Raw genomic sequence first — 124,771 nt, forward strand, 5'->3', positions numbered from 1 at the left:
CCGAACCAGAATCAGTACATTCTGTGTGTTTTGTGCTTTAATAAACTGTTCAACTTTTCATCCTTGTGTCCGTCAGTGGTGTTCTGCATAACTGGGTCTCCTTCAGTGAACCCATCATGACAAAATTTTGACGTTCAAAATATTTTTTGACATTGATCAAACCTGAAGCCTGTTATATCTGGACACAATGCCAAATTGGGCAAAACTAAAGGGGGTTCTAAATATTTTATCTGTGTGTATGTATTGGGATCCAAGGGTTTGCCCTCCAAAGGGCTGTGTGGATCCCTTCCTGTGGGCTTCTATTTCTGTTGGGATCCAGAGGTTTGCCCACCAGAGGGCGCCATGGATCCTCTCCTGGGAGCTGGTTCTCTGCACTCAGCTGATTCCTACCAGCTCTGCTGATTAACCTCTCCCTATATAAACTGTTTGATAGCTTCACTCTGAGCTGGATCGTGGTCATTGTCATTGTTGCCTTGCCATGTGCTGCCTTGCCAAGTCTTGCCATGCTCTTCCATGCCATTGCCATGCCTGCCTGAATCTGCTTATCTGTGCCTGTTAAACCCAGTCTGTCTGAACCAGCGAACCAGTGAGTTTCAGTTTGTTTATCTGTCCCTGAGTTTAACCTGTGCTCTGTCTTCTCTGCCTTCCAGGGCAGAACCCTGTGCTGATCCAAATAGACATTGGACTTTAATCCTGCCTCAGTGTCTGTTGAGTTCTGCATCTTGGGCTAGCAAACCTGCTAAATCATGACAGAACGATCCGGCCAACAGACTAGCCAAGCAGACTCTATCCACGCTCACCTGGTGAGGCCCGCTCAGCGCCGTCCGCTCCCTCCCGGGTGGGAGGCGCTACGCCGTCACTATGATGAGTTAGTGGCCGCTTTAGCCCCTGAGTTAGCCCCGTGCCGTCCAGAGACCCCTGAGTTGGCCCCGTGCCGTCCAGAGACCTCTGAGCAGGTCGTGAGGGAGAGGTTGTGCCGGCGTTTTTTGGATTATGAGTTGGAGATGGAGCGGCGTCGACGTAATGAGGAGTTGGATCGTAAATGGGAGATGGAGCGGCGTCGACGAGATGAGGAGTGGAATCGTCGAATGCAGGAGATCTGGAGCCGTCCAAGGACCCCTGTTCCTGAAGTGGAACCGCAAGGGACGGCCTCCTGTGTTCCAGTGGAGCCACAGCCGGTAAACTCCTCTGCCCCAGATCCGGAGCCGCAATCGACAGCCTCCTGTGTCCCTGTGGAGCCACAATCGGTGGTTTCCTCTCCTCCTGATGCGAAGCCGCAATGGGCGGCCTCTTCAGTCCCTGATTCGGAACCGCGATCGGCGGCTTCCGGTGCTCCTGATGCGAAGCCGCAATGGGCGGCCTCTTCTGTTCCTGATCCTGAGCCGCAGTCGGCGGTTTCCTCTGAGCCTCCTCCTTAACCGCAGTCGGTGGTTTCCTCTGAGCCTCCTCCTGAACCGCAGTCGGTGGTTTCCTCTGAGCCTCCTCCTGAGCTGCAGTCGGCGGTTGCTGCTGTGCCTGTTGCTGAGCTGCAGAAGCAGAGACGGCGTCCTCCTCGGAGCTTCCTGCAGCAGCATAGACGGCGTCTTCCTCGGTGCTTCCTGCAGCAGCAGAGACGGCGTCTTCCTCTGTGCTTCCTGCAGCAGCAGAGACGGCGTCTTCCTCGGTGCTTCCTGCAGAAGCAGAGACGGTGTCTTCCTCGGAGCTTCCTGCAGCAGCAGAGACGGCTTCTTCCTCCAAGGCCCCTGCAGCTTCTGAGACGCCGGTCCCTCGGCCGGCCACCTGAGACTCTGCCCTGCTGCCGGTCCCTCGGCCGGCCACCTGAAACTTTGCCCTGCTCCCGGCCCCACGGCCGGTTGTCTGAGACTCTGCCTTGTCCCCGGCCCCACGGCCGGCCACCCGAGACTCAATCCTGCTGCCGGCCCCTCGGCCGGTCACCTGAGACTTTCCCTGTCCTTGCCCACCCTGGGTGGGTTGTTTTGAGTTCTGGACCATGTTTTTGTTTCTTTGTCTGGCCCTCCATGCCTGTTTCCCCCTCTGCTCACCCTAGGTGGGTTGTTTTGTTTTCTGGTTTTTTGTTTTTGGGCATCTGGTATCCGCCCTTGAGCTGGTTCTCTGCACTCAGCTGATTCCTATCAGCTCTGCTGATTAACCTCTCCCTATATAAACTGTTTGATAGCTTCACTCTGAGCCGGATCATGGTCATTGTCATTGTTGCCTTGCCATGTGCTGCCTTGCCAAGTCTTGCCATGCTCTTCCATGCCATTGCCATGCCTGCCTGAATCTGCTTATCTGTGCCTGTTAAACCCAGTCTGTCTGAACCAGCGAACCAGTGAGTTTCAGTTTGTTTATCTGTCCCTGAGTTTAACCTGTGCTCTGTCTTCTCTGCCTTCCAGGGCAGAACCCTGTGCTGATCCAAATAGACATTGGACTTTAATCCTGCCTCAGTGTCTGTTGAGTTCTGCATCTTGGGCTAGCACACCTGCTAAATCATGACAGTATGTATATAATCTCATGTTCAAAATCTTAAGCACTTGGATTGTTAAAACCTGACCAGGATCGTTCTACTAATGCTGAAAGAAGAAGAAAGTGTTGGTTTTAACATATGTTTTCAGTGTTTATTGGTTGTTGTTGTTGTTTTGGTTTTGTTTTGTTTTTTTTTGCCTTATTTCAGACTAAAATGTTTTATATCACCTAACAGCTTTTTACATTAAACAAATAAACCAGATTAGTAAAACATAAAGCAGACCATCTTTTAAAGGCAGACTGTGGACTTTGTGACCTAAAGCGTTGACACATATAGAGAGTTATTTTAAATGATTCGTCAGGCCAATATACAGCACTTGACAGTATCAATGCTATGAGTGGGGCTCCCGTCTTAAAATACCGCCTATGTAAGTTGGAAGATGACGCACAGTCGTTTGCCTGGTCATGTGACCTGGAAGAATGTATCGCTTTACAGCCCCAGGCTCTTATATCCTCAAGTAAAAAAAAGCAAGTAAAAAAATTCAAACCTTCATAGGAGGCTAAAAAGAGAAAACGTTGTAGGCTTAAAGAAGCCTGATTCTTTTTTCTCTGCTTTATTATTAGACTGGAAAGGGTCTAGTATACAGTCATACACCTTTTTTATTATTTTCGATGTTCAGTAAAAGCAAAATATGGGCAGAGAAAGCTTGCAGGCTACAAACAAATGCTAACTGAGATGCCCCATCCAACCCAGCGGCTTCACTGGAGCTCCTCCACTGGTAAACCGTGCTGCATGGTCCGGCCTGCCCCGGCAGTGCTCTCCAGAGAGCAGCAGCATTTCTCAAAGCCAACGAGCTCAACCTAGATGCGGAGTGCGCTCCCTAATCAAAAGACATCAGAGGCTGGTCAATTTACTGCTTGTTGACTTTTGTGACAGTGCAGTTTGAAGACATTTCACTTCCCATCCAGTGAAGCAAAACATCTTCAAACTTGGAAACAGAGTCCAGTGGATTGTTTTTAATTTTCTTTAGGCTGTCCTACTGACAGCTTGTTGACTTTTGTGACAGTTCTGCAGACCTTGTGGCCACTAGGGGTGCAAGGCATTTGCAAGTCACAGCCCTCTAGGGCCCAAAGTTATCCGGTGTGCCTTTAAGGAAAACAAAGGCTCCCCAAACTACTTAGAAACAATTGGTTTGTATTCTTTGTCTGAGTAACACAACGTTAGCAGCTTTTGGTAGATTATTTGTACATTAGGTCACATTCAACCTGTTTTTGGTTTTTTTTGGCAATTAAGTGCCTCAACAACCTTTTGTAACTAATAGATCAATTAATTGCTCTCTAGCTGAAAATAAAGTGAAGTAGAATATCTGGCCATGAGTTTGTAACCTTAGGCTCAATCTGGTTATAAAGACAAAAAGTAAACAGTAAAATCCTTTAAAAGAAGTATAAAAATATGTATTTCAGTTATCTCAATTATTCTGACTCTTGTTGCTGCCAATATTGGCAACCTATGTGGTTAACAACAAAGTTACTATGTAGACAAGCCTAAGTTAGCTTGGATAGCTTTAGTCCCTGATAAATGTTATCATAAAATGTCTCTTTGAATGTATTAAAGTTATTTTATCTTATGTTAATATTAGTTTAATCTAAACTTCTTAAGCTTTTTCACAGCACTGTACATTGGTCAAATCTCATTTAGATTATTCCTTAAAGCACACTTTGTGATTCATAAATGCTTATTACGTATTTTAAGAACATCTGTGTTCGATTTTGAGCATGAATCACCTAAAATGGGATTCTAAAGATAAGCAGGATGTTGACAAGTTAAACTTGAAATGAGTTATTCTGCCCTGATTACCGATTTGTTTTAACAACGCTTGACATGTGTGTGTAAACTTGACTGAGGTCATGTATTGAGAGTTATTCAGTGTGACGTTATTAAGCAGAGTAAAGAGAACTTACTGAGTTTCAGTAGATTTAGGAAAACTTTTTCAGCATTTATTTTAGACTTAGACAAACCTTATTGTCATGTGGTACACACAGAGTGTATACAAACGGACATTTCGATGAGTACAGCTCTTAAGACAAAAAGACATTAAGAAAAGTATTTAAGATTTCACCTGCAGATGAGTTGTTTCTTGGTGAGGCATGATTTAAAAATCAAAACCTCAAAGGTTCGGTTTCACTCTCTGCTGTCTGTTGCTTTACATAAAGAGAACACCTGCATTGTTACTGCAGCGTCATGGCCGTCTAATGGCTGAGACAAAATTATTAAAAAGCTATGCTCCATATCCCTGTCACAAAGTTAAATTTTTTTACTGAAGGAAATTTTTATTTTCTTGGTAGAAGCTTAATTATTATCTCCAGAGAAGTTTTATGAAGTCACAGGTTGTAAAACATTACAATATGTAACAAAATATAAATTACAGTAAAAAAGACAATAACATCAAATCGTAGAAGGTTATGTAATTAATTTAAAACTACCCATGCGGTTTATTCTTACCATTTGTCTGCCTCCTTTCTAATCACATATGGCACACACATTACACACAGAAACACACATTCCTTTTTCTTATTTTTGCTTTCAAGTTTCCCTTTATGATTCTATTTCAAGCTTTGCCACATGTGCACCGAGATCTGAAAGCCTTTATGGTTCATTTATTTCCATCACAATTTGTCTTTAAGGCCAAAGAGACGTTGCTTTAAATTTCGGAGGCTTAATGCTTCGTAAAATAAGCTCCTTGTGTTTGTAAATATAACCTCACTCATAAAACCTACTTTGAGTTACTTAAGGGCCCAATTTCATAATATCACTACAGACAGAATTAGAATCATTGTGAGAAAAGTGTTACGAGTTTGTATAAGATATATATATATCCCCGTTTGACAAGCATATAAACATAAAATATTTTTCTTTGTTTGTGTAATAACCTTAAGATTAGTACACAAACTGATAATTACACACATGCTTTTTCAGCTGCAATGCAGCTATCATCCCTCTCCATTCATCCTTCCATCTATTGTCTTCTACTGAAGATCAGGAAGATGATCAGCACGTCAAAGAAAGAAACCTAGGCCTCCCATCCTCAATAAACACTCTTTAGTTCTTTATGATCCGATTGCGTTCATAGGACATAGTGGAAATATAGACACTCCATTCAGGGTCATCCTCTGGGGCTCCTCCAGGGGAGATCAACACAGAGAACCATCCTCAGATTACTGTTTTCTTTTTTGTACATGTCCTAACACATTTCTAAGGCAAAGACAGACATCCACTGTAAGAGTCTCATTTCAGCTCCATGTATCCAGGATCTAAATCATGCGTTAGAAACACAATCACTGGATAACCCTAGAAGGCATCACCCAGCACTTTTCACAGCATTTCCGTCCCTTGAATAGATAAAGTTGAGTCTAAGTCTATGAATGTCTTTAGGGGAGACAGTCTTAGGTAGCACATTTGAGGGCATTCAACTCAGTCACGGTGAAGGTATTAAGGATTTGCGACATAACGGTATGGCTCCGCAAAGAGGATGTTTTGGCTGGACACCGCAACGGTCCCGTGTTAATGGTAAATGGCCAGTACTTATATAGAGCTTTTTTAAGTCAGGAGACTTGATCAAAGCCCTTTACAGTACATTCAGTCATTCACCCATTCACGAGCACATGCACACACTGTTGGCATACTACATTGTAGCCACAGCTGCCAAGGTGCTCACCGGTCGAAGCGTGGCTGTACACTGACACCATCAGGCCCTCTGACTTCCCTGCAGGTGAAGTGTCTTGCCCAAGAGACACGACAACACTGAAACCTGGAGCAACAACAACCAAACAGGGCAAACTCCTGTACCAAACCACACTGTCGCCGAAGCACCATGGAATTCGCAATCCAAAGAGGACAAATGCTTGTGCATCATTTCACGGGCATTACGCTGCTGTGCATCATAAAGGTTGGGGTTGTCTTTCGACATAATTTCTGGACTCCTTATGAATATGCTATGTTTACGACCAAAATAAAAAAAAATACATAGAAAGTTAAGCGTTGGCCAGCGTTTTAGGAGATCCTGGGACGTTGGGCATATGCTGGCTAAATCGGCAAGGTGTGACAGGGCCCTAAACAGTTATTCTATCAATTCAAAGCTGCAGATGGTCTGAGTGTTTTTTGGTTTTTTTTCTATCCAATAAGATGCAGCTTTACTGTGCCGGTGTTTAGCCATCTTACTGCGGCTGCACGTGGATCAGGGTCACTCTGATAGTTTGCATATTAAGGGGAGATATGAACATTACCTCCAACATGGGGGGAAGACTTACCACCGAAATTGGTTGGTAGATCAGTTTCAATTGGACAATTATAAGTAGCAAGAGAGAACAGAAAAAAAAGCTGGGAGCCACTTCTTTATAAAATCATCTACATGCAACACTTCACAGCTTCATTCTTCACTTATTACCAGTAGCCAGTCGTAGTCTATTAAGAATCACAGGAGCCTGCCTATTGGCTAAAAATTATGCATTCCAAAAACACCCCATGAGAGGACAGGTGTTTCCCCCCAACAAAATAGGGCAAAATGCCTGCACTGCAGGGTCAGGACCCTCTGAGGGTCAGAGCAATGTTTTTCAAATGTGCCTGCCTGAGCTCTAGCTGAGGTTTAAATTGGTCAGTCACAGCTGTGGGGTCTTTCTGGAGAGCAGCTGTTTGAGATCAGATAGAGTCCTGCGTGTCTACTTGAGGCTCAGCAAACCCTTCTTGAATGCCCCTAAAAGAGCCAAGACCATTGCTGTATTTCACCACCAGTGGAGGGCGATATAGAGTCTTGTTTTGCAGGATGTTTTTATTGGCTTTACAGTGTTCCAAAGAAGTGTCAAATTTTGAAACATGATTGTTTTTGCAGGGTTATTTTTTTATCTACAGTTAATGTCTTGTGTTATTTTCTTACTGTTGCATCAATATTATGTCAATTTGTCATTACACATGTCTATATCTTTATCCATCTATCCATACGTCTGTATCAGTGTAGAAAAATATTTATTTTCAGTCTTTATTTTCAGTCCCACTGTTTAATGTTAAATTCACAAATACATACTTCTGGGAAGAAATATAATTATTACAAACATATTCCCTGACAATAAAGCCATGACTGACTTGTGAATAATTGATGTAATTGATTTTCTTTCACATATGATTCCAAACAAAAAAATGATATGAACAACTTGAAATGGTAGCTTGAATTAAGGGTTATATAATATTAAACAGTCAACCTTAAAAGGGAGACATAATAGAAATGTCTGCTCATATGCATTTAATCCCTGTCATGGAATAAACACAGGGAAAGAGAAAACAGATTGCATGTTTTTTTTTCTTTTTATTTAATTCTACAATAAGGAAGTTTTAAACTTTTGAATTTATCTTTTTATTGGCAAAAACCAAAATAAAATCCTCCTAAAAATTACCCTTGAATTTTGATGAACATTTAGATTTTCATTATAGATTGTAGATTTGAAGCAGCTGCGAATTTGACAAACGTAAAAAAACACACAATAACACCATATCAGCAGCTCTTATGAAAAATGACTTGCATCAGCATGTGAGCAGAAAGCTTCTTGCACTTTTGACACCATGTTTATCTTTCTTCTTTTCAGCTCGCGTGGTGCAACCACTAGAGATAATTTATAGCTGAAAACATTTTGAGCAGGTGGTGTCTCCAGACCCCTTCCCTCAACCTTGCTCTCTTCTAAGTGTGTGCTTGTGCTTTCTTTCTAACAGATTGGGTATATTTGAACTTATTCCATCTTGAATCGGTATAAATAATTGGAAGAAAATGTGACATTAAAAACAAAAGAACTTATAAAAACAATAGCCAAATCATATCTTTTTTCTTTATGTTTTTTCCCCGCTTTTTTTCTGAAAATTTAACGGCAACAAGAAAAGAAGGGTAAAAAAAGTCAAGAGGACAGGGGAGGAAAGAGCGGACAAGATATGGGAACCCACTTGAATGCCGAGCGCAGCTGCAGAATGGTATTTCATTGGGATCTGTCAGCTCGACTCTGATTGGCCTGACACTGCTAATCCCTCCAGATGTTCAGCATTAACTGATGAGTGCGTGACTGTTCTGTGTGGAAGAAAACGCAGAGAGGGAGAGGGCCAGAGGACCCCGTTGCTGGTGGGACCAGGGTAAACAGAGCCTCTCATGGACCACTGTTCATGGGATTTGGGGAGATTTAGGGAACAGGATGATCCGGTATCCGGGAATTAGGTGGCTCAGAGTGTAGACTGTGTCAGCAGTTTGGGATCCCAGTTGCAAAAGTGGCTTCCCTGAACTTCAGTCATCAGCACAGGAAAGTTGTTCGCATAGATACAGACATGCCAGACTTTCCATTTAAATGTAAAAGGATGTCAACATGTCTGAGTGAGGCCCTCGGGCTTTTATCCTTCCTTGGTAATCCACCCTTACAACCAACACTGGCAGGTGTCCTAAACCTCAAACCAAGCTGAAAAGCCAGAATTTCCTGAAACTGTGTGATGTGTTTGTTCAGGCAAAAGCTCTAAAGTTAAGATTGGTTGTGAAGGCAGCGGTGGACAGATGGCCTATTAGTTGTCTATCAAATAGGGGATCATCCTTTGTTTGACTACATGCTGTTATTATCTAATGCAAATGTTTAAACCTTGGTGGCTTAAGAGTTTGTCCATACCTTTTACTTTAAAGGTATAGAGGATGATCTTTTATTTCCTGGTGGATCATCTAAATAAGTGGTCCTTCTTATCGTCAATCTATCTGATGATGTTTACATACGTGCTCGTCCAGTTAGCTATCTTTTTCTGTGCATGCGCACTTCTTTCATATGGGTGGAGAGCTACGGTTTCAGACAGTCATTGAAGCTCACCTTTCTCACTAGGTTCTTAAGAGAAAAAGTGTCCTCGAAGTGCATGAGGAGAAAAGAAAGGCCACAGAGGCTGATTTATCCAAGAATTATGGGACTTGCTGAGCTTGCATGAGCTATGAGAACAGCACAATTTAAACAGGGTGTGCACGAGGAGAAATAGGCTCATGCATGTTCTTTCACGAGCATTTTTTTTTTTTAAATTGAGAGGGCGGGTCTTTTAAAAAATCCTCCTCAATACGTTTAAGTGAATTAATCAAGTTTTTAGTAATTGACCAAACTCTGCAAAAATTGTATAACTGTGAGACAAATAAGCAAAATCTGTCTGCCTCACGCTGTTCAGTGTGTACAGGACATAAAGTTTGGTCAGTGAGCTCTTTTGGGGATCAAACTAATATTGAAATGACATGTGGAACGGGAAATGGATAGAAAGTTCAGAAAGAAGGTTCAGCCTCTTGAAAGTCTTCTAACAGAGAAACTTGCATTCAGTTTGGTCATCAACAAGTTGTGATTCTTCCAAGTAGACTTATTGACAGTAAAAGTCAAATTACTGTCAATTAATACTACACCTTTGAATGACACAGAGCTTTATGTTTCAGATCAGCAGAGAAAATATGAAAGAGAAGGAGGAGACTTACTTTTGTGCATTTGGATGGTTTATCCATGATGAGCAGTCACACTTATGAGGCCTCCAAGTGGTAGTGAGAATAGATGAATTTGACCTTATTACAATTATAGGCTTAGGCTTGCCTAGTCTAATGTAAATTAAAATAATATGTGCTCAGAAACTAAAACAGCTTTAATTTAGTTAGATAAAACCCAAATTGTAGTTAAATGCTGAAGCTGTGGCCTTGAGTGACAGTACTTTATCTGGGAAGCTTTAGTTGTGATTGCTTTATGCTACATCATCAGGGGAACTGTTGATTGTTAATTCCATGATTCTTTGATGTTGAGAGAAACAGTCCTTAAGGTTTTTCTTCTATTTTAATATCCTTGTTCTGACCAGACATTGACAGGTTTTCAGACATACAAGTGTTTGTTTCAAGGTGACTGTAAACACGTCGCCTTTTCAGGAGGAATTGTTAGGATAATTATTATTGATGATGCGTGACTCTGTTATAGCCTAATATTACCTGCCTGTTGTGTGTCAGAATTAATGTTTTCCCGAGTAGTTTATCTAATTAGGACAGTTCTGTCTGGCTATACCGTTATCATCTTCCCTAAGTGGCAAAGATTCAGGAATGGAATGAGAGCGATGTCCTTGATCTAACAACAAAGTGCAATATTTTGATAAGCCTGGAGTCATGAATGTCTCCTCATCTGCAAACATGTATGATGTCATGATGTGATGATGTGGGAGACTGGAGATGAATAAAAGGCTTCTTTAACTGTGATTCGAGGCCACTTCATGAGATGTGAGGTCCGGTAGTAATTAACATATACATTATAAAGTGTTATTTAAAGAGTTTCTCTGGAGTGATCTCTTTGCAGCAAAAGAACCGGAGAGAGAAAGTGTAAACACAGAGCTTTGCATAACATTAGTGGTTCCAGTAGTTATTTTCAAGGTTGGTGGGCAAGACTTTCCGCTGTGTATATGTCGAATAGACTGACTGTAGCAATTAGGTATAATTTGGTAATCTGAAAGACTTTTTAATGTATTTTTATATATGTTATATGTATGAATGAATTGCTTTGATTTGACAGATGTAAAGGACTTGATATTGTCACATGAAGTTGCAAATCCAGGTAGAATTTTACATAAAGGATTCTAGCTTTTTTCCATTTCATCCAGGCTATTTAACTTTAACAGCAGATCAGCTAAAGGTCTGTGCCTCATTATGAGCCTGTTGATGCTTAGCAGCATAACTCTCCACATCATGTATTGCTGGATGAATATAGGTGATTAGCTCAGCAGCAGATTAGTGAGCAGCTTAGAATTAGCACATTCTGAGTCATCTTTCAGATTTTACTGTTAACCTCAGCAGGTCTTCTTCCACCTGTTCCTGTGCAAACACACACACCAGGCCCCTATTGTCAATTAACCTCCTTAAATGCTCTAAATTGAGCTGTCTTTCCTATTGAAGCCTTGTTTGAGCCATGCTCAGAGTGACCTCCCAGGTAGTAAACAAGACTCATCTCCAGCCTTAAACATAACAGTCTTTTAATTCCCCTAATGTGCAACATGCAGTCATCCTATGCCTGTAAGCATAGCTATGAGTTGCTAGCTGTCATTGTGGAAATAACCATTGCTTCTTCTTGTTTCTCATTATCAGGTTGGGTGGAACAGGCAATGCTTTAAGGAATTCAGTTGCAAAAAAAATCTAATTGTGTTTAGATAAGATTGTGTAATCTAATATAATTCTGGGGCTTAATACATATTCTTAACATATTGTACTTCTGAAATTCTGTTTCAGAAATGATGGGCTGGAGTCCTAGTGACCCAGGGGATAGATTCTACCAACTACCGCAGTATCTAGAGCTAGCCTAAACACCTGCACCGACATTCACAGTGTGCCTGCATGTACAGGCCTGTATGAGTGGCGTAGAGTTAAAATTCAGCTCCTAACTTACAAGGGATTGGTGTCGAGCAACGGTTAAACAAATGTCTGTCTGCTTTTAGCTCCGTTGTCATGTTTTTAAAGAACAATCTTTTCCCGTTTTTACAACGGTTCAGTGTCCAGCAATAGTAAAACAAATGTCTGTCTGCTTTTTGGCTCCATTGTCATGTTTTTAAAGTACAATCACTCATGCACTGCGTCAGCACTACAGTAAAGGATGATGGCTCCATAGAGAGGACTGTCTAGGGGAGGAATACCAACTTTCTTGTGCTGTGAAAATTAAACATTACAGTGTTTTCTGGAAAATAAAAATAAGCATTTTATTTATGCAAAATATCTTTACAAAACTGAGTGATGTGACATCATTGGGGGGTTATATTGACTTCATAATATATATAGTCTATACTAGACTCTTAAATAATACATAAACATTCTCCCTGTATTATTATTCATGCAGTGTGCAAAAGATGCTTCTTTTCCTCTAATCAGTACTGATCACAGCTTCTCATTGGGGTTGAGATCTAAGGAGTTTTCTGATTGAATTCGATCATCCAGAGGCTGAAAATGGTGTATGCAAACAATCTTTTAGATTTATCAAACCATGCATGTGTACAAAAACAAGCAAATGCCCTTGATAAATCAAATTTGTGTGCACAAGTTTCCACCTCATGTTTGAGCCTCTTCAGAACCACGTTCAACCATGAATTGTCCATGCAAAGCACAAAATTTATATATTTAAGTATTTAAATGAGCCAGTTGATGGATGGCAATGGCAGCAAAGAGAGCAAAAGAACCCTAAACCCATATAAGGAGGGTTGGCCAACCTGTCAGCCTGTTATATGTTGAACCCCGTTCAGCGCATGGATCCAAGAGCAATGCTCTAGGAAGTCTGATCACCTGATAAATCAGTAATTATCATGAAAACATGTTCTTCCTAATTCTCCCATTTTCAATATCCTCTTGTACTGCAGTATTTATAATGCACTATTACGCACAGGTGTCACAGTGTTAATAAAAATGTTTACTGTAATCAAGGTGAATTCCTCTCAAATTGTTAAATTCATGTGTTAATCTGTGGAACCACAATCTGTTGATCACCTAGGACAACAATGAGATACTGAGAAAACATTTAATATTATGCATGCTTTGATTAAGGATTTAAACTGCAAATCATGAATACTTACATTTCACTTGTGAAAACAAGAATTACACTGCAGTATTGGATGCTTATGAGGATATCTATGATTAATATTTAATATAAATTGATATTAAATGTCTGAGAGGACTTGATGTGACTTCAGTTCTTCTTTCTTCCAGAGCTGGTAGAAGGGACTGCATGTTTCCGCTGAAAGGAATGTGATGTATGTAAGTTTCTGGCCTCATTCTGTGCCTAAGCAAGCTTGATCTCATGTCTTGCCCTTGTAAAATGAAGCTGAAAATTACATGTCATCACTATGTTTATTTCTCAGCTCTAGGAGATTTGGAAGAGTTTGCTCTTTTAGTATATTTTGATGTAACTTATTATTTCTTTTTAATAAGGGAGTTTTTCCTCTCCACTGTCGCTACAAGCATGTTTGGTGCATCAACTCATTATCTTTTAGTTATTGAGTCGATAGAACCAGCTGGTTTTGCTTGGATAGAAACCTTTCAACCAATCTGACTGTATGATCTGGTTAAAATGCCTCTGACGCCAGGCATACACTGCATGATTTTTTGCCCTTTTCAGGCCGATTTTCCAGTCATGCAAGAATTTCTCGATCTGGCCGAGTTTCAGCCTGATCGTGCTTCCTGCGTCGTGTAGTATACAGGGGGCAACGAGGGGCGATCAGTCTGTCACGACCACCTCCTGATCAGGAATCATAAGGTCGGGAGAAAATCAAACATGCTTGAAATTCATTCAGCTGTCATAAGGTCGCATCAGAGCAGTGGGGCACACAGTGTGAGAACATGCATCGTGAGCTATGAGCTTTTAAACCCAGTGGTTTCATCATACAGTTTGAGCTGTTGCGCCGTGCAATGATTAAAAATATCGCACAGTGCATACATGGCTTAAAGTGCCTTGAGATGACATGTGTTGTGAATTGGAGCGATATGAGTAAACTGAATTGCATTTGTAATACGGTCTAACCTTTTCTTCTTTTGGATGAAAGTGTTCTCGCATATGATCCCACAACAGACTAAAATAAGAGCAAATCAGAGACAATCTCTTCACACTAATTGCTAGCAAATAATATTTGTAACTTGGTTGATATTTTTATTGTTGAGTAATATCATGTCTTACTTGGAATAAGCATTATTACCTTTCCAAAGTTAACAAGTAGCAAGAGTCTCTTATAAAATTGATTGTTGATGTCTTTCCCAGTGGTAGGGTTTCTGTTTGTGGGAGATGTTTTTGTGTTTTTCTTTTACTGTCTCCACCCATCCACTAGATGGTGCCCTTTTCCCCTCTTGGCCTGGAGGGCCTCTTCTGGTTTATTGCTCACACCTGCGGCTCGTTTGGTCATTACCTGAGGAGTATATGAGCAGCAGACTGTCACCACCTCAACGCCAGAGTGTTTGCCATTATTGGGTACTCTAGCCTCTCTGAGATTAGCTGAGTCTAGCCTTTTGAGTTTTTGTCTCTCTGAGTCCAAGGTTCTAACCCTTTGTTCTCCTTTGTGGTCTCTGGTAGAATTATTTCCTGATCTACTGGATAAGCCTGGTCCTTCAAGCCTTCGAAGGAATTATTTGTCTCTCTGAGAATAAGGAAATCATTGACCGCTTCAGTTTGCAGTCCGATTCAGGAAAGCTCGTTGACAGTCTGCTCTGGTGCTCCTCTGGACCACTACAGAGGAGCTCTGTCCACTCTGTCTGCCCTCCAGCCAAGTATCTCCTTATCTGTACAGTCCCCACAAACAGGAACCAAGGAGCAACCACAAGTCATCTACAGTGAGTCCTTCCCTGGCTTTATTTTAGTATTGGCCTAAAAATTCCCATGGACCTAGAACTCATCACTCTAATCCCCCTTTAGTGTTTCCGGTTCCGGTTCACCTGACCGCTGGATATTCCCCAAGCTAAAAATCTTTGGTTTTTGTCTCTCCGAGTGTCACAATTCAATAAACTGTTAAACTTTTCATCCGCCTCTGAGTTGTATCTGCATGTGGGTAAAATATCTGAAACCTATCATGACACCCAGGGGCATAAGGTTAACAAACATCTCCATGATACATAGTTTTTTCCTTGCTGATGATCGGTTGGTCAATAGACTATTATTAGTGGCACCTGGTTGCTATGTTAACCCTTAAATCTTCTAGGCTTTGTGACATGATGGAACAGACCATGCATATCATGCAAATGCCAACCCAAACAGGATAAATTCAGTAAATCAACTGTAAGGTTTGTGAACTGTGTGTTGATAGCAGTTTCTAGTGAAATATGAAGGTCAATAGATATACTCTCCAGACATAAGTCATACAGTATAAGCCCTGGTTGTTTTTATGCAGCATGCTTTATAAGGCTGCAATAACTGGCCTGTCTGCTTTCCTCTCTCTAACACAGACGAGGTGAATGGAAGCAGCTGCTGCCGGCCCCTCTGGGATCCATGCTGAAATGAAACTATCAAATGCCCCCGGACCGAGGACAGATTGCTTAATGTGTGAAAGCTGCACCGTGTTCACAGACATGTTTTGTCTGCACAGGCAAACTTGTGAAACAAGAACTTTGTTTTTCTTCTTCTCTCTGCATTTTGGTGAGAGGTTATGGATAAAATGATAACTGGAAGCGGTCCTTTTTTAGATCTGGTAGGAAATCCAGTGGTTAAAACAACTCAACATGTGCTTGGCAGTAATGAATGGGTAAAAGCTGTTGGCAGAGCGTGAAGTCGGGGAGTAAAAAGGGGTGAAGAAGTAGGTATGGCGTGAGCTGGGGTTGGGGGTAGGGAGGCAAAGATAGTCCAAAACAAGTTGGCTGGCATCTGGGACCTGGTTGAAAATCGTGTTGCAATTACTCTATTAGCATGCTCAGCTGCACCACTGTTTCTCTTCTTTTGTTTTCTTTTTTTGAGAAACCTATGACAACCAACAAGGCACATAAGTCCATCAGAAAAGAAGCCTGTCAGAGGCCTATTGTCTGCTTCCATGCCCTCACCCTGCTATTGACTCTCAGCTGTTAAAGAGAGCCAAGGAACAGCCAAAGGCATCATGGGAGCAGCAACAGCACTTTTGGTGCCGGTTGTGACTGACAAAAATCTGGCAAGTAAAGCAGCTCGCCAATGAAGCATGAAATGTGAATATCAGCTGTCTTCTTTTCAGGAAGGAAAAATGTTTAGTTTAAAAAAAAATACATTAGTAAATAACAAAATCGACCTCTGGAAAAAATGGAAGAGCCTTGTCCTAGTTTCTTTAGGGTAAGCAGATTCAGTTCCAGATCTCAGATCTTTAAAACTGTTTTTAAAAACTGTAAATACTCTACATGTCTAGATCCAACATTGATATGAATGGAAAGAATCCTTCTAATTCTTTTAAAAGTCTATGACTTGGTTTTCATGTCAGTGGTTTTCATACATGTTGTTAATGGTTGTATTTTTTTCTGTTTGAGTGATATCGCTTAATCGTTTTTTTATTTTTAATTTACACTATAAAACAAGCAATAAAGGTATCATCATCATTATCTATTTTATTTGTAGAACATTTTAAAATGGCTAATTGGTGAAAATAAAGGCAAGAATTTGTTTAAGCTAAATAAACAAGGTAACTAAACAAAGTCCTACCGGTATGCCAACCAATAAAAGTACGTTTTGAGCTGTGTTTTAAAATATGGCAGTGAAGCTGCCTCCATAATGTGCAGGGAGAGGCTATTTCTTTAAAAGAGGAGCAGCAATAGAAGACTCTGGCCCATCTGAGCTTCCTCTTAAACCTCAGTACCTGCAGCAGCTGCTGTTCCTCTGACATGGGGGACCAAGAAAGAAAGAAGGGGGGGACAACCTGGGGTGATTTAAGCATTTAATAACAAAGATAAGAATTTTAAAATCAGCTCTAAAATGCACATGAAGATAGTGGAATGAGGCCAGGATAGAAGTGATATAATCATATTTTGGAGTTCCAATTAAAAGATGAGTAGTTTTACACTAGCTGCAGGCGAGACAGCAAAGACTGTCAGTAATCCAATGACGATGAAAAAAAAAAAAGTCGGCTGTTATAAAATAGTAAGTGGCCTTAAATATAGTAAGGATTTTTTTTTTCAGTTTATTCATCGAACCAGAAGTTCAATTTATTTCGCCAACAGTCACCATGTCTGGTCATCTTGAATCTGATGATTATATTCTTCAATTTATATTAACCACAAACATGCCCACTTTATCTGTAGTAGAGCAGTCGGTCCGAAACCTTTTACATATGTATAGGGGTGTCGAGAAATGTTTACAAGACAAATAAACTCAGTTTTTATGTTGTAATATTGGTGTATTGTAAATAAAATATAATGGAGACATATAAGTGATCTTGCCGATGATGACTGGCTTGATTGTTCATTCCATTTACCAGCCAAGCTGCGTCCAGTTTCTCATTGCCGTTCATCTGATCCACCTACTCCAGCTTCTATTTAACCAGTCCTCTAACTGGTCATCAGGCCAGATTATTCTCGAGCCATTGGTGAGAGTGTTCCAGCTTTACCTTAGTGTTTCTGATTTTCTGTTCTGCCTCTCAACCACTGAGCCTCCCTGTTCTCATCTGTTTGCCTGATCTGTCTTTGGACTCCTGCTGGATTCTGTCTGCTTGCTGAACTTGGAGCTGTTTCCTGTCACCGACCTGGATTTCCCTTCACAACCTCTTTAGACCTCTGATCTCCTAGTTCTGAATCCTGAGCCTTTCTCCAGCTTTGCCATTGGGATTGTCCTGCCTTCCTTTGTCTACTTGAATCTGGTCTCCTACTTGTTCTCCGTCCTCTGGGACTACAGCGTCTGGGACCCTCTGGGACGCGCACCAACACCAATAAAGTTGTCTAAAAACTAAAAAAGTAACAAAGTCTTAGAAAACTAATGCAGAGATTATTATTACCTTGTTAGAAAAGTTGTTTTTGGAGTGTGCATATATGAGAAAACTTTAATGGATTGTGTAAAAGGATATTGTTGTGGCCTCTGTGTGACTTTAATGCTTGATTTAACTCTTACATCAGCTCCAGGAGTCAGACGAGTTGAAAAGTTGAAATGGAAATTGAGCAATCCTACTAGGCACCATATTTCATTAGCATGACAAGCTGATAAAATGCCAGTGGGCATGCACTTGGTTTAGAACAACAGTCTTTCCTTTCCAACTGGATTAATTAACACTCCCCACAACAGAGGCCAACTACAGAGCAACACAGGAGCCAGTTTCTACAGAAGAAGCCACAGTGGGGGACATGAAGCACCATCATAACCTCCAGAAGAATTGTTGAGAAATAAATTGCATGGCTTTCCTTTCTTTCCTCCTAGCTGGGCCAAGCGGGCTGATTTGAGCATGATTAAATAAGAAATAAAGAACCAAGGGAAGTAAAATATTAGTTGTTTTTTCATGTTTTCTCTTTCCACAAGCAAAAAGCTCTTTCTCAGTATTCTTCAAGTTAAAGTGTAAAGTGTCTTGCATCTTATAAAGTGTTTGAAAACAAAACTAGACACATCTTGATGCCTTTTAGGAACGAATGATCAGAGCAGGCGGTGCGCAGTCCAAAGAATAATGGAACAACTGCTTTTGTTCACACTGTTTGACGAAGAGCAAGTCAACATCTCCTGTAACTAAATGCTGTTGACAGTTCATTGAGACATAGAGGAGCAGCTTTAACAGCTCTCTCATCAGTACCCTTGTCACGCAGTTGATGCCCTCAGTGACACGGCCCAGTATGCAAACACACGTGGGTCTTCAGTTCTGTACCAACTGTCGTTTACAGAAACACACCAACAGTGTTTTGTTTTGTTTTTGTACGAATTAATAAGTTATAGATAAATTCTCTAGAAGTTGAATTCCTTTCATGGCAAAAAGTACTTTATTGATGCTAAGGGAAAATTACATTTTGTAATAAGTCAGGGTTTTATTTCAGATGTCATTGTAGTTGATAAGCTGCATGCAGGAAGGATCTCCGGTTTCTGGCTACAAAACAGACGCTCACCATGATAGCACTACCGCCACCATGCACTCAGCATACACATCCTGCTCCCATCTGGGGCTTATCATTTCTCTTTAGTGGTACGGATACAATGGAAACAGGAACATGCTGTGCAGTCTGACACACAGAGCAAGGGTGCTTAGCAGCAATTTATTGAATTAACTCTAAGCTTTACTTTCTCTAAACCAATATTGCAAAACTATGAGGTGGCCCAAGGGACTGCAGGCACACACGGAAGAAGGCAGGAAAGCCTGCAGGCAGCTGTTCATCAAAGCACAGCGCTTAGTTTAGGTCAAAAGAGAAGTGATCTGGAAAAAGCAGAGCATTCCGGAAGAACACAGCGGTCCCACCTAGCCTCCCAGCTGCCTTCAACCTGTCTGTCTCTCTGGCTGCTCGTCTAACTTTCTCCATTTACTCTTAGAGCTACAGCTTCTGTCTGTCTTCTTTCTTACATACCACACTGTTGCACATGAGGGTTGAGTGACAGTAATTTATAAAGGGCAGCTTCAATGCAATAACTCATTACAGTGAAGTGAGTGGAGGATGAATAATGGGTCATTTTTGGCATGTGTGAGTCTATTTTCACATAAAGACAAAAGTAATTATTTTGGGTCCATCTTTGGAAAAAAAAAACAGGAAAAAATTGTGGGGATAACTATGTCTACATCAAGCATTTCTGCTCACAACACCTGTATGAGTCATTTAAAAGTAATGTTTACAACAGAAAACAAAATTTAGTCAGATTAGAGCATAGAAATAAGAAAATGACCCGTATTAGTGAGGTTGTGTTTTTTTTGGTGAAACCCAAATGAGAGATAGTAAATATTTATTGTTGTTTATTTGGATAATCTCATACCCTAAACCTTTGTCATCAAGAATAAATGGGAAGATTAACCTCACTATATAAGTAATAATTTTATTACATGGAGTCTCCACTTTCCGAAACACTCATGTCTTTTTAGCATGCTTACATTTAAAAACATTAATATATACAAGCAAATCTTTAAAGAAATTTTAAATAAATGAGCCAAACTGTGAAAATCTGCTTTGATTATCTGATGAAGTCAGGAGAGGAAAACTCTCTTCAAAGACTCTCATGTTATGTATTTTAGGGATTTAAAACCCGATCTCCCCAGGCTTGAGTATAATTACTCCTTTGTAATTTTAATGAATCAGATACCCAGCAACCGATTCCGATATGGAATATTGCAACCTTCATCTGAAATAGATTTCATTTTAATCCAGTGCTGGATTCAAATTGGATCAAATATGCACAATAAAAATTGTTAAAGTTACAAATCTCTTGCTTATTTCTTAGTGTAATTATTTGGTTGTGTCTTATTTTTTTATTCATTATTGCTCTGTGTTTGGACAGGTTTTCTTAAGCGAAATTCAAACATCAGGTCTTACATTTTTTTGTTTATTTTTTAATAGAATCCAATATTTTTTTGTCATTGTGGTTCATACTAGTAAGCTAAGTAAATGTACTCATAATCAGACTCCAGTTTGAAAGTTTCACAGCTGCAACATGACCTGCATGTGCAGAAGGACGGGGTAGATGTCACACAGCGGCGTTCTGTTTACGGAAGTAATAACAGATGTCGGTATCTGTGTGGGATTATAAGTTGTTGTACGATGGGAGCCGACAATAATGTGATCACATCATAACAAAAGGAAATAAAGATAAGAAAAAAGGAGAGCAGAACTATTTACAATTTGTTTTTATGGGATAGTGACTGCTGTGTGCCAGAGAGAAGTGTGTATGAATGAGTAGTTAGAGCCAGCTTTGCTTTAAAAACAATCATATACAAATGCAGTTAATTACTACATATGCAGGTAGCACAGTTTAAATGTTTTTAGAGGTGAAAAGATCAGAATTAGGCCGTTCTGACTGCCATGAAAATGTAGCCTTAGTTCCTCTCGTATGTTTTTTCAGTTTAATTTCCACTTAAAATGGAAATAAACATCCACAAAACTAAGGTAATTTACAAGATTATTTATCATTTTTTGTCAAGAGTGATTCCGTCTCTTCTTCCCACTTCTCCATTTACACAGCGAATAAGCTCGAAAGCATAAACGATGGGATTTTGACACTGGATTTCCCTTTGACCAAATTTCTTCTTTTTTTTTTTTTGTACAGTTGTGAAGTATAGCTGGTATTACCAATGTATTAACCTGGCAGCTAACCAACCTACCTCATGACATCACCGCTTAAAGTACCACAAGATGGCGGCGCCGCTGCCAGACAATTATAAACAATGCTACGTTTTGCTGTTATGCATTTATATTTTTTGCGCTTTTTATATAATATTGACCATAATAATACACAATCTCGTGAATTAAGTTAGTTCGGCTGACTATTTAATTTCTCTCTAAGCCAGAGCTGGCTACTAATTAGTAATTAATTAGTAATTCACTTGTTTTTCTTAATTTGTTCTAATATTTGCATCTATTTCCTTTCCTATTTTAACTCTTGGATAGAAACATCTCCACCATTATTTAATGAACTGCACCTTGGTCCTGAACACTAGAATATTATATAAGGTTTTATATTTAAAGTAAAGTTTGCTGATTTTAAATTATGTAAACATGGATCTCACATTGGAAACACAACACAACAGATGGCGAAAAATATAATAGACAAATTAGTTGGGTTAAAATGTAGCCTGACGTAGTCCGACTCAATTCTAGTCAGAAAATGAGTCTGATACTGCTCCATAGAGCTGTGATTATGGGGCGTGTTTCGAACGAACCAGGAAAAAAAATGCCTCTGCACTCAATTGGATAGACCTACAACCAATAAGAGCAACGGAGTGCGTGACGTATGTTAAGCGAGGCATAGTTGTTGTCCACAAAAATCAAAGCGTGCAGTTTCACGCCTAGAATAAGAAGATGAGACTTGATCGCGTTTCTCTGTTCCTCTTTTAAAATTAATTTGCTGTCGATATCTTCTAGAACAGACCTAATAGCAGAATCTACTCACCCAAACTCTCCAGCGGCAGCCATTATTGTTGTCACCCAAGCGCGCTTTGGTCACGTGGTTGATAACGTTACTCTTGATCATCTGTCCATCATCGTATAAAGCCCGCCCTGACAATTTGATTGGATCGCCTGACAGTGGGCGATAATACTCGCGCTACTATGGAGCAGAGCCAGACCGAACTTCCCCGAACTCAAACCTTGTGGGCGGGACTAAGTTCGGACTGGCACCCAGGCTAGTTAAAATGTTTTTAACACCTGAAAAAAAAAAACTCCTCCAAGTGATATGTCGAAAACTACAAGATGAAGATGGAAGCGGACCTCTGCAATACGGAAAACATGTTTTTACTGAATATTCACTATTACTTTGCACTCTTAAAAAATGATCATCATATTAAAGATAGGAATTAAAGTGAATGAAACGATAAAAAAACGTGTCTTTGGCACATCCCTTAATTATAGAATAGGTCCTTTTTTTCTTAACTAGTCTTGAATGAGTGCTTTCCTCCATTGACGACATGAATTTAATGGCACTAACACGCACAGACATGTCATGGTATGTTTGAGTGTCCAATGAAATCAGTGTATGCTATGGAGGAGAGGAGATCCAGGCATAATAAGCTCTTGATTTACCTTAAATGTAAGCAACATCCTCTTCTATAGTTTGCATCTTTCATTAGTGCATACCTGCAAAATTATATGAATGATATTAAGGTCTTCTTTCCTGAACCTTAACAGTGTATCCAAATATATATTTTTTTTTCTTCTATGGAACAAAAGGAGGTTAATTAATGATCTGAACTTGGAAGGATCTTCCCACATCACACAGCAGAAGATAAGTTGGAGACGGAAGGCTCGAAGGCACAACATGTGGGTTTCCCCTTGTTTAGCACTATCAGAGGCCGTAAGCATCAAAGCAGCAGATTTGGGCTGTTATCTTAAAGCTCACAGAGGAGCTGTCACAGATAAAACAGGAAGTAGTTGAAGTGGTCTCTGACTGCTGTGGGACACCTCCAATCTACCACACATTTATAGAACAGTAGGGCTGGAGTCACACACTGGAATTCACATGTGAAAATCTCTGCTGACCTTCACACACAGACATGCACCTTTGCTCTTTTTACTGGTCTATCCAAAGCATAGGGGTTAAAAGAGATAATGAGCAAAACGTGGATTTACTGTTTTGTTCTTTGTGCGTGCAAGGATTTAAAGCCTGATTTCCTTTTGCACACAACGGCCACCTGCTTCCGCACGCATCATCTGCATAGATGAGGTGGTTCTGTTGCAGCTTCTGTCAGATTAAAGACAAAAGCTGTGAATGCCAGTTTTTTTTTTTTTGCAAACACAAGGGGATCATTTTGAGAGGCTAAAGTGTCCATTTTCATAGACGCATTACCTGTAAGACATACAAATGCATCCATTTTGCAAATAAACATTTTGATAAAACTAAAGTTTATGGATTTTTTTCTAAACAATGCATGACAATTAAACACTGCAGATTGATTTTTTTCTAAATGATAATAATAATTAAACATTGCAGATAAAAAAAAGCAGAATCTTGAAGCATCCTAAATGAAATAATATACAGGTCACAGAATGACAGTGCTCTCTAAATAGGTATTAGTTCAGAAATCAATTAAATGTTTAAATTTAATTGTTTTTGTTTTGGGTGTCAAATTTCAAATTTTTCCAACACTAGTCAACAGTTTCCTTAATACCAGTAAGAATAATCCTGTTCATATTAACATTATCATATTTTACATTGAAATATTAGAATACTGGTACATAATACCATAAACTAATGCAAGATTATTTTTTACATGTGAAAGTTCCATATTACTAGTACAGATGATCACCAGTAATAAGGAGTAAAAAGGAAAAATGGACTATTGGTTTATATATGAAATATCAAACACGTATACAGTTTCATCCCATTTGTTACACTTTGCAAAGTGTAAGGGTATAAAATGATACAAATTAAGTGTCCTACAATTAAGAGACATTCCATTCCTAATTAAAAAAAATCCCAGAAGCCTTAACATACCATAGATAATTATGACCTAAATTGACTTATAAACAGTTATCTCCATAGTTTCAAATAATTTCCTGCTGAAAAGAATGAGAGAAATAATCCCTCTCCAAGCACTTAACTATGAATGTTAAAATTATGCTTTCTTGCAGGTTACTGGGCTGTCATCAGGTTTAACCTTTACCTTAGATTTTGTTAACCTAAGAAAAAAAAAAATTAAAGGAACATAAACAAAATATCAACAGAATATTAATAAAATATCTTCTGTGACCATTGTTATCTATTTTTCATTATAAGTTATCATAGATGTAGTGCTATTTTTCCATTTCCACTACTATTGTTTTGTCCACTAATATTTGGAACATATTGATTTCTAACATTTGTTCTATATATATAAACTTACTGGTTTGCTTCCTCACATTATTTCTCTATGAAACAAACAGGAGCAGTTAAAAGAATTTGCAGCAAATTTTAAGTTAATTTGTTAATATGTCAATTTCTAAAAAAGAAATCTGCTGAAAACCTTTGCAGCTTGCATTTTTTTTGCAGCTCAAACACACATCATAAGAAGATCTATCATTTTCATTTTCTTTCTCTAAAGATTGCTTAATTTGGTTAATTAGATTAAATTCCCAGACAAATGCTCGTTAAGTTTTAAAGAACAGAAAGCTACAGGCACGTCTCATCAAAGGCAACTGGGATTACTCTTGAGGCATCTTGGAATTATGTTGGCTGAGCAGCATCCCTAAAGTGGGAGAATGAAATAAGGGGATTTATCCACAGACACTAATCATTCCCAACTTAGAGCATCGGCACAAAAAGGAAAGAATGTGTAAAGAACCTCGAAGCACAAAGACTTCAGGGTGATCAAAAGGAGAATTAGGGGTGACTTCTTCTACTGAGGCATTGTCTGTGTGTTTCATAAAGTATCACTCTAGGCAGAGAAGGAGTAGGGTGAAGAGGAGGGGGATCAAGGATTTTTTTGAATTAAAGAGCCTTTGCGCTTTTCTCTTACCTTTTAATCCACCAGCTCGCTCTTGTTATTGCTTGCCGTTTTCTTCATTTCTTCCTCCAGAAATAAATCCTTTCGAGATACACACGGCACAAAGCAAAAGCTTGTGGGTGAGGAGGTGTGCTCCTGTTTTAGAATAGGAGTGAGGACTCATTTCGGCTTTTAACATTTGGAGCGACAACATTTTGGCCGGTGCTTACAAGTTATGTTACTGGTTAGGTTAGGTTTAGGGGTAAGGTGTCAATTGGGTTACGGTTAGGGTGAGGTATGCACTGGTAAAGTTTGGGTTAGGCTTAGTTAGGGTTACTCAATGAAGAAATCAGAGTAAGTAAGGAAATAATACTCTGTTGTTTTCTTAAAGGTATAGTGAACAATCTTTTATTTTCAGGTGGACCAACTAAAAAAGCGGTCCTCCTAATTGTCAATAATTAATTAGCTATCTTTTTCTGCGCATGCGCACTTTCAGGCGTATACCTTTGCTGAGCTACGGTTTCAGACAGTCATTGAAGCTCACCTTTCTCACTGCGTTTCTTTGAAAATGGCCGAGGGTCTACAAAGTGTATGAGAAGCAAAGAAAGGCTTCAGAAGAGGCTAATATATCCCCGAACACTTTGCGCAAAGAGCTCTTCTCGCAAAGCATTATGGGATTTGCTGTCACAGCGACCCGCTTTCATCATAGGCTGTCGCAACCCGACAGCGGTGCCTAAAAACAAAGACAGTGCAGGCACCGCACAGCGGAGGAGGAGTTACATGACCCACGGAGTAAAAGCAGTGATCATTTAACTAAGTTTGCTATAAAGTCCACTATATAGTCCCCGCTCTATATAGCGATTTAGGGCTTAGAGCTCCAGTCTCAGATGAGTCTTTCATGTCCCGCTGCATTTTACAATATAACAAACTGTTAAACCATTACTCTGTGGCTGAATTCTTGGTCTGCAGATTCCATTTGTTACATAAAAAAGGTGCAGGAATGGCACCGGAGATAGAATAATAGACTAGGACCTAATCTGCAGTTATGAAGATGCTGTGCCAGGCTATCACCTTGAAGTAGGAGGGGACCAACAAAGTGAAGATTTCGAATCGATATGGATATGGATTTTTGTCTGTAGAGCAGGGCTTGGCGACCCTCTCCTTTCTTCATCAAAACAAGTTTGTTGTGATGGTCTGGGCTTCTGATTTGGATGCCTCCTATATGTCTTTCTTTGGTGGTTTTCAAGACACATCCTGTGCTGTGGGGACAATTTATCCCTTCTGGTTTGAGAGCAGGTTCAAACTACTTGGAATGAGCTAGCTTGAGGGTGTCATGGGGACAAGGATGTCTCAGCTTCCCTGCAGAAACTATTCTAATTCCTCTGCAACCTGATCCCAGAGATGGTGAACACAGAAGATGCATGGATAATAAGGTTGTGTTACTGTTATTCTTTGTTTAATCAAAATTCCAACCACTATTTTCAACCATCTACTCTGTTAATTCTGCGTAACCTTTTTACCCAAGTATTAATTCGAGATATATTAAATGATTTTTCAGGTCAATATTTAGAACTTGGCCCGTATCATGCGAGCTGCCTTTCTCAAAAACTCGCCTATGTAACTTGAGAGGATCAGATCCATCGCTGAATGAGTCATGTGCCTGAAGGCACCATATTACAGCAGTCTGAGCTCCCCTCAAACATGAGAGCTAACTAAGCGAAAAGTTCTTGTTAAGCGACAAAACTGATATGATCCTTACCGGATGAGACATCATTCTGGTTCTCTGATGTAGCATTTCATCTAGAGGGGTGATTGTTTCCTCGTCTTCACCAGGAACACCATGATTTTTCAATCTTCTGGTACAGTTTTTTTTGTGTCTGGACCCTATGCAAAAACTTACAGTTTTGCCTTGATAAAAGCAAACTGAATAATCGAGTATACCAGGTATCAATCACTGTTTTTTTTACAGTGTAATTATTGAAATATTACGAATGTTAATTAAACATTTAAATCATTTATATTACATTAAATAATTCTTTAACTGAATATTTGGTTTAAAAAGAGACCAAAATATAAGTGATTTTATTCTTAACGAATAACCGTCAAACATCAGAAATTTCTAGAAGTAAGAACAGTGCTAAAAATTCAGCTTTAACATTGTTTTGACTTTTGAATACCAAGTCCAGTAATGTAAACATCAGTCAGACAAGCACCATTCACATTATCTCCATGCATCCTGCTTTTTCTGCCTGCAAAAAATACACTAGGACCTGTCATAAAACTATACATCTAAAAGAACCCAACAATAGTATAAATACTTGAAAAACGATAAAAGTGCACACAAGGATTTTGTTTTTAATTTTTTATGGATGACTTGCAGGTTTCGACCTGCGACTAACTCTGGCTGTCTTCCTGACACATTCAAGGGTTAACCTCCACTTCCCCCATGATCTCATCTCTTCTGAAGAATTCCCAACCTCCTGCTCCTTTCGGATGTCTATTAGATTACATTGGCTTTTCCTCTCAGTCAGTGACTTCCTGCCCTTTGGGTAACTTTAGATAAGAACCAGCTCCCTCAAATGCAATCCTGTAGATACAAACTCAACAAATTTCCTCTCCAAACGCTGGAAAAACAAAATTCGCAAACACCAAAAAAAAGAGGCTTTAAGAAAACAAACAGTGTTGGAAAAAGTGGGGACACAGCTGCTTGAGGCAGTGCTTTCAGGAGCATAACAGTGCAGGAAGAGTGGAGATAAACAAAACAGATTATTTTCTGTCATCTCTGAGAACTCAATAAAACAATTCTCTGTTTCCCTGTCCATAAAACGAGCCACAGAAAATGTCCCGAGGAAATACCCCTCCCCCTGTACGGGGAACAGCCTGGGGAGTGTTCATAAGCACTATACTGATATCTTAGTTTATAATAGGAGAAAAGCAATGAAATGTTCAAGAGGAAAGACTTTGTCCCCTGCTATTAATACAAGACTGTGGGAACATTCATTATTAAGATTTAGTCTATTTATTTTAGCTTTATTTTAGCCAAGGCGATTCATACCTGTGAAGCTTTCCAGTTTGTTTAAAACAGACCTTGTCAGATACAGTTAGCCTGATTTGTGAGCTCAGTATAATTAATTTTCAATGGAATATACCTTAAACAAATTATCTTATTTTGCAGATTATATTTTGTTACACCCCTGAGGAGCTGCGAGTGTCAAGGTCATGTTTTTTTTGTTAAAAAATAACAACCAAACAAGCTGGACACCTAATTTGATATATTAATCTTTATATTGGTAGTTGCTAGCAGTATAACTATATAAATAGGCATGCAATTTCCTAAAGCATCTTTTTAAAGTGCGTATACCATTTCCTGTCCACTGTTTGATGCTTTTAACAATCTTGTTTATCCTCTTGATGACAGGCAACATGAATTAAAGGATCATCAGCATAGCTGGGGTGGGAGGTTATTTGTGTGCAACTGGGACAGAGCCAAAGCATTTGTCCAGAATCTTTCCAGTCCAGATGATGCACATGTCAAACTGTGGATAACTTTTAAGGAACTTATCAGGAAGTCAAAGGTTGAAGTCTTGTAAAAATTAATTTGAGGATTTCCGTTTAGGGTGCTGGTAATTTGTGTTCAATAGGCAGCATTGACCCAAAGATGATTGCTCTTCTCACCGTTTATAAAGAAGTGCACTAACATATCCAGAACGTGAAACACTGGATTGTTTGCAGATGACACTGCCACCTTTGGTCCAGCTAGTCCAGGACAAATAAATCTGCGGACAGGAATTCGACTGTGAAGCGTGTCCAGTTCTAGTGTTTGGAATGAGGCCCAGCAAACTTAATGTGGAAAACAAAACCTTCCACATAAGCTGCAGGTCATCTTCCACACTGCCGTCGTTTAATCTGCTTTGTGTACATCCATTTCTGTTTGGTTTGGATCATCTAGAAAACAGGACAAATCCAACCTGCAATAAACAATTATAAACAATGACAAGTCCACTCTTCACAAATGAAGCAGAAGAAAGTAAAAAGAAAAAAATCTTAGAATTAAACCTTGGATCTTGTTTTTCTCATACCTCATGCAAATTAGATAGTTCATCCTTAGCTATTTTCTATATTTACACTGCTATAGGCTTCGACTGCTGGAGGACACAAGGACCACACATCATTCTGTTTCATTCTATCTCTATTCTCCCATTCTACAGTATTTGTGAAGTTCTCTCTATAAATTTATGCTCCCAATTTTACCATCTGTCATAATGTGTTGGGATAAGCACATTGGAAATCTTTGGCCTTCCTTTGAAGAAAGTATTTTTACATGGTCTTTTACCTAAAACATTTAATTTGCCTATATCAGATTCCAACGGGGCCCTCTGTTACGTACCTTGCGACAGGAGCTTTAAAGGTTGATAAAAATGGATAAAGAAACAAAAGCTTAATGTATAGCATCATCAGAATCCTGAGGATGAAATGATATACCTGACCTTGGTCACTTATCTGGATTAACAGCCTTAGCTTGCAGCAGTACAAAGATCTTTCCAAATTCACTCTACTAAAAGCTTTACTTCTTTATTTCTGTAATTTTAGTTTATTAAAGCACCATTGGGGGGCATCTAAGCCTCCCATCATGTGTGAGCTGACTTCTGGGTGTTAAACTCTGTAAGGGAGTATCTGTTTGCCTCCCATGTTTTTATTTGAATTTGAGTGATATATACACATTTGTTTGCAAGAATGACTTCATTTGTGTTTTTTTTGTTTTTTAATTTTTTTTTTGGGGGGGTGCTTGCCTGTGCATGTGAACACAACACAACTGCCTCCATCTGTTTGCAGCTGCTTGTGTTTTGTGTCTGCATTGTGTGTGTGTCTGTGTGTGGGGCAGGCATTAAGTCCTATCTATTTACAGAAAAGCTATGTTTGGCCAATACTTCCTGACTTCCTTGCTCTTGGCAAACACACAGACAGATACAGTTGGTGTATTGTTTTAGAACCGGGGCAAGATTGTTGGTACTTGAAAGAGATTTGGGCTCACTTGTGTTTGACTTCTGCGGTGTGTCTGTTTGATATTGATCATAAACGATAACACAGCTGAAGGAAGGAAAAAGCATCTCCTGTAGAAGCTCTGTCCTTTCATCTTTAGCTGGAAAAACAACAATGTAAGGTACAGACTTGTTGCCTGCTCTAGCCTCCGTTTTTATCCTAAAAAAACAAGACTTTGCTCTTCTTGTTTTTTCCCCTCCAAGTGGGGTAATTTTGCTAATGCAGCCCTGTGTTTCCATTAAAATAAGTTAATGTTTGACAAGTTACTCATGTTTCTAACCAAGTCTTTTGATTTGTCTGCTTGAGTCAGTAACTTATGCAGTACTGACAATCTACTTCAACAACCATGTGACAACAGCCTGCCATGTTTTACTATTACCATACTGACCTCTGGTGGACATTACTGAAGTTGCACCTAAAAGGAAATTAATTCAGACTGGTCTTAAAGGAATAGTACACCCAAAACATGATTAGCCTTCATTTTCTACTCACCCCCATGCTGAACAACACTCTGGAGTACTTTTTTGATATCTCAAATGCATCTGGAGATCTGGGAGGCTTCTTGCTGTCTGCTGACATTCAAATAATGGAGGTCTATGGTGCCCGAGACAGAAAGGCCCATAAAAGTCCACAAAAACGTGTCAATATTCCTCCATACTGCTCGTCCAATGTATTCCAAGTGTCCTGAGTGGGTAGCATCAGAATTTACTCGAAACTATATAAACAGTAGTGTATAGTATTTCCTAAATTCCTAATGAAGTCCTCAGACATTTTTCTTTCGTTGTTTCTTTCTTTGCACAGGTAAACAGCACATTTCTTCTTCTACGCTTGCATTATTGGCAGAGCAGACGCTGAATGCGCACTTTCATCTGGTTTGGTCTGCCGGCTTCCGTAGCGTCGTGATCGCGCATGTGCGCGCTTTCAGGAAATACTATACACTATTGTTTATGCTCTAAAAACATTCTAAATGACTTCGTTTCGAGTAAATTCTGGATGCTACCCACTCAGGACACTTGGAATACATTGGACGAGCAGTATGGAGGAATATTGACACGTTTTTTGTGGACTTTTATGGACCTTTCTGTCTCGGGCACCGTAGACCTCCATTATTTGAATGTCAGCAGACAGCAAGAAGCCTCCCAGATCTCCAGATGCATTTGAGATATCAAAAAAGTACTCCAGAGTGTTGTTCAGCATGGGGGTGAGAGAAAATGAAGGCTAATCATGTTTTGGGTGTACTATTCCTTTAAGGGGATAGACTGATTTCTACTGAAGAGGATTAGGACCACTGAAAAAAGTTTTAAAAAGTTAACTGATTTTTAAATATTGTTTCAGTCTAATGCTCAGAATTCTGAATTTAATCTCAGAATTCTGAGACTTTTTTCTCAGAATCCTCCTCCGTAGGTTTCCAATTTTAATGTGAGAGTCAAAATAGATTCCAGGATTTTTTTTGTTTGTTTTTGGATAAAATTTCTTAACTATATCAAAGGTACAAAATGCAGTAAAGGTATCAAAAAGACAAATTTCACAATTTAAAGTTAGGGTTTTTAATTAAGATGAGATAAGATAGACTTTAATGATCCCACAGTGGAGAAATGGACTTGTCACATTGGCTCAATAGTCTAAAGAAGGTGCCAAAAGGAGGATAAGGTTCATGGAGTATTTAGAGTATATACACTGCATCCACACACCCACACTGCTGTAAACACTTCTGCAGTTTGGGGACAGCTGAAGCCTCTTATTTACCTGGATTATTGCACAGTGCTATTTCACAGGGTGTTAAATAGGAATTAATATAAATAGGTATTTATATATATTTACTATATGATCTGGTTGAATTGTAAAGTGCTTGGAGATGATGTGTTGTGAATTGGTGCTATATATATTTAATGAATTTTATTAAATAGTTATTGAACTGGGTATTAAATAGGTATTCATCTAAATAGGTATTTATATTCTCAGGTGTGTGTATGTGTATATATATATATATATATATATATATATATATATATATATATATATATATATATATATATATATATATATATATATATGTATATATAGTTATTGCACAGGGTATTAAACAGTCTACAGTATATATAGTATAGAGTATAAGTATATAGTGATAATAAACATCACCATGATTGATCTAAAGGTTCCTCAAAATAATGATTTCAACATAAACTTATATTCAATGAAGGAAGAACTTTGAACCACTGAACAACAGAGTACTTGTGTTTCTTTTTCTATTAGGCCAGTTAACATGCCTCTGTGGTTCAGGACTTTTTAGACACATGAAATCAGACATTTGTAGCCCACTTCGAGGATTCATCTTTGAGTTGTGATTGTTGTGCTGACTTCAGCTTTAAGCACTATATCCCGCAAGAACCGGGAAATTCTTTCTGGTTCTCAAGGTGGCAATAATAAAAAAAGGCTTGTTTTATATCAAAGTATTCATGCTGTTGAACCCATAGAAGGTTCCATCTGATCCCCTCAAAAGAAAACCTAACAGCACTACTACGGCAGAGGGTGGATTTTTTGGACTGATGAGGACGGCAAGAGGCTTTATATTAAAAGAGTTGTCCAATAAATGTTCATATCGAGTCACTGCCTCTATCAACCGATCCTCAAACCATTTGCTACATAACAATCATTGATCAAATTTGTATACCTGAAAAGAAAAAGAGAAAAATCATCTCCACTTCCCCTACTTAAATTCTCATCCAATCCTGACCAATCACACGACTGTTCGTCCACATCTTGTGAAGTTCTTGGATGCATTTTACTCAACAAGCTTGTCAACAATGCTGTGGTACGCTACGGGTGCATCACTTTCATTCGACTCAGCTTTTCAATAATATGCTTAAAAGCAGAACACCACGAAATCCTAGCTTTTATAAAAATTACCTTTTGTTGGTTACCAATCCTGCAGTGTTACCTTCTATCAGAAACCTAACAACTGTGTTGGACAAGACATGGAATTTATGGATAGAATATCCTTTTTATTGGTTGGAAATATATTTTTCTTTACACTGAATTTTAATAGTAATTATTTGAGTGATAAACATCAAATTAATAAGATATAAAGCTGATAAACCCACCACACATTCTGCTACAGCAGTCATTGTACAAACAAATTTGTGTTTTCAGTGGGAATGAGGACTTCCACTGAAAAACACTTCAACTCCTGTTCCAAAGCTCTCCAGAGAGTTAACCTTAATAAAATCAAAATATATTTTTTACGTTTGCCATGGAATGATAAACTGACAGAAACCCAAATATGTTGCATGCAACCCTGAAGATAATGGAATCTCTGTTGAATTAACTGCGTGATTAAATCAAATCTGAATTAGCTTATCAACTTCAATGTTCTCTACATGATGGCAAACAATAGGGTTTTCAAGGATTCTTTTGCAAGTTATACTCAATTTGAAGCACCTCATTGGGTCTCACAGCAATTCAGAGCACATATAAGGACAACTTCTATTACACAATAATTGTCAAACTCAGTTTGTTACAGTGTAATGCAGGAAACAGTTTTCTTTCTGAACAACCTGTTACCATAGTAACATTCTCCCCAGAGCTAACCTGGTCAAGAGCAAGTTTTGTTAATTAAGTCAATCAAGTCATTTCATTTCCTGATTCAGTGAGGAGAGTTCTGTGGTAGTTCTGCAGAAAAAAAAAAATCAATAGGTCTTTGGACACATTAGGTGTTAAATATACAAACATCGTATGTCCTTTGGATGAAGATCCAATTAAAGAGTAAGTATCATTAATTTGCACAGTATTAAATATTCCTCAGGAGAGGGTCATCAGACATCTTTTATATTCAGAAAGTTCTCTTTATGAGCGCTACTGGTTCACCTCACAATCCATCCACGACCTTATTCATCCTCACTTCTGGAGCATTACAGACTTCTTTAACAGGTATTTAACAGAACCTAATATCAGTGATAACAGTCAGTCAATCATTTAAAAGATTGTTGTTCATTGATGTCATTGCTAGGCTTCAGAAAATTCCACATATCAATTCCCATCCTCAAATTTTACTTTGGAAATTTGAGAAGTTTCTTGACGCAGAAAGAAACTATAAAAGAAAACTCAAGTTTGAGTTTTAATCCTATTTCCAGCAGCATTAAGGAGAAAACAAGCAGCAGACGGATACAGATTTTGGAGAGTTTTATTTACTTCCTAATTCCACATAAAACAAATATAAAAAAGTAGAGCATTATCTGGATTCGGTTCCCTCTCCTATGAATGTTTCTCCAGGACTTAGACATTTCATTTGCTTTAAAAAATATCCATCATAAGAACATGAGCAGGAGGTAAAAGAACAACTAAACGAAAAGCATGAAAAACAAGAAAATAAAAAGAACCATGTATAAACTAATGAAAGAGTCCTGCTTGATTCTTAATCTGAGAAGTACTCAGTTAGGGCTGCATGTGACTGACCACATTGGCACTGATCACAAAACAGTAAAATAAAAAATAAATCTTGATGCAAGAGCTGGTAGTTCTTAACCAGTCACTTTCTTCAATGATGTGTGAATAAGAATTTCATCAGATCGTTGGGTTTCATCTCAGAGCTGCAGGGCGCAGAACTGCTGGTAGACAGCCAGGATGTGGTGGTCGAGCTCAGCGGTGAACAGCAGGTTCTCCAGAGTTCCCATGTACTGCTGGATGGTTCCATGGTGCTATGAAAAAAACAACGTGCATTTACATCCAAAAACCCAATAAGTCATTCTAAATGTAGATTGTCCTCAACAGGACAGAGTTAAATGATCAGGGAACTCTATACTCAAATCCTAAAAATCAAAGGGACGAATGCAATGAGTGCGAGGTAAGACTTTCAATTTTCCCTTGTGAAATTTGTAATCTCTGCATCTAACGAGCATCATCCCAAACCTTAACCATCAAACCCGGTGCCCCAGTCAGACATGTTGATTTTATAAATCCCTTTATGGAAAAGGTTGCATAAACCACAAATATCAGCAAAAATAAATCCAGTAACAGCTGGTTAGAAAGTGTGCAGATATGAGTGATGCTTACCATGAGGAAGACCTGCTGCAGCCGCTCGATGCAGTTTTTATACCAGGGTGTGCTGATGTCGACGCTGCCTGTCTCACAGCGAACCAGATGCTCAGTCAGTAACATGATGAAACGCTGAGGGAAAGGGAGACATTTGAACTGAGGTTAGACCGGAGGATTCTATTTGATGTTTAAAAGGAATTAAATTCATTACAGTTGCTTGAACAAAATGACTCCTGATTCCAGAAACGAGAACGATTCTCAAATTCACAGCCTTTGCTCAATATGTTGTTGAAGCAACTTTAATACCGATCATTCTTTGATCCAACATGGGGGATGCGCCATGATATATGGGCAACAAATCTAATGATGCAGTTCTGCTCTGTACCTCCAAGAATGAAAGGAGAAAAACTTGACTAAGAAATTGATGAGAGGAGTGATTGTTTATAACGTTCTTGCAACCCGGGTGACAAATGAGAACAATTCAGACTAATTTTACAGTAAATATCTTACTTATTGCTTCTTTTAAGGTTTCCACATCTTGTTAAACATTAAATTCAAAGACTTATTAGAACCCATTCTCTCAAAAGCGAGAACTGAGCAGAGTGGCATTTTCCCACTGCTACAGCTGCATTTCAATCAAAGTAAATTCAATAAAAACTGAAAAGGATTCAGGTCACTGAATCACATTCAATAAATATAATATTCATAGCCTACATTCATATAGCCAGGGTGACATGAGGCTTTGATGAAGCTCAATTGTGTTGCAAAAAAGTTAATTTCTCAAGGCCTCATGCAAACTTCAAAAGCTCACTGGGGCCATCTAGTGGTGAGAAAATGAACATTCAACAACAAAAATCTGTAATATCTACTCATCTTAAATTTATGTGACTATTAGGGATGGAACAGTTTATGAAAACCGTCCGAACCGTTCGGTTCGACTGTCTTGGTTCGATTTGCGTGTGTTTCGTTCGGCTCATGCGCAGCACCTTTTTCTCATGGAAGCGTTTACACTCCAGAGCAGAAGGTGGCGGTACTGCGACCAAAGCCATCCACCAGTAGTAAACAAGAAGAAGAAGCGAAGCAGCATAGCCCGGTGTAGCAGAAAAAAAAATCAGCTGTTGTGCAGAATTGTGTGGGTATGGCGAGTGGGAAATAAGAAGGGTTGGAAGACGCGCCAGCAGCACTTTATAGGTCTGCTGTATGCGACCACTTTGCATTTAGAGTGACCTACGATGACGGCGGAAAGAAAGTTGTGGATAAAAACAGTGTGCAAGCATTGTGCAACACGTTTTGTTTATGCTAACAGCAACACGACCAACATTTTAGGCTAACAATAAACATATACCGAACCGAAAACTGACCACGAAACCGTACCGAACCGTGGATTTTTTTGAACCGTTCCACCCCTAGTAACTATGGGCTTCAACATAATTATCTAAATATATAAGCATACCATTCTTAACCCCTTTTTGTTTTGTTTTTTTAATAGTTTTTATATATTTTGATAGATATCTGACCAAACTGCTCCTAAACAGGAAAACCCTTCCTCTTCTTGACATATCCATTGTTAAACAAGTCACTCAAAAGGGAAACAAACATGTTGGAGAGTGGTTGCCATCCTTGTAAAATTTTAAACCCTCCATAATATTCAAACCTTCTACAGTAGTTGTCTTTTTTGTGAATCTCAAAAGATTCCAAGGCCTTGAACTTACTTTATGTAAAGGCCCAGAAAGTGGGAACTTGTTCTTAAATGTAAGAAACGCTAGATGATATATATCTGAACAGCGTAGCCTCCCTATTTTGCAATAGATTTGTCAGTTTTATCTGTTGCTCACCCAAAATTGACAAATAAAATGCTTATTAGTGAGTTATAAAGTGTTCACAGATCAATTAACCATTAACTATTTAACTATTAGATGATAAGCAAGATGGTAAATGTCATCTGAGACATGCAATTCAAATGCTGGCATCCAGGACGGTGGCTGATCAGTCACATGGGATCATCTACGGTAATCTTTCTCTTTATTAGCAATGACTTTTTTTCCGCAAAAGCACCTTCAAGCTAGCATAAAAAACCTTTACCCTAATTTTATCCAAATTAAGCCATGTTTACTGAGCTCTTAGGAAATACCTCAAAATATGTACAAAAAAAATATTGATACAAACACCATCTCCGTAGTGCCAAAGGGGAATGTTTTACAGATATCCATATAGTTGACTTTGGAAGGCTTAAAAAAAAGCATTATATAAAAAGGTTTAACAGTAGAAGTTGTTGAATAAAATATTTAGTGGTTTTAAACTTTCTGTGGTTTGAAATTTTTTGAACAGCTGGATTAAAGTGTAGTGATGGACTCAGACACGAACCATTGAACATTGAAAAACAAATTCCTGCTTCATTCATCTTTATTAGACTACAACAGTGTCTTCTCAGGTCTGATCCAAAATGCTGCTGCCAGCATCCTCACTAAAACTAAGAAAGTGGAGCACATTAACCCAGTTCTACATTCTTTCCTCTGGCTCAATCTGAGAGAACAGACTTTAAAATACTCCTGTTAGATATAAATCACTGAGTGGCTATGCTCCAGAATACATTACAGACTTGCTGTTGGGTGAATCAACCACCCAGAGCTGCTAGGTCTAGTGGCTCAAATCTGCTCTCCAAAAGCAGTGTTTAGTTCTATATCCACCAATCTGGAATAAACTCCCAGAAAACTGTAAAAATGCATAAACCCAGAGTGGCTTTACAGCAAGGTTAAAAAGCTATTTTTGAATGTCCTTTAGTGTCTTTAGTACATATTTCTTTTCTTTGTCTTACTAATCATTTTAAACCTTATTTTTGAATTTAGTTATGCTTTAATTATATGTGCTAATTATTCAATTGCCTTTATATCACTGCAGTGCAGTATAATAAGTGTCTTCTTCCATGTAAAGCACTTTGAATCATCTTGTTTCTGAAATGTGCCAATCAATTAACGCTTTTTATGGCATGAGCTACTGCCGGGTTTGTTCAGGTGAAGTCTTTATTAGGGTTTATACAGGAATAAGTAGGGCTGGGTACCGAACTTCGGTTCTTGTATGGTACCGACCGAAATGCTTCGGTTCTACAGAGTATCGAAACATGCCTCGTCTTTCGGTACCAAGTTTCGGTGATTGGCTGTAACACTTAACATGATTGCGTCATCCAGGAAAAATACACAGGTGGTCCCGCCTACAGCCAGGGTTCATGTGTATCTGTTGTGAACTGGTTGCGAGCGTCGTGGAACCCCTTCAAAATGCCCCCCAAGTCAAAAGTGCGGCTTCACTTTATTAAGACTTATGCCAATAGTGTGCAATGCAATACATCGTGCACGGAAACAATTTAAGAGCAGAAAGTTGCTCGGTGTTTGACTGCAAGAAGAGCGGACCGCAGCCGGCACGACCATCCTCCTCTCAGCAGCCCGTGGGCAGAGCAAAGCCAAAGTGGAGTGAATCATGCTGCTTTCAAACTGGACGCAGCAGGAGCAGCAAAATCACGTCTGCTGCTTCCTTTTTGCTGCTTGTACCAGCTTCTGACGCGCGGCTGAAGAAGCTTTGCTGCTCTGGCTGCGCGGTGCAAAAGTGGCTCTGACGCGCGTTGGGCGGAGCTACTCTATCCTTTATTTGCCTGGCAGCTATATTTGCTGTGATCAGTGGGAATAAAGTAGTTTTATTATGTTTTTAAGTGGGAAAATCCACCTGAAAAGTTAATCAGTGCAGTCAGTTCATCCTGCCTTCCAATATTTCTGTCGGAGCCGCTCAGACCCCCACATACCAGCGGTGCGCTGTCAATAGGATCCCATTCAATGGGCTTGTTTGTCAGACATGGTAATTTTTCTAAAGGAAAACTGCTAAGTAAAAAGGTCCTCACAATGTAACAGTGAATATTAGACACTGATTTTTTTTTTTATGTTAGAGGAAAAATGTAAATGGAAAAATCAGAGCTTAAAATAAAACTCAAGATTTGTACTTTTTTATGTTGTGTAATTTTTTTTTTTTTCGAATTGATATTATAAAACTGGTATCGAAAAAAGTATCGTTCAGGAACCGGTATCGAAGTAAAGGTATCGGTGTTGGTACCGGAACCGAACATTTTTGAACAATACCCAGCCCTAGGAATAAGTAACTCTAATTTAATGCTTTTTAATGCTTTTAGAAATAATTATGTCACCATACATATATAAATAACATGGCAAAATCATAATCTTTACCATCGACAGGCTGCAGCCATGTCCCGAATTCCTCGTTTTCCAGCCACTTTTGTTGAAATTCCCTAGCATTTTAACCGCCTCAAGCTTCTTTTCCGAACATACGGCTTTAGGATCAACCAGAAGCACTTCCACGCAGATATATTGTGTTTTTTTAATGTGGCATTTAAAATGCCACGATAATCACATTAAATTTTTATGCCAATTTAAGGCCTTAATTTATAAAAATAATAATTTAATGATTTTTAATCACCCGCGGAAACCCTGTTTATGTAAACAATGTTCTGATGTGGTAGTTGATACCTGGAAGATGACGAGGAAGAGGTTTTTCTGCTCACTCTGAGCAGACTCCACCTTCTCCTGCAGCCTCTCGATCTGCTCCTCCAGCTGACCTTCATCGTCCTCCTCGCTGTTTTTCTCCATGTCCTCATCGTCCCCGCTGTCCCGCTGTTAGGACACAAACAGAAGTAATGTAAGTGAAGATTAGACTGGTTCCTTCCTGCCATGGGTAAACATAAGCTGATTCAGTTAAGCATGTTTTCTGGTCATTTCTTTTTAAGTTTCATGTTTTAGCAAAACATGATCTCTTTTCATCTTTGGAACTCATTTGACATAAAAGTTCTGAAACACCCCCCCCCCCCTTTAGGTTACCCTCTTGTGCTGCTGCTTCTCCAGTTTTTCTTTAGCTTCTTCCAGCTCCTTCTGGATCTTCTGCACGTGTTTGTTCATCTTTCGGATGGTCGAGTGCAGGATCTCCCAGATGAAAAGTCTAAATAAATGGAATTACTTTAAGTTACAGATGATATAAGAGAGGAAATCAGGGTAGGGGAGCAAACGCTGTGTACATACATGATTTTACAGCAAATTCAAATGCAATGACAAACTCAAAGAAATGTACTAAAACCAACAATAAGCCAACAAGCAAATAAAAAACAACAATAAGACGAACAGACAAAAACAAAAACCCTATTTAAAGAAGAAAAAAAAAAAGATACAAATGAGAAGAGCTGCAACAACATAAAATTGAGAACATCAAAGCTGAAAAATGCTTCATACGCAAAAACCTTTGCAAATATAAAACTAACGCTAACACACTAAACAATACACACAGGGAGTAAAAGCAGGGAGTAAAAACATCTGCAAGTTGAGAAAAGCTGTAAACTAGCACTGCAAAACAGAAGTGCACCAGATCACAAGGGGGAGACCATCACCATCTCATTTGGGACCCTTAATGAAGCTTCAAGAGGGATATTCTGAGATACAGGCCATCCACTACCAATTAAAGTCGTAGGGAAATGGCTGTTCCAACGGTTGCAGTTACGAATTCTCCCAAGTGCTGCCCCCCGACTTTACACGAGTGAATAAAGTAAACGTGTACAAGCAGAATGATTTCAAATTTAAATACGACTTCCCTACGACTTTAAGTATCGAGTGTCCCAAACAATGAAGTCATACTTGCAGCTCTGACTTCAGGATAGAGAATGAACGACAATTGGACGGTCTCTTCCCTTCAATGGAAAAGAAAAGAAGCTGATGCTGTGGTGATGCCCCATTTTTGCCTCTTTCTTAATAATAATATTATAAAATTTTTACAGAGGACCTGAGAAGGAGGCCTGTCAAAGAGGGCCCGTTTGGGATTGGGTCCAAGTGTTTAAAAAAAGGTTAAACTGAAAACGTACCCATTCTTTCCTTTGGATGTCCTTCAGCACACCATTTATGTTTTTGTAAGGATCTGCTGCATAATCATTATTTAAAGAAATGCTTATGTTCTGAAGTTAATGTTCATCTCCCACTAGTGTCTGGAGCACTTCGATTATGACACTTTTTTTAAATTTGCAACGGTTTTTCCTACTTGCATGTTTTTTGTGTTGGCTTCATTGTTTTTTTTTTTTTTTTGCTTGCTAGTTTGCAAGAGCTTTTGAATTTGCTGTGAAATCCTGTATTCAAATGATGTTTGCGCTCCTTAGCCACCTTAAGAAATACTTAAACATTTTATCCACGTTAACCACAAACTGAATTATTTTAATTGAAAGCTCCTGTCATGTTGAACCTGCAGCTGACGTTCTGCAGCTCACCTGGTGAACTCGTGAGCCATGTCCTGAGAGAAGAGCCAGTTTGCGACAGCAGCACAATCCACGATCTGCGTCCGAATCATTTTATCCACCAACACAGCGATCATCTGAAACACAAAGTCAAACCGCTCAACCCAATGGAGCTGCTGTTTTTGTTTGCATTCATTTCTCCCTTGGCGCCTTTTGTGTGGCTACCTGTGGGTGGTTTCTCCACACTTCATAAACCACTTTTAGGATATGCAGCTTCCCATCGTCACTTTCTGTCAGCGCTTTAAGGATCTCATGAAATCTGGAACGATTCAACGTAACAAATTTGTTATATGTGTTTCCCCTGTCCATGTATTGGTAGATATATGCATGTGTTAATCAGCATTTTTTCTTGTTTGTAAAAGTGGGATGTATAATTGTGTTAATAATCGTATAAATGTTTCCTTTGCTGGTAGGAACCTACTTGCCAAGCGCACTGAAGGAGTGGCTAAAGGATTTAGCAGCCAGGTGGAGAAGGGTTTGCAGAAAGACGTCGATCTTCAGTGGGTTGAAGGTTTCACCCTCATCTGCAGAGGCAGAACAAAAAATAAATAGAAAAAAGGAGACTTGACAAAAACTATTAGGGATGCACGATATAATCGGCCCCCTATCGGTATCGGCCTGTATCGGTCTTAAAACTGAATATCGGATATCGGCCACCCCACCGATATTTAACCCGATATTTGATCAGCTTCTGAGTTTCTAAAGTCTAAAAAAAAAAAAAATACTACTTCTTCTTCTTCCTCAAAAACTTCTTTTTTAGAGACTTAAAATTAATGCCACAGATGTAAGGCAGATTTACTGTAACTTATCAGTGTTGTCACAGAGAAACCACAATGGGAACAGTAATCGCACTGTACTGGTAGAAAGCAGCTAGGAGTTCAGACGTTTCTGAAAAATCTAAGGTTAATAGAACTGCCATTAATAAAACTAGGAAATAGGATGGCAGGCCATTGCTAAGCGATTTAATGTATGTCACACTTTTATCACATTATTTCCAGACACTTATCTAAATTAAATAAAACAGATATTTAACATCATCTGAAATAGATGTCTGTCTTTTGATGAAAATGTTTAATATTCTTCTTTCCAATTTGGGTCTAGTTTCAGTCTGGAGATCTAAGTCATAGTTTTAGTCTCATGAACACTTTAATTCAGATTTAGTCAGATCTCAGGCTAAAAGAATCTTGAATAGATACCTCATTCAAAATGTTAAGCTCTGATTGATCATGCTGTCTTTATTATGAACAAAACAATCCAGGCACTTGAGCTCAGGAACAAATTTTCAAATTCATACAAATATATTAATGTCTTAAAAAAAATTATATAACAAAGACTGGGGGATGACCACCCTCACCCAACTTTAATGCAAAAATGTGCAGGTCTATGCAGAACAGGGCATGATTGGAGCTACTCTGTGAGAGAGCTGAGGTCTAATTAATGTGGTCAGTAAATTAACTCTTTTCTAGCTGTAGGTCTAGGTACGGCCGAGGCGTTGAGGAAATGAGGGCAAGTTTGTGCGACAACAGAGGGACATAAGAGTGAAAAAGAGCGGAGATCCAGGTGGAAAAAGGGTCCCAGTGTTCTTGCGCACCTTGCTCTTCTAGCTGGTCCATCCTCACAAATCATTTTCTGCAATGGCGGTAATATAAACAAAACAAGGCGGTAAGGTACCAAACAGGAAATACGCATAGTGTAAGCGGATGTAGATTTGGCCAATCAGAGGCCTCCTGTCTGCGGCACTGTCTGTGGTCATCTACAATTTGGGAGAGGTGCAGCAGAGTGTCTGCGGAAGGGGGCGAGGACGCCTCTGCATTTACCGTGACACCTACACAGACGACCTGGTTTCGAAGTAGAAACCAGCCTTAACACACCGTCTGTCACTAACAGTGCCCCCTGGGGCTGGATTCAACAAAGAAGACACTGAAGTAAGTAGCCTCTAAACCTGGCTCTGACCAGGATAACTGTACTGGGTCAGTTGCAATAGTAAGCAAGACAGACTCTGAGTGACCCAGTTTGTGGAACTCAAATAGCAACAAAACGAGTCAGACTGCTAGCCTAGTGAACTAGCCCCACCCGCCAGCGGCCAAAATCATTTTGCCTGCGAGTGGTCTAAGCTCGATCAATGCTCCAGGCCCTAGAACTGGCGGGCCAATCACAACGCAGAGATGTGTTTTGAATTTTTGGATGCAAAGCGGGTGGGGTTTTTAGGGTGGGAAGAAAAAGCTGCATGACGCTGGAGAAAGCACAACAAGGAAGATGGCAATAACTATTGAAGAGTTCTCGTTTGACTCAGCTTTGGAATCAGTTTTGGAAGGATTAGACTTGGGTTTTTTTTTTTAAACGTGAGCAAGAAGAAGCTCTAAGCTCAATTTTAGGAAAGATGTATTCGCCGTTTTACCGACAGGCTGTTCGTTTACAATGCCCCACCAGCTTTCTTTCCTGCCTACTACGTCACAGTCAGTTGCACTCATTGGTCAGAGCGTTGGCCAATAGGCACAGACATGGTTTGAAAAACAACAGGTTGTTCTCATCAAATCTTCTGATGTCTCATTCATTGGGGCCAGACTAAAATACAAATTTTATCTCACATTTAGTCTGGTTTAAAGGGCAACTGTACCAATGAGGCCAGCTTTATGAATCCACCTTGTAGTTGCAGTCATGTACTTTGTATGTGTCAGGGCTTTCCCATACAGGCGGATTTTGTTCAGAACTACTAAGCTTTCCACTAAAGAACCAGTCTTCAGAGAAATCACACTCAAATTGTTCAAACAAGAACAAGCAAAGCAATATCAAGTAAGAACAAAAACCAACCATCATCATCCTCCTGGTTGGGGTTGGGGACTTCTTTGAGAATGGTAAGGATTTCTTCGTTGGAAGCTCGGTTCTTTATAGCGTTGGAAACCAGAACAGAAACTGGGTAACCTGGTAAAGAAGCTGTCAGGAACCAGAGTGACAGATGCTTCCATTAGGACAGATAGAGAAAAATTAAAGATAAAACAGAAGAGAAGAACCTTACAGCCACTCTCGTCATCATATTTGAAAGAAAAGATGGGATCAGCAGGGATGAGCGCCGAGAAAGTTGGAGGGACGATGTCCACGATCCTCTGATGGTATGAAAGCCTGTAAGTAAAGCAACAGAACACATCATTAGCAAGAAGAGGATAGAGTAAACAAGGCTACTAGAGCTAAGGGAATAATTGCTGATAGACCTACAAAAGAACCAGGAATCTAGAAAGCATTTTTTCCTTTGACTTGCTCTAACTGGAGACGAATAATATCTTAATACCTCATAGATTTCTCCAGAACCTCTTTGACAAACTTGGGCTTCGGTTTGTCTAGATCCATAGTCAAACAATCCGCCCTTTAGAGACGAAACAAACAACATTTTAATCTAAAGTCCAAACATTTTTTGAAAGATTAAATGACAACACATCGCTCACCAGTCATCCCAGCTCCATCGAAACTGGAAATTGCTCAGATGATGGGCAAACCAGTTGATGAATCTACCAAAGGAAACGGAGCAATGAGGTTATGGTTGACATGGGAACAAAGAGCAAACATTTCAGTCAGATGTTTCAGTATCGTCACCTGTCTATGCAGGTGGTGTTCATTGTATCCAGTCTCATGTAAAGCATCTCTGTGGCCTGGGCAAGCTATCAGCAACAGGTTAAGGTATTTTCAACAAACACAGAGATTTTATTTTGATTTTCCTTTGTAATAAATATAAGTAGCACTGAAACAATCTTATTAATCGATTATTGAAATAATCGGAAAATGATTTAGTTATCAATTACCTGGAGTATAGACTCTAAAACATTCCTTCAGCTGACAGAGCGACCCACATTTAGCAGTAATTACACAAAAACTGTAAAAGAAATATGTAAACCTTTTGCATTTAAGATTAAAAAATGAACCTTTTGCTATACGTTTATTAATCGAAAATAGACAGGTTGATGGATTTGCAAAATTATTGTTAGTTTCAGCCCTAAATACAAGCTCAACATTTTTTTCACAACAGGGTTTCATTTTTATTAGGACCTTAAAGCTTTCTTGTTCAGAGTCCAGTGAGGCAAACAGCAAAAAAAAAATGAAATTTAAGTAGGTCAATTTTTCTTATAAGTCTATTTTCCATTTGTTTGAGCAGGAAGACAGTTTACAAAAGTATTATGTTTACGATTATATTATAAATTGGGGTTATTTTACAAATGCAGTTAAATGCCTGGCACTACCCTGTAGTTTTCTTCCCCTAAATGCAAAAGGAGGCTCTCAGAATGTCTAAATTATTCTTATATAAGGGTAAATATATAATAATAATAAAATAATTTAAATACTGTTAGAATTTTAGAGACCGATATTGCATATTGTTTGAGAATTTTTAACCATAATGTGGCAGGTGACCATAAAACCTTATAAAATAGAGGAAAAAAAAGCTACTGAGAAGATAAAAAAAAAAAAAAAGATCTGAAATGTGAAGTTTGAACATATTACTGGTAGGGATGGGAATCGAAACCGGTTCCTTTTCAGAATGGCGCCCCATCAGGTAAAGAGATTGAAAGTTTGGCTTAATTTTAAGGAAGAGAAAGATGGCAACAAGGCACGTTGCAATTATTGCAAAGTGGAAAATACATCCAGCATGCAGAAACACCTGTGCACACAACGTGGCATACATTTTAACGAATGTCATGTTTTTGATGCTTCCGGACACAAGCTAGAGTTACGACCAGCATGGAAGGCAACTGTGGTGGTAAGTAGCTAGTTTTACATCATTGGCTGTGCTTAATGTGATTCCTAATAAATCATATGCCATTTCTGGAAATAAACCAATTTCCTACCTCTTTTTGTGGTTATTAAAGGATTGTGCCTTTCTAGTTAATCCAGCCCTTCATTGCTAGCATGTTTAATTAGAACTACTGGTAGCTGGAATTCTTACATGATTCTAGCTATTGCAAAGGATGTGACGAAACCTGCCAAGAAGTTGCTCCGCAGTTCAGGGAGTGAAAGGTGGCGCTCGTTTATTTAAATCGGGGGAGAGTTCATTTCCCGAACTTATACAGTAATGCTTTTTCATTAAATGAAATCGATAGATTCGAAGCGTTTCACAGAATCGATAAGGGAATCAGAATCGTGAAAATCTTATCAATTCTCAACCAAAATTAGTGGCTAATGTTTAAACATGGAACCGGTATAGCACAACTGCAAATCTTCCTAGATTATCCCCGTGAACTCAAAGGCCAGGTGAAAAGAGTGTTTATTAATGATGCTGCCATGAATTTCAAAGTGACAGAAGCAGATCTAAAACCCACAACAAAGAGTATTGACGCTAAGCAACGTGTCCATTATTACCGCATGTCAATACAATCTTTCTGCAGGAGAAGAAAATATTTCTTGCAGTGAGAGTGATGAAGGATACAACTTGAGGGAGCGACCCCGGCTGCAGTTTGCAGAGTTCAATGAGAAGTGTGGTGTACATAACATCGATCTGGGGCGGCATTGGCAGCTGGAAAAGTTCTCCAAAGATCACCTGAAACAAACAAAAAATAAAAATCTTCTGTTTAACTGGACAGATTTAACTATTATACTGACACGAGAAACCGGGGGATGAAATACCTCCACGATGTGATAGTTAAGTGGGATCTTATTCTTTCCAGGGTAACTGAGTAACTGGGCAGCACTGGAAGGTGAAAAAAAACAAAAATAAAGCAAGGATTTAGTGGCAGATTGTGAATAAAGTGATGAACGTCTAACAAAGCTCATCACCCACCAGGTTTTCCTTTCTCTCCAGTGAGTTTTTATAATACAGTGCAGATTCTCTTCGATCACAAATCTCTCCACAGAATGACTGCCAGGCATGACGGGACCCTAACAGAGAAAAACAGATATTGTTGGACAAAAATGGGAACCTATGTATTCGTATCCAAGAGTCTGAGACTAAGCTCTCCAAATGTGGCTCTGATCTATCATGTCAGAAGATATTTAGGAACCTCTGGGGCATCGGTGTAGTCAAACATGCGGAAGATGACCCGGGGAATGGGGTACTGGGCGTCAGGCATGTGTCCTGGCGGAGTGAAGGGGGGCAGATTGTGCTGCAGGGCCTCACAGAGCACGCTGTCGAAAGCGATGTATGGACGAAGGATGTGGCGCTCCTGCCAGCGGTCTTTCTTCAGCTTCTGAATCTGGGCCCACAGACAGTCCAGGTACTAAAAAGGGGATTATAACAGAGTGTGAGTTTTATTTTAATACAAATCAACACACAAACTACCTCCTTCATATTTACGTTGGCAATCATTTTCTTCACAAAGAGCCTCTGTTCTTGTGTGCTGATAGCCAAATTGTTTTATTTGTTTTCATCATCATCATGCTTTTCTTCTTCTTCTATTTTACTATCCAATTCATGTAAAGCACTTTGAATTGTCCATGCACTTAATTGTGCTATACAAATAACATTGCCTTGCAATCGTGTGCATCAAAAAGCATGATTTTGGTACTCATCATCATTTGTGGAAGGGAGCTAACATTGGGCTAACTTGCTACCACCACTCTCGTCTCTATTATACTCCGAATATGTTTGATTTATTATTTTATTCCCTCTAAAAATTGGTTTAACATTAATATGAAAACTATTTCAGAAGGATTATGTGTGGAAAATACCAAGTTAGATTGATGACAAAACACAGGAATAATAATATAACCAGAGTGAACCATAATGAGGCACTCTCACCTCCTCCTGTGGATGGGGCTTCTCTGCTGTCCACACCTGCAGCATGGGGACATGAGTCTTCACTCTCCTCCTAGAAATATGAAAAAGCAGTGTTGACTTACTTAAGCAAAGAAACCAAACCAGAAACAGCATGAAAAACCTAAAGGCGAGTAACACACTTGAGGTAGCCTTCAATCTGTCCGAGGAGCCGGTCCATCTCTACGTCCTTCTTCTCATAAAGCTCCTTACCGACCCAAGGAAGGCAGGACAAGACGACATAGACAAACCAGTCCGACCGAACCTGGGATAGAAAAGAGGTACAAGATGCAACTACATCATCCCTTTAGAATAAAATAATTTAGGAAAAATAAAAAACTGAATACTTTTCCATGGCAGATTTCTGAAATAAATTAAACTAGAGGAAAAATCTTAACATATTTGAACACTGATACCTGTGGGACGTCTTCCTCCTGGGTAACACTGACAAAATTTTCAAACAGTACCACCATGGATGGAGCAGCGATGACATGACAGTTGACCAAATCAGACAGAAAGCGCACCTGAGGAAGGAAGGGAAATTAATTATCCCAAGAAAAGACCCAAAACGAAAGAGACTCTTCAATCAGAAAAGTACCAAGTAAACTGCTTCATTGTACAAGTTGTTTTTCAAGGTCTCCTTCAGCTGCCTGATCATCGCCTCCACAAACTCGCCACCAAAGTTGTAGTTTCTGGCGTTGAGGAGGCCGACCAAAGTAGTGTACACGGTGAGCTTCTCCGGCAGCAGGCGAGCGCTGATGATGAATGACCCATCAGTGAAAGCAACGCTCTGAAAACAGCTTTATCAACCACTCAATAAGTTGTTAGAAACTTACACAGAACACAGAATGCGCAGGATTTTGTTTTTATAATTTGGAAGATCAGCCTCCAGGACGCCTGCCAGACCCTCGAGGTTGCTCTCAAGAGAAGAAGTACTCTGGAGATCAATAACACAAAAGATCAGTTAAAAAAAAAAAAATAATAATTTTTCTATTTTAATAATACAGCAGAAAAGGAAAAAGTGAATGATAAATGAAGACATTATGTGGATCATATTTTCATAGATTCAACAAAGAGAGGTTGACTCCATTGTACAGCTTTCTTACCTTTTCTCCTACACGACATATGAGGGATTCCAGGCGATCTTCAATCTCAATGGGCTCAGATGTTCTTCTCCTTTTATGAGCTTGGCCCCCTGGTAGGTCAGAGAGGAAAACATAAGGAAAAATGAAAAGGAAAAGCGATTAAATTCTGTGATGTACAAAAACTAAGGAGCTCATCATCGAATAATCAATTAATCTGAAATCGACTGACCTTATTGATCAAAAAACAAATAACTGATAAGCAGATAGTTTGTTAATAACCAACTTTTCTTTTCTATCAGAATATTTCTATAAAATGAGGGGCTGAAGATTATATTATTGTACCAGCTGTATCAAATGTTTTATTTTTACATGATAAAAGAGACTATATGAATGAGTACATAAAAGCATTCCTCATCGACCTCCACCTTTGTATAATCCTTACAAACAGCAGAGAATTTGATTCTGCTCCGCCATGCAGCACTGCTAAATGGCGACTATTTAGGTGATACCTAAAAAAGTTTATCAAGTGTTTATTGAACAAAGAGCATCCCACATCCTTTTAGTCATTAATCAGAATAAATAATCCCAGACTGGAGTGTGGATCGATTCATGTTTCTGCTCTGCCATACTGCCACCTTAGCATTACTTCTCTTGCAAATACCAGTAAGGTTTTACTTAGGAATAAACGCCTGCCAGTGGACGACGGAAACACTACAACAAAAAGAAATTCTAAGCAGATGTCAATTAATCAGATGAAATACAATTTTAATTTAATCATAAAGCATTAACTGACAATTAATTGCAAGTTGATTATCTGTATACATCTAGAAGATCCACATTTAGATCAATCAAATTTGATACATGCTTTTATTTGGCATGTATCAAAAAAATATATTTTTCTAAGTAACAGATAACTAATTTAAGCTCAAATAAATTACAACATGTTATCTATGACCGAGCATGAAAGTAAAGAAAAATATATATTTTTTTTCACTCAGTAAAGCTAAAGAAACCAAAACAAACTTTTTTCTAACTTGTCGATCAAGGTACAGAATATAAATAATCCTAACTAAAACATAAGATCAAAAGCTGAACTAGGCCTGTCACAATAACAAATTTTGCTGGAAGAAAAATTATTGCAGAAGTTGCTTCGATAAATGATGTGTTGTCATTGGGTTTAAAACCAAAGTGTTGTTTAAAACCAAACTGTAGCCGTCACGTTCAACTTTGAAAGCATTTCCGTGTCTTTTTTTCCCCTCCCAAATCTCTGCTGTGGTGGTGGAACAAGCAAGATACGCTGCCCTTGCTATCTGGACTGGCTGAAAACTACCTCTGTGTGCAGGCTTCCTCCACCCCATCTGAGAGGGTGTTCTCCACGGCTGGAGACACCATAAGCCCTGAAAGATCCCGTATCCTTCCAGAAAAAGCAGATATGCTCATCTTTCTGCAAAAGAACTGTTAATTTTCCCTACTACTGTTTTATAATTAGTATTTTTTGTTATTTAAAATAGGTTATTATCCCATCATTTGTTATTAGACATTGTTGGTTATTAAGTTTGTTCTTGTATTAATTTTTCATTTAAACACAGATGTTACTCCAGTTTCACATTTACGGTGGACATCTTGATCTTGTTGTGTTTGTAAGATTGTGCAATAGTTAAGTAAACAAAGTTGATTCTGATAATCAAACAGTTTGTTCTCCTTTTCCCCCCAAATTGGAATCGAAAAAAGAATCGATAAAGAATCGAATCGTTTCATAGAATCAAAAAGGGAATCGGAATCGTGAAAATCTTTTCAATTCCCAACCCTAACTAAGTGGGTAAATATCTGTCATTTGAGAATAGACTCTAAACCCCATCTTTTTCACTGTAATGTGAACGCCTCTTATGTAAAGAAAAGAAAAAAAATTCTGTTCTGATTTGCACACACACACATTTTTACTATACAAAGAACTTTGTATCAAAAAAATAAAAAAATCTAATTCTGAATCTATTCTCATTTTTATTCCCAAAGATTGATACACATAACCAAAGACTGATAAAAAAAAATTCTACTGTCCCTGCAACCTCCATTAACTACAGGTAACAGCTAAAAAAACGATCTGACCGAAATGTTCACATGTGTTTAAAAAGAATAAATTCTTAATCTTTAACATCTGAATTTATATGATTGTTTGACTTTTAATCGAAAAACATTAACAGAAACCCTTTATGTCTTTACTTTGACATTATGTTGACTGTAAATAAATGCATGCACTGAACTAATTTAATCACTATAAATAGATGCATTAACACCAAATGTAAGGAATTTATTTTAGCTGTACTTTTTTAGTAGGGCTGCAACTAATATGTATTTTGCTATTTAAGTTATCTGGTAAGTTTGCTTTAATAGTATATTAATAATCCAATAAAAAAAAAACTGCTTTACGGGACATTTGTTTCACGGGAAGCAAAAACTTTGCCAATCTAGGGGATATGGTTAGTAGGGTTGGGCAGTAATAAGGTATATCTGCAGTATCTTTAAAAAGCAATGGTATCAATTCCTTACAGTCTTTACCATTATCAAAACATACAGTGTGCTTATTAGGGCTGGGCAATTAATTGCGTTTGCAATATAATCGCAATTTAACAATACTGAAAGCCTGGGGTGAAACATCTACAAGCTTGTAGTTAGTGCAAAGGATAAACAAAAACTGCATTGCAATACTGGTTAAAAATAATTGTTCAGCCCTAGTGCTTCTTTAGGAGATACTGATTAAATATAAAATATAATTAAATAACTGCCTAAAAAATATTCTGCAGTTAGTCAAGTGATCATCAGAATGGAAGTCAGTAGCGCAAGTGAAATCCCCACGAAAAGAGGTGACTCTGGGAAGTCTCCAGAAGGAACAATGTAGTAACAGGTCCCATCATAAGCTTAGAGATTAGACAGTGTCAGAGCTGGAATAACAGCCTACTGTTTGAAATTTGTTATCCAAGTGGACCAAGATCCAGTTATGTGGTGGAAATGTGCTGCCAGGTGTTTTCCACCAAAGAGGGCAGAAAGTTCCTGTGCATCTGAGCCACAAGCTCGCTGTCGGAACGGGTTTTCGGCACTGCCTGAAAAGTTTTAAGTCCCCATTTTTCCCTGTTAAAGCCAGAAAAACTTAACATGCTTTTTTTTGGGCTAAAAATAGTAAACCTTTTGACACTTGCCACCCACTGGCACTGTGTGGGTGTGTGTTTTTATATTTGTTTCCTTTACTTTCCACTAATGCTCTTTTGCAGGGTTTCCAGGATGTTATTTAATTTACGTGATCTGGTGTGCAATTTGAGCAAAAACTGTTCGGATGGTAAAGTTGATTAAGCCTTTTTTACTGCTGTATTTGCACTTTTTTTTTTTTTTTTTTTTTTTTTTTACAAGCTGCTCTTTTTGGGGGAGATGTGCTTTGATTTAATACTTTGGGGTCTTTCTATTGCACTGGTGTACGAAAACAGTACAGTTACTGGTAGACTGGACGGTGTAAATTGTTTTAGCTTTAAATGAATGAATGAAAAGACCCCGCAGAATAATAGATTTTAACAGTTTTGCGAATGAGGGAAACAACTAACGAGGTTTTTTCGCGATTTGCATTTCTTTGAATGTCAAAACAACAGACCAGCAGTAGTTTTGTTTTAATAAAATGGTGATGGCTGGATAGATATGACACACGAGCATTCAGTCTTGTTGTTGTCACTAACAAAACCGCTAATGAAATTCAACAATGAAACTTCAGCCCAAGACCTTTGAGCATTATAAATGCACAGAACTCACACAAAAACAGCGAGTTACCGTCCCCGTATTCATTTCATATTCCAGCGGGTAGCCATCATACAGCTAACGGTAACGAGCGGATAATCCGCCGCGGCTCTTAGTAGAAGCTAACGCTTCAAGAGTAAATGTCTCAGAGAAGTGGACAAATTAACAGTTTCCCATTTTATTAAATTGTCTAGTAAAGTAAATAAGTAGGCGACTGGAATAAAATAAGCTGCAAATGAGCATGCGTGAATGTAGCAAAAACGCGCTATCGTTATTAGCATAACGGCTTTAGTGAACGTCCATACTTACCGTCATTCTCATCGCTATGTCGCCTCCTGGACATTATTGCAAGCGCCTGCTATGCACAAAAAGACCCTCGATTGAAAACAACAATAAAAAAACAAACAGAAAGTCTGTTAACAAGCAGCCCTTTAGCCCTGTGCAGTTCAGTGCATCGAGGCTTTTACACACAGCAGGGAAATAACAGCAGGCAAATTCAAGCGAAGCATTTCCGGGGCATTCCGGGTTCAGCCGGAAAATCCGTCTGCTTTTCTCCTCCGACGGTGTCCGTAACCCGGCTGCCGCGTCGCTTTACAAATGTGTCCTCCGACATGGTGCCACATTTAATATTAATCTAGATTTATCTAAACGTAACCACAATCAAAAAAATGTTACATTAACAATGCGCCGGAAGTGATGTGTCCTTGCATGGAAGCTACTTCTGCCCGAACGATTATTATTTAAAAGCTTTTATAGAAAGAAAACTATAATGGCGACAATTGAAACACCCTGCTCCGAGTTCATGAACTGGGAGGTAGAAAGTTCAACTCGTAACGGATTAAAACAAGAGAAACAACTATCTGCTTCGCTGAGAAGATGCTACAATCTCTGTAGGAGGAAGGTGGGAGTATATTGACTGTGCTATCTGGTTGTTACAGTGATCATTGTGATGAAGATACATTTTCAAGGGACAAATATTTATAAGTATTACGGTATTTTAATTTGAAACAATTATACGAGTCAACTATATAGGATGTCTGCAATTATTAAGATGTTATTTTAAAATTATTATTGTTCTATAAGCATAGACAACCCATTGCAATGAAGAAGCAAGTTTCATTTTTAATTATACACAAAATAATATCATAATTTTAAAAATAAATCTGTTATAGTACTGTGTTTTATACAGTGTATCTGGAAGTGCAAGAAAGTAGTACAATTTTGGAGCTTAGAGATTAAACCAGGGAGACCATATTAGGGATTATATAGAGACTATATTAGGGTTAAAACAAATTTTTGATTCTAATTTTTTTATCCTAAGATTATACCAAAAGAGACATCATATGTGCAGAAAAATTCTTACTGCCATAGATTTATGTCTATTACTTGCAAAAAGAGTCATAGAGCACCAGTAAACCATAATTCATTAATTGGATTAAGGAAATATCCACAACCCTACCAATGGAAAAGATTACCTTCATTATAAAAGGGAAATTATTGCTATTTCAAAATATTTGGGGTCCTTTTATAGAATATATAGAAAACATAGATAAGGGGGGTGCTGGGGTGAACTATAGTTGCAGTTGGTCTTCTGGAGTGTCCTGAAATAACTTTTTTTTATTTGTATACCTGACTATTTCACTTTGAGCTACCGGTATACATTTGAGTTTGTATTTTCTGAACAAAGTAGAATACTAAAACAAGTTGGGCTAATCTTTTGAAAAACAGATAAAACCATTATTGTTGGAACTTTTTCTGTTGTGGGGGATTTGGGGTTGTGGGAATGTTTCTGTTTGTATGTAATAAGTGTTGCTCTAATCTTCTCGTTTCCATGAGGAAAGGGAAGAACATGGGTCAAGACAGCAAATTTGATTTCTCTCATACATTTCATATATTCATTAATTAAGATCTTCAGAAAATATAAAAGGTTGTTTTTTGTAATTACATTAATGAACCTTTTACATTTAATGTAAACAAATGTTTACAAAAGAAAAAAAACAAAACACTTATTTCATAGTTAAAATCTGGCCTTCACAGTAGTTTCATTGATTAGCTTTTTCAATACATTGGACCTATTTAAGGATTTCATTTGAAAACATCTGCTTTGCCCCATTTTGGGTTGTTTTGTTTTTTTTTCTCCCACAGTCCTTTGCCGCCTTCGTCGCGTCCGTGAAGGATGGCTCTGCTGATAAAGGAAGTGCCTCTTGGTGCTGCTGCGACCAGACCTTCAGCGAACACTCTGCCATTCACAAGCACGTAGCTAAAAGTCATAATGATGAGGTACAGCAGCTAACACAGGTTGCATATGAGCATCTGATAAAACAGCTGGAGGAAGAGGCAGAAACACAGCTGGCAAACAGACTCCAGGCAGAAGTAGACGACATTTCTGAATGGATACCAGATATCAGCCAAGTCACTGAGGAGCAACTGAGGAAGTAAACATTAGATATTTTCCTGTTTCTAACTGTAATACTATCTGGGTTTTGTCCTGTTAGATTTGTTCTGAATGTTTACCTCTTCTTTATTTGTAGCGGCCCTGGGAAAGTTCTTCTCTATTATCACTACTGTCAAGTGGATGATCCCCATGCTGTCTGTGCTTGGCAGAAAACTTTATGTGAGCAGCTCCACCTGACAGGCAAGGTGATGGAACTAGATCTGTAGCACTGCCTCAGAATGTTCAAATGCTGAATAAAAAATGAATTCCTACTGTTCCTTTTCCTCAGATAAGGGTGGCAGCAGAAGGCATCAATGGGACAGTTGGAGGTACCAATGTGGCCACTGATATTTACATCCGAGCAATGCTCTCACACCCTGTCTTCAAGATGGATCCGGAGGACTTTAAGGTCAGAGGACGCTGGAAAATGATGATGTAGAGTTTTGAAGCTACACAGCTCAGATAGGATTTAAAGACTTTATTTTCTAATACAAGCCTTGCTGTATTAAATATTTTTTCCTCTTTATTTAGACCAGCGATGGAGGGGCGGAGTGTTTTACAGACTTGAAAGTCGGAGTCTATAAGGAGATTGTCCCTATGGGTGTGGATCCAGATGTTGTTTCCTACAAGCTTGCAGGTTCTGATCATTTTTTTTTAATGATTTTATTTCAGTAAATCAGCTGTTGCTATTAGTGATGCAACAATTCACATTTTCTGACTTCTGATCCAATTCTGATTTAATGTTGTCATCGTTTGTTTATTTTTAATGGAGCCGTCACAAACTGCTCTCTACAACAAAATATGACAGTTTATGTATTAGAGACACTTTGTTTGATGGCTGATTATTTTGACATACTTGACCGGCCGATATTGCTTTTACTTCCTTTTTATCAAAATAGAAAGAAAAAACAGGTCAAACAAAACATTGATAATTTATTGCAAATGTAGGGAGCAGAAATGAATGCACTTCACCTGACTTCAAGGCATGGCTGCTGAAGGCGCGTGTGAAATCAGTGAAAGTATGCACGTACCGACCGAAGCCCGGACAAGAAAAACAAAGCGTAAAAACAGAAACATTCTGGTTTGTTATACAAAGCATGTCAAGATTTTTAAAATATCATATTCTTGCAAAAAAATATTTCATACCCATCCTTTATCCTTTTTCCTTTTTACACATATGCTTCAAAGAGAGAAAACATACAGAGGAGCTCTAAGTGATAAAAGCCTGAATATGTCATTTGGAAGCTCTTGTCTCTAGACTGTGCAGAAAATACTGCTTTATCCCAGAAATGTATTTGTATTTTTCATTCTCAAAGCAACACTTTGTAACCTTTTACACAAGTATTAGTTTAATTTGAGATTTATTAAAGCATTTTTGTAGGTCAATGCACAGCAGAGCATGTATTGATGCAACAGTGCAGTGTTGCCAGTGGCCTTTAGTGGTGCTAAACCTGGAAGTCATAGGTCGTGTTGCTTTAGATAATTCACAGGTCAAAGAAGGGTTGTGCGATCAAGAATGTATTAAAATAATAGCTCTTCATATCAATCCATATCGATAACTTTTTTGTATTTTTATTTTGAAGTATTTGAAGCAAGAAGCGAGAGAAAAAAGGCCAAATTTGAACCCTAACTCAGTTTAAATGTGACATTTAACCTTTAAAAAGAGATTTCCCCCACCACCAGCCTTGCTTAGCTTGGCCATGAGATGCTGAGAGGCCAAAACCTTTCCTCCCAGACTGATTAGTAGATAACCAGCTATATCATAATACCGTTTCATTCTAATGTGTTTTAATGATATCATATCTCCCAATAGTTTTTGCAATTTTTGATTCCGGTACAATATAATTTACTCATCTCACAATCATTTCCATCTATATCACAACTCAGGTATTTGAATTAAAAACCATATTCTTCTAAATTAAAGAGCCGTTACAGATCAGCTGTTCACATTCTGACACAGCAAGGCTAAAGCTAGCGTATCCTAGAAAATATGACGTGGATTGATATTTTTAACGTTGCATTGATGTAATTAGATAAACAATCATTTGATTTATGTTTTTAACCTCCTAATATAAATCAGGTGTCTGACATGATAAATATTGTTACAGTTTTATTGTGCAGAACTGGGACAAAGTTAAATGTCATATATAACAGAAAGCCCTGCCTCTAAAAATGGGGGGTTACTGGATGGAAGAGGAGGGAGAGAACTGCTAAAGGTCCATAAAAAATGCAGGAATGTTGGTTTTCCAGGAGTTCATCTGGAGCCTGAAGAGTTTCATAAGGAGGTGGAAGCCCTCTTGGCGGAACGGGATTCGACTAAAGACACCATCCTCTTAGACTGCCGCAACTTTTACGAGAGTAAAATTGTAAGTATGGATTTCATTCATTGTGGAGCATTTTAAGCAAAACATTTACTGAAGGAAGTGAAAGCACTCTAGAAAACGACCCAAGTGGTGTTCAGATATGTAGAAGTTTTGATTTTATTCCTAATTATTAATGTAATTTATAAACTAACCTCTTATATAATTTAGAGAAGCCAACCTTAGATCAGTCAAACAAAAAATAATTTATTGAACATATGTAAAAGTAGATTTGGTTAATATTATAATTTTTTCCCATCAGGGCCAGTTTACTCAGTGTCTGGCCCCAAACATCCGCAAGTTCAGTTATTTCCCGGACTACGTGGATCAGAATTTGGACCTATTCCGGGACAAAAAGGTCCTGATGTACTGCACAGGAGGAATCCGCTGTGAACGTGGCTCTGCCTACCTCCGCTCCAAAGTAAGCTAAATCTTCATTTTACTCAGGCTTCTTTTGTTTGTATGTTTAGGCCTTGTTTTTATTCCTCATATAGTCATGAGTAAAAGAAAGTTGCAGGCATTAAGTCAGATCTGTACCCGGTGCATGTTGGTCTCCGTCTTTGTCGTACGTTCTTTGTTTTTGTCACCGGTTCTGTTCATAACATTTATGGACAGAATTTCTAGGCGCAGCCAGGGACCGGAGGGTGTCCGGTTTGGGAACGTCAGGATATCATCTCTGTTGTTTGCAGATGATGGTCGTTTCTCAATATGTGTTCTTGTGCGTTCTCGTGTGCTCGCGAAACGTCATCAGCCTCAGCCCTAGTACTGTTCTAATTCACAAGAACACAAGACGGAGAACGGGCAAAGTCCCCGGATGTTGTTCTCGCCCCTCCCTATTTACCCAGCATGCATCAGAGCAGACTTGCCCGTTCTTGAGAATGACTGCTATCCCAGCATGCACTGCGGGAGCAGCTTCCATTGGAGTGCTCAGGGTATTAAGTTAAAAGTTACCTTTATGTATGTTTTATGATCATTTGAGGCCAGAACTTTAAACTTTTAAGCGTCGTTATATGGCCCATTTACCCATTTGATGCGGAATGTAAAAAAACTTCCAAAGTTGAGATGATCGCGGCAACCAGCGGAGCTCCGAGGATAACGGCAGCCAGGGCTAACTGCAACCTGTCTGCAGCAGCCTTCTCTCTGCATAGCCGTGTGTGAAGGACCACTGGCTATGATGGCTGCTGCAGACGCAATGAAAGCACCAAGTTTTTGTTTTATTTGGCAAAATGTTCATTTAATTTGGGTTTATCATACTGTTTTAATAATTATTCCCCCAACAAATGAAAAGGTCATTATTTATTATTATCTAGAGACTATTAATACGAGGAGGTGAAATGCAGCTCCAGACTAGCTTTGAATGTGGCGATGTCATCAGTACGGTTCTGTTCCAATTGACCCAGTTTTATGCTGCATGCTCCCGTTCTCGCCGAGTCCATATTTTCCTGTGTTCTAAACAAGAAAACACTTGATGAGGATATGGGTCCGTACTCGCGTTCTTGTGAATTGAGAAACGGCCTATGGACCTTTGAAGTGCACTGGGGTGGTGTGCAGCCGAATGTGGAGCGGCCGGGATGAGGATCAGCGCCTCCAAATCCGAGGCCACGGTCCTCCCTGAAGAGGTGGACGGATGGTGAGATCGATAGATGGATTAGTTCAGCGTCAGCAGTGATGCGGTCGCTGTATAGGACTGTCATGGTGAAGAGGGAGCTGAGTCGGGGAGCGGGGGGCACAGCTCTCGATTTACAGATCGACCTACACTCCCACCCTCACCTATGGGATGAGATCTGGGTAATGACTGAAAGGACAAGATCGCAAATACAAGCGATCAAAATGAGCCTCCACGACCTGACCCCGGATAAGGCGGAAGAAAATTTAGATGGATGGATATAGTCATATATGGATCCATATAGTCATGGGAAAAAGAAAGTACATCTTCAATCTATTCTAGAGTTATACTTTAGAAATCATCAGGTTAAAAAAAAAGAAAGAAAAGAAGGTTTTATTTCCAACAGGTGGTTCTGTGCTGTGGTTTGTGGTCTTGTAGCAAGAAAGTCCTGGGTTTGCATTCCAGTCTAGCTTCTTGCATTGGTCCTCTTGAAGTATTGAATATCATCTTGCAGTCCAAAAGCATTCCCATCAATTCGTCTCTTTAAACTGCCATTATGTAAAAGTGATTTCATGTATTAATTTAGATAATCTAATCTTCCCTTTACTTTCACTCGATTAAAGAACCTTGAGCACTTTTTGCTTTATGTATTTTCACATTTAATTGCCTGCTCCTTTTCTGTATTGTTTGTTTGCTGGTTGCCAGGTCCGCTAAAGCTATCCAAACCAAATATTTAAAAGTGGTAACCTCTCCTGCATGCCTTCTGAGTAGAAATGAACTGAATAAATCACCAATTGTTAGAGGTAGTAAAAAAAATTATGGATTTCTCATACTAGTCTAAAGGGCAGGAAGAGTTTGAGAACCATTGCATTGAGAAGCACATGCATTGCTGGTCCCTCCATTTAGTAACTAGTGTTAATATATTTCCTTTAATTTTGAATAGGGTTAGGGTATTTGCTTTTGTTTAAAACATTTAAAATTGTGTAACATATTTTACCATTTTATCTGGTAGAGGAAGAGAAAGCAATATCTGCCCAAAGAATCAGCCCCCAAAAATTGGCAGCACTTAACGACTGAGGTCAAAATAATCAGCATCACTGGATGGACCTGTAGTAACAGAAAAGTGGAAAAAAAATAATTTAAACCCTTAAATTTGATGGTTGTGTTCCAACTTCCTAAAAACTTATTATTAAAATATAGAGCTGTTTAGTCACAGTCTGATTGGAATTCATGTTTTAAACAGTATCAACCTTCATAACAGTTTGTTTTGGTAATATCTAACAAGTGAAACTACTGTTTTATTATGCAGGATGTATGTAAAGAAGTTTACCAGCTGAAAGGTGGAATCCACAAGTACTTGGAGTGCTTTCCTGATGGCTTTTATCGAGGGAAACTTTTTGTGTTTGATGAGCGCTACACTATCTCCTCAAACGATGATGTCATCTCAGGTCAGTATGTAAATGAATTACATAGCCTAATTCATTAGGCTTGAAAGAAATACTTGTATTAAAGGTATAGTGGAGGATTTTTGCAAGTTTTTGAAGACCCACTACCATGTACCGAGATAGCCTGGGTGCCATTCCGAACTTAGTCCCGCCCACAAGGTTTGAGGTCGGGAAGTTCGGTCTGGCTCTGCTCCATAGTAGCGCGAGTATGATCGCCCACCCTCTGGCGATCCAATCAAATTGTCAGGGCGGGCTTTATACGATGATGGACAGATGATCAACAGTAACGTAATCAACCACGTGACCAAAGCGCGCATGGGTGACAACAACAATGGCTGCCGCCGGAGAGTTGAGGTGAGTAGATTCTGCTATTAGGTCTGTTCTAGAAGATATCGACAGGAAATTAATTTTAAAAGAGGAACAGAGAAACGCGATCAAGGCTCATGTTCTTATTCTAGGCGTGCAACTGCACGCTTTGATTTTTGTGGACAACAACTATGCCTCGCTTAACATACGTCACGCACTCCGTTGCTCTTATTGGTTGTAGGTCTATCCAATTCAGTGCAGAGGCATTTTTTTTCCTGGTTCGTTCGAAACACGCCCCATAATCACAGCTCTATGGAGCAGCATCAGACTCATATTCTGACTAGAATTGAGTAGGACTACGTCAGGCTAGTACTGAGAGGGAACGCCTATTAAATTCGTGCAAGAGCATGGATGAGCCCATTTCTCCTCATGCATGTTCTGTTTAAAAGTTGCTGTTCTCATAGCTCATAAAAGCTTACTGCGTTCAAACGTTCGCTCTAACCCCTGAATCCCTCAATCACTATATAGAGCGGGGATTACAGTAGCAGCCATTCAAAATGGCCCTTCCAAGTCGAACGCCAGACGAATGGCAGCCTACTCCCTCCAGCTCCTAAATCCCCTCCCACTTCAGGCCACTGGACTGACCCCTTCTTGCATAGTCTAACTCCACCCTTTCACTGAATTACAGGGTCTGACCAGGAGATGGTGCTTCTCTTTAGATCTTAATGTCCACAAATCATGAAAGATAAATATTGACAAATATTGACGTTTAAAAAGGAATTATATGGGACCAGCCACAGACCCGCAAAGGGCCCATCAAGGAAAGTGGGGGAAATTTTGAATGGCTACTAATGTATATAGTGGACTTTCTAGAGAACTCAGTTAACTGACCATTCGGACAGATGATCACTACTTTTTGCTTTTTGTTGGTCACTCACCTCCTCCTCCACTGCGCGGTACCTGCGCCATCTTTGTTATTAGTTGCCGCTGTCGGGTAGAGACAAGCTATGGCGACGGCGGGCTGCAGTGACAGCAAATCCCATGATGCTTTGCGTGGAGAGTTCTCTGCACAAAGCATATATCTGTCTCTTCTGAGGCATTTCTTTTCTTCTCCTACACATTGTAGACACTTTTTCTCTTGTGACCCTCTGCCATTTTCAAAGAACCGCGGTGAGAAAGGCAAACTTCAATGACTATCTGAAACCGTAGCTCACCACAGATATACGCCTGAAAGTGCAGAGAAAAAGTTAGCTAACTGTTTACGCACGTAGGAAGGCCTTACCTAAACATACCAGCATGATTGAGAATTAGAAGGACCACTTATTTAAATGATCCAGCTGGAAAAAGAAAATTCTCCACTGTATCTTTAATCAAAAAGCTACAAATCAATATTTTCTAGTACATTATTTTTAGCCCTGTTGTCTTTCCTCAGATTGCAGATACTGTGGCCTTCCATGGGATCAGTATGAGCTTTGCAGCACCCAGTTCTGCTACCAGCTGGTGTTATCCTGTCCCAGCTGCAGAAAGGAAGGATGCACGGCCTGCTGCCCTTCCTGCCAAGCTAAAGGAAACACTCAGCACAAGAGAGCCTCTGACACCCAGCCTCCCAAAGAGGAGTGCGAGTGCACCGACATGAGGGCCAGAATCCCTCAGGATGTCAAATGAATTAAAAACTCACTTTAATGAGTCTTGATCAGTCCAGTGATGCAATGAAAGCTATGGAAAATTATTTGCAGATTTTATTGGAATTTTTGAAATAGTATGAGAAAAGGGACAAAAAAAAAGACCATTTTAAAGTTATTAATGACTGAAGTCTTTTATTCATCTTATCAGAAAGCTGAACAGCAGTGCCTCCTGGACCTACAGATTGTATTCTCATCTTATTGTGTAAATATAAAGACATACAAACGCATTGCTATTTTGTTTTTAAATAACTGAGCTCTGAAAATATAAAGGTTGTTTACATATAGGTGATTTATGACAAAAATGTGTAGAACTTTTCACAGACTATGTGCTTTGCAAGCCTTGCAAATGCTTAGTTTGTCAGTTAGCGAAGCTTCAGGTGTTCCTAAAACAAACCACAACCAGCAACGCCTCTCTGGGACTTGAAAATGCACTTTTCTAACCCAAATAGAGGATCGATTTAGAAACACAAAAGTAAAGCATGTATTTTGTACATTAGTAATAGTATGGAGAAATTTGATGATCTCTCTCAGTAAATACTGCTAAAATCCTTTTACTAGAGGGTTTTTTCAAATGGTAAAAGGTGGCTGACATAGTTAAAACCTCAACTTTAGGCTCATGACCTAAACCTCTTTCGGTTGGTGCAGTTCTTTGTAGCAGGTGAGAACACAAAAGCAAGATGGAAAATTATTGGAAATTTTTTGTTTTGTTTTTTTAATAAACAGAAATGACACCTTTTGTAAATCAAAAAAGCCAATGAAAGCAATTAAAGACTATCAAGCTAAACATACTGTTGTAATATCTAACACATGCCAAAGAAAAGAGAAAAGGTCCATTAGTTTAATGATTTGATTTAAACATTTATCATTTTTGTATTTATCATTTGCCAGAGAATCACATCCACTAAAACTGAAGCATTTGTGTTGAACAATTGTTTTGTGTCTCATTTTTTAAGAGAAGTTAAAACAAATGAGATTGCTGTATTCTCATTTCTATTGACTGACAGTCTGATAAACTTCACCGCCATGAGGCAAAAATAAATCAAAGTATTTTGCAATCTTTGTCATGTTCCTCTTCTTTAACTTCTGTTTATTACCCAGATTTGTACTCTTTAAGGACTCTTTCCATTATTTAAGTCTTTATGTGTTTGGTAGACCCTTATAGTTAGAACACAATTTTTCTCAGGAATATAATTTGAATATGAAGAATTAAAAGTAGAAAGTATTTGTTAGGCAAATAGGGATTACCTGGTTATTTCATATTTTTTAAAGTCTATTTTAGGGATCTGGATTTTATTTTATTATATATATATATATTTTTTTTTTTTTTTCAAAAATGTAAGAAGTTTTGTTAGTTTTGAATTGTTTGATTTAAATTTGAATTGTGAGCAATAATGTCAACACAAGCATCACAGAAAAAATGAACACATGCGTCGAAACTCCAGCAGAGGGGGCGACATGAAAACTAGCAGGTGTCAGCTAAGCTGTTCAGCATCCTGGAGGTTTTAGAGCCCATATTGAGCGGACCTCCCTGGCTTGGCTGCCCGGGTCTTCACCGACCATCAGCGGCCTCTATCTCCTCGGTGGGAGGGGGAGGCTTTGGGACACTGCCCCACATGTGTGTGTGCTCACCCTTGTGTTCGCTGGCGTGAGAACGGGAGAACCGCGCAATGTCTGCGCCGGGGTTCACGAACCTGGACAGTACAGCGGGCTACAGCCAGAACTCAACGCCGAACGGTGGAGCTGCGCCCCCCTGTCAGAACGGTAACACAGGCCGGGAGGATGCCGTTATCCAGCCTTAGCATTAGCATGCTAATGCCGTGGAAGCAGATATAGCATAACATTTAATTTCCTCCTTTATGCGTTTTAGTATCACCGCTTTTATGTTGATATGTAGAGCCAAAACGTGAAAACAATTTTATTTGCAAACAAAAAAAAAAAGAAAAGAAATAAATGTTCCAGATAGCGGCTAATACTGAGTGCTAACAGCTGCTAGCTCGAAGCTAACGCAGTCCAATGGAGATAAGTGATTTGAAGTTAGCCAACTGTTAGCAGGTGTAGTGACAGATTGCGCACCATCATTTCACCCTTAATATAAAAAAATCCTGGAAAAAAATATGAATTTAATTTTACAGATAGATCTAACTTTAACATTATTATTTAACACAACCATAGCTTTTAAATAAAAGGAAACGCTATATAAACGTTTTCGGGAAACAGACAAATAATTAAGAATCAGGCATCAAAGGTAAAACTTTGCAAATAAAAAAAAAACTCAAGGCAGTTAAACTTGATTATTTAACCATTGTTAGCTGAGCAGATGGTTAATCGTCTTGACAAGTAAAATTCTCCTACTGAATCCAAATTGAGTGCTGTTCATGTTGGTCTGGCTGTAAGATAACATGATTTTTCATTTTAAACACACGACAGCTTATGTAAAAATGTAAAAAACATAATAAAACACAATAAGATTAGCAGTTTTGCAAATACAAACTAATAAAACAGCTTGAATATCTATGATAGGACGATGACAGGTGGTGAGAAAGTATACTTATTTGTTATATTTAGTTATTTTAATTGTTATATCCTTTTATAATGTTATATATATATATATATATATATATATATATATATATATATATATATATATATATATTTAAGAAAAAAAGTTATTTATATGTACATTTTGTAATATGAAGTTTGCACAGTTTAGTGAAATCTCTTTTTTTTATTTCTGAGTATTATGTCTGTTATTATGGCATATTTTTGGATCGGATGTGGGCCTGTGTTTGTGTGTGTGTGTACCTGTCTAGCCCTCAGAGTGAGGACCATTTTTCCAATTTCACCATCAGATTGAGGACCAGTTCACTGCGGATCCAGACATTTGAATTGAGAAAGCTTCCTGGAGGGGAAGCGAAACGTCTTTAAACCTTGGAAACCAGGTTCAGTGGATTGTTTTTTAAACTTTTACGGAAGGACCAGTTGTTGCAAAGTAAAGACATTTTGCTGGTCCTCACAAGCTATTTTGCTAATGGTTAGGTTTAGGGCTGAAGTGTCAGTTGGGTTAGGGTGAGGTTTGCATTGGTAATGGTTAGGTTTAAGGTTAGTTTTAGGGCATAGAAAGGGTTGAAAATGACTGAAAATCAATGGGAGTCAACACATGGTCCTCACTACGATGGCTGAACGAGTGTGTGTGCTGGTGTGTGTGTGGTGGGGGGATTGGTGAAATTGTTTTCTGTGTGCAGTAGATTAAGTTGATGGCATGAATGTGTGGGATCCTTAAAGATGTTGGTTGATTTGCTGTGACAATGTAGGTATAAGATCCCACCCGTTCTGTACCCTAAGTCAACGTGATTTGTTTTGTTTTATTCATTTCATTTTTGTGCCGTTGTGATGATGGTTGAAGTGCTTTCCTGCCTACTGTAGTCCAGCTGAGCTATCATGATTAGACGCTGAGGGACATGAGGACGCTCTCACCTGAGCCCCTGTGTAATGCTCCCAACATCCCTTGGGGGAGTTGGTCTTTCGTCAGGGTTACTGCTGCTAACTTGATCATCTGTCAGTGCTTTATGTAATGGAGCCAAACGTTCTTCTCTGACTTTTGTGTAGAAGCAGGAGATTTCTGATGTTTTCAGGGAGAAGGTACAGAACCAATTATCAAACAACAGGCTTAACCTAAATTTGAAATTCAAGTTTTTCATAATTGTCTTTTATTTTGAAGCACAGGTAAAAATAGAGAATTGAACATGGCTTCTCTCTTTATTTAGATCAGATTACATATGTGAAATGTTATTGTCTAAAATGCGACTCTTCTCCAGGTCCACTGCCGCCACTCACATACCCCCCTACAGGCTACTATGGCACCCCACCTCCGATGCAGAGCTACCCCATCATCCCAAGCCACGCCACCTCTGCTCCTAGCAAAGCTTTGATCACAGGCAGTACTCACTTTTACCAACACAACCATCAGCAGCAGCAAACACAACTCCCTCCGCATCAAGTAGCATCATCTCCATACTCTGCTCCTCCGCCTTCTCATTCCTACCCCACCAATCCACCTTCAAATGCCCAATACAACCAACAGCCGTACCACCAGCAGCAGCAAGCGCTCTATGCTGATCCGAGGTCCTACTATGGTCAGCATTCGTACACAGCTTCTCCAATGCAGCAGAATCCCCGTTTGGTTTCACCACCAGCTGCTGGCCCAGATGCTCCCCTCTATCCAAATGTTTCATACCAGTATGGCACCCCCATCACTTCGTCCAAGAGCATCTCCACCCCAGGGGTCATGTCCACCCAGATGGGAGCGCCGTTGCATCAGTTCAGCGCTCTGCCTCCAGCCTCAACAACAGCAGTGCAGCCAGGGTACGGCGACGGAGCTGAGCTAGCAGGAGCAAATGTAAATGGTAAAGGAAGCACAGGTATGTGAGAGAGATGGGTGCCAATGCTTTAAACGTAAAAACAAGAGTTTAGAGCTTTCACTTGCATCAAGTCATTTCAGTAAAAGAACATCGATAGAAAGTTTGCTACAATATTATGTACAAAAAATATTAAAATCAATAATGTAGTTTAAAAAAAAAACTGCAGGAAAAGTTAAGAAAACCAAAGGGCCTTATAAGACACTTCTACTTAGAAAAAACAAGTTACAACAGTGTAAAAAGACAAGTCAGTATATCCAATGTATTAAGTTTACATATGTATTTTTTTATATTAGTTTAACTTTTAGTTGATTTTACAAAACAATGAATTTGAATTGTATTTGAGGACTGAAGAGCTGGAGGTAGTTTGTTCCAAATGGTAAATAGAAGTCACTAGACTGCCTTGTTGAATAAGTGTTTATATCAAAAGAATACATAAAGAAGATACGAAAAACAATCAGCAACTCTGTAAATGAATGCACATATTTATACATAAGTAGAGATATTTTAAATATGTTCAAAACATATTTTGTATGAAGAGGAGCAAAAAAAGAAAGTATGTTTGAAAAATTAATTATATGTAAACTCTGGCTCAAACAATTGGATTAGTCAATTGTTGAAATAATCGTCAACTAATTTAGTAATCGATTAATTGTTAACTGGAGTATAGAGACTTTGAAACATGCCTTTAGCTGACAGAGCGACCCACTTAGAGCAGTAATTATATCAAAATTGTAAAAGAAATGTACTTTTGTATTTAAGAAAAAACTTTTTCATCTCTCAACATGCTCTATCCAGAACTCCTCAAGTGGAAAAGTTTTATTTTCACCTGGTTTAATTTAGTAAAAAATTTTCTTTAAACAACATTTCGCTATCCAATTCTTATTCATCCAATCCTATTAATCGAAAAAATAATTGACAGAAGAATTTGTTTGCAAAATAATCATTAGTTGCAGCCCTAATGTAAACATTTATTGTAAATTACAAGAATCTTATATGCTTGATGTGTTGAGCATGTTATATGTGGACATATTAAACAATAATATAACCTCAATATACAAGAATTGTTAATAAAATGGCCAAATTTGCTTAAAATGTTCACTTTTTTCAAAGTTTTTCTGCAGAAAACCTCAGTATGTATTTTCCAGCTTAATTTTTCATCAACTTATAACTCCTAAGAAAATGGTTGGAAGTACCGTCATTCATTCTGAGCCCTTCAATTAGTCATCTGTCATCTGTTAAACCCCTTTTCTTTTTTTTTCTTTTTTTTTTTGGTAACTAGCTGCAATCCAAAACAACATCCATCAACACTATGACCAAAGCCATCAGGCTCTTCACAGCTACAACTCCTATGGCGGGGTGACGCAAAACAGCGGAGGTGCAGGTGGAGACCGGCTGCCCTCGGGAACCCCCTCTGCCTCAGCCCATCCTTCTCCGAGCCACCATCCAGGTAACGGCATGCATATTTCTTTGTAGGGTTATCATGGTACTAAAATAGAAAACTCAACATTGAAAATTCGTCTCAGCAGAACCACAGATGCTAGTTAAATAAGTGCAAATGAATGCAAAATAAATTATCGAAATATAACACAATTTGAATATGTTTTAGTATTTGTTCTTTTCAATTGCAAATAAAGCAGACATTTAAAATGAACAATAGCAAAAATATGCAAACAACACTTGTCTTTAGTATCGACACCTTGTCATATTAGTATTGTACCCAGATACAGTGTTTATTGATTTAGTTGAGAACTCAGTTACGGGTTTTAATTGTTCTACATATTTGCATCATAAAATGCAAAGATGGAAAGTTAACATTTTCATTAACAAGTTGCATGTTTGTGTTTAAAGATCTTTTCATCACAGACATGATTGAATTTTTGTTGCATGTCTTTGAGTTCCGCTATTTTACTGAACTTAGGTTCAGCCAAAGTAAAAAGGCATGTGAAAGGTTAAGATTGGCACAGCTGCACTAGTAGTTTGGCACACGTGATCTGCTGTGCACAAAAAACACTTTTCACATGCGCAGGTGTCTAAGTCTGGATGCAAATTTTCAGGGTCAGAAATGTGCTGATGGTTTATGTCTTACCCAAGGTGTTTTTGTTTTTTCTTTTGATAGTATCAGTACGACAGAAAGCCTGCAGTAGTTGCACGTGTGTATTTTTGTGATTAAAAAACCCATCTGCAGTGTCAGATGTTAAGAGGGAGCACAAATACACCTCAGCTTCCTTTAACTTGTGCTGGTAACATGTAGTATTTCATGAACATTAGGGCTGTGCTAATATGAGGCTTGATTTAGAACTGGAAAATCCTTTTTTCATTCTTAAAGATTGGTTCATATAAGCAAAGTTTGATTTATGAAAAGTCCACAGCTAATTAACTGTTTATTAGAGGTCTTATACTATGCCACATTTGAAAATATAAAATATTAATGAGGTCCTCGGAGTCTGTTTTTGTCATTTGTACAGTAACTCGCTGCTTCTGTCGCGCCAGCTGCGTCCAGTGTGAACGCAGCATTAGTCATTCGTTGCGTTCGCCTGTCTGCTAAGCTCAAAACAACCGCGCCTGGCTTGACGGAGAAACCAGGAGAACAGCTGTGCATATTTACGACAGTGCACTTTTACTTTCGCCCTCTGGGGGGAGCCTCACTGGAAAATCAACACCAGTTGCATAGTGTACCTTTAATGCTTGATCACATCTGAAGCGGGTGGTTATCATTGTTGTGTTTCCTGTTGATTTATAATAAACCATTTACTGTAGTTTAGTGTAATAATTATAAAATGACTTGAGTTTTACTTTTATATAGATAAAAGCTGTTTGTTTTTTTGTCATTGTTTTTTTTTTCTGATACTGAGAGAAACTGTATAGGAAAACAAATGTGCCTTTCCAAAAATCTCACTCCAACTCCTGCTGTTAGTCGCTCAGTCCTGACAGTTTTCTTATAATCCCTTTTCAATCCCCTTTCAACAGGCCTGCAGTATGGATATGTTCCTCATAGTGGAGCTAGCTCAGCTTCTGCCACTACTTCAGGCACAACAGCAGCGCCCCCCTCGTCATCCGGCACTGATGATGATGATGATGATGATGAGGAGGAGGATGAGGAAGCAGGTCTGCTTTCGCTTTTACCTCAAACTTTACCCCCTATGTTTTGGCTTTCTTCATCCCCATTAACTCATCAACCACCTTTAAGCATGTCTCTAAATGTCACCTGTCCTGTACGAAGTTCTATTCTCAATCTTTTTTCATGATCTATCAGTCCACTGCATTTCACATTGTCAAAATCTGCTGTTTAATTTCTTAGCTGTAATGCTGGTGAACAATCTCGGTCATCTAGGTCATTACGAAAAAGTAAAAACAAAATCCACTGGACTTTGTTTCCAAGTTTGAAGACGTTTTGTTTAAAAGCATGGAAGGAGATGGAAACCTCAACATTGAAGTGTATATGAAATCCACTCACACAGACCAATATCTTCTTTTTGACTCACACCAACCACTGGGACACAAACTTTCTGTCATTAGAACCTTACAACACCAGGCCAAGCATGTCTCTACAAAAACAGAAGGCAAGCACAAAGAACAGAAACACGTTAAAGATACTCAAAGGTATTCTGCAAAACTATGGATATCAGCAAGAAAATCCAAAAGATGCAGCAGAACATAAGGGTGAGAAAATTAAATGCAAAAACATCGCCATACCATACGTCTCTGAAAAACTCGAGGATTTTCTCCAAACACAAAATCCCAGTACATTTCAAACCGAGCAAGACCCTTAAACAGAGCCTAGTGCATCCCAAAGACAAAACCCCCACACCAAATAAGAGCGGAGTGGTGTATGCTGTTCAGTGCAGTGAGGAATGCTCTGATCTTTATATTGGAGAAATCAAACAACCTCTCCCCAGACACATGGCCCAACGCAGGAGAGCGCCCTCCTCCCGACAAGACGCGGCGGTACATCTACACCTTATGGGCAAATGGCATTCTTTTGAGGACCAGAATGTGCACATTTTGGACGAAGAAGATGGGTGGTTTGAAAGGGGTGTGAAGGAAACCATTTATGTTAAGATAGAAAAACCAACCTTAAACAGAGGGGGTGGACTCCAAAGTTCTCTCTTGTATCAAGAAGTTCTTTGCATTGGTGTCAGGTGTTGACTTACAGGCCCTAAAAGTTCAAAACAAAGAAGGGTCTGTTCCAAACACATGACGTTTTAGCTCAGACTGGGTCTCCGGTATGGTGTCGAGCTGCTGTAAAAGAGCGAACGGCGGGCCTCCTCTTGTTTATCACCTATGGTGTGATGTCAGAGCTGTAGAGCGTTCCATGAGCCGTACATACAGTTTGATTATGGCTATTTCAGTATACGATTTTTTTCTTTTTTAAAGACTGATTCATATAAAATCTCTTAGCATTACTAAAAGGTTTTTAAAGAAAAAAATGTGCAAAGTAGAAAGGTGCCTGTTGGCCTGGGGTTATTTGTTGTTTATTCTAAAAGCTAATTTTGTTTGTTCAGTAGCAGTTTGACTTAATTCTATTTTTCCCATTTATTTTCTATTCTCATTGACATATCAGTATCTATTTAATTTGGAAAGTCTACACCAACCATTAGGTCCATATATTGGTTCAAAGACACAGTTGTTTTTTTTTTTTTTCGTTCTCTACCCCCCACCATGCATGCATGTCAAGGAGCTATCCGTGTGCTTAATCAGTCTCATCCTCTCTGCCAGTAACGATCCCTCTGGAGCTTTGTCATCAGGCAGAGGTTAACATGGGTCTAAATATAGCCTCCCCAGGTCCAGGCTCTCTGTGCTTGTTTGCTGACTGCCCTGTTAGTCAGTAGAGGATCTCCTTAACACTTCTACCAGCATGTAATCTAGTAAAAAGCAGGGCCTGTTTCAGCTCTCCCTTTGTGCCTTCCCATGTGATCTCATCAGGTTCCCTAGGGCCAGCTCAGACTCTCATATTGAGTGTTTATGAAAAACATCAGCTGATAATTCCTCTAAAATAGGCTTGTCATATTCAGCCTCATAATGACAAGTTATGTCTCAATGTACTATTTTCACATGATCATAATTATATAATATTGTGTTCATTTGGCTAAAGTGGATATTCTCAGTCCCAGAAAATATTGAGATTAAAAATCAGAGAGAAGATGATCATAGTTTTTTATTTTTAGGGGACAAAGCGAACTTATATAAGGGATAAAGCTGGCATAGAGGTGTAGGCAAAAAAGAAGAGATGTAACAAGTGTCTTGGTGAACAAGGCGATGAATCTGTAGCTGGAGCTTTCTGGAGCTCCTAATCCAGCCGCCTGCTGCTCAGATTTACTGCTAGATAATTGGATGGTGTTCTGTCCAATGAGCTCTCAGCCTGAGGCCTGCTGAGTGTTGGTTTGCTGTTGATCTCTCCCTTTGACCCACATGGATTAATAGCTTCATTCAAATATTCTGCCCTCTTTAATCCTTATGGAAATGTTGCTCAAAGTTTGACATGCGTTTTTTTTATTTTGGGCAGGGGGGAAAGAGAAGGGTACTGTGTTCTTTTTGCACTTAGTTAAATTACATTTCAGGATTATTTCATTTAGAAATGGGAGACTAGAGAGGGACCGGTTATGGTCTTTTGCAAGCAAAGGGGAGTCCCTTTTCTGAGCGACAATTTACCTGTTGAACAATATGAAATCATTGAAAAACTTTTAATTTCTCTTTTACTCTTGTCTTTTCATCAGCTTGACATTTTTAAACTCATAAACTTCCCTTTATTTACTAGATGTGTTCTGATTCACATCTAGTAGCCCATTGGTCACATGACACAAGATGAAAATCCAAGATTTGGTTGTCTAAAACAATAATGTGCACATTCTAAAATACTGCTTTTTATGTTAGATATTCAAAACTCTTAGGTAAACCAACACATTGACAAAAAAAAATCATGTGCAAATCTGAAATAAAGTGCATTGAGGCAACTTAGTGAACCACTTGCATACAAATTACTCATCATAGTACCTGCCTAGTCCCCATTAAGTTTGTATATTTGCAAACAGAAGACCTGCAAACATTTAAAATTGTTTGTTTAGAGCTGATTATATAAAAAATACCACATATCAGAGATCAGATTAAAGCTTCAACATTACTTTATACAGTTTCTACCTGACCAGAATCTCTCTGGCTGTGTCACAGACTGCCTGCTCTACAAGAAAGATGATCTAGTCCTCAACACAACCTTCATTAATGTAGTTGAGATGATTATGTTAAAGGTGAGAGCTACAAATGTAACTCTTCCAGGACAGCAGGTGGCTCACTGGGCTCACCTGCTGTCATTGCATCTTTAATAGTGCTATCTATACCAGCCAGTTGTTAGGTCCATCAATGCTAATGCTAATCCTTCAGGATTTAAATAAAGCCTTTCATTTTTGCTTAAATGAGCACTGTAATGTTATATGCCTGGAGAAGAAGGATCTGGGTATGGCTGGCCTAGCGGTTAGAGCAGTGTGCTTATGCCCTGAGAAGGTTCCAAGTACCTGGTTCGATCCCCAAAGCCTCCACTCTCAGTTCCTGAGCAAAACCATTAACCCCTGATTGCTCACCGAGCGTCACAGAATGACAGCCCACTGCTCCTTAATGGGATGGTTCAAAATGCAGAGAGTGAGTTTCCCCGGGACAATAAAAGGATTTGCATTACAAAAGTCATTTGATAATAAAGTGATATACATTTAAATTTTATACAGCTTTAGCTCCTGCCTGAGTGAACACCACCCCTCACACTGTATTCCCAGCCTATTACAGTCTTATCCCTCTTGCATTTCTTTTTTTTTTTTTTTTGCCTTTTAACACATCATGGACTTAACTCATTATTTTCAGAGCTCCCCTGGGATTTCCACACTCCTCTCCTCTACTGCTCCGACTTGCTTACCAATTGTGCACACAATCTTATACCTTCTGTCACCTTATGTAGTCTTGGTGAACATCCAAAGAAGGACTTTATTTAATAACAGACATGGAGCAAAAGCAAACACAAACAAAAACATCAGCTGATAATTCCTCTAAAATAGGCTTGTCATATTCAGCCTCATAATGACAAGTTAAAAACACTAAAACACAAAAATAACAAAACTTCAGTAGGAACAGAGGTATACATTTCAAGTCACATAATGTAATCATACCCTTTAAAACAGCTCCTCAGTCTCCTTCTCACTCTTTGCCTTAATCCCAGAATCTTACAGGTCTAACAAATATCTGCATTTTTTTTCTTAGCTTTTGTTTTCTTTATTTTTCTTTTATCTTCATCCTGCTTCTGTCATTTACATGTCTTTAATATTTTCTTAGGATTTGTTTATCTTTTTATTCATTGTATTGCTTCAGTCTGTCCTCAGTTTGCATCAGACTGCTCTAAGTATTTATCTCATTATTGAAATCCTTCTCTTGTTTTCGTGTCTCAGGCGGTGACACTTCCTCCTCCAGTACTGGCAGCGCGTCTCCAGTTCCCAACAACTATGATTCCCTCGAAGGAGGCAGCTATCCAGGTACTTCCTCATCACAGATACACTATTAAGAAGAAAAGTAAGTTAGCTCTGACGCTGTGACAGAAATCAAGGAAGAAAGCAATGGAGGGCAACAGATAGGGAAACCATGGTGGAGTCAGTGTGTTTTATTGTTTAGCTCTATTTTAGATGTTGAGTTGTTGTAAAGAAGGACAACATTAAACAGCCCACCTTTCCAAACTGGAGAGCATAGTTTAATTTTAATGTTAAAACACTTAAGATTTGCTCTTCTTCTTAAAATCTGATCTTACATGGTTACTGAAATGTGTTTTGCACAGATTCTATGCCACCTTCCAACAACATGACCAACCAGGCTCCGCCCTTTGGTAGCTATAGTTACCAAAGCATGCAGTCGGCCTATCAGCACGGACCGGTCGCCCACCCTGACGCCTCGCCCTCACACGGCGCTTACAGTCAGCCGGGTTACCAGCAGTACTCCCAGGTAAGACGATAGTGTTGGCTGCTCATGTGACATTTTTACAAACAGTGCTGCACAGACAGAAACTGTTTCTGAAGATGATTTCTTCTTCTACAGCCTTTCCCCAACCTCTCTCAGCTCTCTGCGGCTTTGGGTGGGTTGAGTGGAGTCCCAGAGCTGGAGGTGGAGGCCCTGAGGCCGATCAACCTCCTGCAGGAGAGAAACCTGCTACCTTCAAGGCCCTTAGAGGCCCCTGAACCCAACCTCAGCCCTGACCTAAAGAAGGTCAACTGCAGTCCCCAGTAAGTTTGTCACACTTTATCATTCAACACCTTCTAATGACTTATTTTATTATCTCTATTAGAGGTAGACCAACACATTAAGCCCAGTTATTTTTTTCTTGTATCGGCCTCCGCCAGTGAGAGCATGCATTCCCCGATCAGAGCATTCAGTACCTTAGGCTTCCCTCCTGTTGCCTATTCATCATTAATTTGCTGGATTTGTTCATTTAAATTAAGACATGTATCATTAGTGCATAATTTTTATTATATTTAGGTCAAAATAATCTACATTAACCCTATAAAACCCGCACACGTTGTTCTATAGTCTTTCCTGATTGTTGTCTGCTTACCAGGACGTTCCGGTGCACCCTGACCAGCATTCCTCAGACCCAGGCGTTACTCAACAAGGCCCGGCTGCCATTAGGCCTCCTCCTTCACCCCTTCAGAGATCTGCAGGTATGTTCAGGAAATAAACAAATGTTTTCTCTGAGATACAACTTTTATTCCTTTAGAGTACTTGTGCTTTAAAATAAAAAAAAGGGTTGGAGAATTTCACTTACCTTTGATCTGATGAAAAGGCAAAATGTTTTAAGTAAAATACTCCTTTTTCAGTTTTTAGTAGGAGGGAATTGTCTAATCGTCTGTCTAAAACAGAACATGATGTAGCTTAATGCTAACACCATCTAGCAAAACTGATTAACAGGCTTTTGCTGAACTGCAATCATCAGAATCAGAGAAACCTCTAAAACCTGCAGGACAGCGGCCCTCGAGGACCGACTTTGGGGATGCCTGATCTACAGCGTTGATTTCTGAAGTTGGGGTCCTTGATAAACTAGTATGGGGTCATGAGATCCACCATAGAAATTAAACTAAACAATAAACATTTATGTTAAAGTGCTGAAGGATATTATAGCACCACTACTTTGGTTGTTGATGCTGTTTTTAATATTATTACATCCCAGGGATAATTTAATTGAAATATTTTTTTATAATATTTGTATAATTAACCAGTAGCTTAGGCCTTAGGGCTGGGTCATATGACTTCAATTTCGTCAGATATATCAGATTTAACTGGTTCTGCATGTTTTTTCGCGGAACTGCTTCCAATTGATCGTATAGCCATTTGTTCGGAAAAAGAAGTTCAGGTGGAGAAAAAGCTAGAGAATGGGAAAATGCAAATTCCAACAAAAGTGGCTGGAAAATAAGGAATTTGGACCATGGCTGCAGCCTGTCGATGGTAAAGATGACAAAGGATTTTGCCTTGTTTTATATATATATATATATATATATATATATATATGTATATATATATATATATATATATATATATATATATATATATATATATATATATGTATATGTATATGTGGGAGTCATGGGTACTTGTTGATGGCATTAAAATTATTTCTAAGAGCTTTAAAAAGCATTAAATTAGAGTTGCTCATTCCTGTATAAATCCTGCTTTAGTCATAGGGTGAGATTTATTTAACCTTTTCCCATCTCCTCCCTGCAGCAGTTACCAGTGATCACATCCAACACGATAGTGCGCTGTCGTACATGCCGGACCTACATTAACCCCTTTGTGACCTTCCTGGACCAACGCAGGTGGAAGTGTAACCTCTGCTATCGGGTCAACGATGGTAGGAAACTGAAGAACTGTTTCCTTTATCCTTTCAGTTGTTGTGTTTTGTTCATCTGAGACTTTTCTGTTTGAACGCTCTGCACAGTGCCCGATGAGTTTATGTACAACCCGGTGACGAGGTCATATGGGGAACCACACAAGAGGCCAGAGGTCCAAAACTCAACAGTGGAGTTCATCGCTTCCTCAGACTACATGGTAAGTCCCTCTCTGTCGTTGCAATGTGATTATTTGTCCTCCAGAGGGAGGTGTTGTATTTTGGTTGTGCTGCAGCATATTTTGAAACATTAATAGATTCTGAAATGCAGAAGGATTCACACATTTGAGGTGACTGCTAACTTTGATTTTCTATCCCTGGTTGTCAGCTGCGACCTCCACAGCCGGCGGTCTATCTGTTTGTGCTCGACGTGTCCCACAATGCCGTGGAGGCAGGATACCTGAAGTACTTCTGTGAATCACTTCTGAACAACTTGGATAAGTGAGTTCAGATTTGTAGCATCCGGATCTGTGCTGCTTTTGCTATTTAAATAGCTTTAAATGGGGGGGGGGGGAGAATTGTTAATATCTGCCAATTTAAAATTTCACATGCCACCTCGTATGTCCTGCATGATTGTAATGCAAAACTATATGACATAAATATTGCATCATCAACACTTGAATTTTCCACATTTTATTCCACATTTATTGAGTTACAACTTAAATAAGCCAAACATTAACTCTTTGATCTTATCTAAATGAATATCTTGCGTGTTGACATATATTTACTACAGATTGGCAGCTACTGAGCCGAGAGTTGGAAAACACTAAAAAACACTGGAGCCGTTTATAAATGAGATCTTGATAACTAAGCAGATATTTGTGTAATTTAAAGGAATAGTACACCCAAAACATGATTAGCCTTCATTTTCTACTCACCCCCATGCTGAACAACACTCTGGAGTACTTTTTTGATATCTCAAATGCATCTGGAGATCTGGGAGGCTTCTTGCTGTCTGCTGACATTCAAATAATGGAGGTCTATGGTGCCCGAGACAGAAAGGTCCATAAAAGTCCACAAAAAACGTGTCAATATTCCTCCATACTGCTCGTCCAATGTATTCCAAGTGTCCTGAGTGGGTAGCATCCAGAATTTACTCGAAACTAAGTCATTTAGAATGTTTTTAGAGCATAAACAGTAGTGTATAGGATTTCTTAAAAGCGCGTTCACGAGTCTACGGAAACCGCGGCAGACCAAACCAGATGAAAGTGCGCATTCAGCGTCTGCTCTGCCGATAATGCAAGCGTAGAAGAAGAAATGTGCTGTTTACCTGTGCAAAGAAAGAAACAACGAAAGAAAAAGGTCTGAGGACTTCAGTGTTGAGGAAGAGCATGAGTTCTTTGCCGAGCTGAATGCGCACTTTCATCTGGTTTGGTCTGCCGCGGTTTCCGTAGACTCGTGAACGGGCTTTTAGGAAATCCTATACACTACTGTTTATGCTCTAAAAACATTCTAAATGACTTTGTTTCGAGTAAATTATGGACGCTACCCACTCAGGACACTTGGAATACATTGGACGAGCAGTATGGAGGAATATTGACACGTTTTTTGTGGACTTTTATGGACCTTTCTGCCTCGGGCGCCATAGACCCTCCATTATTTGAATGTCAGCAGACAGCAAGAAGCCTCCCAGATCTCCAGATGCATTTGAGATATCAAAAAAGTACTCCAGAGTGTTGTTCAGCATGGGGGTGAGTAGAAAATGAAGGCTAATCATGTTTTGGGTGTACTATTCCTTTAAGCTGCATTCTCATGTAAAGGTCTTCAAAGTTCCTTTTGGGTCACAGAAAGCAGAATATATCGATTTGAATCCCAATTTTTGTCATCTGCCATCACTGCCCCAGCTCCACCAAGCCCCTTTGACCCACAAAGAATGATGGGATAGAATTGGCCACTGAGGATACACCAGACGCACTCACCAAATCAGGAAAAGAGCCGTGTTTAATGATGTTGAATCTGGACCGCCTGCATCACACCGTGGTGACGTAATCGTCCACCAAAAGACACTGCCCCTAATTGGACACACCGACTAGGTTATGTGAAGAGACAAACGTTGACCTTTTGGGATAGCATACTGTGATGTAACTAAACAATCGTCCAGTGTTTCTGTTTTAAAGCAGCTCCATAAAAACTTGTAAACTAAATTTCTTCTATAGGTGTATAAAAGTACCTTTTAAGAATGATTAAAGGAGGTTATTTACATACACCTGGTTGGTTTGGACAGCTGTGTTGATCCTTGTTATTTTTGTTTGATAATGAAAGACTTAAAATATTTATACATTCTTACTCTAAAATTACCTCCAAGGTGCTTTGTTGTGTGGTGTCCGCTGGAAGTTTTGTTGTTGATGTTTCCATCTAAGCTTTCAATAATGGATACCATATTATGTTTCAGGTTACCTGGAGATGCACGTACTAGAGTTGGTTTCCTCACCTTTGACACCACCATCCACTTTTACAACCTCCAGGAGGGACTGTCCCAGCCACAGATGCTGGTGGTGTCGGACATTGACGGTACGTCTCTTCATTGCCATAAAGAAAGACTAGGTTTAAAAGATTGGCCGTTTGCTTTTCAACTCTTATTACTGATTGCTATTCTTTCTAAAAGCAGATGATAATTTTTTGTGTACATGAAATATTGGGGAATTTATTTGAAATATAGCTTTTTTTGCATTTATTATGTACAAACTGGAGCGAATGTTAAGTCAAAAATCATTTATCTTAAGGTTGTTTGTTAATCATACTGCAAAATTAATTTAAAAATACAGATGTTTATTATCAAAGACATCAAATGCACAATTTAATACGTAAAAATGTTATTGGATAATTAAGTACATATTTAGTAATTTAATTGAAATTTAGAAAGCTAATAGAGGATGAAAATTGTAATCATAAATTACACTTAATGAGATTTTTTATTTTATTTGTCAGTTTGATTTTAAATCCATGTTGAAATACTGAAAATATGTTAAAATATTTTTAAATGCTAAAGTGGCTAACACTGCTTCAAACAAGGTGATTGGTCTGAGGTTGGGTTGTTGTGAGGGGCTCAAATATCAAATATTAGTGTTTTCAATAATATGACTGTAGCCCAAAAAACATGGAAGAGTTAAATATTGAGACAGCTTTTATTTTCAACCCAAAAAAAACACAAAACAATATACTTGTAAATTATTTGGTTTTAAATATTTATTGCATTTTGATCTAAATGACCTATTTCATATACATTTATTTAATACATGGATTTTTTTATACATAGTTTATATTATAATTTTAAAGCCAGTATTTTGTGCTGTTATCCCATCTCTTTAAGTTTATTTTAGATGTTTTTATTTTAATGATCAGAATGACCTCTTTTTATGGAATTGAAATTTTATCACGTTGGGGGGTTGGGGGGGTGGAGAGAGCTGAATTATTACAAATTTGATTCTCCTGGAAAAGAGCAGTGAACGATTTATAAACTGAATCGTTTTTGTGAGGAGTTATATAAAAAGCTCTTTTTAAAACGTCACTGTCTTTTTCAGATGTTTTTATACCGTCACATGACAGCCTGATGGTGAACCTAAAGGAGAGCAATGAGGTAGTTCTCTTCCTTCTTCATCCATGTTATAAACACACCTTTGTCTCTTCTCATGACCACAGCCAACTGTTTCCATCCTCAGTCTCTTTTATTGCATGAAGAGTTGATAGAACATAGTGAACCTCAAAAATAGAAGCACCAGATTCCCCCCCATGTGTGAGGATCTAAGAATTGGTTTTCCTTCCTCAGCTTGTGAAGGAGCTTTTGACGTCGCTGCCGGCCATGTTCAACCAGAGCAGAGAGACTCACAGTGCCCTTGGCCCTGCCTTACAGGCAGCCTTCAAGCTGATGTCGCCCACAGGGGGTCGCGTCACGGTATTCCAGACTCAGCTTCCAACTCTGGGAGCAGGAAAGTTGCAGTCCAGAGAAGACCCGAACCAGCGTTCCAGCACCAAGGTTCACAGTACTGATTTGTTGATTTATTTGTAGTAGAGTTTGGATCCAGTCCGTTTTGCTTCAAGTCATTTTTTTTATAGAATCTTCCAATTAGGGCTGCAACAACGAATCGATAAAATCGATAAAAATCGACTTTTAAAAGCGTTGGCAACGAATTTCATCATCGATTAGTTGTGTCGCGCGATTATTGCGTCATCCGCCGCGCCGTCATCACTGCCTCTTGACTGAAAGAAGAAAAAAAATATGGCAGAGCGAGTCAGCGCCGCAGTTGCAGTGTTGCCAACTCAGCGACTTTTCAGACCCCTCCAGCGACTATTTTTCAAAAAAGCGACTAGCGACAAATCTGGCGACTTTTTTCGGTGTCACTGGCGGCTTTTGGAGACTCTTACGTGAAAGCATGTATCGTTCCTACTCTGCCGTGGGGAGCCTCCCCCACATCAACCGCGTTCTCCCGCAGGAGTCCCTCTCAGCGCTGCAGTCAAAGCCTCAGCGTCCAGACTGCAAATGAAGCGCGCATGCACCGGGATTGACGGCGCAAATTGATCACAATAATTAAAATAGCCTGCGCTTTGTAAAGCGAAAAAAGTGATAACTTGCAACTTTTTTCAAAACAAATTAACATGGCACGGAACCACCATGTTTGTTTGGTTTTAAAGTGGGGAAACGTAACGTTAGTTTCTCAGGTAGCTCATCTGATTCTTTCCTTACCTTGTTAGTAGGTTACAGACAGTGATAAGGTTGGCTACTTATTTTACTTTTAATTTCATTTGAATTAGCTTAAGCAGCGTTTACATTTACTTTATAAATAAATTAACTTGCAAATTATGAGGGCAAGGCTTTTAAAGTTTAAATCTTCTGGCAAAGATAAAGTAAAGAAGATCCTGCAATTTATGGAAGTAAAGCAGAATAAAATCCAGCAAGATCAGTAATATGTCAATTAATTATATGCCACATTCCCATGTAAATATCTGTCTTTGGAGGATGTGTTTTTTAACACCCCTAGTTCTCTCATTTTTATTCCAAATACAATTTATAATTTGAATCACAGGGCTATTTTTATCTCTATGGTTCAGTATTTTCTCAAGTAGCAACTTTAACTGCTATACTTTCCTGTATTAAAAGGCAGAACTCTTCTAGTCTATAAAAACCTCATTTGTTGAAATGGGGGGGCCTATTGTTTGAACCCCTTAGGGGCTTTTAAAAACAAAAATGTCTTTTTTTGCGCTTTATGAAACAAAGTACCCTATATTTTGTGGATGTACAGCTACATTTCTCATGTAAGTTTGCGTAGTTTTAACACAAACATTTATTTTTCATATTGCACCAGTACAGTTAATGAGCAACCTGTACTTGTGTGCTTGTTTGTTCTGTCTAAAATGTTTATTTTGGAATAAAGAGGTTAATATAAAAAATATTTTTTGTCTGATTCATCGATTAATCGAAAAAATAATCGTCCGATTCATCGATTTTTAAAATAATCGTTAGTTGCAGCCCTACTTCCAATTAATTAACAGCTCTGTCCTCACCTATTTTAGCAAATTATTGTTTGTTTTAAATGGAACCTCATGACCTCCTACTTTCTGACCCAATAACTCTTCAGGGAGTGCAGCACCTCAGTCCTGCCACTGATTTTTATAAAAAACTTGCACTGGACTGTTCGGGACAGCAGATTGGAGTGGATCTTTTCCTGCTCAGCTCCCAGTACGCTGACCTTTCATCATTAGGTAAGAATATCATTTCTGCCCATCCTTCCATCTCTCATCATCTTACAGCCTCAGATCATGTTTTAGTTTTTTACCTTCTAGGGAAACACTAGTCACCATGATTCATTTCTGCTCTTATTTAGACTTGATTTATCATTGAAATTACACATATGGGACAATATTATGATGATAAATGGCTCCAAAAATGTCTAAATCATTAGAATATTGATATATTTTTTCTTTTCTAAAAGAACACACATCTCAAAATTGAGGCCTGTGGACCGAATCTGACTCTTTACAGCAATCTAGCCCTCATTACAAGATAGGCCTTTGTTGCCAAGCACATTATGTCATAGAAGCAAAGCAGAGGCAAAATGTTCTTTAATTTGAACAAAGGGGCTACAAGCTGGCAGTAAATTTATAATAGAGGAGCGTTCACAGTATACTCTTTGTTAATGAAATGATGACTCGAGCCAATATAGAAATGAGTTTGATGCACTTGAAATAAAGCACTAACGATTGGAAATATTATAATTCAATGGAGAAACTGCAAGCAGTTTAGTGATTAAAAAAAAAAAAAACACTTCTTCATGCAACAGGTGTCCTTAAACATATTTTAAATAGGTATTTATGTTGAGAGCTGAATTTGTGAATGCTTTGCTTTGATTGCAATCACATTTATTGTGACCAAAATAGTTCCATAAAATACCTCGGTAAGACTTTAAGCCCATATCACCCGTCTGTACTCCAGTCAGTAGCACTTAGCAGAACATGTTTAAAAAGGCAGCTTTATGAAACTTCTGGGTTCCATTTCATCTGTAGAACCAAGTTTGCTGATTTTGAACTTTGGAATCTAAAGATTTGTTCCTCCAGATTTGTTGAAGCTAACCAGCTAGTTTTCTTTTTGTTCTTGATGGATTTTCCTAGCATGACACCTCAATTGAGAATGTCTGGTGACCTAATGCCATGTTGGAAACTAACCCAAGAAATTATTGTAAAAAAAAGCAGGAAAGGCTCCAGCTTCCAGACGTGCTGATTTTTATGCTACGTTCACACCTAAAGCAGCACAGGCAGCAAAAAGGCACACACTGATCAATTTTTTATGCTTGTACTAGTTTTGTTCTGACGGACGCTGAAGCAGCAAAGCTGCTCTTGCTGCGCAGTCGAAAAGTGGGTCTGATGCGCGTTGGGTGGAGCTACTCTATCCTTTCTTTGCCTGTAACAATGGCGGCTATATTTGCTGTGATGAGTGGGTAAAAAGTAGTTTGAATCTATTTTAAAGCAAGAAAATCCACCTGAAAACATCGTTAGTGCAGTCAGTTCACCCAGATTACCATCCTGACTTCAAATTTTATTTCTCTGTCGGAGCCGCTCAGACACCAGATACTAGATTGTGCGCTGTCAGTAGGAATCCCATTCAACAGCAGCCTCTGGCCTGGTTGCGTCTTCGCGGTTTGCCACAGCGGCTGGAAAGCTGTTTTCATGTACATAATCCAAACTGCAGGCACCAGGATAATAAAAGCCGGCAGATTTTGGTATTTTAAGTTAATTTGAGAGCGTTAAACAGTTTTAAAGTAGAGAACATAGCGCTCTGCATCATCAGCGGTGTGTCTGTCTCCCTGCCAGCTCCCAGATCAGCTTCTCTGATTGGTTGATGTGGCGCATTCGGCAGCAAAAGTTAATTTTTCCAAACCAGCAGCTGCTGCTTTCGCAGCGCGTCCTGTGCTTCAGATGCTCTGAAGCTTGTGAGGCGCTGCTTCAGCTGCTCAAAACATGCTGCGGGACCCTTTGCTGCGCCCTGATGTGCGTCAACCATTGACTTTGCATATAAGCTAGCTGCTTCTGCTGCTTTAGGTGTGAACGTAGCATTAGGCTCTGAATTGTTTTGGGTTGGATGTTTAAATCATTTTGGTGTCGTATTTTTTTTCAGCTTGTATCTCCAAGTATTCAGCCGGCAGCGTTTTTTACTACCCTTCCTTTCACCACATCCACAACCCGGCGCAGCTGGAGAAGTTTCAGAAGGACCTCGATCGTTACCTAACTAGAAAGATCGGCTTTGAGGCAGTTATGAGAATACGATGCACTAAAGGTACGTCTGTTCAGTTTTTACTTTTTCACGCAAAAACCTTATTTTTTTTTTATCCGTGTTGATTTTTAAGCCTAAATAATGTGCTTTCAGGTTTATCCATCCACACATTCCACGGTAACTTCTTTGTGCGCTCCACCGACCTGCTGTCCCTGGCTAATGTGAACCCAGACTCTGCCTTCGCCGTCCAGATGTCGATCGAAGACTCTCTTGCGGACTCGTCTCTTGCCTGTTTCCAGGCTGCTCTGCTCTACACGTCCAGTAAAGGTGAAACCAAAACCCACTTCACTTCTAGAAACACGGGGTTCCATTTCCAACTCAAGTAAAAATGGCTCAGTTTTTATCTGTTCAACTGTTTATTTTTGGTCTGATGTAGGAAAGAGGCGTATCAGAGTTCACACTCTGTGTCTGCCCGTCGTCAGTCAGCTGAGCGATGTTTATGCCGGAGCTGATGTTCAAGCTATCACATGTCTGCTGGCCAACATGGGTGAGTTTGAAGCATAAACTCTCCACTTTCAGTCCCTCGCTGTTTCACTGGAGGTAATGTTGCACATTTTTTCCACCCCATAATAGGTGAGATATGACATCTAGTTTCTAAAGATTCAGGAGATATTTCAATTACAGCTGTTGCTCTTGTTTTTATTCCCACTAATAAAACCCTGCTCTCCTCTTATTGATCGTCTCTTTGTGTTCCAGCTATCGACCGGTCGATCTCATCCAGCCTGTCAGATGCTCGTGACGCTCTTGTGAACGCTGTCATGGACTTTGTGAGCGCCTACAAAAGCAGCGTATCGAACCTGCAGCAGTCTGGAGTTGTTATTCCTGCGGCTATGCGTCTTTTTCCGCTCTACATTCTGGCCCTACTCAAACAGGTTGGACCAATATGAAAATACACCTCGCATTCTCAAAGCGCAGGGTTCCTGCTCACTGTGGCGTCAAAGTCTGATAATACGTGGGAAAAAAAGATGTAATCCAAACTACTCAAATGTTTCCTTTTGTTTAGATGTTATGCTTTTAATTTTCTAAAAACAAGCTGCTCTAATCACACCTCTTAATTTCTCCATTGATCTATTGATTTTATCTATCCTAGTAGAGATCCCATCTATGGATCCATTTTCATCGGTAAAAAAAATAACAAACTGACCTTTTTCAGGACAAGCTTAGTTTAAACTAACTCATTTGATCAAAATGTTATATTTTTTTGGCACTGGATTCCCAGTCAGCAGCTTCCCAGCATTTAACTAACTCCTCTCATCATGTGCACATCACCGCAGTTTGATGCACTTCAGTCTGGCCTCCTTTCCTTTGTAGAATTGATTTATTCTTTGAAACACATCTTAGCAGCCTTCTCTTTTCTATTTATTCTTAACTTGTGTTTCTTTCATTGGAGGTTTAAAGACTGGGGTGATTAGGGCCTTTTCTGCAAGAGCTCTGTACTGCAAAGGCAGGGCGCCACAATTTTTACAATCAGTGCCGAAAGTATGGGAATTTAATAAAATTATATTAAATCCATTAGGTTTTTCATCCACCCATGTTAGGATTTCGGTTATCCTTTGAAGGGGTAAACCAAATCTGATGGTATTAAATTAGGATTAGGTATTACAGGTCATAGCTAAAACTGTTTTTTATCAAAAGAAATCATCTTGCTGCTATCCTATTTAAGTCGATGGCCTTTAAGTTTTTGTTTTTTTGTGAGTTTGTGTTTATACTAGTTTATGTTACCTATTTAGAGCCATCTTTGGTTTCCTTTCTAACCTTCTGAGGACCAACAGACCTTGTGTGGACCAAACGTTGGACTTAATGTGACAGAACCCCATTTTTTATGTTGGGGAGTCTGTTTAGAGGTATGGTGTGAATCAAGTGGTTAGGATTGGGCTGAATGTCGGGGTTATGCATAATGCAGTAACTAAGATGAATGTAAGTCCATGTAGTCTTAATATGGATCGAAATATGAACCTCAGCAGTCAGTGGTCATTTAAGTCATAAAGCTTGAAATTAGAATATAAATGAAAAACTGGAATCGCCTGAAGCTTTAACTTAAAAAAAATTTGGTTTATTTCATCAACTCTTTATTGTCCACTGACCATTGTTATGTAATGTAACAGTGGTGATAACCTGCAGTGCGCCTTGAAGCCAACTTCCTTTGGATGTTATTTTTATTTATATGTTTTTTAAAAGGCTTATTTATGCTTAAAATGCTTTTTTCCTAAACACTTTCCTTTATAATGGATTCTTTTTTGTCTATTTGAATGTACATATTTGGTATTTTCTTTGGTCTCCTTTTTGTTTTTTTTTAAGGATCTTTATAAATCAATTATTAAACTGATTATCCATCTATTGTTACACTTTCTCATAATCTCCCCATTATTGTCAGTTACTCGTCTATCTTATGAAAATGGTTTTCATCAAGCCATCTAGACAAGATTTCATTCTTCTCTCCCATCTTATATTTATCCATCCACTAATCCTAAAGGGGAAAAATTAATTGTTGGAATTATTTCTGTTTGTTCCAGAAAGCACTACGGACGGGTACCAGCACCCGGCTGGATGAGCGCATCTTTGCCATGTGTGAGTTTAAGACGCAGCCGCTGCCTCAGCTGATGCGGATGGTTCATCCCGACCTTTACGGGCTGGACAACATGTCTGACCAGGTGGGATTTATTCCCTTATCAAACCAAAACATATTTATCTGCTGGCTTATTAAAACCAGAAGATGCAGCGATCCATGTTTTTTCACATCCTATCCAATCCCGATGCCTGTATTTGGATAACTGGCAATTGCTATACTGTGCTGATACTGCTTAGATTTTTATCATTATTCTTTATTTTTTCTTTTGTTTTGAGTTTTTCTTTTTCTTTTAAGGGGATATAATTAGGGCTGGGTATTTTGGCCAAAGTCCTGAATCGATTTGATTTTGTTTCATAAAGTTCTAAATCGATTTGATCTGTTTTTACAATAATGAAAGTGGTTCAACTGTGTTTCAAAATACTCATGTAATTATTTTTTTTTTCCTGTCATATTAAACACAAAGTGCAAACTTGTAAATCAGACAGTTGAGATGTAAACAAAACTGTCTCAAAAGAGCAAACTTGTTTGTGAAAAAGTGAAGCCTCACACGCGCAAGCAGAAGCGACACAGCGGGGACACAGCAGAAATGCATGAGCTGCATTATCTTAACTGAACAAACCATATTTGCTGCGTTGTCTGTAAGAACTACAGGGTGTTTGCTGGTCAGCCCCCGTTTGTTAATGTCTTCAGTCAACCGATTGGGTATATTTGCTGCTGTTTTAAATCCAAAATGGTTCTAGACATCAGACTTCAGTTGGTACAGCTTGCTGAGCGGTGTGTTGCTTGGGTCGGCAGTTGCACACGCCTGCTCATTTGAATGTGAACTTCACACGTATCACTATAAAAGTAATCATCTCATTCCCTACACATCAATTTTGCAAAAATGTAAAGGAATCTATCCGAAATTGATTTAATCGCTTTTTTTAACCTAGCCCTAGTTATAATAAACTCATTTCTACAATCAAGGATCATATGTATGAATGTAAACATGATGCAATATCAAATAATTGTGTTAAAATGCCCATCCTAAAAACAAATTTGCATCTCTAAGATTAGAAATTTACCATTTTTATTTCTTTACTTCCACTTAGCTGTTGACTGAGGCAGTGTGAAAAAGTTACAGATGATTGATGCTGATCCATTTAAAAAAAAAAAAGGGACTTTTCACATTGTGTCACTATCACATGATGTTTCATAATGGAAATAGATTGAACAGATTTGCCCTTATAGATTAGGCCTAATGTCGCTTATAATGAATCTAGAATTTTCTTTGCAATCGGGACCAATAACATTTTCAAGTGGGAATGCTTATGCATTCCCACTTATTGTTGTTCACTTTAAATTTTTCTGACTCTAACTAGTCCCGCAGTTTTCAACCGATTTCAACAATTTTGGTATCAAAACGTTCAGCTCCTTCAGGAGAATTCTGCTATGTCTTTTGGTAAAGATATTTTTGGTAGTTTTCGCGTTATTCAGCTTTTTCTGCGTTTTTTTTTGTCCCATTGAAATGCATGTAGAATTCTTAGATTTCAGCAAAATTCAGATAAACCTTCATCATCTTTGACCTTTAACTACTTCAGCATACTTTCAGCTAGAAACACCATTGAACTTTTAAAATGTTTCTGTATCTTTCTGCTATTACTGTTTAACTCGGCTTTCTGCTAACTTTTACAGTTTTGCTTCAGTGAAGCTTCAAACTTTAAGAGACATTTTTAAGATTTTCAGATTTATAATGGAAGTCTATGGACGGAATTCTTCAACTGCTAGAGTGCGTGCTCTAGCTTTTGAGCTGTTCTGGTTTTTCCGAACAAATTCTTCTCAGTCCCTCATTTTTAACTCAATTGAAATAAATTATACATCAAAACGTAGGGATTTTTGTCAGGATTCAGGAAATATAACCCTCATTTGTGTGGCATTTACGGTTTTCCGACAGTTTGGCCCAGACCATGAAGAAGTCCACACTTCCCCAATAGAAATCCAATAAGAGATTTTCCAAAAATCACAGACAAAATCCAAAACGATACATATTTTCGTATCGCTCCCATTTATTAACTATTTGATGTACTAACATGAATCTTGGTATACAACATCTTCAGAACCTTCTAGCACTCACATTGAAGGAATTTCTTCAATATCATTTATGGTTTAGCTTTTTGGCTGACTTGTTCGGGCATAGGAAAACGCTGATTCTGAGAAAAATCCTCAAACTCAGAAAATGCAAATTTTTAAATCGTCACCGTGGCCAAATAGTTTTTAGTAGAAACATGAAAGTTGGCACAGTCGAAGCCGAAGGATGGCTGACGCCAACGGTGAAAGAATTTTTTGAATACCTTTTACGGTTTTAGCTCACCACTCGTTTGTTCGCAGGGAAAGTTTTGCTTTTGAGCGTTCTGCTCTACCATGTTGCTGCATGTTATTTAATGAGACCAGCAGGGTTTATAAACCTTTATATTTCTCCTTCCCATTAAGGCTGAGAATGAGCTACATCCATGAAAGTTACCCCAATTGGAGACAAAGGATAGCTGTCACTTAGATTGAAAGAATCTTTTAGATACCATTTACGGTTTGTCTTCAGCAGTCTTTTGTTCAGAGCTGATATTCCCATTCAAAAAAGCCTGAGAGGAAAGGAACGAAAGTGAAGCGCGTTTCTCTCTCTCACTGACAGGCTCATGTTAAGCGTTGTCAAGGTAACCGTGCTTCAAAGAGATTTTACCTCCACCACTTTAAACAGAACATTTTAATCTAATGGAGGGAGACAACACTGATTTAACATTAGGAAGTGGATACAATATGACTACTGACCATGACCGTTCCCTTCACACGCAACCCTGATAGACTTTCAAAATAAGACTCCGGGGACCCTTCAAAATAAAAGCCCCTAAATTAAACTCATATTTTTTTCCCAGCATATGGCTCAACATTATGACCCAAACTCAACCACTTTTTTAAAAATGAGACTCCAGGGGGTTTTCAAAACACACCCCATGGAAAATTTCAAAATAAAAGCCTCCCATTGCCACTTTATCTACTGCCCTAATAACAAGGGAAAAGAGTGATTTAACGATTGGAAAGTAATCAAGTATCACTGCTTGGTCTGACCCTTTTCTCAACACACAACCCTGCTAGACTTTCAAAATAAGACTCCAGTGACCCTACACAATAAAAGCCTCTATATTATACTCGCCTATTAATTGATGCAAATGGCTCAGCATTATGACCCAAACTCTATCAGCTTGTTTCTATTAGACTCTAGGGACCTTTACAAAACATACCCCAGAGCAAATTTCACAATAAAAGTCTCCCATTTACGCTCTAATACAGTATCTATTCACCCAATAACATGGAAAACCAGTGATTTCATATTTAGGAATGGATTCAATATCACTGCTGGGCATGACCCTTCCCTTGACACACATCCATGATAGACTTTCTAAATTAGACTAAAGGGACTCTACAAAATAAAAGCCTCTTCCTTACATACACTCATTCATTGTGCCATATGGCTCGTAGCTATGACCCAAACTCAACCAATTTCTTCAAATTACACTACCAAGGCCTGTTGACCACACACCTCAGTGCATATTTCTTAATCAGGTTCTAAGATTTACACTGTAATAAAGCATGTGCTAACCTCATAACATGCAGCCTAAGCCTGCCAATGGTGCTGTCATCAACACAGCGGCTCGTAACATGTAGGTTAAATTTTTTTGATAAATTCAGCTCCTTAAGTGGTATTAGCTCTCTTTCTATAAGCTTCTCTCTCTGTCCTTCCTCTGCTTCTCATGGTCAGTCCTACACATAGGTTTGTATATTTTCAATCCTCTAAGGATGACACTGTTTTCTTTATGCTGATCAACCAACACATTTTAAATCATTTCAAATTGTTGTGCCAAGTCTTGACATTTCCACAATTTCAAAATTTTGATACTTATTCAATACCATCTTCCTCAACATTTAACTTCCCATCCTTGAGCTACTCATATTTTCTTCAACCAGATAAGATTAAATTTTTTCTTTGTAATTTCTTTTCTGATTCAGCTAATTTAATATTTTTCAGCCTATGCTGTGAACCTTGGCTTAATTTTGCTCTTTTTCTGGACAGGAATTAGGCTTTTCTGTTTGCTGCTAATTCATAACATGCCTGACATGTTTCTGGGCAGTAGGTGGCCCCCCTTCAAAATTTCTTTAGAAATTTTTCTAGAAACTTGATAGACATTATATTAAGACCCTTCTAGTGCACATATTAAAGACATTTTTTGATATTATGTATAGTTTTGCTGTGCAGCTTTTAAGATGAGTTTGTTTCTGCCATTTTACTGCCAAATGATTCTACCCTACAGAATCTTCAGATGATTCAATTGTTTTCTGCAGTTTGAAAGTTCTTATGACTTCCTTTCACATTTTCATATGTTCCTCAGCTAATTTGTGCTTCTTTTCCTTCTCACAGTTTCTTTAGCTAATTTTTCTCTTTTCATTCAGCAGGAAAAAAGCATTCCCACTTTGCTGTTTCTGCGAAACAGCTTTTTCTAGTTAATATTGCATCTCTGTTTTTAAAAAAAATCCCTTGTATGTTAGGTTTAATCTGCTGATTTTGTGTTCTCTATGCTTTAGAGTTGTTTTACTAAAGAAAACTTAAGTTTGACACACTGTCGACTGTATGTTTCTGACCTGCTGGAGTCTTTCTCAGTGTTACCGTTTCAAACTTGATTCATTAATCAATCTCAATCATTACTTATCTTTTACTGCTGTGTGTGACCTGCAGGGGGCGCTTCATCTGAATGACGCTGTAGTTCCTCAGCCCCAACTGCTGCATCTTTCTGCTGAGAGACTTAGCAGAGATGGAGCCTTCCTCATGGACTGTGGCAATGTGAGTAATGGTTATTTCTCATTTATACTTTAATGTTTATCGTCAGGCTTCTTTCTAACTAAAAGCTACAGTCTTCTGTAAAACTCTGGAATCGTCCCTGACATCTTCCTCTGAACTTCTAATTAATTTTGTTTTTTTCGTCTCCTCAATCATTAACTCAGTATTTTTCTCTATTTTTTGTATCCATTGTAACCAATAATGAAGAAAACATGAAAATGTCGTCTTTTTTCAGTTTTTAATTCATTCTGTGACACAAAATTGCTAATTTCTACCATTAAATCACATGTTCTGTTTTATTTTAGATCCCTTTTCAATGAACCTGTCTTATGTGAATGATTCCCACATAGTTAATGTATCTAATGAGTCCTGGTGGTAGAGATTAGGTTACGTGCAGCATTCATTTGGGTAAACCTTTACCACAAGTATTGGAAGGTAGAGATGATTTATGCAATTTGCTGCAACCTGTATCTGATGCCACTGTTCGCCAGTGCAGTGGCCCTGCAATGGAAGCGTTGTCGGTTCAAGCACTGGCTTCAGCTTTCTTTGTCATTTTGGTCTTGGGGAAGATACCTCACCCGCGTTGTCTATTGATGGTGGTCAGAGGGACTGGTGGTGCCAGTGTACGGCAGCCTCGCTTCTGTCAGTGAGCCCCAGGGCAGCTGTGGCTACGATGTAGTTTGCCACCATCAGTGTGTGCGTGAATGACTGAATGTAGAGTAAAGCGCTTTTTTCAAGCCTCCTGTCTGGAAAAAGGTGCTATATAAGTACAGGCCTATTAGCACTTGTTTTAAAATAGATCACAAACGGTAAACTAAAGAGTTTCTTATCTGGAAAACCTGCTGAAAAACTGCAGCCGCAGTCACTGTAGTGGTCTGACTCAGCTTTATGGCCCCCCCTTATGGTTGTTTCCTCTATATGTGAATTTTGCTTGTTGCTTCCTTTTAAATCAGTGATTTAGAATCAGCTTTAATGATCAAGATTGAAGAAAAGAAAGGAGATTTATCAGTTAATGAATTATTATGAGGATGATCCATTTTATCAATCAACAATCAATCGATAACCAAGTATTTGCTTCGAAAAATCTGTTTCCTCTCTTGTATGAAGAGGATTTTTCTGTAAGAAATGGCTTCATATTTTTCCACAATTTGCAGATCTATTTTTTATCTTTGGGAAAAATAATTAACTGTGCCGCTGTACTGATTACTGAGTAAAAAAAAATAAAATAATGTTTTGTTACTCAGTGTTAAACTGAGTTTTAAGATTTAACAAAACATGAACCTATTATTGATTAAAAAAGAAGATGAATGAAATATGTGAAACACAATTTCCAATGTACTGTAATGTAAAAATATTATTAGAAGACAATAGGTCGGTCTCACATGCTGTCAGACTATTGCCACCTGGTAAATTCCCTCTGCTGTTCAGCTGCTAAACTCTACTAGAAAAAGCATAGGTTGCAGGCAAATAGGCCTACGCATTTATTCACTACACATATTTATTTATCCACTTTACTTTTATCCTCTTAAAATATTTTATGTGTTTCTTGTGTTTTTATGTGTGAAGTGTGAATGTGTGTGTGAAAGGTGTACTACCGCTGCACAAAAATTGCCCATACTGGGACAAATAAAGGCTACTGACTAACTGTGATGTAGCGTCTTTTTTTAGTGTAATGCAGCGTTCTGTGCTGGGAGAGACTGCCCAAATATTTTGTAAGGACTTTAGGTTTTAGGACTTGCAGCACACATACACTACAAACCAACAAAAATATGTGTTGATGATACAATATGTACATACATTTGTTTGTAAAGACAGGTTTTATAATCCTAAAGCGAAAAGGTTTCTTACAGAGAGGCTTCAACCTTCCCTACCAGTTTATCCTCATATAAAAGCCATAACGTTTCCGGCATAGATTATCCCGCCAACCCCACCATGCTATTATTTTCTTCTGTCAATAAGCAGCTAAAATGCAGCCGAGTCAAGAAATCAGTCTCTCCTGTGTTTACAGTGAGAGATTTCTTGATGGGTCGTTACAAACGCTGCGTCATTATCCATGTATGGAAGTGCTTTCTTGTTTTAATGGCTGAAGGCCGTATAAATCCTTTATATTTCCTACTGATAAAATTCTTAGGATGTTGTTTGGGCTCTAGACATTAGAATTTAAGCGTTATGTTTGTGAGCCTACTGAATTTTGAAATTTTTAATATGCAGGAGTCATCTCTCCTTTTTGATCTGTTCTCCCATCTATCTTTAGGTTTTTTATCTATGGATTGGGAAAAGCTGCAACGAATTGTTTATCAGAGATGTTCTGGGCTGCTCCAACTATGCTTCAATACCTCCCAACATGGTGAGTAGAGGTACCAGGTGGAAAGCATTTCTGATCTCATCTACCAGCATCACAACAGCAAAATGCATAGAAAACTCTGCTGAACGCTTGCATGAACCCTCTCTGCAGTTTGCAATTCATCACTTCTAAAAAAATGACTGATTTGCTTTTTTTCTGTTTACCTTGTAAAGAAAACCACACATACAGCAGAACAAATTTGCTGCTGAAGCTTTTTGACAAACAGAAGCTACCTAGAAAGTTTAGTCATCGCTGCTCTGTGGGCGTGATGGCAACACCCAGAACAAACAGCACATGTCAGCCTCTTGTTTATGTTCCGCGTTTTATTTCTGAAACAATGGGATGATTACTCCCTGAGCTACCTACAATCCCGCACTTCCAGCCACAGGAATGTTTCTGTTGAATACATTGTGTGTCCTGGATGAAGGAGTCAGAGCACATAGTGTGGGACATAGTAAGAACAGTGTTGGCTGATGTTGTGGTTGTCCTATTTCTTCCCTCTGTCACACTCAGAGTCACATTCCTGAGCTGCACACCCCTCTGTCGGAGAGAGTCCGGGCGTTTCTGGGCTGGTTGCAGGACAACAGAGCGTTTAGTTCTCCGATCCACATCGTCAAGTAAGCACAACTGGATTCTCACCTCTCTCTGTAGCTCTTTATGAGCAACCAGGCCTCCATACGTTCTGTCCAGATAAAACTTATTTTTGGGGGGGGGTTTTATATCTCAATATTTCTTTTTATTACTACATTTGAAATGATCTGTGCTTGACCAAAGTGCAAAAGTATTCACATGTTTTAAAGGTCTTCAGATTGTGTTACATTACATTCCAATCACAAATCAAGTTCCAATGCATCTTACTGGGATTTATACGCTACATCAGTGGTTCCGGGACTTTTGCTGCAAAGCCCCCTGGGCGATTGATCAATAAAATTGATTAAGCACATTTTTTATTTATGGCCATTACATTTTTGGAAAGTTTGGATTCTCAGTGACATCAATTCATCTCTTTTTGATCTTAGGTATGTACTCCTAACTAATAAAGGAGCTCATTTTGTGACACCTCTAGCTGCAAGCATTTAGTGTGTTATTTTATTATTGTCTGTTGTGAAACATGATTGTTTTACAAGCATTTTTCTCTGCTTGATTTTTGTTGCCCTTGAAATTAAGGTCACATCCAAGAGCGGAAGATTGAAAACAAAGCTAGTTTTGAAAGGAATATATATAAACCTAATTGAAGAAAAAAATCGGTTAATCAGATTTTGTAGGAAAAAAATCAGAGATTAGATGTATCTCTTAATCTAATCTTAGCTATAAGCCTTGAATCAAAACTCTAAATTTAAAATAAAAATACATATAGCATACGTACAGCACTTTTAGATTGGTTCAGGATAAAATTTGTTTTACTGAAAAAAAAAATGCATTTAGATAATAGTTTAACACATTTTAATGGGTCTAAAACGTAAAGGAATATTGTAGGTTGGAGTCGTGTTAGGCCAGACCTGTTGCTAGATCATAGTACCGACACAGGGCTAGGCGCTAAGACCTCTAATCAATATCACAATAAACTGGAAAGTTTTACCTTGGCAACAGTAAATGCTCCGGCTGCTCTATCAGAAATAAAGGCATGTGCAAGAAATGCAACTGATCTATTTATAATTTATTTATTGAATCAATCACATTACAGATTACTTTCTATTAGATATTAAAGTCTTGTACCTCTTCAGGTTTAAAGATTCAACAATGTCTCATTGAACAGGGGAAAAATGTAACCTCTCTTGCGTTTTTTCACAATGGAAATGGAGCCTTTTGCGCATCTTTGAACTCAACAGAGCGGCTGTCAGTAGGTAGTGGTGGTTGGATGTGTTGCTTTAGGTAGTCCAGACCGTTTTCAACTTTGTATTTTGGGTTCTTTTTCTCAACATCTATGGTGTAATTATCGTGCCGCCTAACTGAGCGTGCAATGAGAACAATGAGCATTTTTCAACTTGCACACCCTCACCCTAAACCGGTCTGCCACGCCATCACAGAATTAACTGATGTAATTTCATTTACAGCTGTGTTAGACGCTTCTTCACTGGGCTCATCTGCCATTCTCTTTGTTTACGCCTCTGTCTGGATCTTTGGAGATGCGTGATTTCACACACTCTGCCTTGTCTTAAAGGGGAAGGAAATAGCAGCCACCAGTGCACACAGGCAAAACAGCAAAATTACATTTATTTCTTTTCCGACATGGGAAAATTGTAGCTGGTTATCATAGTGAATGATGGTAACGGTAAAAATCTGGTTTTAACGCCCAGGCCTACCTCCCTAACAGCTCTGGAAATATATCTATATCTTCTCTCTTATATCTTATCTCAGCCTGACCTTTCTCAAATTTAGGCCACAATAACAAAGCAATGACTGGTTACGTTTTTAAACATTAGTGCTGACTTATGGAGGCGAGGGAGCTTAAAAGCCTGCAGTTGCCTCTTTTCTTCTGCACAGGTAAGTTAAATGTTTAGCAAACGCTACTTAATAAAAGCAGGCACTTGTAGCTATCGCCTCTAAAATATCACCCCGGAAACAGAAGTGCTAATTTTACAGAATGTTATTAATGATATTATTGACACAAAGGGACCCGCCTACATTTTTATGAAGTTGGTTATTCGACTATATCTAATATAGAGTTATACCTATATCAGAATGGGAAATGCCTCTGATGATGTCGAAAATGCTGGCATCGGAATCGGTGAGTATTGGAGTCCAGGCACTGATCCGATACCATTTAATTTATAATAAGAATCTATTTACCGGTTAGTTCTGACACAGTTATCTCTGCCGCTCTTTAAACAGCTGCTCTGTGTTGCCACCTGCTATTTTAGGCAGGCAAAGAGCTGATAACCCGAAACCTGTCTGAGACGGAGCATGCTACTGTTTATTTATACTGTTATATTTAGAAATAAATAGCTTAAATTTGCAGTCTTAGTAGGATTATATATATATATATATATATATTTTTTATTTTTTTTTATATAACATACTTATCAGCCGATATTTACAGCACAAGCATGAGAATCGTATCAGGAGAGAAAAATTTGCATCAGAACATCTCCAATTGAATATAACACATGATGTGGGAATTTGTAGGTTTTATTCTGTGGAAACCAAGTTTAGAACTGGTTCTTGTGAAACGTGGAGTTACACAACACTGTTTCTTCTGTGTGCGTGTGATTGCTTCAGTAGCTGAAATGCCAGCTGCAGCAGTCACATTTTGTGGACAAAGGATAGAGCATCTTTTTAGAAGTCAGTTTTGCAGGTTTTTTTTTTTTTTTTTTGGATTAGCAAAAAGTAAATTAGTATTTATATCATGTCATTTGAAAGTTTTATGCCTGTTTTTGTTTTGTTTTCTTGATCCAAGGACTTTAACAAACTGAAACTGGGTGTAGACAGTTTGTAGTAGGGTCGACGATTCTGAGGTCGACTGAAGTCTATTTCCAGAATGAAAACGCAGTGAGGTCACTGATTGAGAGTAGTGGTAATGGCATCTGCTGGGAATGCATTGTTTCTGTTTCCTAAGCTGCTTGCGGTGCGGCATTGTTGTTCAACCCCATGTTTATGCCACTGATGTCAGGAGGAAGGAGCCAAGTGGCATTTCAGTGGTTGTTTGCAAGTTAATGTGAAATGACAGTAGAGCTGACATTCACTGAAATGAATCTAAAATGAAAATGGAGGTCCGTCAAGTTTAAAGCTCTTCCTTTTGCTTGACTTCAGACATCTCGACAACTTGTTTAAATAATAGATTTTTTTATGTTTTTTTTCTGCCAGTGTCACAAAGGCATATTTTCAAGCGGAAAGATAGGAGTTGCTATTGAACTGAACGCATGTTTTTTACTTTAGATTACGTAAATGTTGAACTATGTGATCACATTGGGAAGGAATCCTGTCTTTCTCCTAAGAGTCAGTTGGATGACTTGATGTTTTCCTAAAGTCACACCTTTTTTTAGTTTATCTTTAAAAGCTTTGGTGCTTTTGCACAGGATTTCATTCTTTGCTTTTCTTTTCTAGGTTTTATATATTGTATAGTGTTCCTAAATTAGGAATGGTTTTAACCCACATTTGCAATGACTTTCTACCACCATTCTAAAGTTATAGGATTCCCAGGTAAAGATCTGGGCAAATGAATTCACTTTTAATGCTGCTCCATGATGTCACACCAGACGTTTAGAAAGTAAAGTTTTTTTTTTCTTTTTCATGGGGAGTGGAACACTAATTATGATTATTTATATAAAATCAGGAAACAGAATTATCAAGTGGGAATGCTTATGAGCCTTGTGGAAGTTGTTCCTCAGACCTTCCTAGCACTCACATTGAAGGAAGTGTGTCGATATCTTTTATCGTTTAGCTAGGAAAAAGGTTTGTTCAGGGGTAAGAAATCTGTCCGAACCCCAAAATCAAGATTTTGACAATTATACACTTTTTTTACATTGTCACCACGCCTAGACCAAATATTGTAGAAATATGAAAGTTACACCAGTTGTAGTCCAAAGATGGCTGACGCTCACGGTGAAAGAATTTTTTGAATACCTATTATGGTTTTGGCTCACCGCTCGTTTGTTCGGAGGGGAAGTTTTGCTTTTGAGAGCTCAGCTCTACCATGGAACTCCATGTTATTTAATGAGACCAGCAGGATTTACAAACCTTTATATTTCTCCTTCCCATTAAGGTTATGAATGAGCTACAGCAATGAAAGTTACCCCAATTGGAGACAAAGGATAGCTGTCGCTTAGACTGAAATAATTTTCTAGATACCAGTTACGGTTTGTCTTCAGCACTCGTTTGTTTGGAGCCGATTTTCCCATTCAAAAAAGCCTGAGAGGAAAGGAACGAAAGTGAAGCACGTTTCTCTCTCTCACTGACAGGCTCGTTAAGCGTTGTCAAGGTAACCGAGCTTCAAAGGGATTTTACCTCTGCCACTTTAAACAGCACATTTTAATCTAATGGAGGGAGACAACACTGATTTAACATTTGGAAACGGATACAATATGACTACTGGCCATGAACCTTCCCTTTACACCCAACCCTTATAGACTTTCAAAATAAGATGCCGGGGACCCTACAAAATAAAAGCCCCTACATTAAATTCATATTTTTTTCCCAGCATATGGCTCAACATTATAACCCAAACTCAACCACTTTTTAAAAATTAGACTCAAGGGGGTTTTCAAAACACACCCCACAGCAAATTTCAAAATAAAAGCCTCCCATTGCCACTTCATCTACTGCCCTAATAACAGGGGAAAAGAGTGATTTAACAATTGGAAGTCATCAAGTATCATTGCTGGGTCTGATCCTTTTCTCAACACACAACCCTGCTAGACTTTCAAAATAAGACTCCAGTGACCCTACAAAATAAAAGCCTCCATGTTATACTCGCCTATTAATTGATGCAAATGGCTCAGCATTATGACCCAAACTCTACCAGCTTGATTCTATTAGACTCTAGGGACCTTTTCACAACATACCCCAGAGCGAATTTCACAATAAAAGTCTCCCAATTATGGTCTAATACATTATCTATTCACCCAATAACATGGAAAACCAGTGATTTCATATTTAGAAATGGATTCTATATCACTGCTGGGCATGACCCTTCCCTTCCAACACATCCATGATAGACTTTCAAAATAAGACTAAAGGGACCCTACAAAATAAAAGCCTCTTCCTTACGCACACTCATTCATTGTGCAGTATGGCTTGTAGCTATGACCCAAAGTCAACCAATTTCTTCAAATTACACTACCAAGGCCTGTTGACCACACACCTCAGTTTACATTTCTTAATAAGGCTCTAAGATTTACATTGTAATAAAGCATCTGCTAACCTCGTAACATGCAGCCTAAGCCTGCCAACGGTGCTTTCATCACCACAGCGTCTCGTATCATGCAGGTTAGTTTTTTTTTTTTTTAATTCAGCTCCTTAAGTGGTATTAGCTCTCTTTCTATAAGCTTCTCTCTCTGTCCTTCCTTTGCTTCTCAAGGTCAGTCTTGCACATAGGTTTGTAGATTTTCAATCCTCTAAGGATGACACTGTTTTCTTTATGCTGATCAACTGACACATTTTAAATAATTTTCCAATTGTTTTGCCAAGTCTTGACATTTCCACATATGATTTTAAAATGTTAATACTTATTCAATACCATCGTCCTCAACATTTTACATCCCATCCTTAAGCTACTAATTTTTTCTTCAACCAGATAAGATTAAAGTTTTTCTTTGTAATTTATTTTCTACTTCAGCTAATTTCATACTTTTCAGCCTATGTTGTGAACTTTGGCTTCATTCTGCTCTGTTTCTGGACAGAAATTAAGTTTTCTGTTTGCTGCTAATTCATAACACGCCTGACATGTTTCTGGAAAGTAGGTAAACCCCCCTTCAAAATTTCTTTATACATTTTTCTAGAAACTTGGGAGACATTATATTTAGACCCTTCTAGTGCCCACATTCAAGACATTTTTTGATATCATGTATGGTTTGGCTGTGCAGCTTTTAAGATGAGTTTGTTTCTGCCATTTTACTGCCAAATGATTCTACCCTACAAAATCTTCAGATGATTCAATTGTTTTCTGCAGTTTGAAGTTTCTGATGACTTCCTATCTCATTTTCATATGTTCTTCAGGTAATTTCAGCTTTTTTCATTCAGCAAAAGCATTCCCACTTTGATGTTTCTCCGAAACAGCTTTTTCTAGTTTGTACTAATTTAATGAATGATTTACTCAAAATAAGACTATTTCATAATGCTTTAAAGAGGTGGAGAAAAGCAGAATTCTGTGTCATCAGTTATGTCTTCTGCTCAGGTCAGCCCAAAGGTGTCATTTGGGCTTTAGCTCCATGGAGCCAGATGACCTTAGAAGAACACTGATTATCTGAGGGGGGGGGGGGGACATGCCTCTGCCATTTTGATCTTATGCATCATGTTGTTTGCTTAAAGAACCAAAATCAACCTTAGGTCAGAGGTCACCAGATTTATTTCTTGGATCTTTAAGAAGCCATGCACTCTGAAGAGGTTCCTAGGGCCCCTGGAGGGGAAAATGGCCCACATCATCACAGATCCATCACCATACTTTACAATAAAGCTTTTTCCATTTTAATATTGTTTTTAATCACTTGTAATGGTTCATGAAGTCCTTGTCACATCTGATTGGTCACACTTCTGTTTTTTAAAACCTCGTGAAATTATAGAAATTAGCAAATTTATTAGTGTGACTAATATTGAACGACTGATGCGTATTTCTCACTTAATGTTTTGTTCTTATGCCTCTCCCACTTTGGAAGGCTGCAAAGAGAGGGTAGCCTGTTCATCACATTAAAGGCATTCCAAAGAGAAACAGGAAGTCTGATTTTTAGCTGCAAATCTAAAACATTAATCAATGTAAAAACTACATTCAAATAGAGAAAGTAAAGAAATGTTATTCTTATTATCACCATGTAGATGAGCTCAGAATTATTTTGTCGTTAAATCATTGTTTTTACCTAAGAGGCAGACCGAATGATGAGCCGACCAAAATTTTGGGGCAATTTATTGTTTGTTTTTTTGCTTTTTGTTTTTTTATGGCCTTCAGCTGACACACATGTTTACTTATTCATTAGTGCATTCAGCAGCCATTCCTTGATATTCTGTAAAAATCATGCATTGCTGCTCCCTCCATTCATTATTTATCATTATTGTTTTTGCTTGATTTGTTGTTTCTTTTGTTGTAAAAATGGATAAGTGTGTAACATTTGTTGTTATTGTGTCATTTTATTATGGAAATGTAGGAAGGAAAAGCTATGTCTTCAAGAGTTGGTCCCAAACAACCAGCTGCACAAATTATTTGATGGATGTTAAAATAATTAGCATCTGTTTAAAAAAATAAAGAAACCATATTGGTGGATCTTTAGCATTCAGTTACACGTTTTTCTCAATCATTCTTTAAGAAAAATAGTTTTTGTGTCGGTTTAAAAAGGGCACTTAGTTTTTTGGGGTTTTTTTGGTGGGTTTTACTGCTTAAATTAAATATTAACATATTTAAATTAACCTAAAAGTGTGCAGGGGGTTAAACCGTGCTGTCTTTAAGCTGTTTGTTTCTCCTGCAGAGACGATGCTTCAGCCAAGGCCACCTTGTTCCAGCACCTGGTGGAGGACCGGTCTGAGTCGGCTTCATCCTACCAGGAGTTCCTGCAGCACATCCAGCAGCAAACGCCTAAGTAGGCTCCCATCAGGCTGAGAAACGGCTCAGACATTCCATTCCTCACACTGAAGGGAGAAGAGACTCCAGCCTGGTGTGCTGTACACTGGTGCCAGGCCAGTTTTAGGGGGGATTGTTCTCCATCCTTTAGAGAGACATGGTAAATAAATCCACCATGGAAGTTTATCAGTCAGCAGTTCAACTGTCAGAAAGAGAGGAGGGAGACTTTTTAAACTGTTAGAAGGTTTTGAATGATCAATGGGAAGAAGGTTTCTGCTTCATTGAACCATTTCAGTCCAGCGATCCCAAGAGTTGAGCCATGAAGAAGCCACTTCCTTAGTTCAGATTGTTTTTGTGGAGCCTCACATGTAGCCTGTGCTTTTATTTTTTTATTTTTTTTCCTTTTGTGAAAATGTCACCCAATCACGTTAAGTTTTACCTTTCCACCCTTTTTGAACACACTGGAGACCGTAGAACAAGAGCTCAGCATGTGCTTGGAAATGCTAACAGCATGTACGGGTTTTGTCTGCTGCTGGACGACAGCCGTCTGGAGACACGATGGGGCTGGAGGGGCTTTTTAAACCTCCGGTCTTCTCTAATCCACTGACTGGATTCTGGATTCATCAAACATGAACTTTCACCCGTCTGCAAGTTTCTTCATGGTGATTTTATTTTTTCAGGCGCTACAGTCGATATCCACTTTGTAACTACTGAAAAGAAAAACAAATCCTTTATGTGTATAATTTATGAACCAGCTTGTTAAATAAAAACATAAAAAAGACATTTTTTTTTTCATCTTTTATGTTTAACTGAATTGATGTCGATTTGTCGTTTTTTAAAATCATCTGTTTTTGATTTCCTCTCTTGGAATCAATCCTAGACTTCCCAAAGCTACAGAATGTAAACATTAAACTGTTCTTTTGATTTTATTCCCCTAACTTGACCAACCTCTCAGCCATGTTTAATTTTTAACTTTTTATTTCAACTGCAGTAATATTTGATAAATTAGTTAAATGCGGGACTGCTCAGTGGAGCAATGGGTAGCACTGCTGCCTTGCAGTGGGGTCTTTCTGCAGTTTGCATGGGTTCTCTCTGGGTACTCTGGCTTCCTCCCACGGTCCAAAAACATGACTGTTAGGTTAATTGGTTTCTCTAAATTCTACTACGAATGGTTATTTGTTCTGTTTGTCTCTGTGTTGCCCTGTGATGGATTGGCAACCCGTCCAGGGTGTACCCTGCCTCTCGCCCATTGGATGGATGGATAGTTAATTGTGACGTTGAGTATTTTAACTAATAATCAACCCTTTCTATATATGCTTAATACATAGGCTTCAAATTAAGCAGCAATGTTAGATTTTGAATTCAAAAGGAGCAGAACTATCAAGCATCATATTATAGTATAGAATAGAAAAGAAACTAATCTATTGTCCTACATTGCAGAAATTGTGTTACAGCAGAAGAAAAAGGTTATAGCGAACGTGTTTATAGACTCACCTTTATTTATCCCTTGGGATTACTTCCTTCAGGGAAATTCTGGTTCCAGTAGCTTATATAGAGTACAAAGAGTTAAAGCAAGATGTCATTAAAGATAAAAAAAAAATGACAGACAATATAAAAAGATTGTAAATTATACAGACTACACAGTAGTTGGCATGTGTTATTGCACAGTGAGAGGGGATAATATTGCACCTGGGTGACAATAGGTAATGTTTTGCATAAGATGTCTAAGGAGGGGGGTGCTGACCCTTGTCCCTCTTCCTATCACTTCCCCCAAATGTGGGTCTTAAGTGTATAAAAAAAAACAGAATAGGTAAGATAATTAAAGAATAAACAAAATACTGTACTGTACAGTGTTTTTACAATATAAATGTTGTGTATCTAGAGAATAAATAACCAATATACAGCTGTGAACATTTTTACAGTTATAGATATGTGAAAATGGAAACAGAGATGTGCAAATTCACAGCAGCATGTGATTTAATTAAGAGAGAAACTGAAAATCAGCATGAATGTAACAACTTATTGAGGCTAGTGGGAATAGTGATGGTTATAAAGTCTTCCAGCTGCTGGGAGGAAGGATCTGTGATAACGCTTCCTGGTGCATTTAGGGTGCCGCAGTCTCACTGAAGGAGTTCTCCAGTTCTGCAATAGCTTCATGCATGAGGTGGGAAATATTATCCAAAAGAGATGTTAATTTAGTTAGGATCCTTTTGTTTTCCACCTCCAAGGTGCAACCAATCAGAGAGCTGGAGTTTAATGCAGCACTATAGATCAACTCGGCTGCAGTGAGGTTGGATTTGTTTGCAGAGATTAAAAATGTGCTGCCAGAATCTCTTTCAGATCATTGCTCAATCCTTTAACGTAATCTTACACCCCAACAAACCACCAGGTATGTTTTTAAGTAACTAGTGAGGTGCCGACCATTAGCTTCCAGGCAGCAATAAAACAATTTTTACAATCCAGCAGTAGAAGCTTCAAGCTCTCAGTGCGGGAAAGGTTCCCCTTTCCTCCACTTCTGTTTTCATCACTTCCAGCAGGATGGACGTTTTCCTTCTTGTGGTTTCATAAAAAAACTCAAGAGTTTAATGAATGCAAAGAATTCATGTTTGCTTCAGGCCATCGGGAGCACTGAGGAACGTCAGCCTTTTTCAGCTTTAATACTGACTGCATCATTTGCTTTAAATCGAATAAATTGAAATTTAAATGTATAAAGTATAGAAATCATAAATGATAAGCAATAAAGTTTAAATGACAAATTATTAAATCAGTTAAAAGGTACTGATAGTTTTTGCTTTGATATTGAAACACTTTAAACCTTAACAAATCTATGAAGTTACATGAAATAATCGTGCTGAATCTTTTCTTTCCTCCATTATTTTCCTCGTGTCAAAAAAGTAAAAAATCCAGTCAAAACAAACGTTTCACTTTCTATCCGAACGTTTTAGCAGAGGTTTAATGTGGATATTGACTGCCTTCTTTAACTGAGTGGATTCCCTTCAGAAGGAGCTGTTAAAAGAGGTAAAGATTAAAGTCTGCAGTAAACATGCTAAACGGATCTGGTTCCCATATGTTCTGCTGCTGCTCACATGGAAACTGCTGCCTTGGAATCTCAAATAGTTCCTCTGGTCACGCTTTCAGTGCCAGCCCTGCAGAAGTGGAGAGATAGGGTTGGTTTTTTTATGTTTTATAAACCAAATATATGGGTAAACATGTTGTCTGGTCAGATTCAGCTGGATCCACTCGTATTTTGCAGACTTTCTCTAAATTTCAAAGCTGCTCCTCTGGTCATGCCAGATGCTTTTTGTGACATTTCTGAACGGAACACCAAAGGGTTGAAATTTATCAACAGCTGGTCTAACTCTCGTATCAAATGGCAAATAATCGAGAACTGCTCTTTCTGCTAAATTTAACCTCTGGTTTTCTGCTGGTGCAGCCCTGCACACAGCCTCCGCTCCAAATGTCTCCTCCTACAGAGCAATTCGGATGCACTGAAATGCATCTTTCATAGAGAGAGGGATCATTTCATGAGGATAAATCTTCACGCGCTAAGGAGAATCTGAACGTTTATTATTTAACCCTTTTAGAAATTAATTCAGGCCATTACAACTGGATTATGTCCCATTAAAGCAACACTGAGATACTTTAGCTGTTAGGAGCGCCCAACCTCTAACTTACAGGTTTAACTGCCATGAAAGCAACTTGCTACATTGCACTCCATCCATCCATCCATCCATCCATCCATCCATCCATCCATCCATCCATCCATCTCAGACTTCTCGATCCACACACACCTCCTCTAGCTGCTCTTGGGTGACCCTGAGTCGACACCAGGACATATTCACTCCAGCATGTCCTGTGCCTTCCACAAGGCCTCCTCCCAATATGACATACCCAGAAAACCTCTCGAGGGAGGCAACCAGGAGGCATTCAGAACAGATGTCCGAGCCACCTCAGCTGGCTCCTTTCGACATGGAGGAGCTGCGACTCTACTCCGAGCTCCTCCAAAGTAACTGAGCTCCTCACCCGATCTCGAAGGATTCACCCAGCCGCCCTTCGAAGGAAACGCCGTGCAACACTGCACCGTCATGAAATAAAACTGTTATATTTTGTGTTTTGGAATCTGAAAGCGGAGTGATTCGACCCTTCGAAGTTAAATATTGGAGAGATAAAAAAAAAAGAGCATCAATACGTGCCAAGTGCTGAATATTAGCCTGAAAAATCATTTCATATCTGTCAAACTGGGTCAAAAGTTAACCATAAGTACTTATCAATTATTTAGAGAATATATAAATTAAGGATTTTAAGATAATAATTGAATTATAGAAGTCTTTTCTGAGTGGTGATAAAATTTGATATTTTACTTTGTGAGACTGGTTTGATTTTTAACCTCACACATGCATTGTGTGATCTATCTGTATACTGAGACCTTATATCCTAGCAGCATTGCTACCAAAGCACAGGTCCTAAATATACAATTAAATTTTAAAATGCACATTTAAGTAATACATGTCTTATAGTTTTTTTTTTTTTAATAATTAAATTAATTAATAAATCATTACAGTTGTATTAATAAATGTATATTAAGGGAACTAACTATTCGTTTTTAGGAGTTTGTCTCCGCATCGTTGTTTTTGGTGTGATCACTTCTCCTTTACTGATAGCTGCCACAGCCATGTCTCTGTTATCCAGCTGATCGTCCTTAGGTATAGGTTAATACAATTACAGAAAATACCATTGTTGAAAACAAAACAATTTCTGTTTTCATCTATAATTTTCATTTACAATGCTAAATAAAATATTAGAATTCCTTTCTCAACAATCGGTGGAAAAACCTTCACCTGCGCCATAGCGACCAAACGTTTCTTGAAATTGCTGTAAAATTCGTGGCTCGTTCACTGCGTTTTGGTGACTTATTCTTCAAGTATTTGATCCTATAAGGTCTCTTCCTCATTTCTGTAATCTCCAGACAGATTCTCCATCAGAAACTGGATCCTGATGGAGAATCTGGTGGAATGATTTTGGATATGGTGAAAAATTTTGAAAATTGCTTTAACAAACCTCAAAATGACTTCACTGTATCATAAAAAGGATTGCTTTCAAATGTTTGCAATTAAATCCAAATTTGATATGGCTCCATTGGCTTGATTTAATCACAGCTTCAAACTGAGGTTATGAATTGGCTCTTTATCAATAAGATGAACTAAGCTGGATTAGGCTTTTAGAGAAACTGGATACTTTGTTTGAAATATGTATATTTGCACAACATGAATGTGGAAGAAGTGGTTCAGATCCTGCACAGGAAATTCTTGTCGTCCCAAAACTAAATCTAAATCTTTAGAACAAAATTGATTTCACCTTTTATTTTTAGGATTGATAAATTACTCCAGTTTTTTATATTTTGCTATATATCCTTTAAAATTAGGATTATCTTTAAATTCCACAGCAGGAGAGTAAAGCTTGTTAAAAAGGAAAACAGCTAAAAAGCTCTGAATTTTGATTCTGTAGGATCGTTTTTTCTACACGGTTCAAGTTGAAGATCTTTCTGCTGAGGAATTCTTTTCAAAATACACTCAGCCGGACCTTTTCTCCCCCTTCCTCCAGATCTGGCAGTTGAAAGGCTGGATGGTCAGAGGTCGCTGTGTTTCTGTGTCAGGCTGAACAAACGAGACTGTTTGCTCGTCACAAAGAGGCGCAGCAATAAAAAGACATGTTGACAGCTGAGAACATTAATGATACTTTGCACACAGGTGTCAGGAAGCCAGGCTTTTGTTTGCTCTTGTGGAAAATGTCAAACTTTGTGCTTCAGCCACGAATAATGAACCCTGCTAATTGGATCTTCAGAATAAAGACAAAACATGGACCCTCATCCTGTAAATCTGGCTCTTGGTGCTCAGTTGGAAGAGTGCATAGTTTTATAAAGGAGGCACATGAGGATCTTATCTGCCCACAGACTCAAATATTTTCCCTGAACAGCTACAAAAAGAACTTCTCTCCCTATTTTGACTGCTAGCCTCAAGTATCTGAGGTATATCCGGCCCAACAATACCCTATTGTTTGCTTACAGGACGAACATAGAAGCTGTTTTTCAGTCAAGCCAAGATTACACTCCCATGCATCATCCACGAGTCTGCAGACCGGTTTATTCTACGAAGATAAGCTGACTGCAGCTGATAGGGCTTTATGCAGAGATGAAGTGCTCCATAAATGCTACCACAGCTTCAATTGAACCTGAACATATAGAAACCACACAACTTCTGCTTTTAGTTCCATCTGCTGTTAATTATAACAGGGAGGACCAAAAGTCCTTCTCTTCAATAGATAAATAAAACATTAATGGAAAAATGATTTAAATGTGTGATTTATCCCAACTGGATAAATGGTTTATGTGAACAGTAATTAAAAATCCCTAATAAACATTAAAAAAAATTAATGATGTTGCCTTATGGTATTTATTCTATACCCATCAACCTTTTACATCACAGTCAGTCGGCAGGACTATCCCTACCTAAGTGAAGATAACTGGTCTGAAGTGGATTTACTCAAATGATGTTGCTTTAATTTGAAAAAAAACACACAGAAATGTAATTATTTCATGGTGCAATCCAGCACAGGAAATATGAAATGTTAATGTGTTCTTTTACAAATTATTTTATGTAAAGGTACAGGGGAGAACATCTTCCACTACATTGCATTGGAGCGAAAAGGTCTTTGTTGCAAAACTGAGTTTTGGGTCTTTCTGCCTGGAGTTTGCATGTTCTTCCTGTGCTTGTGTGGGTTCTCTCCAGGTACTCCAGCTCCCTTCCACAGTCTAAAAGAAAATATGACTGCAGATGAAATGTGGGTCTCTGTGACAGACCGGGGGCCCATCGGGAGAACACCCTGCCTCTGGAGATCATCAGCCCCCTGTTTGTCCTCACCAAATGTGTTCTGCTGTCCAGACATATTACTTCAGTAGATTATTTATTTTTTTAAATCCAAATTTGTCCAAATTCCAGCCAATCAGCACCATAAGCCAGTAGATCTCAAACCTTTCACTACAGATCAATGAAAATACAAAAGAGAAAACTTGACTGTTGATTATATATACAAGCATCAATTCAACAGGAGTAGAATGACCCATAGAAACAGCCTCTTGTTTATCAGTTTAAACATGATCAATGCATGAATATGCTTATAGTATTCTCATTATTTGGGAGGCCTGAAATTTTTTAGAACCCCAAACTGTTTTTTATGACCAGAGAACATACTGATTGAATATCACTACTTGTCTGACAAAAAAAACAGGACCAATGGTAGCACTCAACTTCTTTTCTCCAGACATCAGGTGACCTAATCAATGAGACAGAGTCATTAGAAGGTAAAGAAAACAACTCTGCCCATAGTAGAGTTTCTTCCTGAACTTCTATCCATCTGTCGATGCAGCTTTTCTCGAGTCACAAGATGTCCTAATTTTTCACCTCTTTCCCAAAAATATAAACTAAGTTAAACTTTTGATTGGGTCAAATTAGAAGAAAAGTAAGAACCCCGTCAGCTCCACATGTTATTACCAACCTGTACACAATGCTCTTAATAGAGAAAAATTAAATAATTTTAATACAAAATAGAGTTGCTAACAGGCTTAAGTCAGTGAAAGGTGAGAGCTTTTGTGAAGAATTTCAAAACTTAAATTTTATTATGATAAGAAGCACCATAGATAACGTTTTGACCACCTCTGGTGTGGAGGCTGCAGCGCCTCAGACTGGAGGATCATCAGGGCTGCTCTTCTCTCCATAAAAGACATTTCATTCCAGGGCTGCATGTCCCGAGCCCATAACATCATCATGACCCCTCACACCCCCGCCATGGACTGTTCTCTCTGCTGCCATCTGGGAAGAGACTCGCAGCATTTGAGGCAGGACCAGCAGGTTTTGAAACAGTTCTTTCCCTGCTGCCATCAGACTGTTGAACTGTTGAAAAAAACTCTAAATCAAGTCAAAGGCTCTGCATCACACTGATAATACCAAACCAAAAATACTGCATTTTTGCACCATATATATTTGCCTTAAAAAGCTCTGAACTCCCATATCAATGCATATTTGCACAATGTTTTTTGTAATCTCTGCTGCACTTTATAAAATGAAAATGTTCATTTTGCTGCTAAGCTGCTGCTCATCCACTGAAAATTCATTTTGGATACACAGAGTGTATCCATAATGAATTTTCAGTAAAATTACTATAACTTAGTTTAATTGTAAGTAACAAGAGGGGAGGGTAATGTAAAGCAACAGTGTTAAAGTCATTTGCAAAAGAAAAGCACAGAAGAAAAAAATCAGCATTTGTCCCTCATTGTGGCTCATAAGCATCCTAGTTGTCCCACATTTCCTTTGTTTGTTTGATATCTGGTCACTTTGGATGCTCTCCAAACTGCCTGCTGCTAATGTTGAGCAAACTCTTCACCAGTGGCAGCAAGGATTCTCTAAAGAATTCCTCAAGGTCATGTTTGATAAACTTTCTTACACATAATGACGCCTTCTTCACTACAGCTGGACCTATACTGAAACTGGAAGATCTCAATGATCCAAAAACAGTTATTAAGAGCTACTGTTTCCTAAACATGAAACTATTTTGATGCAAAGTCATACAGAATTGCATACTTGACATGGTCATAATGTTTTACTGCATTCTTCTCTTTGGAGGTAACTACAACTAACACAAGAAAAGTGTGATTTTAGGCACATCTGCCTTCTGTAAAGCAATCTACCAGTTACATCAAAATTGAGATTTAAGGAGGACTCTTCTGCTCTCTTACCCTTCGTTTTTTTGTGCCATCTCAATAACATGTAGTCTTTAGGCTCAGCCATCTAACAACCATATAATGCTATAAGAGCCAAAGCCGTAAAACACATTTGCTTCACTTCAAGGGCTTTCATGGCAGCGATTTTGTTTTTTGGCTCCTTTTTTAGGGCAGAGCTTAGAAACTCCAGTATTTCTTGGATTTTGGTCTTTTCATCTATTAGACTCTCGATAAGCTACCTTGTTTTACTTGGCCAGCAGCATCAGTGGAGACTTTTACTGCCTCCCAACAGTAGTTACCTTTTGAGGGGCCCCGCTGTTTGATGTTGAGCACAAAACCACAGCCTTATGTAAGAAAACCTGGCTCAACGTTCGGCTTCTCAATGCTTTCTTCTTTCTCAGTGACGGTTGGAACTCCAGACTGAGTCAGAAAGCTGTTTCCTGTTGTCACGCTGTGGTTTCCCCTTTCCAAACCTCCTCAATAGAGGCTTCCAGGGTTTTCAGAAAGGACCAAACTGCAAAATAGCTTAGCTATAGTTTCTTTGCCTTCTTCTATGTTCCTGTTGGTACCTAATATGTTGATTAAACCAGCCTGGTTCAGTGTTGTAGAGCTACATGGATTTAAACAATATTCAGTATCCGCTGAAATATAGTTAAGGTGGTGTATTTCTTTATGACCCAAATTTACATACAACAATAAACTGAAACTGGTCCTCTTCAATTATGCAATTGGAAATAATATGATGACGCACCGAATGACCCAACTGTTTGGAGGAGATGACTGAACCAACTGTTTCAAATTATGAAAGAAAACTTTAGCATTCAGCCAAGTTTGCAATAAGTGTTTAAAAGGTCTTTTATCTGTAAAATTTGTATTTCTATTGTAAAATATGAATTTCTGAAGTAGTTGATGTTGTTTTTGTCTGTTTAAGAGTTCTGAGGTAACCTCTTCTGGACGTGTAAACATGATGTAGTGATATTCTTCAAATGATGATCCTATAGGGCTTCTTGATCTACTGGGGTGTGGGGGGCTGGTGAACCATCCTAGAAGGAGCAATCACCAGAGCTGCTGTCATCAACACCTGCGACTATAATAATAGAGTTGAGCCTGCTTTTCAGTGTTTAGTCCTGTTTCTCTTCTTGACTTGGCTGTGGGCTCTGCTTTTAGTGTGACTTGCATCCTGTTTGACATACAAACTGGCTCATAGCTCATCTGGTTAACAGTTTTTTTCCAAGACATCGCTCCCTATGAAGCTAGTTTACCATACCTAGTTACCTAGCTAATTACCTTTTCTAACAGAATGTTTTTACAGATCATTACCTCTACGTTCTTTCTGTATGTCTGCTTCTGTCTCCTTGAACACCAGTCAGCCGAGGCAGATGGCCGCTCACACTGAGCCTGGTTCTGCGGGAGGTTTCTTCCTGTTTAAAGGGAGTTTTCCTCTCCACTGTCGCTCTCCACTGTCGCATGCTCAGTGTGACGAATTGCTGAGGAGTCAACAGAAAATACCAACTGTTGCCGAATGCTCATTTGGGAGAACCAAATTGAACAAAGTCAATGGTTAGATGCAATCAGCTGGTTTTTGGACTGGAGGACTTGTCTAAATCCTCTTTGTAAAACCTGAGATGACTAGAAATTAACTGAATTGAGTTAAAAAAAACCAAAGCCCTGTAGAGATATTCCTCTCATTTTAACTGAAAAATGTCTTCATCCATTTGTTTCGTTCGGATGACAATTTGTGTCTAAACTAAGGGGAGAGACAAATTCTGGTTGATTTATAGTGAACCAAACATGGTAGGTGAGAGTACAGTACACCCTTAATTTGCCTCTTGGTTCTGTTTTGTCTATTTGGAGTTTTTTTTCTGTTTAAATCTGAACCTAAATTACCACACATCCTTCAGACGGACTATCAGAGAACCGATTTCTCTCTTAAAACTTCTAAAAGAGCCTCATTGCATCAGACTGGATGCTACAGCTGAGTTGAGTTGGCATAACGTAAATAAAATAGGTTTAGTTTTGTCCCCAGAAAATGTTCAATACATTAGCTTAAGAGAAGAAAATGCCTTATATCTCCTACTGATTCACCAGTCAGGAAGTCAGAAGTCACGTTTTTCCCCATCTAGGATCACTATGAATTAGATCCTTCATCCGCAGATGTTTTTGTTTGATGAAGGAGTGGTTGAAAGGGTGGGAACTCACTTATGTAAGGGCCACGTGCTGAGCATGAACTTTAGCCAGAAACAAACAGTCTACTCCAGGCGTTCGTAATGACCTGCAGAGTGTCTGTGATGAAAACGAGGAGCTTTGATTTTAAAGATGGAGGCAGACAAGACTGCAGACCTGTTTTTCTTTTTTCCAGCAGGATCCAGAGTTATTAATAGACTGCTACACATATCTGATTCTTCTCAGATTTATGGTCTCAAGAGGAGGATGGGGCTTCTTTCTGAACATTGAACTCAGTCTTTGTGTTGGCACCCCTCCAGTTTTCCTCTTTCCTTTTAAGTTGGTGCCTAAACATCCTCCATGGGAATAGCTGCTTAAGGTTTACAGGAAGACTGCAAATAATCCTGTGTTCTATGGTGGGTCTGATTTCATTTTCCAAAAGAATGTACAAAAATTTTAAGAGCTCCTTTATTTCTATTTATTCGCAGCCAAGTTTCTCTTTGGTCTTTAGACCGACTTCAACTAAAAGATGAGTGGCTATGTTTGTTTATTTTCTCCAAGTTTTCTTTCATTGTTTTCTCAGCTTTTTTTTAATCAAGAAAAGTGAATCAGAGAATTCATCTCACAGGTTCTGTTTCAGGTCTGTGGCTGGACCCTATGTACTTGCTTTCTAAGGATAGTGGTTTTGCAATGCAATTAGAAAAAGTACTGCAAACACAGAAATGAAAATAGCAAATAAAAAAATTGCAATTACAGCGAAAAGATGTTATAATCACGGCTCTGATAGCTGGCCTAATTGCTCATTTCACTCACCTGCCTAACTCTGCCTGGTTACCAATTATCGCTCATCTTTTCAACCTGCTCCTGTTGCTTTATATACGGCTCAGCCCAGCTATTGGAGCCAGATCATTGTTGCTGTTTCTGACTTTGATTTTGATTTTCACTGAGATTCCATGGTTCATGTTTCCATTCTCCAAGGTCAGCGGTGAGAGGGTCTTTATTTTTCGTAGTGTCTGTAGTCAACTTTTAAAGTACCTTCATTTCGTAGCGTTCCTGACCTAAGTCAAGTTTTTAAAGTACCATAGTTTTCCTGATACCGTGCCTTGTTCCGCCTCTCTACTACTGAGCCTGCTACTGAACCCTCACTTCAAAAAACAGAAATCTCAATAAGTCGTTTCTCTCTTAAAATCAGTGCATTTTGTCTTAAATTGAGGAGTTAAGTGAGAGATTTTTCCAGTGGAACAAGACAATTTATATTTAAAATTGGAAAACACAATTACATGGTCTAATTTCAAGTGGATATTATCTAATTATCTAATTTTAAGAGTAAGAAACTCATTACATTTGTAAATCATGTTATTTACCTGCTAAAATTAAAGCTAAATACACTTAATTTAAGATTTTTTTTATTTGATCATTTTTGCAGTGCTGGACCTGTCTGATCTCTTTCTGGATTCCTGGAATCCTGGATATGTCTGTTTCTATTCTGTTCAGAACCCCTGACCGGGATATGGATCCTGGATCTCAGAACTGTTTCTCTGACCTGGATCGGACTCCTGCCTGTTCACTGGGGCTGCTGCATCTGGTTTTACTCTGGACGGCGTCCGCTGCGTCCCGTAGGCAGTCCATCGGTTGGACCCTGCCTCACTCTGAGAGGATGGACTCAACTGTTAAACCAGAGTTGCCAGTGATGAGCGGTAGCCCCCCCCACCCTCCGCAGGTGCTGCAAATCCACAGCTCCGCGTTTCTGTGTGTTTTAATAAATGCTTTAAATTTTCCAGCTGTTTCTCTTGCCTTGAATATTGGGTCCTACGTCCTGAGTTCATGACAAAAGAAGGCAGCAAAGTGCCAATGCAAATCCAGCTGAAAGCACATAAATTATGCTAACACACAAAACACATGCAAATAGAAATTGTTGCAAGAAGCAAGTACAAAGGTGCAAACTAGCTCGGCATAACATAAGTAGTCTAGTTCTGTAAGGGAAGGCAAACACCAACTTTTATAGGACAAGACCCTTAAGCCTCTTTCCCTTAAAGCTACAGTGTGTAATTTTCAGCGACATCTAGCGGTCAGACTGCAGACTGCAGCAACATGAACGTCTCCCCCCCACCGCTTCTCCCCCCCAACAGTACGGCGAGCGTTACGGGACAAAATGTCTTCCACGACGTCCGCATCACCTACCTTCTCAAGTGATGAGGTTTGTTTACATAGATAATTTTACAGATAGTATTTCATTAGTCTGTGTAGGGTATAGATTTCATGTAGACTTAAGATAATAAATATACCCGTTATTTTTTCTACGTCGTTGTGACGTTTTGGTGAGCTGCTTTGCATGGTGATATAAACAGACGAAGTAATTGTAGTCATTAGTTTAACAGCGAGATTGTGTTCGCTGGAAGAATATATATTCCCCGTTTACAGAGTCCAAGTCATGTTTGTGGCACGGGGGTTACAAGGCAAGGAAGAGGGAAAGGAAGAGGACAGAGAGGCCGGGGTGAGCGTGCAGCTGGGGCCAGGCGAGAGAGGGGAGCCAGCGGGGTGAGAGCAGAGGAGGAAAGGCTTGAAGATCTCCAAAGGAGCCGGAGAGAAGTAACCGAGGTATATATCCAGAAAATTATTTTACAGAAAATTACTGAATCATTACCTGTGAAACGTCAGGGACGTTGCTGAATAAGTATACTGGAGAGTAACAGCATCATCACGCAGCATGTTATTGTTTTAGACAGGTCTGAGCATCCTGTACTCCAAAAACTGCAGTGATATTAGACAATTGTGTGTATAGGATTAATTACCTGTCCAAGAGAAAACTGGCAACTTGAGCGTCACTTTGAAAACCTTTTTCCTCCATCAGTGACTTCCATCGTGTAAATGCCGTGCCAATGTTGATCCGTGTTTTTTGTCGTTTCTTGTCACGCTTGCGTTTATTCTCGTCGTGTTTCCGCTTCTTAGATGACGGGGGTTCGGTGTCCGCCGCTTTTCGTTGTGATACAGAGTAGGCATGATCCTCCATTCGTCTGATGTTTGGCCACACAGTGCCAAACAGTTTGCAAAGTCACTCACGCCTGCCGCCTTGTTTACCTTTCTTGTTACCGAGGCGCAGTATACCTGCTTCTTCTTCTTTGGTTTCAGGCAGACTAAACGCTTCTCAGGCATAATACTGCCATCTACTGTTCAGTACCGTCTCAGTTCATCTCTCTCAACTTGCCGTAGTTATTTTCGAGCGTCATGGGAGATCTCGCAATCGCTAGTTTGTTGCCTCTGCGCTGCCGTAGCGCAAAGATGTCAGCCTCCATGGCTGCGAGACCCGCTCCTATGTAATTATAAATAACGAATTCTAAGGCAACGCAAATGTTATGGTTAAAAGGCTGAGCTCATAGGTGATGATAAATAACATAGTTATGTATAATATATTAAATTTCTGAATTTATATGCCTGTAATTATTACACACTGTAGCTTTAAAGCAGGTTTTTCAAACATGGGTTGATCCACCTCCAATTGGCATTTGGCTCCATTCCCGCTGGCAAAAAAAGCTGGGTCTTAACACCTGGTTGGCAAGCTGCATGGCATCTTTCTGCCCTGCAGCTGCCTGTCTGGTGATACATCACGTTGGGTTAGCATTGATGTCACCAGTGCTACAGAAATAAAGTAATAAACAATGGAGAGCAACATGGAGGGAAGCCACGGTGTAATAAGTGTGCTTTATTGTTTCACTCTATATCTGTTCGAACCCCTCTCACCAGTGCTGCGCCATGTTTACTAAATGTAAACAGGGTTGTTTCGGCTTGTTAAATCTTAAGTGATGTATGCACTGTGTGTTGACATCCGTCCATTGGGTTCATTGTTGTCACGTAATTCAAAGGGTCTGGTATTCCCATCGCATGCCAATCGGAGCCGAGGCGATTTTAAAGTGGGTCACTTTCTGAGTCGTTTGACCCGGTTAGACGCGCGTCAGTGTGCTGTTCCCACTACCACTGAAAGCCAATTGTTCCCGGGTTTACACAGGATTTCTGTCAGTGTGAAAGGGGTATTCGTTAAGGCATAAATTGAGTGCTCAGATTACTGTTTTAGAAAGATCGAAAGGAAATTTTCTTTTCCTATGTCCATATGACCCCTGGTTGGACATCCAATTTATGTTTTTGCTAGGGGTTTGATTCAAAGATAATAAAGAAGTCATCGCCTACAAATCCAACTTTTTCATGTTGACACCTCTGTTTGTGTTGAGCCCATATTTGTAATAAATTTGCACCCCTTGATTAGAGTGTTTTTTATCATCTGGAGAAGGAGGTTTTAGGCCTGATGCTTTTTCCTTTGTCCTCTACTTTCCTCATTCTTAAAACACACACTCCACACAATATCCTGATATGTGAAGTATCAACTAATGGAAATAAAGTAATGGAAAAATCCCTGTTAAAAGTCCACCTATAAACCTTAAAGTTAGTTTGGTTGGTTTATCTTTAGTGACAAGTGTGAGCATCAACAAATATCTACTTTTATTCAACTTATTACCATCACAGAGTAGGGGATAGAGAGAAGCACAACTGGACTGTGTTTATTTGCAAATATTCACTATATAGTCTGACTTTTCAAACCATGCTGCATCCAGTCCGAATGCTCATATCTTTTTGAAGAGTTTCAGTTTGGCTTTGGAGCTCATCATTGCACTCAAACAGCTCTGGTGAAAACCACTAATGATATTCTCATGGCTTCGGATAATGGACTTATATCTGTACTTGTCCTGTTAGATCTCAGTGATGTATTTGATAAAATTCATCATAATATTCTTTTAGAAGGACTTGAATATATTGCAGGAATTAAAGGAACCACACTAGGTTGGTTTAAATCTTATCTATCTGATTGGTTTCAGTTTGTTCACATAAATGATAAATCTTCCTCATAATCCATTGCTACCTGTGGAGTACCACAGGGATCAGTGCTAGGACCAATTCTCTTTACTTTATACATGCTCCCAATTGGTAGAGTTATTAGACAGCATGGGATTAATTTTCACTGTTATGCTGATGATACCCAGCTATATCTGTCTATAAATCCAGATGAAGCTAACCCATTACATAGATTACAGGCATGTCTTGAAGACATAAAAACCTGGATTACTCTTAGCTTTCTGCTCCTGAATGCAGACAAAACAGAAGTTAAAGTCTTTGGACCAGAGTCTCTGAAAAAGAAGCTGGTTAGCCAGTCACTTCATTTGGATGGGATTAAACTGATTTCAGATAATAAAGTAAAAAATCTTGGTGTTATTTTTGATCAGGACCTGTCATTTAAATCCCATATCAAAGAGGTTTCTAGAATTTCCGTCTTTCATCTGCCTGATATTGCAAGAATTAGAAATATCCTGTCCAGGGGTGATGCTGAGAAACTAGTCCATGCATTTGTTACTTCAAGGCTGGACTATTGTAATTCTTTACTATCAGGAAGTCCACAAACTGTAGTTAAAAGCCTTCAGCTGATCCAAAATGCTGCAGCCAGATTTCTGATGAAAATTAAAAAGAGAGATCATATCTCTCCTATCCTAACTTATCTTCATTGGCTTCCTGTTAAATCCAGAATAGAATTTAAAATCCTCCTTCTCACATATAAAGCCTTAAATGGCCAAGCTCCATCTGATATTAGAGATCTGGTTGTTCCTTATATTCCTAAAAGAGCACTTCGCTCTCAATCTGCAGGTTTACTGTACTAGTGGTTCCTAGAATTTCTAAAAATAGAATGGGAGGCAGATCTTTTAGTTATCAGGCTCCTCTCCTGTGGAACCAACTACCAGTTTTAGTCCGTGAGGCAGACACCCTGTCTACTTTTAAGGGTAGGCTTAAAACTTTCCTTTTTGATAAACCTTATAGTTAGAGTGGCTCAGGTGATCCTCAGCTATCTCTATAGTTATGCTGCTATAGGTTTAGACTTCTGGAGGACCTATGACAATCTCTAAATGTATGCTCTCTCTACTTTTTCTCATAGTAGCTTCATCTGGCCTGTTCCTGTTTGGCTGTGACACCATCTGCAGAGAAATATCAGCTTTGCTGCTGCCATCAACACCTTTGTTTATAGATGTTGGAACTCTGGTTTTTTTTCAGTGTAGTCCTGTTTCTCTGACTGTGACTGGCTTGATGTGCTCTCATCCTCCTCTGACATGGGACAAGGCTCGGAGCTCGTCCGCCTGGCTGTGTGTTTCCGGGATGGGGTGGAGCTGGTTGACAGTTGCCTTTTGTATCTCTGCTTCTGTCTCCTTGAACCCCAGTCGGCCTCAGCAGATGGCCGCTCACACTGAGCCTGGTTCTGCTGGAGGTTTATTTCCTGTTAAAAGGGAGTTTTTCCTCTCCATTGTCGCTACAAGCATACTTGGTGTGAGGGATTGCCTTCAAGTCAACTAGTCGATGCAATCAGATGTTTTTCTTTAGATAGAAAACTTTAATTCAGTTTACCTGTATATCTGGTTGAATTGTCTCTGTAAAGTACCTTGAGATGGTCTGTGTTATTAATAAGCTCTATATAAATAAACTGAATTGAATTGAATAAGGTTGTGTTAAAAAAGGACATGCTACATATAAAACTGTGTAATCAGTGCACGGTACATTTGCAAACCTGTGCAAGGAAATGTATGTGAAAACTAGTTTATAATATATTAACTAAAAAAGTGGGCCATGGACCAAGCCTTGGGGTACACCTGTATTAATCTTTCAAAGCTGTAGTATCTCAACATTTTCAGTCATATTGAACAATAACATTATTAAGTTATTTAATTTAAGTTAGTGAAGGATGTTCTTTTTCCAGATTGGTTATAAAATAAGTGGTCCTCCTAATTGTCAATCATTCTGGTGATATGTTTACCTAAGGCTGTCCTATGTGCTCGTCTCCACTTTCATTGGAGACGAGCACTATGTCAGAATCATGGTGAGTCTGACATAGTGGAAAAATCGCATCTTCTTTTGGAAAGCTTGTATGAGCAATGCAAACAACGACTTTTAAACAGAGCATACATGAGGACAAATGGGCTTGTGCATGCTCTTGCATGCATAAAATACCATAATAAGTTATGTCTGCCTGCGAATACATTTCCAAACTGTTTTTGGCCATCAATCTAAATCTTAGATAATTGATTACATTTCTGTTAATTTTTTCTGCAGTTTAAATGCAAATAATATCACTAAAGACAAGCAATTAAAACATTAAATCAACCTTTTAATTTGAGGTTTTTCATAATTGCTATGTCTAAACTTGAAAAATAAATGTGGTAAAATTTTGTTGTATTTTTTAAAGAAATTTGTTGATTGTTGATTTTTAGACTAAAGCCTGTTTCTCTAATTTAAGCCTTAAGACGGCATATTGAATGTGTTTTAAGTTTCAAAGTGTTCACATCCCTTATTGGTGCTTTCCCACTGTGCCATCATGTTCTAATTGCACTTTAATCAGTTGTGTTACATCATAACATCTGCCTCTGACTCAGCTGTAAACAGCTGTTTATCTTTCTGGGATCCTGCACAGAAGGCGTGATGGTGAGAAACAACAGGAGCTCAGATCCTGTGTGATCCTGACACGACTTTGACACCACTGCCCGTTATTAGGGGCAAAAACAACTGTTTTACAAGATGTTGTGTTATAATTGTCTGTCTCACCTGAATGATACTGCATCAGTAATCCCATGACTGCATTGGGGATGTCGCTTTGGAAAAGAATGACTCAGATTAGGTCAGAAGTAAAGTCAGTTTACAATCATTTCAAAGGGCTCTTAAAGCTCTTGAAGATAGAAATGATTCAAATGTTTTAATATGAAGAAGATCTGATGGGCTGAAAATAATACATTTTACTCCTGAATTTATTAATTAATTTAAGTAATTTACAGTTGAAAATTAACATGTTGACATAAACAACAGTTTTGAAAAAAAAGCACCAGTGAAAAAAGATATTTTAATCTCTACTTTAATCTCTACCATAAGGGAATAAATTATCAGTCAATCAATCAATCAATCATCCATATAGATGCATATTTAAATGCAAAGCAAGGAATTTATACAGTATGTATGAGGATTATATCATGTTAAGAGAGAAAAAAAAAACGACCTTAAACAGAGGGTGTGGACTCAGGTTCCAGCTCTCGCAAAAACCTATGAGTACCGGTAGTTGTTTTTTTTAAAGAAGGGGGATGGTGGATTTTTATTTTTTGGAAGCATTCATAGCCTAATTCATATAGTCTATTAAACTAAAGTACCAGAGATGGCAAAAGTACTCGCTTTCCGTACTTGAGTAAAAGTACAGATACTTGTGTTAAAAAATACTCTGGTAAAAGTGGAAGTACTGATTAAACTTCTTTACTCAAGTAAAAGTAACAAAGTACAGGCTTGTAAATTTACTTAAAGTATAAAAGTAAAAGTAGAAACCACTTTTTTCATGCCGTTGCCTACATTTTAAATGGATGTCTGCCAATAGGACTAGATCTCCGTTGTGTTCATTTTCAATCATCTCGTCGTCCATGCTACTATGCTAACGCCACCGCCACCAAGCTGCAATGATTTGCCGCCAACGAATACCGCCGAATCTGTCGATTCATCTTGTAGTGGTGCGTCAAATGCAACGTAGATTCCCATCCAATTAGATTGAATTTGGTATTGATGACGTGAAAAATAATAACGGTAACTCCATTGAAATGATTCAAAACTAAAGTAACGAGCCAATTTTTTAAAATGTAAGGAGTAGAAAGTACAGATATTTGTGTAAAAAGGTTAGGAGTAGAAGTAAAAAGTCGCCATTAAAAAAAGTAGTAAAGTAAAGTAAAAATATCAGAAAAATCTACTTGAGTACAGTAACGAAGTATTTGTACTTCGTTACTTCCCATCTCTGTAAAGTACCATGCATGGTGTGGTTGTTACATGTCAGGTATGCCGGTCATTGACCTTGACCAAGTCAGTCCCTGAGCTGGCATGGCTATCACTGCCCCAACATACATGTAGTTAGGGACAAATTTCCCACTGGGATCAGCTTCATAGTCATGGTAGGACACTTCTTTGATTTTATAAATTTTCTCAAGAATACTCCTAAGCCCACAGCCCACCAAATGTTGAAAGGGCAATATTATTGCCAATAGTGTTAATACATAGTATACATTTTGCACATTCAGTAATAAAATAACACAGGGGATGTCATTGGGGGATGGTCATTTGAGAAGGGGGATGATTTTTAAGATTTTTTATAAGGGGGATGTCATCCCTCCTCATCCCCCCTCAACGTGAGTACTGCCTACAAAGCAGCAGAGATGGCAAAAGTACTCACTTTCCGTACTTAAGTAAAAGTATAGATACTTGTGTTAAAAAATACTCTGGTAAAAGTGGAAGTACTGATTAAACTTCTTTACTCAAGTAAAAGTAACAAAGTACAGGCTTGTAAATTTACTTAAAGTATAAAAGTAAAAGTAGAAACCACTTTTTTCATGCTGTTGCCTACATTTTAAATGGATGTCTGCCAATAGGACTAGATCTCCGTTGTGTTCATTTTCAATCATCTCGTCGTCCATGCTACTATGCTAACGCCACCGCCACCAAGCTGCAATGATTTGCCGCCAATGAATACCGCCAATCTGTCGATTCATCTTGTAGTGGTGCGTCAAATGCAACGTAGATTCCCATCCAATTAGATTGAATTTGGTTTTGATGACGTGAAAAAATAATAACGGTAACTCCATTGAAATGATTCAAAACTAAAGTAACGAGCCAATTTTTTAAAATGTAAGGAGTAGAAAGTACAGATATTTGTGTAAAAATGTAAGGAGTAGAAGTAAAAAGTCGCCATAAAAATAAGTAGTAGAGTAAAGTAAAAATATCAGAAAAATCTACTTGAGTACAGTAACGAAGTATTTGTACTTCGCTACTTCCCATCTCTGCAAAGCAGCAATAGAGTCGATTACTTCCCGCTATCATCTCAATCCTCATCACCATGCAGGGGACCAAATCGTTGTGCCTATTAAGCCAGGCCAAAACGACCTCAACGATTCCCCATTACTAAGGGACCTGTTTTTCAGTTCAGTTTGCATGTTTTCTAAGCCATAACAAGGCTTTTGTTGGGTTACTCTATAAAGCCTGGATGGGAAGCGAAACGTCTTCAAACTTGGAAAACAAAGTCAGATGGTTTGTTTTTAACTTTTTTTGGAATGAAAAAAAAACACTACTTTATCTACCAAATAAATAAAATACATTATACCTAGATAGAACAATATATCCTATTATTAAGAAGTAAAAATTGATCTACTATCTTTGGTTCCTTTTAACAGATTATTCAGCAGATTTGTTTCATAAACAAAATTGCAACACTCAATTTTCTCTGTTCCATTCCTTCCAATTATATATGTTATCTCTTTTAATAAATTTTTCCCTGAAAATTTTCTGGCTATATACTTTACGGTGATATATTTTATGCATTTAAACATAATTTGCTGAATATATTTGTTGTGAATTTTCATTAGTTTAAAGCTGAAGAATAATGAATTTGATGGATCTCTGTAGTGTTTTCCACGTATAATTTTAAAATGTTGAAATTATTTGACTTTAAATGGTTTTTGTATTAAAATTAAGATTGGAAAGATTGTTTCCCTTTAAGTTAACAAGTATGTAAACATCTCATGAATGTAAACATCGCTGTTACCTTTAAAAAGTAAGAAGGATTGATTTTGTCTGATCTAGCATCGAGTTCTCTGCCCACAGCATCACAGAACTCCTGTCATATCTAGCAGCAAACATGGGATGCTCTTCCACATGTATCCCTCCTTTGTTTTTTTAAAAGGCTCCATGTTAATCACACCTGATGACAGTACAAGGTCACAATTAAAGATGATGTCTTCAAAAACCAACACATTTACATATGGAGGCTTCCCTGATTTCCTATAGAAACCAGACAATGTGAAATATTTCTTGCCCATTTTATTTTACCCACATCAGCATCACGTCTTT

The 124,771-nt window shown here is 38.7% G+C and overlaps 4 protein-coding genes and 1 long non-coding RNA gene across 8 annotated transcripts; 3 read left to right on the plus strand and 2 right to left on the minus strand.

Annotated features, from left to right (window-relative positions):
- Nucleotides 1–8,183: 8,183 nt before the first annotated feature.
- LOC119798948 lies at nt 8,184–16,349 on the plus strand. 2 transcript variants are annotated; one of them, XR_005282792.1, is made up of 5 exons: nt 8,184–8,629; nt 13,212–13,255; nt 14,324–14,463; nt 14,566–14,822; nt 15,432–16,349. XR_005282792.1 is itself a non-coding variant. In XM_038308622.1 (5 exons), the coding sequence occupies exons 1-5, from the start codon at nt 8,451–8,453 to the stop codon at nt 15,484–15,486; spliced, it is 666 nt and encodes a 221-aa protein (XP_038164550.1). In that variant the 5' UTR covers nt 8,184–8,450; the 3' UTR covers nt 15,487–16,349. The 2 variants fall into 2 exon arrangements, 1 of the variants encoding a protein (XP_038164550.1); XM_038308622.1 differs by having other exon boundaries at nt 13,212–13,246.
- Nucleotides 16,350–34,204: 17,855 nt separating this feature from the next.
- On the minus strand, nt 34,205–53,507 carry LOC119798724 (nuclear cap-binding protein subunit 1). Its single transcript, XM_038308309.1, has 23 exons — nt 53,301–53,507; nt 49,236–49,324; nt 48,966–49,066; nt 48,728–48,884; nt 48,546–48,653; nt 48,273–48,394; nt 48,115–48,184; nt 47,378–47,593; nt 47,158–47,255; nt 47,004–47,067; nt 46,807–46,917; nt 44,985–45,049; nt 44,837–44,899; nt 44,683–44,757; nt 44,413–44,516; nt 44,208–44,330; nt 41,818–41,920; nt 41,562–41,655; nt 41,370–41,473; nt 39,946–40,063; nt 39,598–39,741; nt 35,090–35,203; nt 34,205–34,734 (listed from the first exon to the last, which is right to left on the minus strand). The coding sequence occupies exons 1-23, from the start codon at nt 53,332–53,334 to the stop codon at nt 34,621–34,623; spliced, it is 2,391 nt and encodes a 796-aa protein (XP_038164237.1). The 5' UTR covers nt 53,335–53,507; the 3' UTR covers nt 34,205–34,620.
- A 33-nt stretch (nt 53,508–53,540) lies between these two features.
- On the plus strand, nt 53,541–62,946 carry LOC119798729 (thiosulfate sulfurtransferase/rhodanese-like domain-containing protein 2). Its single transcript, XM_038308324.1, has 9 exons — nt 53,541–53,892; nt 55,137–55,426; nt 55,523–55,631; nt 55,715–55,834; nt 55,957–56,062; nt 57,676–57,791; nt 58,048–58,206; nt 60,701–60,839; nt 62,575–62,946. Exons 1-9 carry the CDS (start codon nt 53,761–53,763, stop codon nt 62,805–62,807), a joined length of 1,404 nt encoding a protein of 467 aa, XP_038164252.1. The 5' UTR covers nt 53,541–53,760; the 3' UTR covers nt 62,808–62,946.
- A 1,339-nt stretch (nt 62,947–64,285) lies between these two features.
- On the plus strand, nt 64,286–103,671 carry sec24b (SEC24 homolog B, COPII coat complex component). 3 transcript variants are annotated; one of them, XM_038308343.1, is made up of 24 exons: nt 64,286–64,588; nt 66,643–67,230; nt 68,525–68,692; nt 70,213–70,350; nt 74,670–74,753; nt 75,050–75,213; nt 75,307–75,491; nt 75,824–75,926; nt 76,984–77,110; nt 77,198–77,307; nt 77,475–77,587; nt 79,539–79,657; nt 80,668–80,723; nt 80,913–81,119; nt 82,720–82,843; nt 84,753–84,911; nt 85,002–85,175; nt 85,285–85,395; nt 85,605–85,780; nt 87,422–87,559; nt 92,240–92,344; nt 94,596–94,688; nt 95,199–95,302; nt 102,797–103,671. In XM_038308343.1, the coding sequence occupies exons 1-24, from the start codon at nt 64,495–64,497 to the stop codon at nt 102,909–102,911; spliced, it is 3,555 nt and encodes a 1,184-aa protein (XP_038164271.1). In that variant the 5' UTR covers nt 64,286–64,494; the 3' UTR covers nt 102,912–103,671. The 3 variants fall into 3 exon arrangements, with proteins under 3 accessions (XP_038164271.1, XP_038164265.1, XP_038164275.1); XM_038308337.1 differs by having other exon boundaries at nt 64,287–64,588; nt 66,643–67,245; XM_038308347.1 differs by lacking the exon at nt 68,525–68,692 and having other exon boundaries at nt 64,287–64,588; nt 66,643–67,245.
- Nucleotides 74,024–85,231, minus strand: LOC119798750. Its single transcript, XR_005282762.1, has 3 exons — nt 85,052–85,231; nt 75,821–75,920; nt 74,024–74,775 (listed from the first exon to the last, which is right to left on the minus strand). It is a non-coding gene; the product is annotated as an uncharacterized LOC119798750 (long non-coding RNA).
- Nucleotides 103,672–124,771: the final 21,100 nt, after the last annotated feature.

Source organism: Cyprinodon tularosa, unplaced genomic scaffold (assembly GCF_016077235.1).
Source record: "Cyprinodon tularosa strain WSP-4 unplaced genomic scaffold, ASM1607723v1 ctg117, whole genome shotgun sequence".
Lineage (NCBI taxonomy): Eukaryota > Metazoa > Chordata > Actinopteri > Cyprinodontiformes > Cyprinodontidae > Cyprinodon > Cyprinodon tularosa.

What these genes read in the sequence shown, in the direction of transcription:
- LOC119798948 (XM_038308622.1), top strand. Translation starts at nt 8,451, where the DNA reads ATGCCGAGCGCAGCTGCAGAATGGTATTTCATTGGGATCTGTCAGCTC. An exon ending in CTGCATGTTTCCGCTGAAAG is followed by an intron (nt 13,247 to 14,323) that starts GAATGTGATGTA and finishes CCCATCCACTAG; the next exon opens with ATGGTGCCCTTTTCCCCTCT. An exon ending in GCAACCACAAGTCATCTACA is followed by an intron (nt 14,823 to 15,431) that starts GTGAGTCCTTCC and finishes TCTCTAACACAG; the next exon opens with ACGAGGTGAATGGAAGCAGC.
- LOC119798724 (XM_038308309.1), bottom strand. Translation starts at nt 53,334, where the DNA reads ATGTCCAGGAGGCGACATAGCGATGAGAATGACG. An exon ending in GTTCTGGAGAAATCTATGAG is followed by an intron (nt 44,517 to 44,682) that starts GTATTAAGATAT and finishes CTTTACTTACAG; the next exon opens with GCTTTCATACCATCAGAGGA. An exon ending in TCCTTCAGTGCGCTTGGCAA is followed by an intron (nt 41,656 to 41,817) that starts GTAGGTTCCTAC and finishes GAATCGTTCCAG; the next exon opens with ATTTCATGAGATCCTTAAAG.
- LOC119798729 (XM_038308324.1), top strand. Translation starts at nt 53,761, where the DNA reads ATGGCGACAATTGAAACACCCTGCTCCGAGTTCATGAACTGGGAGGTA. An exon ending in ACAATCTCTGTAGGAGGAAG is followed by an intron (nt 53,893 to 55,136) that starts GTGGGAGTATAT and finishes TTTCTCCCACAG; the next exon opens with TCCTTTGCCGCCTTCGTCGC. An exon ending in ACTTTTACGAGAGTAAAATT is followed by an intron (nt 57,792 to 58,047) that starts GTAAGTATGGAT and finishes TTTTCCCATCAG; the next exon opens with GGCCAGTTTACTCAGTGTCT.
- sec24b (XM_038308337.1), top strand. Translation starts at nt 64,495, where the DNA reads ATGTCTGCGCCGGGGTTCACGAACCTGGACAGTACAGCGGGCTACAGC. An exon ending in TGCGCCCCCCTGTCAGAACG is followed by an intron (nt 64,589 to 66,642) that starts GTAACACAGGCC and finishes ACTCTTCTCCAG; the next exon opens with GTCCACTGCCGCCACTCACA. An exon ending in ATGTCTGCTGGCCAACATGG is followed by an intron (nt 85,396 to 85,604) that starts GTGAGTTTGAAG and finishes TTTGTGTTCCAG; the next exon opens with CTATCGACCGGTCGATCTCA.